The 144,179-nt window shown below is 41.1% G+C and overlaps 1 protein-coding gene across 14 annotated transcripts; it reads right to left on the bottom strand.

Moving 5' to 3' along the window:
* Positions 1-57,253: 57,253 nt before the first annotated feature.
* LOC129726107 (carbonic anhydrase-related protein 10) lies at positions 57,254-136,126 on the bottom strand. Of its 14 annotated transcripts, none has more exons than XM_055682857.1 (9): positions 135,986-136,126; positions 93,738-94,342; positions 78,860-78,907; positions 75,545-75,681; positions 74,944-75,135; positions 59,648-59,810; positions 59,427-59,581; positions 59,223-59,363; positions 57,254-59,153 (listed from the first exon to the last, which is right to left on the bottom strand). In XM_055682857.1, the coding sequence occupies exons 2-9, from the start codon at positions 93,787-93,789 to the stop codon at positions 59,025-59,027; spliced, it is 1,017 nt and encodes a 338-aa protein (XP_055538832.1). In that variant the 5' UTR covers positions 93,790-94,342; positions 135,986-136,126; the 3' UTR covers positions 57,254-59,024. The 14 variants fall into 14 exon arrangements, with proteins under 14 accessions (XP_055538832.1, XP_055538764.1, XP_055538799.1 ...); XM_055682789.1 differs by lacking the exon at positions 135,986-136,126 and adding an exon at positions 104,731-105,112 and having other exon boundaries at positions 93,738-94,499; XM_055682824.1 differs by lacking the exon at positions 135,986-136,126 and adding an exon at positions 104,731-105,112.
* Between the last annotated feature and the right edge of the window lie 8,053 nt (positions 136,127-144,179).

The following is a 144,179-nucleotide window of genomic DNA, read 5'->3' as shown; positions in this document are numbered from 1 at the left end:
CTAACTGAGACGACGGACTGTAGGTGGCTCTTCGCTCGATGGTGGAAACTTATTTACATAGGGTTTCTCACTGCGTTTAATTCAATTAATTAGCTTCGTCTCGTTGTGCTTCCAGGTTCCGGGGGAAGCTGACGGCTTTTTCGGTACTTTCTCGTCCGCGAGAGTGGACAAACTTCTGAGTCTGAATAATTAGGTGCACTTTTCCGATCTTTCGTTGTTGGAACATTCTGTCGAGAGTAAATCTGACTGATTTGTTGACGCGCCACTGCAAGGTCGGTTCGATTTATTCAACCCTATTTTAAAGTTTGACTTTCGCGTTCTCTCTCTCTCTCTCTCTTCTGGAATGGGACACAAATCAACTTTACAACTTCGTTTGCCAAGTTTATTTACATTTTATTCCCGACAGCCTCCGGAAAGATTTGCAACTTCTGAAGTGCTGCCAGCCTCCTCAATCGGCTTCAGGAGCGAGTTTCGTGGTTAGCTTTTCCATTTTGCATTTTAATTATTTAATTTTGCTTTTCAATCTGTCCTTTGCGCCTGGCAGACGACTACTACCTACTCGAAACTCTTAACAATTGCACGGAGCAGCATGGCAGCAGTAACTCGAATGCGATTGGGGGGTAAAACTTTAAATTGAGATTGATCTGTTTTGTTACCGCAAATTCCCATTTGAATTCAATTTTCGTAAGTTGCTTCTGGTGGCGTCTGCTTCTCCTCCAGGAGTCTTTTCCAAAGCCGGGTATGGTGGCATGACATTGCGGATGGTTTTAGTTATGTTCTGTGCAAGGAAAACCTTTTCCAATTGAGAGGGAGATGGACAGTTTTTTTCCGCACTGCTTTGCGGGGTGTTTTCAATTATTTCCTTCGGTAAGCAATCGATGGTTGCAGAGATTGGAACTATATTGACGCTTGGTGGTAAATCGCAGTAACCATTGATTTTTTTTCCTCTCTGAATCATAACCGCTTCTGGCTTGGCAGGGCACGTAGCATTCAAAAGCAGCATCATTGAACCAGCATGGAAGGGTTTTGAGTTCATTCGGTGAATCATCATTACAACCGTCGGAACGTCGACGGGAATGCGGGAAAAAATGCTACCCCATTGTTATGCTAATGGACGAACGAGAGCTATTTGTGGTAAAATCGCCACCGCCATCCTTTTTGGCCCGTGCGCGCACGCTACCAAGCCAATAATGAATATTGCTAGTTGCGTTGCACCGCATACTCCGTTTATTTTGTTGTGAAGTTTGTGCAAAGTCCACGGCATGCTTTGTTCACCCGATGCATCGCTGTCGTTAAATCAATTGATTGATAATGGCCGTCACATTGCGCGGAAAGCGGCAAAAAATGTGGCTAATGGAGGGAAACATAAAGGTCACCTTAATGAGAAAATGTTACCTCCAGTGTTAAACCGTCTTTTAATTGAGTTTTCGGGTTCACAAAATCCATAACTTTACGATTTAATCCAGTTGTCATGATTCGCGATATACAGAGGCAGGCAGCAGAAGCCTTTGGATGTCGCACTATATGAAATTATCGATAATTTTTCCATACTTTGAAGTATTTTGAGCATAATTTGATTCATTTTTTGTTTTCGCTTTTTATAATCCTTGAAAGAGTTTCTAGAGGGAAAACAACCTCTAGTTTTGACAACCAACTGACATCAAAGCAACCATAATCCACAAGGTGAGTTCAATTTCCCCCAGCATTATATCCATTTGTTTCCTCGGTCAGAATTGGACAAAAGCGTCAGCGACAACGCGACGCCTGGTTGCTCTCTGTGGCGTCGAACCGACTGACGCCGGCGTGTCTGATTGTCAGTTTTATTGCTGCCGGATTGTGTTATGATGTTTTTGGCTAGTGATCAAAATCTCCGGCGAGGCTGAATCATCCCTATAATTTAGTGGTTAGTCACCACAACGCATTGCAACTGCTCTTCTTCCTGCTTTGAAATGTATAATATGGTTCATTCAGATAAAAGTGTTAACCCATAAATCACCTTTTCACAACGGTTCGCTTCGTAGTTGAGGTTAAATCAATTGAATCGGCAAGGGTGACGACAGAAGAACGGACAGAGAATTGTGCTTCTCAGGCTAAAACAAGTCGTAAATTAACTGTAAACAACAATACTGGTTTGACAGAGAGAAAGAGGGTTGCCATTTGTGATACTCGGGCTCCTCTGGATCCAGAATGGAATTGGTCACCCTACGCACCGGTAACAGAACGGACCATTTGAGGTCCTTTCAAGAAATCATCAACCAAATGAAGCAACAACTGCTGATGCCTAGTGCTGCAGAAAAGCCATTGTTCAGCTTGAGCGGCTCCGAGGGGCAGGACACTTTATTATTGTCAACCGAACACAGAGAGAGAGAATTGAGAACATCAGCACCGCCTTCTCCGCCGACTGTGCCCCAACCGGTATTAAATGGTCAGTAGTCAAGGCCTACTTGGTTCTATACAAGCTGATGCTTCTTGTGCTTCCCCTTTACAAGGACGAGACCGGGGGGTTTCGAATCGTAAATATTTCAGTAACATTAAACGCATACCGTTCTACACCGTTTAAGGGCGCTACTCGGGTCCTTCCGCTTGCAACAGTGGAGTCATAATTTATGATGATTACTACAACGCAAAGCACTGTCATTGTTTATGTGCGAGCAGAGCGATTGTGTTCGATGATTTAAATTATGATTTCCACCCCCAACGGGGGAACATTTTTCTATGCACGTACAGATGGTTTCATAAGTAGTATTGTTATCAGTCGCTTGTGTAGTGATGCGTAGTTACCAACCATCTCTAATTTGCTGAACAAGGGGATAAATAATAGAAAATATCCAACAAATCCCCCTGGGGATTAAACGTTACTCTCAACCTGAAACCATGTAAGAAAACTCAAAACGAAAAGGTTATTTGAAAATGCTTTGAAAGAAATCCTCCTGACGCGACCGACAATCGGAATAGCAAATAAAAATCCAATCCTTCGCCAGCCAACATCTCTCCGTGACCCCGTGTAGCATCATCATCTGACTAGCGACCAGGATTACCGGGATCATATGAGAAGGTACTTTACCGGTGGTCTTCCAGCTCACTAGACAGGACTTCCCTTCCGCGAGCTTGGTGAACGACACCTAACCCCATGCCACCCCCTCCCTTAACAGTAGCAGCGACAACACCAGAGCATAGAAGAGCACATCTAATCCATTACACTCATTCACTTTATTGGAGCTCTGGGAGCTCGCACTCGAACGAGCCCCGAAAGGAAACGAACGATATTGATATGCCCGGAAGGGTGATTTTCCGATTGAATTGCGATTCTCTCCTTCTGTTCCCCTTTCTTCTTTTTATTTTCCCACTAACAGTTAGAAGACGAGTTCCATTTCAACTTTCCTTCGATTCTTTTGGGTATAAAAGTGTAAACACTTTCATGCTTGATTTGGTTTCTGTGCTTCAAGTCACGAGACTGAAAAGAAGCCGGAATGTTCTTTTCGATAGGTGGTTCTGGAGTTCGACATCAAAGCTGGCAGCACGGCTGGTATTCGACTTTCCGGAATGTGGTTAGCTGCGGAGGTGCCGGTGGTTGCACACACATAAATCCTCCGTTCATCGATTGTGCTTAACCTCTCTCGGTTAGCTTTTTCACTTTTGTTCAACTTCTTTTAACCCTCCAATTTCGGGTCAGAGAGATGCAGCCTCGCTTCTCCAACTAGCCGAAGGGTATTTCCCATAGAAGTAACAACGTCATTACCAACCGATCGAGAGTAACGGAAGTGGTGAAGGAGGGAAATCTCGCAAATCGTTTTGCATAAAAATAAACTTATTCGCATTCATGGGTTTCGGGGAGGGGAAGCGAAGTTGGATAATCTTGTGTCAAGCACTTGGCGAAAGCACGCCTTTCTTCTCGCGACCACGTGGATCCCTCAAGGCACTAAGCAGCAGCAGCAGCAACAGCAGCAAGATTAATGACCATTGGCGAAAGGATCCTACAGAAAGAGGATAACGGAGGTTGAAAAGAAGACGAAAAAAAAACGAGACACTCGTTTTGTTACACTGTATAGTAGAAGTATTTCAACGAAAGTGGAGAAACGTTTGGGGCTGAATGAACGAGAGCAGAAAAAAATCACTTAAGTGCATCATCATCATCATTATTGTCCTTTTTATGCTTTGAATTTGATTAAACTCACTGAACGACCGAGATCGACAGCTTTTCTCCCGAGATGGCCAAAGTCATCTGCCGCCGATGGGTGAAGGCGACAACGACGGCAGGAACGACAAGAACCGTATTTTTAAGAGAAGTGATTAAATTCCATTTGTTTGATGAGGTTTTCATTCGTACGCTTGCCATGTGACGGTAGGTCGAATTTATTGTTTGAAGTGGGGGGAGGGAGAAAATTCGGATGAATTCGCAAAAAAGACTGTTCTCTAGCGATCACAGCAGGCTGTGAAAGTTAGCAAAGCAAAACAAACTATATCCTTTCGACCAAAGTAAACTGATATCGAAGTTTATAACGTGTTCGTAATTTGTATAGCCAGTAAACAAAGCTAAGAGGTAAATATTTGCATAGGATTTGGGCCGTTCGCCGGTTTTAGTTTATCAATTTGCTCACAGTGTGTGTTAGAGTAAAGTTAATAAGTTTATATACGTCTATCATTGATTTGGTTAGTTTATGCAGATTTTTCATGTTTTAGAAAAAAGTGCGGTTCAGATATAACCCTTTTAATGCCAACAAAAATTCAGAGGAAGTTATCCCAAATCGAGGTTATATTGGAGAAAAAAGACTTTCCTAAACCGTCAAGGACGACCCCTTTCGAGATGAGTTGTTCTTAGTACATTTCGCTAAGAGAAGCACGACTGTCGGGTACCGCGCTTTGACAAGTGTGCTGGATAGCATCAGTCTTCGACCTGCCTTCAACCTGATGACACCGAGCCTAAAAGCACGAACTGTGGCCAAAATGATCGTGCCACCAGTCGCAACTACCTGAAGCGTGCGAAATTTATTCGCATTCGAACCAGAACGAACGTCATCGAAAACCTCCCTCGGCTTACACACCATACCAGTTCCCACCGATTCGGACCCCGCCTCGCCGCCGCCGCTGCTCAACCAAGCCAAGGGCCCATTTTGACCCCCAGGTTGTCATACGCTGGTGTTACCTCTGGGATTTTGCTGGTTCTGCTGGAGACGACCTTTCACTATCAACGGAGGAACTTGTCACAATCATCTTCGCTGCATTCGAAATCCAGCGGAACGCTTGTTCTCTCAGGAACAAACACGTTGATTTTCTCGACTTCCTTGGCGAGAGGGAGGTCGATATTGTCGTCATTAAGGAGCCTTATCTGAAACCGGGAGTTAACGTATTTTTTCCGGGTTTTCTAGAGCTACCACTAGACTGGATCAGTGAAGGGGGTGGACGAGTTGCTATCGCTGTGAGGAGCAACGTCAAGCGTCGCTTGCTGCCGAGTCTTCACATCATCATCGCAGCGTAATGTCTCAAGCAAACCAAAACCCGAGACGGTACCGCTGCTCAACTACGAAACAATCTGACCAAGCTGACTCGGGGGCGGGTGAAGTAGAAACATGGCAACCGAAGACAAAACTAGAATGGCATCATCCAGGCGGATGACCTTGTGATCAAGCACTACGACATTTTGGCACCGGAGTGTTCTTCCAGAATCTCCGGGTCTTGGGTTCAATCTGTCCTGGACATCTTTCTGTCCAACATGACCATCTCCGAGGTTCCAGTGATATTCGTGGAGCTATCGTCGGAGCTATCCGGTGGTGCTGATCTCGGATGCAACTGCAGAGATGGTGGGCAATCATCCTAGGCGAGACTACCATCGCATCGGTTCTAGCGCATCGTTGACGAGAACACCAACATCGACCACTCCTTGAATACTCCAGTGGAGATCGACCAGACGTTGGAAACTCTCCAGCGTGCGTTCGCAGTCGCAAGTGACTTGGTGGTCCCTGTACAGAAAACTCAAGTGTGTACCGCCCTCCATATCGACAGCACCACTAAATACATCATAAGGTTGCGAAACATCTATCGGCGCCAGTACCAACGGACTGGTGACCGATCCAAAAAGACCATGAGCAATCGGCTGACTAAGGTTATCCAGGAACGAACCCAAAATCTGCGAAACCGCGAGTTTGGCCAAAAGCTCCGCCAGATTTCTGCAAATTCAACACCACTTTAGCCTCTAGCCAAACTAAAAAAAAAAAGACAAAACCCATCCTTCCGCTTGTCTTGCCCGGGAACGGTCAACTTTTAATTACACCTGTTTCGTATCGTCACACGATTTGGGGCGAAACATCGTCAGCCCTTTCGAGCTGGCTGTTCCTGAGGGAGTTTCTATAGTCGACAATTCGAACTATTTGGTTCCAAAGTAAGCAAGTGTGACGGCGGATGAGCTCCCCGATCTAGCGAGAAGATCTAGGAATATGAAGGCCCTCGCTCATTTGCTTTTGTAGTACGTGTTTTCAATCGGTGCTGGGAGCTTGGCTACTTGTAAATATGTCGCTAATCTATATGAAACAACTGAACTTAAGGAACAATAATCTGAACCGAATACTTGACCCAATATTTATGGATGAAGAGGCTGCACCGATGTGTCACCTGTCTGATTCTCCTGAAGCGCTTATTCCCGTTGACGTTCTGCATCCTCCAATGCGCCGTTGAACTGTGTGCGCCATTGAGAGCCATATTCATCCTATCCTTTTCACAAGCACTATTTCCAGAATGTTGGAAGAAATCGATTATGTTCCCAGTTCTAAAAAAGGTAATAAGAGCGACCTATCTAACTGTCACGGAGCTACCTCACTATGTGCTGGTTCAAAGCTGTTCGAGATACTTATGAACGTACAACTCTTTCGGGCAGCAGAGTCATATATTTCGCATGAGCAACATGGATTCTTCTCTGGCAGATCCATTGTAACTAATCTAACTCAATTCACATCACTGTGCCTCATCTCCATGCCACAAGGGTATCAAATTGATACAGTTTATACCGACTTGAAAGCGGCCTTTGATAGAGTTTACCACCGTATCCTGCTTGCTAAGTTGGACCGGCTTGCTGTGTCCTCGAACGTTGTCCACTGGTTCGAATCGTATTTAAGCAATCGCCGACTATCTGTCAAACTGGGTTCCGTTGAGTCAGGAGAATTCGTTACCCAATCAGGTGTAAAGGCAGCAACTTGGGGCCACTACTATCCACCATTTTTTTCAATGACCTCTGTCTAGTACTGCCAAAAGACTTTTAATTACTGTATGCCGATGATTTAAAAATGTATTAACTAATCAAAACTCCTGCCGACTGTGAACTTCTGCAAAGTGTAATTAACAGATTTTACGACTGGTGTCAACACAACATGGTGATTATCAGTGTATCGAAATGTTCATTGATTACTTTTGCGAGGAAAAAACAACATATTCAGTGGAACTATCGTATAAGCGATGAAACCATTACCAGAGCTAACGTAGTGCGAGATCTTGGGGTTATGCTTGATGCAGAGTTGAACTTCCGGGAACACTACAGTCATATAATCAACAAATCTAGGCGGAATCATGGGTTCATTCTCCGGATGACAACCGAATTTCGTGATCCTCACTGCCTGCGCTCCATGTACTATAGCCTAGTGCGGTCTGTTCTGGAGACAGCCGCCGTCGTGTGGAGCCCTATTCGCAGCATCTGGATAACCAAAATCGAAAAAGTCCAATCAAAGTTCATCAAATTCGCTCTATGACTACTTCCTTGGAGAAATCCAGATGCACTACCTCCGTACGAAGCCCGGTGCAGACTTTAAGGAATCGAAAAGCGACGCAATGTGCAAAAAGCGGTTTTGGTCGGAAGGACCCTGCTAGGAGAGATTAACGCGCCCTGGATTCTCAATAAAATGGATGTGAACGTGCTGCCACGTCCACTGCGCCAACGAAGTTTTTTGAGGCTCCAACAACATAGGACGGACTACTCACAAAATGAGCCTATTCGAACTATGTGCGTTCTATTCAATAGAGATTATCATTTGTTCGACTTCAACGTTTCCTATACTGTTTTTCGTGATCGTGTTACTAACTTTTATGTGAAGATATATTTCTAGTCATTAGTTTTTAAGTGTTCATTTAGACTGTTTGTCCGATGAATGTAAACGAATTAAATAATAATAATAATTAAAAAAGTTTAGTTGATAGCAGTTTCTGTTTATAAATATTTGAGGTACATCCAAAATCAAACAGTTGACTAGTTTTGTTGAAGGTACGGATTATTCTGGAGATTGGTTCAAAGTATCCAAAGAGCGATGGAACGGCGTTATAAACATTTCATCCAGTGATCTGCGTTGAATTCGACCAGGAGCATTCAGAGAAAACTTGCTTACAAGAGCCGGGCAGTCGATTTCACCAAGAATAACTTTAGCAGCAACCATTGCCTGCTGAACTTTTCTTCTACGTTCCAGAGAAGCAATTCCTAAGAAGTTTAAGAAGAGACATTTTACCCGCAAAAATTCGATGTCAAGAAGGCGTTTGACAATGTTTAGCATGACAGGCTGGTATATAATCTCTGCACCCTAGATTTTCAACCATACCTTACAAAAATTGGCAAAGATCGTAGGTTGAATGCTTGTCTTGGGCTTCAAATGGTTTGTGGACAACCTTCCTATCTCACACCTCGACAAGTCGAGTTATTGCATTAAACGCTAGGATGCGAAAACTGAGTATTAAAGGCCGCATCATCAACGTGCTTTGCCCACACGAGGTGAGACCCGACGACGAGAAGGAAGCGTTCTACTTGCAGCTGGGTTAAGTGTATGACGGCTGCCCTAGGATGAACGTGAAAATTGGCAATGGCAATGTATAGACCGGTACACAGCCTCCTCGCCGTATCGAACGACAACAGTCAATGGTGCGTGAATATTGCAGCCTCACGTGGTATGGTAGTCCAAAACACCATCTTCCTCCGCAAAGATATCCACAAAGCCACCTGGAGATCACCCGACCAGCGCACAGAAAACAAAATCGACGCGTCAAGTTGAACGCTACCACTAAAGTCACTGTATATTTTACTAGTCTGGTGGAGTGGATTCTGGAACCAATTTAAACTGTTAAAACGGGAACCAGTCGTATAGAATCTGCATTGACTGATTCCTGTTCTAACAGTTTAAATTAGCTCCGCGATCTGGGAGGAAAACTCCTGATAAGCGAGTGTGAGGTGATCGAAAGGTGAAAACAGTACTACGACAAGCATCTTAACGGCGATGTAACAGCGAACGAAAGTGGTACGGCAATTGATCTAGGAGTACGTGCAACAGATGACAGGTTTCCGGCCCCAAACCTCCAGGAGATTGAGGAGCTGGATTGTAGCAACTATCTATGAATTATATTGCACTACGGCAAGCGCTACAGGAATGCCGCGAGTACAACGCAACCACGCACCAACTATTCATCGACTTCAGAGCGGAGTATGACTCAATCGAATGAGATCAGCTATGGCAAATTATGCACGAGCCCAGGTTTCCAGATAAAAATACGCGATTGATCAGAGCGACGAATGATGGAGTGCGAGTTTCGAGGACGCTCTCGGGTTCTTTCGAATCTCAAAGAGGGTTGCGGCATGGTGATGAGCATTCATGTCTGCTATTCAATATTGCCACGGAGATGCAGGCGTTATTGAAAGAGCGGGGATAGACACGAATGATACGATTTTCAGGAAGCCCGGCCTGTTATTTAGCCTCGTCGATGGCATTGACATCATGGCTGGCGACTTTGAGACGTTGACGGAAACGTACAGCGGAGGTTAGGCAGAGGCCAATCGGACCGGACTAGTCATAAAAACGTCGAAGACAAAATACATGAAAAGTACAGGCTCGAAGGAAAACTCTGTTAGCCTTCCACCATGGATTGGGGTGAACTCTGCAAGAGTGGCGATGAGCAGCCATGGATCGAGTACAATAGCATCGGCGCTTAGATACAGCAAAGCCCACCTAGGCATTCGACTAATTGGTAAGGTCTCCACTAATGCTCTTCACTTATCCGCTTAATTTCGAGGATAAGATTTCCGGTCAAAATTTTTTTCTCGATCTCGACGTTTTATGCATTTTTAAGACATTTGGCATCGAAAAAAATGTCATTCTCGCCATTTCATGTACTCCCCTCTTGGTAAATTCTCGAGGATCGAAAAATCATAAATTTGAGCGCTTTGAGGCACCCCAAAATCATGTACGATTAAGCTGAAATTTCTCTGAGCCAATGCACAAAATTTACATGGTCGATTTTTGCAATTCGATGATGATTTTTTTCCATACAGTCATTGCCACCCTACTGTAGACACTGAATATTATAAACCAGCGAAAAAATCTTCTAAGGTTAGAAAAAGCACAAAAATTGATTCCAAATTGAGTGTAGAATAGTTCCAAAGGTTATAAAAGAGCGAGCGAAAAATAATCGAAAAGTGACACAGAATAGTGAAAAAACGCTTGTGAAAGCCAGAAACGACGAAAAGAAAAAATAATTTCAAACTAAACTCACAGCAACAGATAATTTTGCTGAATTCTAGAAACAGTTGAAAAATTAATCAAAATTGAGTTATAAGTAGCGAAAAATAGGCATCTGCAGAATAAAATAGGGCACATAGAACCATTATCACGAATAAACAGTTTAAAAAAGGACATCTACAAAAGAATAGAAAAAAATGTCTAAAGTTGAGTTCAGAATAGTAAAAAAACGCTTCCAAATACCAGAAAAAGCGAAGAAAAAATCACAAGAAGGTTGTATGCAAAGCCACGACCGCAAGGTTGAAGTAGAATACTTTTACAAGAAAGATAACCTGGCTGCTTGCGTGTCAGTCATTTTTTCTAGTAAATAAACGTTGACCGTTCATTGGCAGTATTGTAATTTCTTTTTGTCTGATATTTTGAATGCAGTTCATTGGATATTTTTAAATTTTGTGCAAATGAGAAGTTGAAGTGCTGCCGAATTGTAATATGCACATTCAATACGACATCATTAAACGGGAACGGAACAAAGGCTACGGTTATGCAGAACGCGAATGCCGGCGCGATGCGATTCGCCTTACCGTGGTGAAATGTACAACTCTTTTTAAGGCGAAGTAGAGCTATACATTTCAACAGATTTCGTCTTGCCGAATCGCATCGCGCCGTTATTTGCGTTCTGCATGACCGTAGCCAAACACTTAGCGACACAAACACGTAATAATGGTCAGAGTATGCATGTAGATGAAGATAATTAACTTTGGATTATAGCGCAAAACGAGAAAATATTAACTTTTCAAATAATCATTTGTGTTCTTCAAATTTCAGTTGTTCAATTTAATATTCGTTGAAATGTTTGTTTATTATCTGATGAAGCTCTTATATAGGCCAAATGATGCATTCCCAATTTACTAGGTCCATAACTCTGCCGACCGTGCTTGGGAAAGCGCGGTATAACGACCAATCAGAGGTCGAATTTTGTGTTTTGACAAGGCTTAAGAGTTTTCAATAGTACAATAGTTCGAATGATAAAATTGCAATTTCATGCATTTGGTAGGAATCTTAGAAGATTTTCTAATCGATTGCTGCAAAAACGAAGGAAATCCATCGAAAACTAACCGATTTATTAGCATTTGAAATTTTTCTCACTTTTTTCAGTTTTAGATTCACATTTTACATCCCTATGTAGCCGAACTTCCTGAGAGAAGTATTCTAATTCAAAATTAAATCTTCATTAATTCATTTGTTGTCCTTATAAGAACAATTGTTCAATTTATCATAGGATGTAGTGTTTATCTTACATCTCTGTGTTACCTTGATAGTGAGGACTAAGGCGCACGGTCAACACAATGAGAAAGGTGTTTTCACATTGAAAACTAGACACGGCTTTACTGGAGGGAGTGTTGGCAAATGCATCTACCGCAAATACCACCGCTATCATACGAAAGCGCGTCGTTTCATGTGGGGAATATCAACAACAAAAAATGACGCGCGTCTAAGCAAAACCCGAACTGTTTCGCCGTGCTGCTCCCATTTACCTTTACATCGGCCTCAGGGAAGTACCGGCTGCATCTGCATCTACCGCTGAGGCTGTCACTATACTGCTATTGGTACCAAAAGCTATTAACTCTTCAAATAAGTGTGTTATTTGTTCTCAAAAGAACAATTGTTCAATTCAAAATCGGATTTACGCAATCGCATCTCTGTAATATTACCGACAATAATATTCTTCTGAACAAACTGATACAACTTTCCCATTAGGCCTCTGCCATAATAGACGCGAAAAGCGACGCGAACAGAATCGCTCAGCTGTAGGTTAATGTACAGCCATCAGTAGAGCTGTACATTAACCTACGGCCGAGCGAATCGGTTCGCGCCGCTTTTCGCGTCTACTATGGCAGAGGCCTTAGAGGAAGTTGCTGGCTGATGTATTCACTTCATGCAAGCCTGCTGCTGATGCTTCCCGCTACCACATTGAAACAGCATTTCAGTGAAGGGAGTGTCGTTGCATTAGCTGACCCTGCTACTATCGATGCTGATATACCCGCTGCAACAGCTACGCTATGCATAGCCATGCCACAGTTGTGGCCGCTATACGCTGGCCCAACTGCTGAGCAACTGCAACGCTATCCGTAGCCATGCCACAGTTGTGGCCGCCATTGGTATCCGCTGTACCTGCATCTGCTGGCCCTGCTGCTATCGATGGTGAGATCCGCTGAAACTGCTACGCTTATCCGCAGCCATGCCACAGTTGTGGCCGCTATCCGCTATCGATGGTACCCACTGCTCGCTCCCGCTGCTGCTAAGGGAGGACTGCTGTCGTCGCTGTTTAGAACTACTATGAGCGGCTTCGACTAAAACAGGCTCTTATATAGGGATGAAAATAGGAATGAATTATTTTACGTACGTGGTGGAATGATATAACTTGAAAAATATGTGTGACTTCATTCTGGTTCAGAGCGATCATTTGATAAGCTCCACCTCTTTTTTCAGTTTCTAAAGTTTTTCCTCAGTTTCGTAGCACGGATGCACAAAAATGATTTCTTGTCGAGCCGGACCGATAGCACTCTCATTGAAGCAACAAAATAACATGTTTTGTGTCGTGTTGTGCAGCTTGGTTGAAGAAAATGTTCCCGTCCCCGTGTCGCATGTAAGCAGATTATTGCGTTCAGTAGACAGTAGATAGTGTATCCAGCGAATAAACATCGATGGTGCTCTCACACACGCAACGGTTTTAACCCGTATCTTATTGCGGTTTGTAACATCAAGCGATTTCGTTTGCTCGCTGTTGCGTGTTGCATCATGTTGCAACTTGGCAGCTGGGAGACGACAAAATTCTGTTAATGCTGATTGATTGAATCGACTTCACATTAGTTCTGCATAGTCGAACTAACTGCTTTTGTGAATGCGTTCTAACAGGGCAATTTATTATTCAATGTCGGTTATGCTGATCGCAGCCTTTGCGCTGCCCCTACAGTGGGGAGTTTACTAAATAAAGTAAAAATTAGACAACTACAACAGAATTTGATTGCATCCCGCACAGAATGTCTGCTTGTGTTGATGCCAGAAAATTATTAACCTTCAATTATTTTTTTATTTGCCTTGAAAAAAGCATGTTGCGGTTCAAAATCGGTTGCTAATTACAACCTTTGAGCTGCCCTAACATTGGGGGAATTAAGATACACGGACAACATGCACTGTGGAAGCTATTTCACATTCAGTAAATTAGACGGGTGCGACAAATTTAAATTGCTAGGATGCAACACAGAATACTTGCTTGCGTTGACAAAAATTATTAACTTTCAATGACTTGTTTATTTGCCTTCAAAAAGGCATTTTGATTTCCAAAATTGGATTTCCTGATGGCAATCTTCATGCTGCCCCAACACGGGGGGAATAATGGCTGTCTGGCGACACACGCTGAGAAAAACCGCGCTGCTCCTGAGACGTGGTGACCAACCACAGAGCTAGTGCTGCTGCTAAGGACGACTGCTGTTGTCGCTGTCTAGAACTATTATGAGCGGCTTCGGCTGAAACAGGCTCTTATATAGGCCAAATAGCATGTTTTCAATTGCAAGGTATATGATCCTGTCGACCGTGCTTGGGAAGCAAGCATATAACGACCAATTAGAGGTCGAATTTTTCGTTTTGACAAGGCTTGACTATTTCCAATAGTACAATAGTGTGAATAATAAAATTACAATTATCTTATTTTGGGAAGAATCTTAGAAGATTTTCCAATCTATTGCTGCAAGAACGAAGGAAATCCATCGAATACTAACCGATTTATTAGCATTTGAAATTGGACATATTTTTCACTTTTTTCGGTTTTAGATTTTCATTTCACATCCCTATGTAGCCGAACTTCCTGAGAGAAGTATTCTACTTCAAAAGATATTATATTGTGCTCACAGTGGCAAAAAAAGCTCCATCAACTCTGAAAAAGGCAAACAAGAAAACTGAGAAAAGAAGAAAATTGGTTTGAATGATGAAGAAACGCTTTGTTTCCAGTTTTCGAGTAGCTTTATTAGCCACGTAGACTCTTCATTTCAGGACGACACCTCAAAGCAGTAATAATATATGATTTGAATGATGAAAAATTAAAGATATCAAAACGATACTAGGGTAATACGGTGAAAAAAAATCAGAATAGCTTATTTTAATGTCAAACATCATATTTTTAAGGATCTTGACATGTAGTTTCTCAGTAAAAGCGTTTAAAAGTAGATAAAATGGTACTATTACTGACAAAATCTAAGAAATATCGTTCAAGACATTGTTGTTCGGAATTCATTATTCTAGGCTAAGAAGATTACGTGCTTCAGAAAATAGTACTCTTTTGTTACATTTTTCACAGCATGCCACCTTACTAAAGTAAGACGTAATTCTGCGTCAAAAACTCCCAGTAGAAGCATGGCGCCAGAAGTCTGCACAGATGCGTTTCAAAATAAAGTTTTCCATAGCCAACTGTGCCGCTCTTTTTCTCTCCGTTACGAGCTGTTCCCTTTTTTTTTCACGTGATAATGGCACAAATTGCGCAACAGTTTTCAGACTCACAAACTATCTGCGTTGCTGCTCCTTTGCCCGAGATTTCCTTTAGCTGGGTTCTGAATGCGTACTTGCCTCTACCGATTTTTTTTTGTTTGATAGTTCTACCGAACGACAGTAGTGGCGCCTTTAGCCGGGCGAGCAAACTTCTCCTGCTGTTGGCTAGAGCCGGTGACAGCCAGGGAAATTGGAGACCGGTCCGGACAGGACAAACAGTGCAATAATCATAATTTATTCTTCGCTTTTTATTCGGTGACTGAAGTTGACCGACTGTGCTTTGCTCTCGTGCTGCCCGTGCCACCACACTGGAAACTGTTATAAAATTAAATTTATTATTTAGACATGAACTGCTCTCACCATTTGCCAAAAATCTAACTTTCCGGTGTCACTTTTTTGTCACTTTTTCACACTCAGCGGAAGCCATCATCGCCCGCGCTTTCTCAAGATCGCAAGAAAAGGGAAAATATTTTTCCCTTGACGGGACAGAGTGGGGATGGGGTGAAAGAAAATATTTGCATGCAAACCAGTTGAATGAGGTTGGAACATGGAAAAGGTCCAACTTCAAGGGGTTAACCGCAAAAATCTTTCGCGCGGTGAAAACGCAAAGCATGGCAACCTTGGTTTCGGAAAGTTCAGTACGAAAGTTTTCCCAGCGGTTTTCGGATTAAAAGCGAGAATGAGAAAACTGTCAGCTCTTCCGGGTGATTTACTTTGTTTGAATTGTGTTTGTACAATCAAGTATCAATTTTATAATGAAGTTGTAAACGGTGTTACAGTTTGAGTAATATACGTTAGAACAATCGATATATTTGAGGAACCTTAAATTTGTCATTTCTTTTCCGAAAATCAATCACTCTTCAGTCTCCATCTAAGCAACCGAGGCACCAGCATCCCCTCGTTGCTCGGTCGACTGAAAAGCCAAATTTATGACAGTCATCACAACATGCGGTTCCGGCGCTCGGAGTCAAGCCTACTGTGGTCGTCACCGAGAGCGAGTCAACAATCTTTCCAATTCCCAGCGAAGTTTAATGGTGATGATTTATCTTCGCATTGTTCTCGAGCTTCCCCCCTCTAGCTGCCAGGAACCACAGCCGACAGAGGTCGCATTTCTCAAGTTACCACCTTCCTCCCCGCAGCATTTGTGTTAACCCGATTGCCTAATTGATTCAGTATCGAGTGCCTGTTTCTCGTGGATTTCCTCGAGGAAAACTCAGCGGTTTTGATGGAAATAAATCCATCAAGAAATTATCATCAATATTGATGGATCGATCCGAAATCGAGACAAGCTCAAATTTCCCGGCTGAGGGTGATAGTACGGAAGAAGGTTTCAGGTTTCCTGACCTACTACTGGTGCTCCCCCCAGTGGGGCAACCCGGCAATAAATAATGACGAAACCGCCGCCCGTTCTTCGCAACTGAAAGTGAAAGCAATTTATCTAATGGCCGGATTGCGATAAGTAAAGCGATATGCCCGAGCCGCAATCTGCCACAGCTTGCTTTGTTTAGATCTGGTTTCACTTTTCTCCCGCTTGATTGGAGAGGGTGGGGAAGAAACAATGGCGCACACGTCATCGCTGAATATCATCGTCATACTTTTCACATCCTCTGCCGGACTGCTGGGACGTGCTTCTTTGAGGTTATGTTTTTTTCTGTGTTGCTATTTTTCTCAATGCTATGCGATAAATTTATGACGGGAACCTTCGGAAAGCAATTTTCTTGCGCCGAGTTTGGATAATCAAATAAACTTTCATGTTGAACAGTATGCAGGATTGAGCAAGAAAAAAAACGAGGAGAAAACAAACATTTCCGCTTTCCTTGAAGTTTTGCGAAAGGATCGCTACTTTGTAACTCTCTTCGGTTGTGCACTATCTACGAAACATGCATCCACTTATGGAGTCGGTAATAAGAAAGAAAGGCGAAAGTTTGCCTATGCACTTGCCACAGTGACGTCCGCTGGAGTTTGTCTGAGGTTCAAACCGAAGCGGTTGTTTAGAAACAATCACACGGCACAGTCTGGTGGAAGGCAGCTAGTCGCCGGCTACCGGACGGAAGCGGAAATATTAAATATGTTTCCGAGTAAGCACGTTCTCGTTCCGCTTTTTATGAGCTGCTCGGCGAAGGTAAATAATTCGGATTTCGTCGGCAGCGGTGGAAGAAGAACCGACGTTTAAAGAGTTTTTCTTGTTCCCGAACCCTACTTGCGAATTCCGGCAAAGCCACAGGCTAGTTATAACATTACCAGTCCAGCGTGGAGCCAATTTAACATTCAAATTTATGATCGAAACTCGCACTCGCCCTCGGTCGGCCGGACCGATTCGGTTCGGTTTTGCGGAAAATTCAATTTGTGCCAACCAACGTTTCCACAGCTTGACCCTTGGACTTTCCGGCAATCAAAGAGTGGTCACACTCAACCTTCCATCAGTCTCTCTCTCTCTCTGGAGGTGTCTCCATCAGAGTCAAGTGATGATAGTCCCGTCGGGAGCTGTAGGGTACGTTTACCATTCGTCTACCGTTCGGTGTGACTCGTTTGCAATCGATTATCGTAACGAACGAAGTGTGCGTTGACGTTCGTTCAGAAGCCAGCAGTAGGCCGTGACTCAACCAGGGGGTGAGAGAAATGTAAATTTCATGAAACTGATCTGATTATCATTCAGCTCGGCTCGGCGTTAGACGATAGGTGGCTCTGCTGAAGTACCCAGGAATGTGAACTGTATAGCGTTGAAGCGAGGAACGCCTTTTGACATGCAAATAAATGTCCCCACATGGGTGTACTGTGTATGTGTGTCTGTTTGTGGTGGCATTACGATGCTGCCATCGGGAGTGTGAAGTAGCTGTCAAGCCGTGAACCTCATCATCATCATCATCATCATCATTGCTTGGAGAATTCCCAAACTCCCCGGCCACCGGCGAAACGACGGAAAATTCAACTCATGAAAGAGTCATGCCCCGCGGGATCGTTTTACACCACGTCCCATTCTCGGTTCGGTACACGGTGCCGGAATAGGCTAACTGATTTGCTCGTCATCGTCGGACTGCAGCCTGGCAGCACCTAGACAGAACCTGTATAAGTGTTTTACATGATGTGTGCTGCCTGTTTCTGATTTGTCTCCACTGTGTTGTTGGGAGAAGAATCGATGAGCTCTGAGACTACCACCTTTGCCACTCTGGGGGGTGCGCCAATGTGAAGTGGCTGCCGGTGGCGTTCAAGCGATTTATGGCGAATGTTGTGAAGTGTCGCGGCCACGTGCAACACTAAGCCTACTTGGGTTCATTAATTACAACAGTCTTGCTCTGGATTGGTTAGCCCCCGGCCACGACTTCCCTTTCGAAGCAATATTTATCCGGTTCACAGTCATATCAGCATCAGTTCGAGTTTCAGTCTGTAAATTACTCCCCTGTCATTTGTTATTCAAATTTTCATTCGAATGATTTCATTATCCGTCTGACTGCCGTCTGCGTTGTCTAACTGTCGTGCTGTGTCTGTTTGTACTTCTAGCGTGTTGTGATTCATGCGTTGGCTATCATGGGAATGCTTCCGCCGTGAGCTGCCGGCTGGAACCTTTTTGCCTTTCTCCTAGAAAGGTATAGCAATCACTGGAAATACCAAAGGTATAAAAGTGGTCCCAATGGCCGAGTATCATATACCACTCGACCCCTTTCGACGAACTGAGCATTTTCTGTATGTATGTATGTGTGTGTGTGTGTGTGTGTGTGTGTGTGTGTGTGTATGTGCAACTTTTTTTTCTCACTCACTTTTCTCAGAGATGGCTGGACCGATTTTCATAAAATTAATTGCAAATGAAAGGTCTAGTTGCGCCATAGGTTGCTATTGAATTTCATTGTAATCGGATTTTTGGTTTAGAGGTTATGTATTAAAATGTAAAAATCACGAAACATCAATATCTCAGAAACCACATAACCGATTTCAATAAAACTGGTTTCAAATGATCGGGCTATCTTCAAAATCCTTAACTTTTAAATTTCGTTATGATTGAACGTATCGTTCAAAAGTTATGTAAAGAAAAGTTATCCTGAGGTTGTTCAAACTCACTCATTTTTCTCAGAGATGGCTGAACCGATTTTCACAAAATTAGTGTCAAATGAAAGGTCAAGTTGCCCCATAGGTTGCTATTGAATTTCATTGTATTCGGATTGTAACTTTGTCCGCTGTTCATAAAAATGTGAAATCCCATAATGAAAGTAAACATATTGACTTTCTCCTAACGATCACTGGCTGATTAAAAGGTAGAAAAGTGATCCAAATGGTCGAATGTCATATACTACTCGACTCAGTTCGACGAAACGAGCATTTTCTGCATGTGTGCATGTATTGGTGTATATGTTTGTGTGTGGGTGTGTACGTGTGTAGATGTTTTCCAGAAACCGAAAGCTGCAAAATCGGGTTTCAAAGTGAAATATGGAGCTTACTCCCGGCTTTCGAGCCCGGGATAATGTTCCTGAAAAACATTGGTAATGTTTGTCCCTTTAAGGTTGTTTTCCAGAAATCGGAAGCTACTAAGTATCTAGAAATTTAAAATGGCGTCCTAAGTTGATTTCTGGCCTTTGGGTGTACCGCTTCCGCAATACTCATAATGGATGAAGTCGGCATCTTCGCCATCGAAGTACCCGGATTAGGCAAAAGTTAGCCATTTTAGGATGTACTCCGGTAACTAGAAGTAGCCATCTGGATTTTTGCGTGATGTATTTGAAACATATTGATTTCATTATATTTGCATATGTATGTTTTAATGTATGCTCAGTATGCATAGTATTTAATAATGGTATAGTTGTGCTGAAACCAGCAGAAATTTTCAAGGAGTATTTTTTCTCTTAAATCGGGTAAATTCATTCTAACATATAACAAGTTTGAATGAGAAAGGCTGAGTCTGACCGCTAGGTGGATTAATTTAGGTTTTTTGAAACAAATGTCTCTTAGATTGTCCACCAGTTGTGTTTTAGTTAATATTTATATTTACAGTAACGTATTAAATATTACTTGGTCTATATTATTATTCAATTATACCTACTACAATTTTGAGCGATCTCACCAATTCAGGTGGTCCCAATTCTTTGTTATCCTCTTAAATTTCTTCTTTTTCCGTCCTGTACCAATCACCCGGCCGAAAGAGGCCAGATAAGGTTGCTGTATAAGTGAAGGCAAGGCTGTGTTAAGTTTTGTCACATCGCAGCGGTCGCGGTTTGCTGCGATTGATCATGAATAGTATAACAGTGACGGCGCTGAAACACGAGTCTAATCTCCATGCATACTGCGATTGAAAGTTGCTTTCACATAGCATCGGTGCCAAGTTTTTTTTTACTGTTGAGGTCACCCAACTCGCCATTCCGAATTAAAAAACAACTGTACGAACCGTACGTCTCCTTCTCCTTTGAATCGGATCCGATGGGGACGCTTTGTTTTTTACAATTGTTGTAGTGATAACGGTGAGCAACTTTCTATGCCAAACTAATCTCAGAACAGTGGAAAACAAAACATTGCTCGGAATGGTGCTCCGACAAAGGCGGTTGCATTGTCGCAGTGCAACTCAAGGACCCGACCACGTTAGGTGAAAAAGCGTTTGAAGGTATTTAGGCACGCGGTGGACGACAGGTTAATGACGACCTCGAGATACACGGCCTTCACCATCATGCAGACGGACGACGCGAGGTACACCTCAACGGACGAACGAGGACTGCACAGTGGGAAATCGCTGGCCATCAGCCAAAAAATTTTTTTTCGTTAGCTGTTTCATAATATTTTTCCTTTATTGCTATAACATTCAAGTGTCTAAATCCCAAATTTGGGCGTAATATCATGAAATCTGAATTTTTTATGACTTTTCAAAGCTTGGCGAACTGACGTTTTTTGTCTTTTTTTGAAAAAAAGTACATTACTTTAAACGCTCTGTAGCTTCAATGATAGCTTGGATTTTTTTGACGTCAAAGAAAAAGTTGTTGTAAATATTGTGCAAAACAAACCCTTTTCATTAGATATTGTAAAATTTGGTCATAATAGGCCTGATACTAGAAAAAATTTGAAAAAACGTGACTTTTTTGTAAAAAAGTAGCTCAAAAGTTTAGTTGCCGCAGTTTGCCACGGTTGTGACTACATTCAAAATTTAGGTAAAAACGTAAGCTTTCAAATGCATGATGTCCGCTACTGCGCAAAACTGCGCAAATTGCCACTTTAGTGAAAAAAGCGATAGTTGTTTTTTTTTTTTTCATTTTTTTGAGGTTAAAATTTCATCCAGGATTAATTTTAATCATAACCATGATACCCCATTAACGGAAATTTATGATGTCGAACTCAATCCGTAAGAATAAAATAAAAATTTGGGCAAAAATCACAAAATTTATCAATGAAAAGTTATAAAACAAGTGTTAAATAAGAAAATAGTAAACAAATCTTTATGAAACTTTTAATTATGTCAAACTTTATCGCTTTCTGCAAATTTAAAACAATATAAAAAACATTCAGCCCTTTTCAATTTATGATCATAAAATTCGCTAAACTGATTGAAGTGTTAAATACTAGCAGCAAATTCATACCATCAAACTCCGGCTATCAATCACCTGTTTGAAGATTGCTTCGGCTTCGCACTCGTTGACATACAAAAGTAAAGCACACATCTTGCTTTATGAGAAAAAAACAAAGAACAGTCGTCGCCCTCCGCATCTTTTCGTATTCATTTAGAACGTTGTGTCATTCCAGTGTCTTGGTTTTCAAGTTCATAAATTCGTTGAATTTTATTATGGAACCTTCAACTTCAGCGGCACCACCTAATTCAATGTCTAGTAAGTTGTCAATTCATGGTGCTATACATGTATTTAAATGTACTTTCTCAACCATAGAAACCGGATTAGGAAGATAACATATATATGAAACAATGAAACATCGAAAATTACTAGAAGAAATGAAAATTGCAGCGAAAGACATTTTTCCTGCTGATAAGTATAATGAACTTCAAATTTTCTGGAAACAATTCAACACGAGATTTAATTTAAGATTTAATATTTCGGCAAAATTTGTTTGGTTCAAGGGGTTGTCCATAAATTATATATTTTTCCAATGGTGAGGACGTCCGGTGGCACTACTTGTGGTCAAAGATCATAAAATTCTATAAAAAAAGAAAAAAGTGCCAAAAAAATATTAAAAATTGGATTTCGTGCTTTATGGACGGCCCCAAAAAAAAATTGATGCCAAATTCGTGTTCAGCGCCCCAAAATTATGTAAATACCAAGTTTTTGTCGCATTTTTCGACACTTTTTTGCTTGGCCAGCCTTTGTATGGAGTCGCCCCACTGTGGACCGGCCCACAGTAACCTTAAAGTTCGAACTGATCGGAGGCGAAACGACGGATAAGGTGCCATAGTCTTATTTTCTGTTGTAGGATTGCACCGGAAGTAGGTGAGCCAAATGACGACCCCGAATTGGCCAAAATCGTTGACGGACGATAGCGAGCATTTACGACGGTCCACCGTGAAGAGTGTGTAGATGAATCGAATGCAATATTCCGTCCATCCGAAGTAATCCGAAGCCGTCCATGAACAGTTTAGGTTTTGAACATATCGATTCCGATGTAACCCTGACTGCGTTCTCGGACTGCTTTTGACTGTGCAGTTGAACTTCTGTTGGGAATTGCTGGCGCTGGACCAGGCAAGCCAATGATTCAGGCAAGATTCAGGTCGGTCGGTCCGTGCATCCACTTTGTATTCTTTGTTAAACTTTGAATCTCAGCGACCTGATTCAACAAGAAGACTTCCCAGGAATTCAATCTGGATTCTGGATCCTGTGAAATGGACTGTCCACGAAGATGTGCGATGCGAAATTCCGACGTGAGGTGGTACGAATGGAGCTGGCCAAGTTCATCCGAAATGATGTATACGCAGAATTCGTATCCCTTCGGCGAGGTATTGCAGAAGCAGTGTACTGAGTACTGCCGATCCGTATTCTTGTTTCACAAGACCCTTCTTGGAACCTGCAGCGGAATAAGTCCCTTAATACTTCTTCCACCATACTGTTGCTTCTTTTGCCAGCTCTACATATGTGCTACTCAAAGTGGACTCCAATCGTGTCGAAGAGTTGGGACATCTCCGACACGACAATCCCTTGGTGACAACCTTTAGCTCCTGTAAAGCAGGAGCTCTGTTTTTGTAGATGTCCTGGTAGTGAGGAAACCACAACAACCCCGAAGTTTTAACAGCTTGCGAACGACCGAGCTCCAATTCTGCCGAGGTCTTCCAGAGTTCTTCTGGGACGTGACTTAGGACTGTCTTGCCCATTTACGAAGTACGAAGCTACCAGGCTTCATCATCTCTATCGGCTGTTTGCAAGTTTCGGCCATTGTGTCATGGTCAACATGTTCGGAGAGAAAAGCGTCATTGTAGGTGCCTTTTCGTATCACTGGCACTGCACGGCTAGCTGGTTCAGAATACGAGCAGCATGGAGTGGTGAACTTCCAAAACCGTGGGTGATGGTTTTAAGCTGATACTTGTGGATTGATTCCTACGAATTGTTGCGCCAGAGAATTTGCTGGAACTTTCGGTCATCTGGGTGGACACACATTTTGCGGAGCTTTCTCTCCGCATCGGCGGATATGGCGAATCGTGGCAGACGAAAGCAACAGGGAAGTAGCTCCACAACATGGTGGATGGCTTGGTGGGGAAATAAAAACTGTGAGCTTCGCGACGCGACGGGACTTAACTCCAACCCAATCGCTCATAGAGTTCTCCATTTATTCCTGTATTGGTGTGATGCATTTGTGCTGGTGAGCTAGTTTTCTTTGTTAGCTGTAAGAATTTTTTGTTATTTCCACTTGGTACCACAACCGTTGCGTAGAAATAATTGACGTGACAAAGTTGGATAAAAGATGGTTTTGCACTTCTGAGCCAAGAAGGACAGGGGTAGTTGTGAGAAAAATCCGTCAAATCCGTTAAACAAAGGCTGAAGGAGAAGGAGGGAGTGCAAGAAAGAGCTGGAGAAGGAAATAGAGGCGAAGGCAATGCTGAAGAGAAAAGAAACAGCGATAAGTGAGCTTTGGAACAGAAGCGACTGCTACTTGAGCAACAATTTCGTGAGGATGAGAAAGAAGAAGAGTATGCTATGCAAGAATATGTTCCACTTGAAAGAAGGTTGTCAGGAAAAGTTCCTGAACGAAATGGCGAGTCTGGATGAAGAAATGGAGACACTGAAAGCTACCAAACTTTTGTCTTCGATCGATCTGATGGAAGGAGGCTTCGGCAAAAAACTAAAGGCACAAGTTTCAGAAAGAGGAAACATGACAACCTGAACGACGACAACAATGTCGAAGAGGACAACTATGACGCATCCAGCGATGAAGAAATCTTTAGCGATCAAAAAAACCTCAGCGATACAGAAAAATCCAGCGACGAAGAAGACGACGAAAACGGCAATTTCGAATATGTATAGAGGCAAAAAATATGACGGTATGAGGAATGACGGTATGACGGGGAGTGCGAGGCAGCGGTGAATGAGAAGAACCGGACCTGGGCGATATACCTGGGCAGGTCAACGAGAGAGAACAAGGCCAATTACAATCGGGCACGGAACGACATGACCACGATTCTCAGACGAAAAAAGCGCCAGCAAGAGGATCGTGAACATGAGGAGCTGGAGCAGCTGTACCGTGCCAGTGAAACGCGGAAATTCTATGAGAAGGTAAACCTGTCCCGCAGAGGCTATGTGCCGCAAGCTGACATGTGCAACGACGCGGATGGGAACCTTCTCACGGATGCTAGCGAGGTGGTCGACAGGTGGAGTACTTCGATGGACACCTGAATGGCGAAACAGTAAACAGAAGCAGAGCAGGAACTGACCTAGGAGCACCAGCAGCGGATGACCGAGTACCAGCCTCCGATATTCATGAAGTTCTTTGTGAGATCGGGAAGCTAAAAAACAATTAATCCGCAGGCAAAGACGGACTGCCGAGCGAGCTCTTGAAACATGGAAGAGAGGCGCTGGCTAGAGCGCTGCACTGGGTCATTTCCAGGATTTGGGAGGAGGAAAAACTGCCAGACGAGTGGATGGAGGGAGTCATCTGTCCCATTTACAAGAAGGGCGACAAGCTGGAGTGCCGCAACTACCGTGGTATTTCGCTAATTAACGCCGCATATAAAATACTCTCACAGTTCCTGTTCCGTCGTCTATCACCTTTAACCAGGAGGTTCGTGGGTCAGTATCAAGCGGGTTTCATGGGAGCCCGTGCCACCACGGACCAGATCTTCTCAATCCGACAGATCTTACAGAAATGTCGCGAGTACAACGTGCCCACACATCACATCTTCATTGACTTTTTTTTTGTTCACACAACATTTATTTGACACGGCACAATACAAATTAATGTTTTAAGGAGCCAATTAAATCTAATGCCTTATGGTCTAGAATATCTTATCATCTAAAGGCAAATTCTTTTCCCCTCGCTGCCGACTACGAGCTGAAACTAAATCTAATACTAAAACTAACATGGTTTTTTTTTTGTTTCGCTGTTAAATTGGCACCTTGATGCTCTTCAAGTAGCTATAAAAATGTAGCATGTATGGCAAGTTTCGCTGAGCGAGAATATCACGAACTGGCAAATAGGGCTGTATTCCTCGGGCCCTGAGGGTATCCAAAAGTAGAGACCGCCGCAGAATTCAGCACACACCCAAACAGCGTGTTCAATGTCTTGATACCCCAATCCACAAACGCAATGATTACTGCTCGCCAGCCCAATACGCAAGAGATGTGCATCTAGCCCGTAGTGGTTGGACATAATCCGAGACATCATGCGAATGAAATCTCGTCCTACATCCAACCCCCGAAACCAAGGTTTGATGGAAACCTTGGGGATGATGCTGTGTAGCCACCTCCCCAGTTCTCCCTTATCCCACGAGGCCTGCCAGTTGACAAGTGTACTCTGACGTGAAAATTTTGAAAATTCATTGTAGGCAATTGGTATAAATATCACCGTTTGTTGCGCCCACCTTAGCCAAAGTGTCCGCTTTCTCATTGCCCGGAATGGAACAATGAGAAGGGACCCACACTAAGGTAATCTGAGAAGATTTTTCGGATAAAGCACTCAGATGTTCCCGTATTTTCCCCAGGAAATACGGAAAGTGCCTTACATCCTTCATCGATCGGAGAGCCTCAATAGAACTGAGACTGTCCGTAAAGATAAAGAAATGGTCCGTGGGTATTGTTTCAATAATCCCTAAGGTATACTGAATTGCAGCCAATTCTGCGACGTAAACAGAAGCAGGCTTATCGAGCTTGTAGGAGGTGGTAAAATTATTGTTGAAGATACCGAAGCCAGTGGACCCGTTGAGAAGTGATCCATCAGTATAAAACGCATTGTCGCAGTTGATGTTTTTATATTTGTTATGAAATATTTTAGGGATCTGCTGCACGCGTAGATGATCCGGGATTCCACGAGTTTCTTTCATCATGGATGTATCGAAAAACACAGTAGAAACAGAAGTATCTAATAAGTTGACACGATTGGAGGTGTATGCGGAAGGATTTATACTTTGAGACATGTGATTGAAATACACAGTCATGAAACGGGTTTGAGAATTAAGTTCAACTAGCCTATCGAAATTTTCAATTACCAAGGGGTTCAAAACCTCACATTTGATGAGAATACGAGTAGTCAGATCCCAAAAGCGGTCTCTTAATGGGAGAACGCCCGCCAAAACTTCCAAACTCATCGTATGGGTCGAATGCATGCAACCTAAGGCAATACGCAAACAACGATCCTGCAATCGTTCCTGCTTGATTAAATGGGTGTTTGCAGCGGAGCGGAAGCAGATACATCCGTACTCAAGCACCGGCAATATCGTTGTTTGGTAAAGCCTTATGAGGTTTCCTGGGTGGGCGCCCCACCATGATCCAGTAATTGGTCGGAGAAAATTCACTCTTTGTTGACATTTTTTCATCAAATACCGAACGTGACATCCCCAGGTGCCTTTCGAATCGAACCAGACACCAAGATATTTAGATACCAAAACCTGAGAAATCGTTTCACCCATTAACTGTAAGTGGAGCTGAGCAGGCTCACGCTTCCTAGAAAAAACTACTGTCTCAGTCTTCTCCGGAGAGAATTCGATACCTAGCTGTAAAGCCCAAGCAGACAAATTGTCCAAGGTATCTTGCAAGGGTCCTTGCAAATCGGCAGGTTTGGCTCCTGTAACAGAGACCACGCTGATTTTTCCGTGTAGACATCGGAGCACTCTTTGTCCCACCACGGAGTGGGAGGCCGTTCTTTGATCGTCACGCCGGGATATTTCTTCGTTTGGGCTTGTATTATTTGTATTATTCAAGTGCTGGGTGATGTTGAATCGACTCGACAGCTTCTGATATCATTTCCTCGTATAATTTCCAATCGATATTCCGTGTGAGGTCATACGGAATATCAACTGATCGCGTGCGAGTTGAACCTTTATCAATTGAAATTTGAATAGGCAAATGATCGCTACCGTGGGGATCGAGGACTACCTTCCATATGCAATCCAACCGTAGCGATGTTGAACATAAAGATAAATTTAAAGCACTGGGGCGCGCTGGAGGTTTCGGAACGCGTGTCATATCCCCGTTGTTTAATATTGTCATGTCGAAGTCGTCGCAGAGGTTATAGATCAAAGAGGAACGGTTATCATTAGAAGGGGAACCCCAAGCCACGCCGTGAGAGTTAAAATCTTAAATCAAACGTGGCGAGGGAAGAAGTTCTATTAAATCAAAGAGCAGCCGTTGCCCAACCTGTGCTCTGGGAGGAATATATATTGAGGCAATACAAAGCTCTTTACCTTGTATTGTCATTTGACATGCGACAGCTTCGACGCCTGGGACCGTGGGGAGATTAATACGATAGAAGGAATAGCACTTCTTAATCCCTAGAAGTACTCCTCCGTAAGGGGTGTCTCGGTCGGAGGCGAATTATATTAAAATCATGGAAGCTAAGATCTACATTTGAAGTGAGCCAAGTTTTACAGAGGGAAAATGCATCGCTTATTAATCAAAAAATAAATGAATAAATTTTGGGGATGATACTTCTACAATTCCACTGTAAAATAAAGATAGAATCCTTCATCTCAGCCGATGAATTAGCCATCGAAGGATACGATCGCTGCAAGGAGGGGCCATTTAGCAGTTAACTGCTTCAAAAGCGTTTTAACTGTTGGTAGAAATGCCAGCAGAAGACTTTTAAGAGGATCAGTTATGTTGAAATTTTCAAAAATCCAGTCCACAATATCTGAAAACTTCAGCAGTCCAGATTCTGGCTGAATCTTGGACGAAAAAGAAGGAACAGTTGGGTTTTTTGATGTTCCTGGAAGTGCCGGAAACTCCTTACTTGAATTCAGTTTTGCCAATCACGGAGGAGTTTGCTTCGGATTTTCTACAGTACTTTTTTGTTTCTTAGTATCAGTCACTTCAGATGGAGACCTTCTCTGTCCTTTCCTAGGAAGCCTAGGAGAAGAAAGGTTTTTCCTTTTCCTAGATTTCCCGGTTTCAACAAAAGAAGATTCCCCAACTGAATCGTCAGAAGCAGACTCATCGGATGGCAAGACCTCGAAGAGATTCGGGGAAACCAGTTTGGTGGCAGCGGCCTCTTTGAGCATTTCTGCGAAAGTGCGCTTAGAGCGCTCTTTCAGAGACCGCTTGATCTTGTCTTGGCGCTGTTTGTACGCGGGACATACAGACAGCTCATGCGGAGTCTGCCCACAATAAAGGCACTTTTCAGCACCCTTATTACAGGCGTCATCCGCATGTTGCTCTCCGCACTTGCCACAACGTGCTTTATTGTCACAGTGGGAGGCCGTATGGCCCAACTGTTTGCACTTGAGGCAATTCATTACCCGCGGTACAAACAAGCGCACCTTGTCCACGAGCACATAGCTCGGCAGAGCAGACCCGGCGAAAGTCACGCGAAAAGAGTCTGAAGGGGTGTAAGTTTTTACACCCTTGTCGAGCGATACTGAATGTAATTGCTTACATTCAAGTATCTTGGCAGGTTCAAGGCTAGAATCCTTGAAAAGGCCTTTTCCAGCCTTCAACAGGTCCTCGACAGTCAGACTCGATTCGCTGACAACACCGTCAATCTCAACTACGCGAGCTGGAATGTACACGTGGTACTCCCGCGTGAAGAGCTCACAAGCAGCAATCTCGTTTGCTTGCTTGAGGTCGGACACCAAAACACGCAGCTTACTCGGGCGTACTTTGGTAATTTCAGTCACGGCTGTAAACCGTGCCAGATCTTTACATATTTGCATTGTGTTCAATGCTTTCACTTTCGGCCGGAAAAATACAGCCCCAATACCAACTTTGCCCTCCGGATACTGCTTAAGCCGATGGGTAGCTTCCTGCGGGGTTCCATTCTTAACCCTTGGAACTTTGTATCCGGGAGGGCTAGGTGGTAGAACGAGCGGGTTTTCATCCCCGCGTTCGTCGTCCATGTTGGACGCGTAAGCCGCACACGCAAAATGCCAAACAACAAATAATATTGTAGAAAAAAACCAAGAGAAAAAAAAAACTACTTATCTTCTGCAGCCGCTCTCCACCGCAATCAGCGCACGGGCGATGCCAATCTCCAGTCCTTCACACAAGAGTCCGCTAGCAAAAGCTGCAGCCGCACCAGCCACACAGCAGCACCAGTACAGCCAAACAGCAGTACGCCGGGTACTGGATCTCTCGCAGTAGCGACACAACGTACAGTCTGTGGCGTACGGTAGCAATAGGCGATGAATCGCTCCTTTGTCTTCAATAGACGACGGCAACGAGCAGCAGTGCACACACAATACAATGCACGGTGACCTTGAAGGCGATTAACTGGTCGAAATGAAATTGCGACCGAACACGACGAGAGCACAACTCGGAATGATCTTCATTGACTTCACGGCGGCCTATGATACAGTCGATCGAGAACAACTATGGCAGATCATGCACGACAACGGATTTCCGGATAAACTGACTCGATTGATCAGAGCCACCATGGCGCAAGTGATGTGCTACGTGCGTGTTTCGGGGATACTCTCGAGTCCCTTTGAATCGCGCAGAGGGTTAAGACAAGGTGATGGACTTTCCTGTTTGCTGTTTAACATTGCCCTTGAGGGTGTGATCTGGAGGGCGGGCATCGACACGAGGGGCACAAAAACAAAATACATGCGAGCGAGAGGCTCCATGGAAAACAACATCAGCCTCCCAACTCAAGTCTCTGTAGACGGTGATGAGCTTGAGGTGGTCGATGAGTTCGTGTATTTGGGGTCACTGGTGACCGCCAACAATAACACCAGCAAAGAGATCTAGAGACGCATCTAGACAAAAAATCTTGCCTACTTTTCACTTCGCGAGACACATCGATCGAATCGAGTGCGACGACGCACGAAGTTGACGCTGTACAAAACCCTGATAAGACCGGTAGTCCTCTACGGGATCGAGACAACAACGCTTATCGCGGAGGACCTTAACGCTCTTGGAGTTTTTGAACGGAAGGTGCTACGGACTATCTACGGTGGAGTACAGACGGATGACGGAGAATGGCGACGGCGCATGAACCACGAACTGCACGCGCTGCTTGGAGAGAATCCCATTGCACACCTGGTGAAAGTTAATAGGTTGCGGTGGGCCGGTCACGTCGTAAGGATGCCGGACGACAACCCTGTGAAATCACTTCTCTTCAGCAACCCTGCCGGCACCAGAAATAGAGGGGCGCAGCGTGCACGATGGCTCGACCAGATCGAAGGAGACTTGCGGGTGATGAGACGCCTGGGGAACTGGCGAAACACAGCCCAAAACCTGATTGGTAAGGTAAGGTAAGGTATAGAGGCAAAAAAATCCAAATCTGAAGAGAAAAATAAGTCACAGGAGCCAGTTCGGGCTGGGGCAGCATCGATCCGGGCCAACGAAGGCTGAACCGGCGGCGAGATGCGGAGTTACTAAAAAGTTGCCCACTTTCTCGAGAAAGCCTTTAACGAAGCGTGCGAATTCAGCGAAGCTGAAAACCTGGGTCGACTTCAGAAGTGCCCGACTTTGGAAATGGTCCGCGGTCAACTACTTTTGCCCAAATCCGTTCCATCCGATCGTCGAGAAGCTACGTACTTTGTACGGTCGTCCGGAACTGCTTCTCCAATGTTAACTGGAGAAAATTGGAAAGTTTGTTAGCTGGCGAGTCTCATTCCGTTCGGTATTGCAGTGAAGCGAGCAGCTTTGCGAGCACCTGGAAGCAGCCGAATTGGAGCTGCATCTCGTGAATCCGCTGCTCATCCAGGACCTAGAGAACAAACTTCTCTACAACAACAAGCGCGAGTGGGTGCATTACAAATGCGGCAAAAAGCGAACCAGGAAAAGGAAATACGAAAGAGAAAGGTGCAGTTTACCACCATGGCCAAGGTGCGAATGGAGCTGATAAGGAAGGAAACGTGCAGGACACATGAATCATCGGCTTTGATACTCCGAAGCGTTCAACAAGCTAGTACAGGCAAACTTCGATATAAGGTACCTTCGTTATAAAGTACCTTCTATATAGCGTCACTCGATATTAGATACATTTCACCTCGATATAAGGTACATATTTTTATTATGTTACAAATAACTCTGAAAATGGTATGGAAACTTCTATAAACAAGATATTGGTTAACTTTTCAACGTATGTAACGATAGGTAACGTTCGACAAGACTCCCCCCCCCTAAAATTATGTAACGCTGATCAGCCTGACCCCCCTCCGGAATTTTCAATTTCGAGCAAACATCACAGTTACGTAACTGTCTCTACTACCCCCCTCCCCCCTACGTAACAATAAGTAATGCTAACTCAACCCCCTTCCCCACCCTTCATGCGTTACGTAATTTGTGTACGACGCCAAAGACAAAATTTTATTAGAACTCGGATTGCTAGAAATGTTTAAAAAATGTGCATTTTTTTATCAAAAACATCATAAAACCTATGAAAAAGTTGGAAATATGCTTAAGGTATGTTCGGCAGAATGATGTATTTCTCAAATATGTAAAAATGTTCAGAATATAGTAGGCCTCTAAAATCACACCCAAAACAGTTGATTGGTATTTCTTAATTTTCAAACATTTAAGGAATACCTGCATGTGATCAACATTCAGGAGATAGAATCAAAGCGTCTTCAGCAAAATTTTTCTGCATAATATTACCTACAACTTTGCTGAAGACTTAACTTTGATTTGATAAGTTATTAAAAAAACTAAATTCATTGCACTTTTAGGTAGATCAATCAAAAATCTATTTGCATAAAAAGTTTACCCTTAAGGTAAAGATTCCGATTCCGAAATCCTGAAGGACGAGGAAATTATTGAAAAAGTTGTCAACCCGTAAGCAGATATTCATGGTTCTTATACAGCGGACCAAAAAATAAATAACAACGAGAAGAAGAAAAAAGAAGAAGCAGTTTCAATGAAAAGCCTGTATGAATGTAAATAAATGATGAAAAAAATTAGTGATAATAACGTAACGGCTTGATTTTTTTCATTTTTTTTTAGATGACATTAAACTATCACACGCGACTAAAAAGCCAAAACACACACGGTCTCCTAAAAAGCCAAAAATACTATGTGTTTCAAATTGTACTTAAAACAAGTTGATTAACACTTATAGTTGGATTCTATTTCCAAAATAAACTATACGTAGACAAATGATAACGAAATGAAGTATTTGAAGCCCTATTGTTGAAAATATTTCATGATTCAATATAAGGTACAATTCGATATAAAGTACAACTTAAAAATTGTAATGTACCTTATATCGAAGTTTGCCTGTATACTGATCGGATCTGATTGTGTCAAGTAAGCCTCAACAAACACAGAACATCCCCATGTAAGCAACAGAGAAGCGATCTGAACGATCGTTTTTACAAGTATTTTATTTACAGTCACGGTGCTCCTAAGAATCTGAGTACATTATACGATTCGTTATGACGTCCAGAAGCTCTGGTCAAAATTTCAAAATCATCGTACGGTACATTTTTGAGTAATGCCCTTTTGAAGGTCGTAAAGTACAGAAAAGTGATATAAAAACGACGAAATACTTATTGTAAAGCACGTTTTAAACCACCATTTCATGAAACAACTTCCAAAATAGTTTCTACACATTCTAAGGGTTATATTTCAAGACATTAACAATTGGTGAAACGATTTATTTGAAAATCCCACAGTGCACAGTGGTCTAAACTCGAAAAATCGTGATCATCTAGATTTGACTGTGAAAAATTGATTTTATGTACTCAATGTCTTCAGCAAAATTGTTTCATAGAACAAGGCCTTACTTTGGGCGTTTTTAGTTTTTCGATCAATCCATTTAGATAAAAAATATATTTTCTAATTTTCAATAAACCAGATAGATTCCTCCAGCAACCGTACGATGATTTTGAAAACTTGACCAGAGATTCTGGACGTCATAACGTATCGAATGGTGTACTCAGATTCTTTGGTGCATTTTATTTTATAATAACGGTCTGTGGGAGCACCGTGCAGTGCAAACGGGAACGTTTTTCCCGAAAAAAAAACATTTTTTGAACGCTGAAATTTGCAATAAAATTGTTTTTTTTTTCGGCCAAGTTAAACTTCATGTATCAAAACCCGATCGTTCAACGACCGGGGAATTTAATAACGAACATTTAAAAAAAAATATGAAGAAAATCGGTTAATAATCGGCTGCAATCGCAGCATGTCATGTTTTGAGAAACACCATTCCCAGATAAACGCATGTAAAGTTTCAAGTTTGAAGAATTTCAAACCCCTGATCAGCATCTATGTGCCAACGTATGATAAACCCGATGTCATGAACGACGAGTTCTATGAGAGCCTGGATAAGGCCTGCGGAGAGAAATCGACGTAACTAGCAACAGTTGATGAGAGTCTATCCATGGAACTGTGGCTACAACAGCTCAAGAGGTGATAGGCACAGCTCAGCGACGCCAACGAAATGGCTGGTTTGATAGGGAGTGCCAGCGAGTGACGGACGAGAAAAATGCTGCCAGAAGCCGAAAGCTAGTGTCTGGTACCCGACTAACCAGAGAACGGTACAGGGTAGCAAGGGCGAAAGATAAACGAATCCACCGCAAGAAGAAAAGGCAGCACGAAAAAAGTGTGATAGCTGAAGAGCACCTGTTAACGGCGCGCGGCACAAGACTGCCCCAATGCCCGCCATGTGCAATGACTGAGAGGGAAATTTGCTGACAGACAAAACAACGACGGATCAGATGTTTACCCTGCGGACGATCCTGGATAAATTTCGGGAGTACAACTTGCAGACCCACCACCTGTTCATTGATTTTAAGGCAGCGTACGATTCGGTGAAAAGAAATGAGTTGTGGCGGATAATGCTCGATCATGGTTTTCCGGCGAAATTGATTAGGCTGATACGTGCAACGCTGGATGGCTCGAAATCAAGTGTTTGGATTGCAGACGAAGTGTCAACTTCGTTTGTGACTTTAGATGGATTGAAGCAGGTCGAATTTACTGTTTAACATTGCACTCGAAGGTGCAATTAGGAGATCAGGCGTGCAGAGGAACGGCAAGTGAAAAGACGGATTGCAGCAGCGAATAGGGCCTTTTCCGGACTGCGTGTAACCAGCTTAGATCCCGCAACTTGCAATCGTCGACGGAATACGCTTTGTATATAACGCTGATCCTTCCGGTGGCCCTCTACGGACATGATGCGTGGACGTTAAAGGAGGTGGCCTGGAAAGCTCTTGGAGTTTTGTCGGTGGAAAACTAGAGAATGGTGTGTGGCGCAGACGCATGAATCACTAGTTGTACCAAGTGTTAAGAGAAGTGAACATTATAGACCGCATTAAACACGGCAGACTTCAGTGGGCTGGTCACTTACTGCGAATGTCGGAAGAAAGAATAACGAAAATAGTGTTCACTAGGGAACCAGGCTGGCTGCATGCAGTGGAAGAGAACCTGGAAGCCTTGAACGTTCGGGGTGAACTGGAATGAATGGCCCAAGACCGACGAAGATTGTTTTCTACGATACGCCCGGTATTGGCGTGAGGACACGCTGTAGCCATCAAGGTAACAAGGTAGGTAAAGTTTCAAGTTTAGCTCATGCGGCCGTGGCGAGACGCACTGTAAATCGCTTTAACTTTCTTCCAATTGCTCAGATCTTCATGAAAATTCGTAAAAATGTGTTCAAGAAGTTGTACTTTTCTGCAAGAAGTTGTACTTTAATGCAATAGATCAACGATAAAACTTATTTTTCGTTGTTTTGTTAGTGTGAGAAGTTACATCATAACTAAAATATTTGAAATTTGGGCTCTATTGTATTAATTTAGCTAATATTTTCCCGAAAGTCATGACTTGGATTGGAACATTCAATGAAGGTGGCTGGTCAGTTGCTCAATAAAGAAGTAGGCGTCTTTTGGACATGGAAGCTCTTCGCCAGGGCAGTACGAGAATTCCCCGGGCTCAGCAGCAGCTGTGGGATGGCATGATACACTCACGACCATCCCAACCGGTGTCGATTCAATTCTAGCCGACAGCCGGAGATTTTCTGAGGCGAAAAATCTCTAAGATCATGCCTTAAATCGCATGAGGAAGTAAAGCAATTGGCACCGGTCCGTTAACCAACGGGCCGTAAGTTAGGGTTCTATGTGGAGTCACCGAAAATCGAGGAGATTGAGTATTCCATCTAGTAATCGAAAATATAGACACCAAGAAGTATAATAATGTTTTAAAAATGGGGTCGATTTATGAATTTCATCTGTTTTCGAGGTAAGGTCAAATTTAGCGGTATCAAAATTGATTGTTGAAGAAAATGCGTCGGAAAAGAATACGTTCAACAAAAAAACGTTTTCGGTAGATTGTGCTTTGTATTCCAGTACCGTTCAATTGTATTAATTTTGAAATGAAATATTCAATGGAGGTGGCTGGTCAGTTGTTCAATAAAGAAGGAGGCGTCTGCAATTGGAAAGCTTGAAATTTGTACGACTGTAGGTTCACGTTCGTATTTTTCACCAGGGCCAAGGATAAGAAACGTGATCAAAATCTCAACCGGCGGCTATCGTCTTGACATCCATATTTTCACAAGCCGACGCAAACACGGAGAAAGCAACCAAAGAAGAAGCAAGTGTATAAATAACTGTCAGAAAGTAGCTCAAAAGTTAAGTTCTCTCCTGCCGCGCCAGAAGAGACGACTAGCTTGGGCCAATGAGGGTCCCGCCAGCGGGACGGAGGAATACGGGTCTCACAAGCTAATAAACGCTGCTGAAGTGAAGTGTACCAGCAAAAGAGGGGGAAACTTTTTCCATTCGTCCCACATATGGCTTAGAAAATCAACTCTTTGCTTCTTCCCGTACAACCCAACGTCCAGCCGGGTGATGAGAAGCGGAGAGGAAGGGAACTCCAAAAAGACAAAAGTTTTCTCATTATTTTTGTCAGCACCCTCAAACCGGGGAATGCCCCGGTCTGTTCGGAGTATAGCAACAGAAGAAACTTCACCTGCCCGTAACGTAGATACCTGTGTAGAATATTTTTACGTCACATTCTCAACTCAGCAAAGCAGGCCGGTCGGTTTTTACTGCCGGGCTGAGAGTGCAATTTGACAGGGCGCGTGTGTGTTTGTTTGGTTCGGGCTCCTGTTGTGCAAAAGTCTCACGTTCTCCACCAGCACATAGTTGAAATACTTTTTCACTTTTCTGGCACCGCAGCGGGCATGTTCTCGCCACGCGAGGATGCTGCCGCAGTTGCTGTTTGTTTATACATACCTACCTCTTCGTTCCCAGTGTCTACCTCGTGAACACAACTGTGGGTGAGTTCAATTTAATTAACTTGGCAAGATATTTCAAGTTACCTCGACGAAAAATGACTTTGCTGAACTGTGCACACTCGCGTGCACACACACGCACACACATGTACGAGCAATTTAATATCCTTTCAGGATCTATGTTAAAGCTAAACTTCTTGCCATTAATGAAATTGAATTTCTCTTTCGGGAGCCAAGCCCAAATCAATTCAATGTTATATTGGCGATAAACACTGTATAGCTGTCAACCGACCACCGACACGCGGATATCGACACAATCGCACAGCCTGCTCTTTCCCTTCCTGGCGTTTTTTTTTTCCAGTGGACAGTAGACCTGTGCGCCGATAGATAACAGTCAAAATTAAACATGAATGTTTAAAGGTCCATTGGCTTTCGTTGAATCAATGCTGTTGATTCTAAACATATTGTTGAAAACCTTTAAAAAAGCACAGGCGGCGCACAGGTCTAGTGGTCAGGGGCTAATTTTATTAAAAGCCTTCGACAATTGATCCAACTAACGCCATCGAAGTTTGTCCGACTACAAGACGCTGAAGAATGGGAAAAAATCAATTAACAACAGCCCAACCTAGGCGATCGATTTCTCGAGTACTCGGGAACTGGCACGTGGAGAAAGGGTTGAAAGTCACACCGCACTAGTAGAGGCGGAAGAACGTACCGTATAAACTCCGCTTACTATAAATAGGTTGGCAGCGATAACGCCCATCCGAGGGGACACGCGGCACCCAAAAGTCAATATTGATAGTCAATTAATTATACAATTTGCACACCGTTTTCGATGTAGCGCCCCCGGCGGACGGAAGCCACAGGAAGTTACGGTGATGCACGCGTTACCGAACGAGAGAGCCATTAAACGATCGTAAATAATTCATTTGACTATTGCAGGACCAACTGGCCGGCCGGCTGGCACCGCGTGTTCTCGGCCTGCTGTTGTTCCAGGTGGGGTTAGTGAAGTGTCAATGGTTGACTCAAACAAGCCTCTTGCGGTTTCAGCTTTAGCAGACGGTGATTGTTTGCATGGGCGTAGCCAGAATTTCATATAGGGGGGGGGGGGGGGGCAAGCTCTTCAAAATTTTAGAAGTGAAAAAATGGTACACTAAGGTCGCTTTTTACGCGGTTGTTTTCACGTGGGTTTTTTACGCGGCTTTTTTTACGTGGATTCCAGAATTAACGCGGTTTTTTTACGCGGATTTCGAAATTTAGCCTTTTTTTTCGCGGATTCCAGAATTTACGCGCTTTTTTACGCGGCACGTATCCCTTGTGTGTTTTAAAAAATAGAAATAAATACTAGTCTTTAGTGATTGTTACATCAAGGCAACCAGTGAAAAGTTGTCCTTGACATCAGAGTGGAAAATTCGATTATTCTTTGTCCAAGCCGCAACCGGGAATTCAAGATATGATTCACAAGATGGCCCAAATTTTACAGCGGATAGCGATCCAGCAGCAGCAGCGTCAGTATCAAACCCCGGAGCAGATTTTGGAGTCCATCTCTTCGAACATCATCGAGTTTGTCTTCGACGAAGAAAACGGAGTTACGTTCGGACGTTGTTGTTTAACCGCTACTAGGACCATTTCGAGAACGATGCAGGCCAGCTGAATGATGCGGCGAAGGTACGTTTACTTCTCCGAAGCTGGACACCCATTCGCACAGCCGCTATCTCAACTACATCCTGTCAAAGCTTCCCAAGGACGTGAAGATTGAAGACACAGTCAATATTCTCAATAAAATCTTCGGGCATCAAACGTCAAACGTTCCGGAAGAGGTTCATGTGTCTTTTCACGATTGTTGTTGACCATCTGCCATGAACACTCAGCAAGCAGACCGCTGTTCAAACATTGTTGACCTCCGCCAGGTTTTCACCCGACGTAATGTGCTGAACGAGCGTTCAATCGTGCATGTTTCCATGGTAGAGCAAGTGCAATTTTAACTGCTTCCTCAATCGCAGGGAAGAAAGAACGGGCTTTAGCTAGCAGGTCTATAAGATCCAACTCTTCCAAGTTCTTACGATCTGCTCTCATACTGCTGCAATGTTAATACAAAACTTCCACCTCTCCAACAAAATTGTCAACATCATAAAAAATTACTTGAGCGGGGGCCTAGTGTGGTTGGTAACGTCTCCGTCAACCACGCTCGACGCCTGGGTTCGAATCCCACCGCCGACATAGGTGTCGATGGTTGTGAGGTGGCGTGATCCACTCACAACCAACCCAACTGGTCTAGATTCAATCCTAGCCGACACCGGGAGATTTTCTGAGGCGAAAAATCTCTGGGATCACGCCTTCCATCGCATGAGGAAGTAAAGCCGTTGGCGCCGGTCCGTTAATAAACGGGTCGTGAGTTAGGGTCCTGGGTGTGGAGTCGCCTCCCTGGGCATCGGTGTTTGGCCACAACAGTGGCGGAACTAGACCGACGGAAAATAAACGAGAATAAAAAAAAAAAAATAAAATAAAAAATTACTCTTCCAACGACATGCGTATTACGTTAGCGGGATAGAGCAAGGACAACGCGTAGGCAGGTGCACTATCTTCATCGAACCGTATTTCCAGTGAGGTTACAAGAGAATCAAGGTAAGGAATTGTCACAGCCCGGTTCCAATACTCCAAGCTAGTTGATGCAGGCGGATTTGCCCGGTACTTTTGCCGCTGCAATATCCTTGGTGGATCAACTGAAAAACCTGTGCAATTCCACGCAACATAGCGCAAGCATTTCAATCATTTATTTTTGATCTGGCTGTTACTTTACATAGATGTTTCTATGGGCTAAAGATGTCGTTTTGTGCTATTAGAATTATTGAAAACAAAATTCTGCACCAGTCTCAACATTTAGGGGGGGGGGGGCAACGCACCCCCCTGCCCCCCCTCTGGCTACGCCTATGAATATTTGTCTTCAACTCAGGATGTAAATGCAGAGCGTGACCACAAGCCAGCTTGTGAAGAAGCTTCAATCACAACTACAAGTTCGAGATGTTCGCTCTTGTTTGTATTCGGCGGGTTGCTAAGCAACCAAATTGAAAGTTTTATTGACGTGCATGATTGTATGAGTTTGATCGAACATAAAAATGCCTCAATTTATATTTCATCTAACTAAAATAACCAAAGGTGAAAGTCACAATAAACATTACCTGAAACAACTTGAAAAGCCTTAGTTTACGTAGAAACTCAGAACGATAGATTTGAAATGGTCATAAATCTGTTACCACCGAACGGATTGTGGTCATTGATATCTTGTTGTATAGAGAACAAATTACTCTATTTCATGATATCATTTTTTGAAACATCTTGTTATATTAAAGTAATTAAAAATCATATCCAATTTGATTTTAATTAAACCAATCACGTGCCCAATCTAATACAAGTACAAACGTAGCATAACGATCTGCAAAAATGACAGTCTCTGAGCGACACGGGTGCCGCGAGCACTAAGAGTCGGTTGATTGAGCTAAGCCCAGGGGCTGGCCCGTCAACCGGGCCAACTCGGCCCACGGAAGAGAAGGGTGAAGCTACGTGTAATGGTCCATGGACTATCGTAGTGAAAAACGCCCCAATAAACCGCGAAGACTAGGGGCGACACGCTCATTCTCAAAACTGATGGGTCTAAAGTACGCTGAAGTCTTGGAAGCCATGGAAGGTACCGATGAGATTATCCTGGAACTCCGCAAAAAGGCAAAAAGTAAGGCGACATACATAAATTACGACATTGAACCGGTCTAAGCTTTGCGCAAGATGTGGAGGTGCAGGCCATGTAGCGAGAGGTTGTGAGAAGCCTCCCAAGTGTTTTGTATGTACCGGCAGACAGGACGATAAACCCATCACGGAAGGCCTTAAGTGTCCGTCAAGCAAGCCTCAGGCGTGAGGGCGATCTGATTAAACCTGAACCACTGCTATGCGGCACAGCAGCTGCTACACCAAGCACGGTACGGCGGTCATAGTGCCAGTATGAATCCGTGAAGTGACGGAGGTGACTAGAGGAGGGTCGGTGCCGGCCGAACAATCACCAGCGATATTAGCGCGGATCATTGAGGGACTATTTTCACACCACAATCTAAGTCCCTGGTCTCTGGTTGTCAAATCAGCGCAAATCATCAGCTGTGCGGAGGTTGAGGGGGGCAAACTCTTTGAAGGTGAGTAAGGCTCCGGGACTAGACGGAATCCCGAACCTGGTAGTCCCCGGTTCGTTCAGGACGGTCACGCAAACTCTTTCTGAATAAGCGATAGAGACTGGTCCTGCTGCCGAAGGCGGGGACAAACCAAGGACGTCCACTTTCCGACTTTCACTGCTCAGAGCCATCCTGTAGAGACTTTTTGATGCGATAAACTGTGGACAAACGACATCCAACGGCATCAACAATCTCTTTCGGCGTCTTTTGGGCGAACAGTAAACTCGTGACTACTTGTTTGGCTACATTTTCACTTATTTGCAATAAACCAAGCTCGATGTTCTGTTGCAGCACTTAAAAGTGAATGTAAACAATGTTGCGTTTCACTGAATCTTACGCCGCCTTGAAATTTGCAAACAGATAGCGCGTGAACATCTGGTCCGTTGTAAATCGTTCAGCTCGAGAACCTCACTGGTATTCACCACTAAAGCCTTCCTACAACGGCCCCAGTCTATGGAACAGGATGCGGGAGAAAATTTTGTATGGGGAATTGAAGAGGGTTATGCCTCTGTAGTTGCTACGATCCTTCTCAAAGATAGGGTATATGAGTTCCATACCATACCGTCAATATAATATACTGCTCACGCTCGACATTGGAAAGTTCGTTCGGTAAGCCGTTCTTCCCAGCGACTTCGTGGATCATTAGCTCCCTGCAAGCTTTTTGCACCTCGTCCTCGTCTGTCTTGTCCGTATATCACAAATTTTCATTGAGAATTTCGAATATCGAATTCTTAGTGCTGGACTTTAAATTTTTGATTACAGCGTTTGTGAACTTGATTCCGGATTATGTTTTTCTAGATTACCAATTTTGCATTCCAGATTGTAGAATCTTAAATTTTTGGTTTGATGTTGATTCCAATTGTTTTGATTGCAGATTTTGGGTACAAACGTTATCATATTTTTATTTGCTATTCCCAATTTTTGAATAAAAATGATGATTTTGTGCCGAAAACTGAAGGTTTGTTAATTTGAAATTAAAAATGTTCTGCTATCTCATTTTGATTCCGCATGCCATTGTTTTAATTCAGAATTTTATATTATGGGTTTCTAAGTTCAAATTGAAGGAATTGTATTACACTAGTAAACACAGGCTTCACCCTAGAGCTCAAACTAGATATGAATGACTAAAATCCTGTAAATTTTGGTGCCACTAGCCATTATCACTAATGCAGAGACTTAAATGAGTTTTTCCATACGCCAACCAAATCACGTAAATTTCAAACCATAATTACACACTAGAGATGTAACGGATATCCGCATTCGCATCCGCAAATGCGGAACATCCGCATGAAAATTGAACTCCGCATCAACATCTGCATCCGTAATCACATATCCGCATCCGCATCCGCACCCGCATCATACCATGCGGATGTTGAAAAAAAATATCGCTTCATGAAATATTGCAAAAAAATCTTCCTTGGTGTATTTACTGCTCGCCCAAATAGTTTTTGCACTGGGGAGAAGCATGGTTATGTGAAAAAAGCAAAATATAACACATAAGATGCTACGGATATTCGCATCCGCATACGCGAATGCGGAACATCCGCATGAAAATTGACATCCGCATCAACATCTCATTCGTAATCACATATCCGCATCCGCATCCGCATCTGCAGATGTCTGGAAAAACACATCCGTAACAACCCTGTTACACATCCCTGTAGAGAAAAGAGTTGGTTGAAAGTTGTGGTGCATGAGCGGCTCGGCTAGATCGAAGCAGGCCATGGTTTGAAACCAGGTGTCAAAACCGTCCGTTCGCGTTAGACATATTTCGGATGAAAATTTGTGTTATAAGGTCATGCAAGTATTGCAAGTATTCTAGTGTAGTTTGTTTGTTAGTGAAGCAGCCAACAGAAGTAGACGAATCAACGACACGTTTTCGGAGTTAAATTTTTGGATAAGAAATTTGACAGCATATGCAGTAGTAAACGCGATTAAAAAGTGACCAAGACTTCGTTTCTTGCTTACCGGCACGATGTCGATTGATTTCGATGTTTGAAGGAACTAAATAGCAGCAAATCGTAAGTGCGTTCCTTCCTTTAAAGTTTAATTTTTATTTATATTTCATATTGCTTTGATATTATCATATTATATAAGATTATGAATGGCCTTTTTATTGCTGAAAATCCAAGAATTTTTTTAAAAATCGGACAGCTTTTAAAATATAACTGTTCACAGACAATTCGACGCAATTGTTTATGTATTTTATCGAATAACTAGCTGAATTGACCCGGCCTTGCTCGTGAAAAAAATCTGATTTTTCTATAATTTTCCATAGTTTTATGTATTTTTACCAACCTATCACTTTAAATATTTATTTCTATTTTAGTTACAAACTTGTTCAAACACCACATTTTTCGTTTCTCCATCAAGAGCTAAAATGAATAAGCAGCTTCGAGCAAGTGACATATAATTAATAGTGGGAAAAACACGGTGATCCTAAATCTACTCCATATAATGGATTGTCCCTGTGATTTAATTTTACTAATAGGAAATGCAATTCTCACAGGGAATTGAAGCCTCTTAAAATTGAACGGTAGATCTGAAGGCATAAGTGGTATCCTAGGCAGCGTGGGACTCTAAACAGAGCTGACACGATGGTCCCCCGGCGAGACAGGGGGTTGGGGAAGGCCCAACAAGCCGCCCCGGAAAACAACATGTTACAAACAACGTAAGAGATAATACGGATCGGAACAATCGGCATAGACCTAGGCAACGAAATAAGGACTACGATTGGAAACTTGGGACATGGAACTGCAAATCGCTCTGCTTTCCAGGATGCGACAGGATAATCTATGACGAGCTACATCCACGCAACTTCGAAGTCGTAGCGCTGCAGGAACTTTGTTGGACAGGACAGAAGGTATGGAGAAGCGGGCACCGGGCGGCTACTTTCTACCAGAGCTGTGGCACAACCAGCGAGCTGGGAACCGGCTTCATAGTACTGGGTAAGATGCGCCAACGCGTGATGGGGTGGCAGCCGATCAACGCAAGGATGTGCAAGTTGAGGATAAAGGGCCGGTTCTTCAACTACAGCATCATCAACGTGCACTGCCCATATGAAGGAAGACCCGATGACGAGAAGGAAGCGTTCTACGCGCAGCTGGAGCAGGTCTACGATAGCTGCCCGCGACGGGACGTGAAAATCGTTATTGGGGACATGAATGCTAAGGTAAGCCGGGAGGCAATGTACAGACCGGACCAGATAGCCTGCATGCCGTGTCTAATGATAACGGCCATCGGTGCGTAAACTTTGCGGCCTCCCGTGGTATGGTAGTCCGAAGTACCTTCTTCCCCCGCAAAGATATCCACAAATCCACCTGGAGATCACCCGACCAACAGACAGAGAACCAAATCGACCACGTTCTAATCGACGGCAGGTTCTTCTCCGACATCATCAACGTTCGCACCTACCGCAGTGCGAATATAGATTCTGACCACTACCTAGTAGCTGTGTGCATGCGCTCAAAACTATCGACGGTGTATAACACCCGACGAAGTCGAACGCCGCGACCAAATATTGAGCAACTGCGGGACGCCGAGGCTGCACAGGAATACGCGCAGCAGCTGGAGGCAGTGCTACCCACAGAAGAGCAGCTTGGCGCAGCTACCCTTGAAGATGGCTGGAGGAGCATCCGATCCGCCATAGGTAGCACTGCTGTATCGCTACTAGGTACAAGGGCCCCGAATCATAGAAATGACTGGTTTGACGGCGAATGCAAACGGTTAGTCGAGGAGAAGAATGCAGCACGGGCGAGAATGCTGCAACACCGCACGAGAGCGAACGTGGAACGATACCGACAAGCACGGAACAGCCAAAACTCAGTCCTCCGAAGGAAGAAGCGCCAGCAAGAGGACCGAGATCGCGTAGCGACGGAAGAGCTGTACCAAGCTAACGACACTCGGAAGTTCTACGAGAAGCTGAACAGCTCCCGTGAAGGCTTCGTGCCGCAAGCCGATATGTGCAGGAGCTTTGACGGCAACCTCCTTACTGACGAGTGTGAGGTGATCGAAAGGTGGAGGCAGCACTTCGACGAGCATCTAAACGGCGATGCAGTAGAGCGCGAGGACGGTATGGCAACTGATCTTGGTGCACGAGCAGAAGACATCAGAATTCCAGCCCCCGATCTTCTGGAGGTGGAGGAGGAGATTGGTCGGCTGAAAAACAACAAAGCTGCTGGAGTGGACCAACTTCCCAGCGAGCTATTGAAATACGGTGGAGAAACACTGGCTAGAGCCGTGCACTGGGTCATTGTCAAGGTTTGGGAGGAAGAACGAGTACCGGAGAAGTGGATGGAGGGTATTGTGTGTCCCATCTACAAAAAGGGTGACAAACTGGAGTGCTGCAATTATCGGGCAATCACTCTGTTGAACGCCGCCTACAAGGTACTCTCCCAAATACTTTGCCGTCGACTATCGCCATTTGCGAAGCAGTTCGTGGGGCATTACCAGGCGGGATTTATGGGTGGCCGTGCCACCACGGATCAGATATTCGCGGTTCGGCAGGTTATGCAGAAATGCCGCGAATATAACGTGCCCACACATCATTCGTTCATCGATTTCAAAACGGCGTACGACACAATCGATCGGGACAAGCTATGGCAAATTATGCACGACTACGGTTTTCCGGACAAACTGACGCGGTTGGTCAAAGCGACGATGGATCGAGTGATGTGTGTAGTTCGTGTTTCGGGGGCACTCTCGAACCCCTTCGAAACCCGAAGAGGGCTGAGGCTAGGTGATGGTCTCTCGTGCTTACTGTTCAACATTGCCCTGGAAGGTGTCATTAAAAGAGCGGGGATTAACACGAGTGGCACGATTTTCCAAAAGTCGGTTCATCTGTTTGGTTTCGCTGACGATATCGACATTGTGGCTCGGACCTTTGTGAAGATGGCGGATACGTACATCGGATTAAAGGCTGAAGCCAAAAAGATTGGACTGGTCATCAATGCATCGAAGACGAAGTACATGAAAAGGAAGGGATTCACGTGAAGACAGTAACAGTATCAGTAATCTCCCACCTCGAGTTCAAATTGGTGGTGATGAAATCGAGGTGGTCGATGAGTTCGTGTACCTGGGCTCACTGGTAACTGCCGACAACGATACCAGCAGAGAAATTCAACGGCGCATTATGGCAGGAAATCGTGGAGGACCAACGCGCTCTTGGGTCATCACGTGAAGACAGTAACAGTATCAGTAATCTCCCACCTCGAGTTCAAATTGGTGGTGATGAAATCGAGGTGGTCGATGAGTTCGTGTACCTGGGCTCACTGGTAACTGCCGACAACGATACCAGCAGAGAAATTCAACGGCGCATTATGGCAGGAAATCGTGGAGGACCAACGCGCTCTTGCGGTGTTCGAGCGGAAGGTGCTGCGTACCATTTTCGGTGGACTGCAGATGGAAAACGGAGTGTGGAGAAGGCGAATGAACCACGAACTGCAGGAGCTGCTTGGGGAGTCAACTATCGTCCACACCGCTAAGATAGGCAGGTTGCGGTGGGCTGGGCATGTTGTAAGGATGTCAGACGACAGCCCGGTAAAGATGGTTCTTGAAACCAATCCGACAGGGACGAGACGGAGAGGTGCACAGCGGGCAAGGTGGATCGATCAGGTGGAAGACGACCTGCGGACCCTACGCAGACTGCAGAGCTGGCGAACTGCAGCGAAAAGGCCACACCACGGCTTGGGACTTTTTGGTAAAGTAAGTAAGGTATCCTAGGCATGAAACTGTGAAAAACTGTTCCACCTTCGCCCTTTCCTGTTAAGATTGTAGCTTCAATTATATTTTTGAGCTTCTTTCTAACCTTGTTCCGTTGCAAAATTTCTTAAGCATTCATTTAGACACATTCAGTCCGATGAATAAATGAATAATAGATGAATAAATAAATAAATAAATTTTCGAGGAGTCGAGATACCTTAGCAATATGATTGGAGATCGTTCTTTGATTGACAATCGAGGCGAAGGCATTCAGCTGGATCGAGTGAGTTAAAAACTTCTATTAGAAAATATATGGCCTCATCAGCAATTTCAACGGTATCGATGGACTTGTATTCAGTCACTAAGCCTGAAATCATACGAAGTATTTGGTCGTTTATTCCATTCACATCATCCTTTTCTGCTGCAAGGATTGCTCTTTCTCGTAACCAGTAAACGTTCAGACAATTTTCAGTAACCACTTGATAAATTTTATCGATTAGTTCCACTACAGATGCTATCAAGTTACAAAAGTCTGGTGGAAATTTGATACAGCCGGAGATATTAACCCTTTTCCGATTTCTAATAATTTTTTAGCGAAGGTTTTTGTATACTTATCTCCCAAATGAACTCTCATGTTCAGTTTCAAAGTGCCTTAAAAATGTTAATACAAATATTTGTATAGGTCATGGTATTTTATATCAGCGTATTAAATATATTTAATTTACCTTGGTCACATGCATCTAAAAGAAAGAATATTTCAAACATGCATAGATCTCATTTGTTGGTGTTGATTTCGGAATAATGGATATACTACCAAAACTCCTCCTATTAAGTTTCTGTTTTCTCTGAGATCCTTCAGTGGAGTATCTAGGGCATCTAGTGCTTTTCTATGTGCATTCATCCCAAATTATTATTATTATTATTTTAGCAAGCTTTCCAGAAAATCCAGAAAGTCCCCATGTGGGATTTAAAAATTAGCACCGGACATGAATATTTGGATTCTTGACGTCATCTCGATACCGAAAATATACATATTACAGGGCATATATATTTATTTGTCGCAATTTATTTTCAAACTGGAAGTCGCCATCTTGAATTTTAAAAATGTCGTTGGACTTTTGTTTTTGCTTTCTAAGGGTCATCCTGGTTCCGGAAATATCAATATTGGGAAGTTTGTAAACGTTTTTCACAGTTTTATACAGCATCCCAGAAACAAAAAGTCGCCATCTTTGTTTCAGAAAAACCTCATCCATTATATTCCGGTTCCTGGACATCAACTTCTGGCCATTACCAACATGAAAGCTATCGTACTCACTCAAAAAGTCTCCATAATGCACTAAAAGACCTGACTTTTTTTAAATTAAGACCCCCGCCCTCTTTGATAGGCATGACCAAAGGCTTGAAAATTATAGTATAATAGAAAAAAAAAAGTTTATTTTATTGTCATTTAGGACCTCTGTGGGTTGTCATTAAGGTCCTCTGCGGTTCAGGCATTCAAGAGTCATGCTGGAACATACATACTTACATGCACACAAAACTTGTCTTTTATAAAAGTAGATTATACTATATTGTCATTGGCGTAGCGTGACCGGATGATACCCGGGGCGAAAAAATTGGGTGTCACCCTAACCAGGTCGCAGTGAAATCATCTTGTGGCCGAGGGGACGGACCACTAAATGTTTGTGCTTCTTTGATAAAAGTCACTGGTCACAATTCTTTTAGCAAGAAAAAGTCTCGTTTTCACTAAACACAATTTTCCAACTTATTTTTATTGAAACGATTTGAACGAATAAACGTCGCGATTGCCATGAACCATTTATTAGTGCTGAAGCTTTAAATGCATGAACTTTGTAATAGTCAAATCGAATGCAAATTCGGGAACAGAAATAATCACCTATGGCCACATAATTAATCGAGCCTGATGGAACAGGTTTAAGCAGTTGCGCTTCTCTTTCCACTGGCATGGGATAGCCTGACCTTACGGTTGTTGGTTATCTGGTTGAGCATTTGTTTATCTGATGGGACGGCGCTGTTGATGTCGGACTCGGGAACCAACGAACGAGACAACGACGACGATGACGATGACTGTCCGACTGGTTTATCGTTGCGGGTTGGGTGTTTGTGTGCACTCGAAAAAGGTGTGAATCGGTTGAAACTGGTACGATAGGGATCATCAAAGCAGACTGTGCGTGTTTTCGGGCCGCCCGGCCTGCTCTGCTTGTAATCCTACATGTAAATGTTTATGGGATTAACCGGTTCCGTTTGTCGCAGCCCGAGCCAGCCGGATGCTTGGTGTGGCGGCTAAGCCTACTTGTTGGCTGATCGCTGGAAAACAACACTTTTCAATTTGTTTTGACAGCTGCAAGCGGGGAAGGATTTTATCGATCTTCGCACGATTGCATACCGGAGCCCAGGTGTCCTGCCGGGTCGGTTCACTTGACTGGGTGTTGTTTTCGATAATCTAATTTGATGTGTTTTGTTAGAATGTCACATGATATTAAAAGGGACAATTAACCGTATCGATAATGGTTGGCTAAAGAATTAAAATGTGTTATAATAGAAAAATATCCTTTCCTCAAGCAAGCAAATTTCCAGTAAGTGGCTATATAAAACAGACAGAAAGAAAAATTAGCTTCTTCTCTCCATTCGCCAAAAGTTGATCGAAAAAGTTTTCTCCGGTCGTTCCGCCTGCTATGAGGTCGGCAAGTTGTGATTGGAAGACCCACATGGCCGGAACTCTGTTTACGACCGTTCCCCCTTCCTGATTGGATTACTTGTTCCTCCCGGCTAATCTCGTCAATCCGAGACGCGGCAAGTTCTGTTGGTAAGCAGATTACATCAGCATGCTGCGTTAGGATGTTGTTTTTTTCTTTCTTCCTTCGACGGTCTACTTTTAATGAGTGTTGTTTGATGAGCGTAGAACTTTTCCGGGTAAATAGCATCACTGGAATCAAAGTTTCGGGAAGAAACGTAAACACACGCAAACACACACTTTTATTGGTATTCTTTAATTTCTTTTCTCCGGCAAGAGCAAAGAGAAAACCTCGCAGCGAAAGGTAAATAAACACGCAATTTGCATTAACCATTTATGGTGTGAGGCAATCAAGGTAGGCGTGATTTGTTTTGATGAATAAAAACTTTCCGCAAACATCTTTTAGTTTAGATTCAATTCACGTCCAATTTTCTACCAATTTGTCAGTTCACAACACAAAAAAAAATAGCGGTGAAGCTTCTTTTCACATTTCGAGCCTCCCCCTTCACATAAATCGCGCACATAACATATTGCAACCATGGTTGCAGCTTCCTCTAAGAAACTTTCACACGAAATTTTCGCCTGGCCACCACTGATAACATCGTTAAAACGAAGTACACCAGCAGCAGCAGCCAGCAACTTGAAAATGAATTAATCCCGCTCATTCAGAACCAACACCTCCGTCCGAGTCCGGGTGCTTGGCACTACACGCTTGGCAAAAACCTTCCGTCCCGAAATCCTTTTGACCACCATCAGAATACTCTCCAACGCTCTGTTTGAATTTCAGTCTAGTTAGTTGCAGAGGATGAAGCGTATGAAAAAAGAAAAAAAAAACAAACATAATACTAAACTGTAGATGCCCGCTCGAAAAGTAGCAAGAAACAAAAGCAAAGCTTAACTTAATCACCTCCACCGCACGAGATGACCGTGGACTCGAGTAAACTACGGGCCCTTCGAAGTTTCCCGAAATGAGAGGAAGAGTTGCACCAGCTCCGCACCTTTTCACTACATAGCTTGACGGAATCTTCACCTTGCTACGTTGGTTGTTTACCTTAGAGCCACGGCTGCATCATCAGCAACTGCTTTTACACTCAACTAGAGTTGGCTGCGAGTACGACAATCGGGGGGAAATATAAAGTATATCCGGACGTGAGTTTGTTTTTATAGAAAGTCCATGCTGATTTGATGTGTTCCTCGGCAGTTCTGAGCCTCTTTGGCGTATTCTAGCCTTTAGAAGGCGTTTTTGGCGATTCTGTGTCTAATTTGGGATCATATTCTCTTTTTGCGTTTTCTGGCCTTTAGAAGGCGTTTTCGGCGATTCTGAGCTCAATTTGGGATCATTTTCTTTTTTGGCGGTTTCTGGCCTTTAGAAGGCGTTTTCGGCGATTCTGAGCTCAATTTGGGATCATTTTTTTTTTTTTTTTTGCGTTTTCTGGCCTTTAGAATGCGTTTTTAGCGATTCAGAGCTCAATTTGGGATCATTTTCTTTTTTGGCGTTTTCTGGCCTTTAGAAGGCGTTTTCGGCGATTCTGAGCTCAATTTGGGTCATTTTTTTTTTTGGCATTTTCTGGCATTTAGAAGGCGTTTTCGGCGATTTTGAGCTCAATTTGGGATCATTTTCTTTTTTTGCGTTTTCTGGCCTTTAGAAGGCGTTTTCGGCGATTCTGAGCTCAATTTGAGATCATTTTCTTTTTTGGCGTTTTCTGTGTCTAATTTGTGATCATTTCCTATTTTGGCGTTTTCTGGCCTTTAGAAGGCGTTTTCGGCGTTTCTGAGCTCAATTTGGGATCATTTTCTCTTTTTGCGTTTTCTGGCCTTTAGAAGGCGTTTACGTCGATTCTGAGCTCAATTTGGGATCACTTTCTTTTTTTTTGCGTTTTCTGGCCTTTAGAAGGCGTTTTCGACGATTCTGAGCCTAATTTGGGATCATTTCCTCTTTTTGGCGTAATCTGGCCTTTAGAAGGCGTTTTTGGCGATTCTGAGCTCAATTTGGGATCATTTATTTTTTCGGCGTTTTCTGGCCTTTAGAAGGCGTTTTCGGCGATTCTGAACTCAATTTGGGATCATTTTCTTTTTTTTGCGTTTTCTGGCCTTTAGAAGGCGTTTTCGGCGATTCTGAGCTCAATTTGGGTCATTTTTTTTTGGCATTTTCTGGCATTTAGAAGGCGTTTTCGGCGATTTTGAGCTCAATTTGGGATCATTTTCTTTTTTTGCGTTTTCTGGCCTTTAGAAGGCGTTTTCGGCGATTCTGAGCTCAATTTGAGATCATTTTCTTTTTTGGCGTTTTCTGTGTCTAATTTGTGATCATTTCCTATTTTGGCGTTTTCTGGCCTTTAGAAGGCGTTTTCGGCGTTTCTGAGCTCAATTTGGGATCATTTTCTCTTTTTGCGTTTTCTGGCCTTTAGAAGGCGTTTACGTCGATTCTGAGCTCAATTTGGGATCACTTTCTTTTTTTTTGCGTTTTCTGGCCTTTAGAAGGCGTTTTCGACGATTCTGAGCCTAATTTGGGATCATTTCCTCTTTTTGGCGTAATCTGGCCTTTAGAACGCGTTTTCGGCGATTCTGAGCTCAATTTGGGATCACTTTCTTTTTTGGCGTTTGCTGGCCTTTAAAAGCCGTTTTCGGCGATTCCGAGCCTAATTTGGGATCATTTCCTTTTTTGGCGTTTTCTGGCCTTTAGAAGGCGTTTTTGGCGATTCTGTGTCTAATTTGGGATCATTTTCTTTTTTGGCGTTTTCGGGCCTTTAGAAGGCGTTTTCGGCGATTCTGAGCTCAATTTGAGATCATTTTCTTTTTTGGCGTTTTCTGGCCTTTAGAAGGCGTTTTCGGCGATTCTGTGTCTAATTTGTGATCATTTCCTATTTTGGCGTTTTCTGGCCTTTAGAAGGCGTTTTCGGCGATTCTGAGCTCAATTTGGGATCATATTCTCTTTTTGCGTTTTCGGGCCTTTAGAAGGCGTTTACGTCGATTCTGAGCTCAATTTGGGATCACTTTCTTTTTTTTTGCGTTTTCTGGCCTTTAGAAGGCGTTTTCGACGATTCTGAGCCTAATTTGGGATCATTTCCTTTTTTTGGCTCAATCTGGCCTTTAGAACGCGTTTTCGGCGATTCTGAGCTCAATTTGGGATCACTTTCTTTTTTGGCTTTTTTGGCCTTTAGAAGGCGTTTTTGGCGATTCTGAGGTCAATTTGGGATCATTTTTTTTCGGCGTTTTCTGGCCTTTAGAAGGCGTTTTCGGCGATTCTGAGCTCAATTTGGGATCATTTTCTCTTATTGCGTTTTCTGGCCTTTAGAAGGCGTTTTTGCGATTCTGAGCTCAATTTGGGATCATATTCTTTTTTGGCGTTTTCTGGCCTTTATAAGGCGTTTTCGGCGATTCTGAGCACAGTTTGGGATCATTTTCTTTTTTGGCGTTTTCTGGCCTTGAGAAGGCGTTTTTGGCGATTCTGAGCTCAATTTGGGATCATTTTCTTTTTTGGCGTTTTCTGGGTTTTAGAAGGCGTTTTGGCGATTCTGAGCTCAATTTGGGATCATTTTCTTTTCGGGCTTTTTTGGCCTTTAGAAGGCGTTTTTGGCGATTCTGAGGTCAATTTGGGATCATTTTCTTTTTTGGCGTTTTCTGGGTTTTAGAAGGCGTTTTGGCGATTCTGAGCTCAATTTGGGATCATTTTCTTTTCGGGCTTTTTTGGCCTTTAGAAGGCGTTTTTGGCGATTCTGAGCTCAATTTAAGATCATTTTTTTTTTGGCGTTTTCTGGCCTTAAGAAGGCGTTTTCGACGATTCTGAGAGAAGGCGTTTTCGGCGATTCTGAGCTCAATTTGGGATCATATTCTTTTTTTGCGTTTTCTGGCCTTTAGAAGGCGTTTTCGGCGATTCTGAGCCTAATTTGGGATCATTTTCTTATTTGGCGTTTTCTGGCCTTTAGAAGGCGTTTCGGCGATTCTGAGCTCAATTTGGGATCATTTTCTTTTTTGGCGTTTTCTGGCCTTTAGAAGGCGTTTTCGACGTTTCTGAGCCTAATTTGGGATCACTTTCTTTTTTGGCGTTTTCTGACCTTTAGAAGGCGTTCTCGACGATTCTGAGCTCAATTTGGGATCATTTTCTTTTTTGGCGTTTTCTGGCCTTTAGAAGGCGTTTTCGACGATTCTGAGCCTAATTTGGATCATTTTTTTTTTTTGCATTTTCTGGCCTTTAGAAGGCGTTTTTGGTAATTTGGGATCACTTTCTTTTTTGGCGTTTTCTGGCCTTTAGAAGGCGTTTTTGGCGATTCTAAGCCTAATTTGGATCATTTTCTTTTTTTGCATTTTCTGGCCTTTAGAAGGCGTTTTTGGCGATTCTGAGCTCAATTTGGGATCATTTTCTTTTTTGGCGTTTTCTGGCCTTTAGAAGGCGTTTCGGCGATTCTGAGCCTAATTTGGGATCACTTTCTTTTTTGGCGTTTTCTGGCCTTTAGAACGCGTTTTTGGCGATTCTGAGCTCAATTTGGGATCATTTTCTTTTTTGGCGTTTTCTGGCCTTTAAAAGGCGTTTTTGGCGATTCTGAGCTCAATTTGGAACATTTTCTTTTTTGGCGTTTTCTGGCCTTTAGAAGGCGTTCTCGACGATTCTGAGCCTAATTTGGGATCACTTTCTTTATTGGCGTTTTCTGGCCTTTAGAAGGCGTTTTTGGTGATTTTGAGCGCAATTTGAGATCATTTTCTTTTTTGGCGTTTTCTGGCCTTTAGAAGGCGTTTTTGGCGATTCTGAGCTAAATTTGGGATCATTTTCTATTCTGGCGTTTTCTGGCCTTTAGAAGGCGTTTTTGGCGATTCTGAGCTCAATTTATGATCATTTCCTTATTTGGCGTTTTCTGACCTTTAGAAGGCGTTTTTGGCGATTCTTAGCCTAATTTGGATCATTTTCTTTTTTTTTGCATTTTCTGGCCTTTAGAAGACGTTTTTGGCGATTCTGAGCTAAATTTGGGATCATTTTCTTTTTTGGCGTTTTCTGGCCTTTAGAAGGCGTTTTTGGCGATTCTGAGCTCAATTTATGATCATTTCCTTTTTTGGCGTTTTCTGACCTTTAGAAGGCGTTTTCGGCGATTCTGAGCCTAATTTGGGATCATTTTCTTTTTTGGCGTTTTCTGGCCTTTAAAAGGCGTTTTTGGCGATTCTGAGCTAAATTTGGGATCATTTTCTTTATTGGCGTTTTCTGGCCTTTAGAAGGCGTTTTCGACGATTCTGAGCTCAATTTGAGATCATTTTCTTGTTTGGCGTTTGCTGGCCTTTGGTATGCGTTCTTGGCGATTCTGAGCTCAATTTGGGATCATTTTCTTTTTTGGCGTTTTCTGGCCTTTAGGAGTTTTTGGCGATTCTGAGCTCAATTTGGGATCATTTTCATTTTTGGCGTTTTCTGGCCTTTAGAAGGCGTTTTCGACGATTCTGAGCCTAATTTGGATCATTTTCTTTTTTTGCATTTTCTGGCCTTTAGAAGGCGTTTTTGGCGATTCTGAGCTCAATTTGGGATCATTTTCTTTTTTGGCGTTTTCTGGCCTTTAGAAGGCGTTTCGGCGATTCTGAGCCTAATTTGGGATCACTTTCTTTTTTGGCGTTTTCTGGCCTTTAGAAGGCGTTTTTGGCGATTCTGAGCTCAATTTGGGATCATTTTCTTTTTTGGCGTTTTCTGGCCTTTAAAAGGCGTTTTTGGCGATTCTGAGCTCAATTTGGAACATTTTCTTTTTTGGCGTTTTCTGGCCTTTAGAAGGCGTTCTCGACGATTCTGAGCCTAATTTGGGATCACTTTCTTTATTGGCGTTTTCTGGCCTTTAGAAGGCGTTTTTGGTGATTTTGAGCGCAATTTGAGATCATTTTCTTTTTTGGCGTTTTCTGGCCTTTAGAAGGCGTTTTTGGCGATTCTGAGCTAAATTTGGGATCATTTTCTATTCTGGCGTTTTCTGGCCTTTAGAAGGCGTTTTTGGCGATTCTGAGCTCAATTTATGATCATTTCCTTATTTGGCGTTTTCTGACCTTTAGAAGGCGTTTTTGGCGATTCTAAGCCTAATTTTGATCATTTTCTTTTTTTTGCATTTTCTGGCCTTTAGAAGACGTTTTTGGCGATTCTGAGCTAAATTTGGGATCATTTTCTTTTTTGGCGTTTTCTGGCCTTTAGAAGGCGTTTTTGGCGATTCTGAGCTCAATTTATGATCATTTCCTTTTTTGGCGTTTTCTGACCTTTAGAAGGCGTTTTCGGCGATTCTGAGCCTAATTTGGGATCATTTTCTTTTTTGGCGTTTTCTGGCCTTTAAAAGGCGTTTTTGGCGATTCTGAGCTAAATTTGGGATCATTTTCTTTATTGGCGTTTTCTGGCCTTTAGAAGGCGTTTTCGACGATTCTGAGCTCAATTTGAGATCATTTTCTTGTTTGGCGTTTGCTGGCCTTTGGTATGCGTTCTTGGCGATTCTGAGCTCAATTTGGGATCATTTTCTTTTTTGGCGTTTTCTGGCCTTTAGGAGTTTTTGGCGATTCTGAGCTCAATTTGGGATCATTTTCATTTTTGGCGTTTTCTGGCCTTTAGAAGGCGTTTTCGACGATTCTGAACTCAATTTGGGATCATTTTTTTTTCTGGCGTTTGCTGCCCTTTGGTATGCGTTTTTGGCGATTCGGAGCTCAATTTAGGATCATTTTCTTTTTTGGCGTTTTCTGGCATTTAGAAGGATTTTTTGGCGATTCTGAGCTTAATTTGGGATCATTTTCTTTTTTGGCGTTTTCTGGTCTTTAGAAGGCGTTTTCGGCGATTCTGAGCTCAATTTGGGATCATTTTCTGCTTTGGCGTTTTCTGGCCTTTAGAAGGCGTTTTTGGCGATTCTGAGCTCAAGTTGGGATCATTTTCGTTTTTGGCGATTCTGAGCTCAATTTGGGATCATTTCCTTTTTTGGCGTTTTCTGGCCTTTAGAAGGCGTTTCCGGCGATTCTGAGCTCAATTTGGGAACATTTCCTTTTTTTGGCCTTTTCTGGCAGTTAGTAGCACTTTTCAGCGAGTTTGAGTTCAATCTTAGATTTTTTCCATTTTGGCCTTCAGATGGGGTTTTCGGCGATTCTTAGTTCAATTCGGGATTATTTTCTATTTTGACCTCTAGGCTGTAGAAAGACTTTTTGGTAAAATCAAAATTCTTCGCAAAATTCTTATTATAAATAGCAATGGAGTAAAGAATGAAAAATATTGAAAGTTGTGGATCTATAAAATTTATCATTTTGTTACTGATTTTCAAACAGATTGAGTGTCGTTTCAATAAAATTGTTATTCAAATTTCAGAACGTAGCCCATATTGGACCTTCTCACACTACATACTGACAGAAGCTAAACTATTTTTCCGACTTAACACCACCAAGTGCGGCACAGTCCATTTAGGGACCACTGAATAACTATTTAACAGACACACGTTCCTTCCAACACCACAGTTTACTCCACCGGCTGCGGTTTTTCCTCAACCTGAATCCGTACCAGAAAGGAGAAAACTGTTGGAACTACCTTCCGAATTCGAAGCTTACTACGATCTCCACAAAGTGTGCACGGAGACGGAAAACAACTAAAAAGAGTTTTCTCTCTCTCTCTCTCTCTCGCTTCATGCTTTTTTCCGTCAGTTAGGGCTGCATGCCCTACTTACCTTAGATTTTCCTATTTGCAATGCAGCTCGACGACGAAGAGCCTCACTTGTCTCTCCAGGTCTCTTGGTGAGGTTTTGCGGTTTGTCCCTTCTTTTGCCGGGTAGAAAAGTTGGAATGTGGTTTCCGAAGTTGCAAATTCTGTACATTACTTACCACTTGAACTGAGAATTCGTCTCAGTAGGCCGTCATCGCGGAACAGAAACTCGAAATTTTATTAGCAAAAAAACAGTTGCAGTTATTATTTTTGCTTTTAATTTCTTACAGAGTCCGTGTGTTTGTTTTGTTCTGTCTCGTTTTTATCCTTCCTTAGGTTATACTGAAGGTTCGATTGACTCTACTTCGACAGACAGACTGAATGATTTGTGGAGGGTTGTGGTGTAGCTTAATTTTTCTGGTTATTTAATTTCGACAAGCGTAACAGTCGTAATAACAGCAATCGGCTTGTTTGCATTCTCCTACGAATTTACCTACACGTTTTGTTTTAATTGATGCTTTTTGTTTTGATTGACGGGCGCTCGCTCGTACTCCTTATTGAAGAGAAAACAACAACAACAGCAACAGCATCAGCAGCAACTCATAGCCAACTGTGGTTCGGAATTCGAGCGAGCGATTTTTTTCAATAATTGTCACATACGCCACTTTGCAGCAGTTTTTTTTTATTTAGTTTTAGTTTATGTAAAAAATGTACAGATAACCTAAGGAAATGAACATGGCTTTAGAACAAACATGTAATTTACAGCTTTGATAGTTCAGTTTGTTTTCTCTGTTAAATATTTATTTAGGCATCCCGTTAGAAAAACTACTTTTAGCTTACGTTTTCTTGTGTTAATTGTTCACATTTGGTTAAGGTTTTTACTTCTTCCTTCGCCTCTTGCTACGGTTTTCTGCCTAGATAAGTACTGTTAATGTAGGTAGAGTTAATATTGTTATGCTTAGTAGTCGTTTGAAGCACTTTTCTTGTATCTAATCTGTTGTTTTTTTTCTTGGTTGGCATTTTCGCTCGTGTGGATTATATGATGCATTGATATTTACAAAATTTAATCTACCATTTTGCTGCGTTCGGAACTAACCCACCAGCCCGCGAAGCGTCACCGTTGTTAGGGTGGACTTAGAGATTTTGTTTTGCTACCAAAAAAATGAGGGTTTATTTTCTTCCTAAAAAACTTCAAGCGCCTCGCGTCCGCTCCCGCTATCTTGCTGTAGATTTAGACAAAAAATTCGATTTCTTTGATTGATAATTTGTAGAGTTCGGTGTTCGTGTCGCAGAGAATTGTAAACGTTTAATTATTGTCCACCCCAGAGAGGGCTCCGTGAATATATATATATGTATGTTGTATATATCGGCCTTTTTTTCTTTGTCTTCCTGCCGGTTTAAAGGTAGAACGTCCTGCTCGTGTCACTGCTGGGGGATTTTACGCAAATTTCTCCCTAGCATGTTTGCAAAAAGATAAGTGAACTTGAGCACTAAAAAAAAAATTGAGTCCAGATATTGAAGTGAATTTTTCCAAAACCATATTTAATTTCAAATTCAAAATCGAAAAAGAAGTAAAGAGGAAACTTCATTCTAATTTTCGTAGAAAACATTAAGTGAAACCCAAATCTAAAACTGGGTAAACTCGTGTAAAATCCCTCTGCTGTCCTCTTTTTGTTTTTATTTTGGCATTTATTACGCACCAGTCGTTCTAAAGTAATCTGTTCTAATAACAATAGATGTTGGTTTTCAGTGAATATACTTTTACCGTTACGTTAGTCTAATTGTCGCTAGCGTTCAATCACTCGACAGTCCACAATATAAAAGTATTGACCCATTCTTTGCCTGGTTTTCTTTTTGTTTCACATCATTCAATCATTGCTAGGATTTATCTAGGTGCTCAGCGGTTAATGCCGTTAAGGTGTGTTTGTGTGTATGTGCGTGTCAGTGTCTCGAGTGTAGTGTAGGGTTCAGTTGGGAGAGTTGGTGCCACCCCCGCGCCAGCTCCACTAGGGCAGCGAGTGGAACACGGTATCGATATCTGGAAGACCTCGCTCACGGCCGCGCGCCGAAATCTCCGACGTCCAGCGGTTCGCCTTGTAGTACATGTCCTTGTACATGGTTGGACAGTTTTGGTTCTGTGTTGAACGATGAAAAACAGTTAGAATTCTACGTCAAAATAAAATCAACTGTTTCGCACAGCCTACCTTGCTTGCTCCCGTGTGAGCAAAATCGATGTTAGTTCGAACCGTTCGATGGTGCAGTGCCTGCAGCGGTCTAGCATTGTTCCCAAGCGGAGCCTTCGGCGTCTGTTCCGAGCCCTGCATCAGCTTCCTCAAGGCATAAAGCTGTCGAATCATAAATCATTTCAGTATTTTCGAGAAATTTCCGCTGGAACCCACAAAACCCACCTCTTGCTTGGTGATGTAGATCGGCTTATTTAGGATGATCCATACCGTGCTCTCCCAGCAGCCAGGATGCGTGGTGGACCCCTCGTACGTCATGTACTGTTCGGTGTTTGGCAACAGCGACCGCAGCGAGATGTGTCGGATCGGAGTGGTAGAACCTAGAGCGACGGATCGGAACTAGATTTTCACAGACAAAAAAAATAATCACTCGGTATCATGCTAACCTTTGTACAGAACCTTGTTGAAGGTGCTGGTAATTATCCGCAGCTCTGGGTTCGGTGTATCGCCGATTTGCACCATCAGCGAGATGCCGACGATTCCCTGAGCCTTGTGCTGCGCCTCCGACATATTGTGGTACAGTTCCTTGTTGAAACCGTATAATTGAATCTGCGAATAGAGAGAGAGAGTGGGCGGAGAAAGAAATAATGAAACCGTCATTGCGATAAAAAGTTCCCGATAAGACCTAGGACTAACCACCCGAGGCATGGCAATTTTTTTTTTTGCTTCAAAATGATAAACCGGAGGAACGCCGGAGATGCAGGGAGAAACGTGTAACAACTGGCATGGAAAGGTTAATAAAAGGTAATAATCGTTAGGTTTTACAATCCACTAAAAAGCCGGCGTCAGGTTCTTGGTCCGGATTACCGGAAGTCGCTCTCGTCAGCCCGAACCAAAACCAGCAAAAACACGTAGTCCTTCGTACACTTACAAAACACTAAATTACACGTTATTAACATTCTTTCGCCGGAGACGTGTTTCTTTTTCTCGCTCGTTCTGCCCCCGCCAAGGAAGCATACGGAAAGGCACCGTTACTCGAGGCCATTATTTCTGATTACCATCACGTTGTCTTAACTAGTTTTCTTCGGCATTTTTTTCCACCGGGAGGGGTGAGGGGGACGGCAAACTAGCTTTCTATGTGCCTTCTCTAGGTTCTAGACTGTAGGTTCCACTACAGTTTTTAATAGTAACATCATGTTGCATTCTGGGTGGCCCGCTTTTCGCTTGCTTTTCACATTTCCCAGCTGCAAGAAAGGATGCGAAGGAATTCGGCGGCAACGTTCGTGCGGAAGGCGTCCGTGCGAACGTGAAACTTATTTACATAACAAGCTTAAAACCTGACTTGTAACACCTTTGCCACTTTGGTGCACGAGAGCGAGAGAGAGAGAGCGAGGAAGAATGACAAAAAACTTGGTTGGTTGTTTTTTTTTCTTCCTTTCTTCAAGTACACTCGAGAGGTGATCGCAGCAGTCGGATAATAGAGTATGAACTTGAAGCTTACAGGAGGAAAGTGAAAACTTATGAACAAAGACGTCAGTCGATTATACCGTCATGTGGAAAACTTTTCCATTTTAAAATAATGACTGTTGATTGGTTCAAATTAACTGGAAAAAATTATTGTACAGTGGAGGTGAACGGAAAAAAAACTGTATCATGTTGTAAATTACGCAGTTTGTGCTAACTCAATTGAAAGCTTTGAGTTGCTTGAGTATTATATTATATCATAAAACTCTAGTGAAACTAAACTATTAAAGTGCAGCAGATCCCCAGAATTTTTTCTAATAAATATCGAAATATCAACTGCGACAATATGTTCTTCACTGACGGATCACTTCTCGATGGGTCCACTGGCTTCGGTATCTTCAATAACAATTTAACCGTCTCACATAAGCTCGATAATCCTGCTTCTGTTTACGTCGCAGAATTAGCTGCAATTCAGTACACCCTAGGGATTATCGAAAAAATGCCCACGGACCATTATTTCATCTTTACGGACAGTCTCAGTTCCATTGAGGCTCTCCGATCGATGAAAGATGTTAAGCACTCTCCGTATTTCCTGGGGAAAATACGGGAACATCTGAGTGCTTTATCCGAAAAATCTTCTCAGATTACCTTACCACTGCTCGATACCGGGTAATGAGAAAGCGGACTCTTTGGCTAAGGTGGGTGCAACAAACGGTGAAATTTATGAAAGACCAATTGCTTTTAATGAGTTTTTCGCACTTGTACGTCAGAATACGATCATCAGTTGACAAAATTCTTGGACTAGAGGGGAACTGGGAAGGTGGTTACATTCCATTATCCCCAAGGTATCGACGAGCCCGTGGTTCAAGGGGTTGGATGTAGGTCGAGATTTCATTTGCGTGATGTCGCGGCTTATGTCCAATCACTATAGATTTGATACGCATCTCCGTCGTATTGGGCTCGGGGAAAGTGGTATCTGTGCCTGTGGTGACGGTTATCACGACATAGAGCACGTTGTTTGGTCATGCCCTGTACACCGTGACGCCAGGTCTAAATTAATAGCTTCCCTCCGGGCCGAGGGTAGAGGACCAGCTGTTCCTGTTCGTGATATCTTGGCGAGTCGTGACCTACCCTACATGTCCCTTATATACATTTTCCTGAAATCCATCCACGCCCCAGTCTAGTCCCATTCCTTTCCATCCAAATTCAACAAAACGGCAAGAACACGTCATAGACCTCGATTTTGGAATCATCAACTGAACCCCACACGAATCCGCCAGGACCTGAGAACCCGAGGCCTTTCGTGATATCTTGGCTTGAACAACAGCGAACAACAACAACGAACCATAACCAGCAACTGAACCCCGCACAATACTTCCAGGACCCGAGGATTACAAGCCCCTGTCCCAGCTCATAACATCGTGGCTTAGCAGAACAAATCCACACATGCTGCATATTCATGGCCATTTGACGATCATCAGACGACTATTCAACTACAAAACATTAATTGAATAATATATGCTAGTTTTAAGATAGACTTAGTTTCAGCTCGTAGTCGGCAGCGAGGATAAAAAATTTGCTTAAAGATTTTAAGTCATCAGATATAATTGGCGCCGTTAAACATTAAATTGTATTTGTGCCGTGTCAAATAAACGATAGGTGAAGAAAAAAAAATAAACTAATGAAATGAAAGGCATTACAAAAAAGTAACTGGTAATTTCCCCAAAATATATAGCCTCTCATATCGATACAACCGATTGAACCACAAATCGGTCATGTTTTAATTGAAGTAAGGCACTTCTCGGTTATTATCAATATCTGAACCTATCGTGACGCAAACGGTTCAAATAAGTTGAAGTCTTCCGGTTGTCAACATCATCCGCGGGTATGATGAAGCGACTCAAACTTTTCGAAGTCGTTACTGGGTACGCGTAATCCATGAGGCAGCGTTGCCGAATGAAGGAAAGCTCATCAGAGCCGCTCTAGAGGACTCTTGTGGTATAATCAAAGCAGCCATTAACAGCGCAGCGGAAGGTGCTATGCTATCGAGTTCGTCGAGAGAAATCGACGTGACGAACTTGGATTTGGACAAACAAAGTCGAGCTTTGATAAACGTTAACGAACATGAAACAGTTCATTAAACAACAATCAACATCGACAATCAACAACAATCAACGTTGAATGAATGTCTTTATTGTGAATAACTGAAATCTTCTCACTAGACGTGGACGTCAAAAGTATACCTCTCTCAACATTTGATTTGGACGTAATGTCGATTCAAATGGGTTCATAGAATTGCAGAAGAATTCAAGAAATTTGAAGGATTATAAATTCTTAAAAATAGAGAAAGGGAAAAATTATGATCATTGCATGTCTGCTACCTTTTTCGGTATATTAAGTGTGCGTGTTATAAATTCTGTGTTCTACATACAAAACAACGCTATAATACCCAATCATACCCATTGCATACTTTTTAGCCATCAGGTCAGAGATACCAGATGGAATCAGATTGGTAATGTCCAGATTGGCGCCTCAACTTCTGAGTTGGCTTCAGTTAATCAGTCATATCTAACAAACTGCAACCAAATACAGTTGAATCCCCCTAAAACGACATTTTTTTATAACGACAAATCTCGCTTTAGCGACATTTTGAAAGGCCCCACAGTTTTATAATAAAACTAGTTGAACGTTCCCGGCGATGCTCGGGATCAAAAGTTTCAAAATTAGGAATCATTTTTTATAACTCATTGCAATATTAGCACAACTAACTTCAAAAATATTTCACATCTTATACGTCCATCATCACTTTAAGTACTTTAACATTCTGAGATCGCACAGAACGGAAATACCCATATTGGATTGCATTTTGTGATTTGGGGATGTTTTACAGAAACTGGAAGTCGCCATTTCGGATTTCAAATTGACGTATGGAGTTCGGAAGTTTCGGAAGTATTAAAATGGTTGGCCAAATACCACTTAAGATAATTTGCCTGAAACCAGAAGTGTGGAAAATGTTATGTGGGGTCATCCCAGTTCCGAATATATCACACTCGGGTGATAACCGGATATTCGTCAATCGTTCACAGTAAAACCTCTTTTTATGTAACTTTTAGAAGAAAGAAATTAAAGTAAGAAGAATTTAGCGTGACCATTCATGCTTAGTTCACCTCTATAATCATATCTAAAGAGATAACATGTGAATTTTTATAACGAAAATGTTTGTTGGTGTCCAAGGAACACGTCTGAGAAGAAGTTAACGTTTTAATCTACATAACTACCTAGAAATTAAAAAAATAGATTAAACCAATGAAATGCGGCCTTTCTACTAGCCAAATGTCCCAAGATCTAGTTTTGGTAAAAGTAAAAAAGTATTTCGAATCCCGTAATGTGTTACTATTCACAAAACTACGAAAACATCAGAAATGTAATTTTTATCTGCTCGACTCGCACCAAATTAAAACATAAATTCTTCTGCAAGAAAATATTTGCAGATGTTGAAGGAACAACGAACATTTTATTGAAAAAAAAAATTAATTTACAGGCGAATTGAGCTCATGCTCAAAAATTCAAAAATTTTGCATGTATTATATGTATAATATATATAAATTTCAAAAAGAGTATTTTAATGTGTTTTCCTGTATGCTGAAAATCATCTTCAAACTTACGTAGTTTTTAAAGTAATATCTCAACTTTTAGCAATAAGATACCTATTATTTTTCCTTAAATGTCTTTCCTGAACATTAACAAACATTTCAATGAAGAACAATTACATATCATAGCTTTGAATTTCGATTTAGAGGCAAATTTCGTTCAAATATTCATGATTTTGCTTGTTTAACGTAGTGTTGTGATTATTATCTCAATTTTCAGTAATCAAAAATCTGTTATTTTTACTCAAAAGTCTTTCCTGGACATAAACAAACATTTTAATGGGAAAAATATATATCATAGCTTTGAATTTGGATTTAGGGTCAAATTGAGCCAAAATATTCATGATATTTCATGTTTTACTTAGTTTTGTGAATTATATCCCTATTTTCAGTTATCAAATAACTATTATTTCTTCTCGAATATCATTCCTGAATATCAACGAACATTTTATTGAAAAAAATCACGTGTCATCGCTTTGAATTCTGATTTAGAGACAAATTGAGCCTTAAAAATTATTTTTCCATGGTTTTGCATTTTTCATGTGGTTTTGCAGAAAATATTTAAATTTCAAATAATCAGAACCTATTATTTTTCCCTCAAATATCTTTTCTAAACACAACGAACATTTTATCATAGTAAAAATCACAGATCACTGCTTCGAGTTTTGATTTAGAGGTAAATTCAGCATAAAAGTCATGATGTTGCATGTTTCACGTAGTTTTGTGAATAATATCTTGAGTTTTAGTAATCAGATACCTGTTATTTTTTCTTAAATGTCTTTTTTAAACATCAACGAACATTTTAATGGAAAAAGAATCACATGTCATCACTTTGCATTTTGATTTCGAGACGAATTAAATATAAAAAGTCATGATTTTGCATGTTAAACGTAGTTTTATAAATCATATCTCAAGTTTTAGTGATCAGATATTAATTATTTTTCCTCAAATGTCTCTCCTGAACATTAACAAACATTTTATTCAAAAAAAGAACCATATGTCATCGCTTTGAATTTCGATTTAGAGGCAAATTTAGCATAGAAAGTCAAAATTTTGCATGTTTTACGTAGTTTTGTGAATAATATCTCAAGTTTTAGTGATTAGATACCCATTATTTTTCTCAAATGTCTTTCCTGAACATCAGCGAACATTTTCATGTTGAAAACCCTACATGTCACTGCTTATTATTTTTGGTTTAGAACGATTCAAAATTATGATGATTACTGTACACCTCAGAGACTGAGGGAATAATATCAATAAGACCAAGCGTTACGGAATTCCATTTTTATATAGTAGATTCTTCGTTTTATTGCGAAATTTCGCTATTACGACCTTCCTCTATAACGGCATACCAAAACTCATACTCGTCATTCTTTGTTGCGACAATAGTACAGACGAATCTCTCTATAGCGACGTTGCTAAATCTATAACGTCATTCTCAACGGTACCTTTTGTTCTACATACACAAATTCTTCGTATTATTGCGACATTTCACTATAACGACAACCCTTGCTGGCTGGTAAACGGCTGGATAATGCGTACCAGCGCCTACTGGAATAAAATATACCCCACATGTGGACGTTAGCCTCTTATCCAGCCACTCCTATCCCGATCTCCACTGGGTGCCGGCTGAGACACGAGCAACCAAGGAAAGATCGGGTAACCAACCCCGGTAGGAACTTGGTCGTATGCTGACAGGGAAGGAGGGCTCTTTTGAGTTTCCGAGCGTCTGACCTCCATGTTAGGAGCGGCTCAAAACGGCGTCTGTACTTCTGCACGATGGTCCTCCGGCGAAACAGGGGGTTGGTGCGTGGGCCTTACAAGCCGCCGCCGTAAAATACTTACAAGTAATGAACGAGGAACAAAAAAATTCGGAAATCGGATTGGAACAATCGGCACAGACCAATGCGACGAAAACGGACTAACGATTGGAAACTCGGGACGTGGAACAGCCGGTCTCTTAATTTCCAAGAGAGCACACGAGTGCTTTCCGAAGTATTGAAATCCCGCAGATTCGACGTCGTAGCGCTGCAGGAGGTGTGCTGGAAGGGCTCAATGGTATGTAAGTTCCGGGATGGTCATGCCATCTACCAGAGCTGCGGCAACACGTATGAGCTGGGAACAGCTTTTATAGTGATGGGCGAGATGCGGAAACGGGTGATTGGATAGTGACCAATCAGCCCTCGAATGTGCAGATTAAGAATCAAGGGCCGTTTCTTCAACATCAGCATCATAAACGTGCACAGCCCTCACCTCGGAAATACCGAAGACGACAAGGATGAATTCTACGCGCAGTTGGAGCGTGAGTACGACCGCTGCCCAAAACATGATATCAAGATCGTCATCGGCGATTTCAACGCTCAGGTCGGCCAGGAGGAGGAATACAAACCGGTGATCTGAAGGTTCAGCGCGCACCAGCTGACCAACGAAATGGGCCTAAGACTCATCGACTTTGCCGCCTCCAAGAACATGGTCGTGCGTAGTACCTGCTTCCAGCACAACCTCCTACACAAGTACATCTGGAGGTCACCAAATCAGACAGAAACACAGATCGACCACGTTCTGATTGACTGTCGGCACTTCTCAGACATCATTGACGTGAGATCCTATAGGAGCGCTAACGTCGACTCGGACCACTACCTGGTGATGGTTAAGATGCGCCCAAAACTCTCCGTTGTTAACAACATTCGGTACCGAAGCTCGCCTCGGTTAGATCTCGCGCGACTGAAGCATCCTAACATCGTCGAAAACTACGCGCATTCGCTCGAAGCTGCGCTGCCGGAAAAGGACTAGCTGGAGGAAGCTCCTCTCGAGGACTGTTGGAACACCATCAGAACAGCCATCAACAGCGTAGCGGAGAACGTCATCGTCATGTGGGACAAACCCAACGAATAGAGTGGTTCGACGACGAATGCCACTCGTCAGAACGTGGAATAACATAGACAGAAGAAGATGCAGCGAACCCAAATCTTCCGAGAGAAAAAGCTGGCGATTTGTTTGCACAGGCTGATTGCGAGAATTTGGGATACAGAACAGCTACCGGAGGAGTGGAAGGATGGGTTATCTGTCCCATCTATAAGAAAGGCGACAAACTGGACTGTGGGAACTATCGTGCGATCACCGTCCTGAATGCCGCCTACAAAGTGCTTTCCCAAATCATCATCCGCCGCCTCTCACCCCTAGCCAACAGATTTGTAGGAAGTTATCAGGCCGGCTTAGTGGAAGGACGGTCTACGACGGACCAAATCTTCACCATACGGCAAATCCTTCAGAAAAGCCGTGAATACAGAACCCCCACGCACCACCTATTCATTGACTTTAAAGCCGCGTATGACACTATCGACCGAAAAGAGCTACGGAAGGTCATGGACGAAAACGGCTTTCCGGGGAAGCTGATTAGACTAATAAAGGCTACGGTGGATAGGATACAGTGCTGTGTGCGGATTTCGGGTGGATTGTCGGGACCATTTGAATCCCGCAGGGGGTTTCGACAGGGTGATGGTCTCTCTTGCCTGCTATTCAATGTTGCGCTAGAGGGTGTAATAAATCGAGAGGACATCAACGCGCGGGGTACGATTTTAAACAAATCCAGTCAATTCGTTTGCTTTGCTGATGACATGGACATTGTCGGCAGAACAACCGCGGCGGTGGCAAAACAGTACACTAGAACGAAACGCAAAGCAGCGAGGATTGGGTTGCAGATAAATGCGTCTAAAACGAAGTTAATGCTAGCCGGCGGAACCGAAGCCGACCGACATCGTTTAGGCAGTAGCATTACGATCGACGGTGATGAGTTCGAGGTAGTCGACGAGTTTGTCTATCTTGGCTCACTGGTAACCGAGAACAATGATACTAGCCGTGAGATCTGGAGGCGCATTATCAGCGGAAGTCGTGCCTACTATGGGCTCCACAAGCAATTGTGGTCGAACAGACTAAGCCCCCGTACGAAGTGTAACCTGTACAAAACGCTCATAAGACCGGTTGTTCTCTACGGGCATGAAACGTGGACAATGCTCGAGGAGGACCTGCGAGTGCTCGGAGTTTTCGAACGACGGGTACTAAGGACAATATTTGGCGGCGTGCAGGAGAACGGAATATGGAGGCGAAGGATGAACCATGAGCTCGCGCAACTCTACGGCGAACCCAGTATTCGAAGAAGATGGTGTTTGCCTCGAATCCGGCAGGAAGAAGACGACCAGGGGCGCAGCGAGCAAGATGGGTAGACCAGATGGAGCGAGATCTGGCGGAGAGTACAAGGTGTCCCAGGGATTGGAGAGCAGCAGCCAATAACCGAGTGAATTGGAGAAACTTTGTTTATTAGGCTATGTCATGACGGAATGCCGAATAAATAAATAATAAATCCCTTGCTATGTCGCTATAAAGGGATTCGACTGTAGTGCGCTTCCAAAACAAACTTTCAAACCCCATTTCTGTCACCTCTGGGGTGCCCCAAGGTTCCCCCCAAATCAGCAGCTCTAGCGACGCAGAAGAATTCCAGAAAGATGTCTACACTCGGTGCAATAAAAACCTACTCCAACTCAATGTCAAGAAATGTAACGCAATAACATTTAATTGAAAAATTGAAATACCACCTATTGTAACATCTCTAGGAAATCAATCTGTACAAAAATGCAAGATTGTTAGGGACTTAGGAGTAATCCTAGACGCCAAGCTAACCTTTACAGAACACTATAACTCCACATTACCGTCAGTACCTATATTCTTCCACGTACACTAAAATCATCATCCGCCGCACTTGGTTATTCTCCATGGATTGCAGTTTCTTGTCGTCCCTTCTCTCAATTTCGAAAATTAATAAATAAAATAAAATAAAATCGCTATTGTAAAGAACATCATATCCAATAAAGATTGTTTCGTTTACACTGAGGCAGATACAGTAGTTCAGCAAATTAGTGAGTGGATTCTTGTTCGAAGTTTACGGCCACAGTATCGTGGTCAAGCAAGAATGTGGCTGGAATGTCTTGCCTAGCTGGTTTCCTGCATGATGTTGGTGTTTAAGATTACGCACTAGTGACAATCTATAAGGACAACCGTAATTGCATGAGGATGGCCTAAAACCTGATATCAAACATCATTTTATAAGCGACCACATCGCAGCTATTTGGACCGACAAGCAGTTGGCGGACATCTCCACGAAGGCGCTGGTCGTTGAATGATTCGAAGACTTGCGACAAACATTTGGGCTACATAATCAAAAGGAGTTGGCGAAGTAGGCACTGCCAAGCAAGCTGTAGCAATCATGTTGGTGAATTTCAATTTGCGTAATAATGCTCCATATATTTTCGAATTTCTAGCTGATCTACTATTAGCATCATGAATAGTTGGCCAACCAGGCGTACAAGTACGAGTTAGCCGTTTGAATATTCCTTCCTTTAGCCTCTCCAAATCCAAAATCTCAAGCACGAATCAGCGACTCACTTGCTTGTTCTTCTTAGTAAAAACCCTAGCCAGTGCAGGTCAATGGGTAGATGCACGAATCTAATGGGTAAAAGAGATAATGTCTCGGCTTTGAATTTGTCGTCGAAGTTCGTTGTAAAATTTCCGGTTTCAAACCAAATTCTCGTTATCTGAGGGGCAATCCCACTTCGATCATTAATAATCGAACGGCGAAAGAAGCCAGAGTGTGTGATTTCATGTTGTTCTCGAATTTATTCGAGGATTAGCGCATGTTAGGAGTAGTTAAAATTTTAGTAGAGACTTTGCCAGCAAGTGTGGTGAAAACAAAAGTCGTTCGACGGCGAAGTTATAAATCACACCACCAGAAGGGATCATCCACCCTCCAACCGCACACTCCTGGGACGCACCATCAGCTAAGACAAGGACCCGTCCCGCTATCCGCCGTTTAATTTTACCGGACGAATCCGCTGATCGGAATGATCGGCGCCTGCTATTTGCAAGAATCGACGCCGTTGCTTAGACAGCCAACCGTACCTGGATGGTGCGGTGACTGCAGATTGATGCTGGTTGTAGTAGATCGCCGCTAGGTGCAAACAGGAGAGGTAGTAGCCGTTGGAGCGTGAATACACAAACCTGCGCAAAGTTAAAATTCAGCCGAGACTGCAACCCAAATACTAGCTTTATGGCATAGCCATTAGTTCTCCACCCTCGCACACTATAAAATTTAGCTAGTAGTGAAACAAAGCATGCTTGTTATATTGTTAAATTGATATAGTGCGTTTCCCTGTTATTGAACTGATGTTTGATATGAATTAGGTAGTCCAAGATATCTCACGTCCCGCGTTCGTCTTGTAGTGTGTTGTTTGTTACTCCAAGCGCATGGCTTGGAAATACTGTCCCCGCACTCTGGTTTCTATACGCTGGACAGCAATCAGATCGTTAATCGTTTAGAATTATTCCAGGAAGGAGAATTCACGAGCTCAGTGTTTTGAGGCTAAGGAATATTTTCGCGAATTTCTGCGTTAATTTTAAGTTGATTTTCGGATTGAAAGTTGGGACGCAGTACCTCAGGTTAATGCATCTGCCTTCTCGTTTCTCCCAGTTGTTGACCCTGACCCGCCCTGAGGCGGAGTTTCTGACCAGGCAAGCCAAGACAGGCAAGTGGTCCTCTTCGAGGTAGCGTTTAAGCCACTTGCTCAAAGATACGGGGAACGGAACCGCAGATTTGGGAGTGTGGCATTTCAGGCCCGCTACAAGGCCGCGACATTCCCAATCAATCATTCAAATTATTATTATGATTAGAGTTTTATTTTTTCAAATGTTTCGATGATCGACTCGCAGGCGACCGCCTACTTTGGCTTCGCGTTACTTGACATTCCACGACACCTGGGCCAGGTACTCCTATGGTGATTGAGACACACTTCTGACCTCCTACGTGTTGTAAACTAGTACTCGACTCTGGAAGTTTTCAGAATCTTGTACAGTGACACCGGTACAAACATGCTTCTGAGCGCAAGCGCTATGAGCAGTGGAGTGTCCAGCAGACATAGGCCTATACGCCGATGGGTCCTCTGGTAGATTTCCAGCCTTCGGCTAGCTTCCAGTCCGGGGGACGCTTTTATCGCCATCCTGATTGCCATGTTAGGTAGTTCATCCGGTGCCGGTCCCTTGTTTTTCTTTATGGCGTTGGCAATCACGATGAGTTCCTCATTCGTAAGCATTATCTCCTCCATAACCTCGACACTGGTGTCATTGCTCTTGGGAAGTTGGCCGACCATCCCTGACCTATGTTTGCGATACTGGAACGTCAGACGTTAGACTTGACCGTCGTAGGCCAAGGACTTGGCTCGTGGCGTGAAAAGAGTTTCTCGATGATACACTCCAGCATCGCTGATGACCGCTTTGCAGGCGCCAACACGCCTTTGGTCTTGGCCTTAACGATCATGTAGGCATCACCCCACGGGTTCGTATTGGCACTTACGCATTACATATCGGAGCAGACCCTTTTGCTTGCCATTCGCGCCCTATTTAGCTCCTCTGTTCGTCTGTTCACGCGTGTTGCATCCCCCAAGGCACGCACTGCGAAGGTACGCCATCGCGTCAGTCCACCAGTGAAACGGTGACTTCCCATCCCTATGTTTGCAAGTCCTATGGCAACTAGTTGGTCAGGAGTCGGGTGGAGCTGACCCTCGCTCTCTCTTCTCATTGACTCTTCAAATACCTCGGCATTGAAAAGCGATGTCTACTCTCCGATTGTTGACTCTGGCCGTCACTTGCCGCTTTACGTTTTTGTCTACAGCGACTGTTGTCGCTATTTGTGTAGCCATCGTCTTCCCTCCAGTTTGTCCCTGGAGAACGTCACGTCGATGATTGACTTCGCACCATTTCTTCTCTTGAGGAACTTTCTGAACCGGGAACATGCTTGTCGTCCATGTGGCTGCCATGCTGAACTTATCAGCAATTCAGTGATCGTTGATGGGAGCGATGCGATAGGGGTTCGGAAACGACTCAGAGGCTGTTTGGTATAGTATCTGTGCCTGCATGATTGGCTCCTACCCGGGCCCTCGCATCCCAAGGACTTATGTCCTTTCTCGAAGCACCTGAAGCAAACGTCCGGTTGTTAGAGTATATTCACAGGTTGTTGTAGAAAACGCTCTAATTCTTTGCAGCCTTTCGGAACTCAAGAATCATCTCGCCAGTGCGAAATCGACGGCACATCCGCCCCTAAATTCTTGAGCTGGGCTTCGCCCCTCATTTTCTTCAAGACTTCAAAGCACTTAGACTTGTCCGTCTTGAATATGAAGGCGTCATCTCTGCCCCTCACCTTCTTGACCCATGGTGGTCGTTCCGTCGTCTTGGCGTTTTGTGTCTTCCTGGCGCTTTTTCCCTACCACGGTAACCCATGGGTTTCCCGTAGTCGCCGCTCAAGAAGACTATTCGGCGTGCTATCTTGAGGGACTAGCACAACCAACCGCTTCTACACATGCTCGGGGGCAGTGCTGAGAATATTCACTGTCATGATATTCAAAAGCAGTGGTTTTCAGTCGTCTTTGTATTGATAATCATACTACTCATGCGACCGTTGATATTCATGAAAGCAAACAACCGATAAACACCGACAATATAAACTCTAACCTACTTACTTTACTTTTATGGCGACAGATCATTAAGATCCTATGCCGAATCCACAAAACTCGGTCTTGGGCTGCTACTCTCCGGTCTCCCCTTACACCCACTGCTCTGGCATCCTCGTCGACAGCACACATCCAGCGTGTGCGCGGTCTGCCTCGAAGTCATCGGCCTCTATTCTCTACTAAATATTATCTTTGCCGGTCGCTCATCCGCCATCTGTGCTACATGGCCAGCCCACTGTAACCTGCCGTGTTTCATCAGCTTGACAATATCAGCGTGTTTGTATACTTCGTACAGCTCGTGATTCATGCGCCTGCGCCACACCCTGTTCTCTAGTTTGCCTCCGAGTATTGATCGCAGGATTCTACGCTCGAAGACCTCAAGCGCTCGTCAACCGGCCTCCTTCCACGTCCACGATTCATGTCCGTAGAGCGCCACCAGGGGGATCAGAGTCCTATAGAGCGCACATTTCGTACGGAGCTGTAGGCTACGGGACCTAAGCTGGCTATGCAATCCGTAATAGGCCCTTTTCGCCGCCGCAATCCGTCTCTTCACCCCGCGGCTCACCTCGTTGTCACATGTCACGAGAGTACCAAGATAAACAAATTCGTCGACCACTTCGAAAGTATCCCCATCCATTTCCACCGCAGTACCAACACCCGTAGAACTACCACGCTCTCTGCCAGCCACCATGTACTTCGGCAGCTGTGTAGTGCAATTCACCAGATTCTCCTAAGGATATGGTCTGAGGAACAACTACCTACGGACTGGTTGGAAGGACTCATATGCCCTATTTACAAGTAGGGACATGGGCTCGACTGTTGTAATTATAGAGGCATAACCCTCCTCAATTCCGCTTACAAAATTCTCTCCCGTATCCTGTTCCAGTGACTGAGGCCGTAGCAGGAAGCCTTTGTTGGAGAATACCAATGCGGTTTTCGAGTGGGGCGATCTACAACGGACCAGATGTTCACCTTGAGACAGGTTCTCGACAAGTTTCGAGAACACAACTTGCAGACGCATCATCTGTTCATAGACTTTAAGGCGGCGTACGACACAGTGAAACGCAACGAGCTTTGGCGAATAATGCTAGAACATAGTTTCCCAACAAATCTAATCAAACTGTTACGTGCGACGCTTGATGGTTTCACATCATGCGTCAGGACAGCGGGCGAATTTTCGGACGCGTTTGTGACGTTGGATGGTCTGAAGCAAGGTGACGGGCTCTCGAACTTGCTGTTCAACATAGCTTTGGAAGGTGCAATACGAAGGGCAGGTGTGCAGAGGAGCGGCACCATCATCACTAAGTTTCACAAGCTTAAGGGCTTCGCGGACGACATTGATATAATTAGTGTTAACCGTGGAGCAGTTTAGGAGGCCTTTACGGCTCTCAAAAGGGAAGCTGCGAGAATTGGACTCACCATAAACTCTAACACTCGTGTTGATATTTTGATCGTCGAAAATGAAAATCATATCAAAATAGTGAAAATTAAAAATTATTTTTATTCGACAATTTATACTATACTGTGCAATGTACAGCGTCTGGACAGACTTTCACTACTTGGATTGATTATCACCGATGCTTCTCTGAATATCATTATGAGGCTTTTGATATTCATTGCACTATTCTGTCATTGAATATATATATAATAAAAGATATTCATGCATCGTTGCAATGAGCATAGGCTACTGAGTTGCCTCAGAGAATAAATGTGCTTACACTGAGATTAATTCAATCCATCTACTCGTGAATGAACATTAATATTTTAAGGCACTGCTAGGGGGACGCTTTATTCGCTTAGCGGCCTGCCCCGTAAACCAGACCGCTTTGAACGAGGCGGCATTGGTCTGAAACAATATCACTAGATTAACACCATTAAAGAATTTAAAATAATTCTAGAATCATTGAAAAATCATCAAAATAACTACAAAATAATTCTAAAATTGCTGAAAAACAATTTTGAAATACCTCAAAGATAATTCTAAAACGATTGCAAAATGATTTCAAAATGGCTCAAAAACGATTCTGTAATGTTTCTTCAATGATACAAGATCTAACACATAAGAGAAACACTCACCTCCCCCGGAAAGCTGTACCCGTGGATGTGATGCTCGGAGCCTTGGCTGTTTTCGGTCCCATAGTGGAAGTAGATTTCCTCGAACTGATACCGATAGGCGAGCGGTCCACTGGAGATGTTCACATGCTGCTTGGTGTCCTTATCCACCCGGAAGACCAACGATTGACCGGTGTTGTGCAGTGTGCCGGAAATCTTTACCGGAAGGAAGAAATATAATGCGAGAAACGAGAAACAAGCTGTGAATGAATTTTTCCACATTCCGAGGCTCATCGGATAATATTATCCTTATCAGGAAAAAAAGAGAGAGAAGGGAAGCAAAAAATGGTTTAATTTCCGAACTTTTTTTTATTCCGGCATGCTTTGTTGCTTTTAGAGCGCATTTTATTGCGCTGATTATATTACCCGACACTGACAAGATTGTTGAAGCTTTTCTAAGCCAACGTGATTACACTTGGAAAAGAAGGAAGCGTGAAAATGTCATCAAACGCCGTTAACCAAATTCATGGCGGTGACAAAGTGTTTGAAAGAAGACGACGTCTTCTTGACCCCAGCGGATCATCGAACGGAAAAGTTTTTCCTGTTTGTCATTTTCGCTTCTTACCTTGTGTTTGTCGATGTGCAGCGACCGCAGGTAGGGATCAAACAATAGCTTCTCCGGTTCCACGTTGATCGGCGACTGGCGGCGGCCTTTGTTGCACATGTTCCACTGTGGATTGATGAGACCCCAGAAGGCGGGACCTGCGGACAGAAAATAGAAGGAATAAAAATTGTAATCAGAGTTAGGATTTGCCCTCCAATGCACTTAACTGATCCATCAGTTAATCGAAAGCAATAAAACAAACGTTCCACTCCTCTTTCGCATATGCTAACGCAAAACTCTAAGCTATGGGGAGGGGAGGAAAGAGGGAAAATCAACACAACACTCTCTGTAAATTGAAAGAACAGCACTTTCGCATGTCTAGGCCAAATATGTCTTTACGAGTCAAGCATGGTTTGCTTTGGTTTCCCGCCAGAACATCGAAAGGCACCGCCTTATCAAGCTAACTGCGGTGCAAAAGTCGTTCGTTTTTCTGCCTTCCCTCTCTGCCGATTAGGTTATAAGTGCGACCCCACTAATGCGAACTCTTCGTATTGTTTGTGATTTTTTTCTCTCGAGTTGATTCATTCACGGAAGGTGTTTTAAAATATGCTTATTTTTTTTTTTTTTTGTAAAATTTCAGCATTTAATCCAAACAATCGTGATCATCTGTAGCCTGACGGGGGAAACACTTGTTTCCCAGGAGTGTTTCCCGCACTTTTAACTTTTACGTGGGCCCAAAGGTCGTCGTCGTCGTTCATTGCCGTAGAATCGCCGGCGGACCGTTCCTTCGTATCCAAGTTTTCCGGCGCATTGTGGGGTGATTGCGTGCCGAAACTGGTAAGTTTCATTGTAGTTTTCTAATGTATAACATCTTTGCATTTTCTGTGGCTTCTTTCCATCCCAATGTGCGGTGGATTGTTCCACCAAACAAAACATAAACAAAAAAAGAGAGTTAAATAAAAGAGGGCAAAACCTCGCTGAAAGGCGTAGCAGACTGCTGCGACCTTATCTCGGCCAGTTTATCTCCTCGCCCGGTTGGAATCGAATGATTCTACGCCGGGTTTGAGTTTTCCACAAGGGGTTTATTTGTTTTTACCATTGTTTTGCTTCTTGATTCTTGCACTCCCCCACTGTTTTGAAAGTCCCGAGACCGGATCAGTTGTCGAAACTCGTTTATAGATTGAACTTTTCCCCCCACGAGTTGGTGGTTGTTGTTTGGCGGATCTGTTTTACATACTAAGCAGGCTCTGTTTCGGTTGTTTGACGATGTGTGTAATTGATTAACCTCTTTAGTTTTCCCAACAGTAATCGCTGAATTCGATTTTGGCTTCCGCAGAACTTTTGTCTGCTGCCCGGGGGACAATTTAGATCGGATGGCTGTCACGACGACGTGGGTGTGTATCTCCACAAAAATGACCGCTGAAGTGGCCTCTAGAAGTCATCCGCAATGCCGTTTTTTTTCTCGTTTTTAGCCACCACACGGGTGTGACACGAACGAGTGGATGAAAAACAAAATACTATTATTTGCAGACGGTTGTCACCTATCCCGACTGGGAGCACTTCAATTATGCTGCTGCGTTCCCCGCCTTCTTTGGTGCCTGTATGAATTCAGCTCACAGGACAAACATATCAAATGTTAATGGTTCACCAAATAAATACTGATGACAACATCAAGGCAGGCTGCGTTTGAATCCAACGAGTTGCGAGTGCACGTGTTAAAAAAACAGTTCTTTTTATATTACTCGTTTCTGTTTTGTTTTATATTTATTTATTTTTTTTTTTGTGTGTGTCAAGACTGTCTGGTTCTCTTGTCCGTTTATGTCATGGCTGAGTAATTTCCGGTCCGACACGGCCGTTGGAATGCAATTTCATTCGTGAATGTTTCAAGCCTTCAACAGCAATCACACATTGTTTCTGTTCATTTAAAAGTAGACTTTGGCTCTACATTTCCCACAAATAATTTTTACACGAATTCTCCAGCGATTTACAAGCTCCATCTGCTGGTTTTTTGCTTGAATTTTCCACCACTTACGATTGAGACATGTCGACGGAAAGGGAAACACCCGGAATTAAGTGGTACGTGATTAGCGTTCAATTGTCTGCCACTTACTTTATCGTTGAGCAATTACACACAATCTCCCACACGCTGAAGCATGGCTGCCTGTCTGCCAGTCTGTAATCTGCTGAGGGGCAAAATCGTGCTTTTCCGCTAGTTAAAATTGAGCCATCTTTCCGAGCCCGTAACCCCTCGTTCCGGGGCGCTGGGTGAAAACAAGTTGTCGAAAAAAAACGCAGCAGATTCGCGCAAATACCTACCAGAATTCCAACATTTCTGCACCCCGTGAATACCAATGAACTCGGCAGATTCTCCGGCTTCAGCCGAGGGGTGGGAGGGCATGCAGAACGTCAGCTTGGAAAGGAACTTTAAAATGTGAGATTCCATAGCCTCCTGGGTAGCTGTCTGATGAACAGAAATGATGCCGCGTGATACAACGGGAAGATAGAATTTGCTTTCCGCCGCCGCCTTCTTCGATCTCAAAACTGCTGAACTCCGTTCTCGCTTCTTTACCTTCAAGACGACTAGACGACAGCCGGCAGCAGTGTGCGGAAGACAGACTGGGCCAGAATTGAACGTAAATGGGAATAATTGATAAGGCTAAAAGAAAATTGTTTGCATTCCTCAGTAGCGCAACTTTCACTCGATATTTTTCTTCCTAGCTGACTGCCGATAGCGCACTGGGAAGAAGGGGGTCTGAGATTTACCAAGAGCTTGATAGCCGCTGGGGGAATCTTTTGTCAGCAACAGATAACCCACAGCAGATTTCGATCAGCAGGTATCAACAATCTACGCCTGGGGATTGGAAAACTGTAGCGTGGAATTTGCAAATGCAAATGTTGTTCTTTGTTTTTGTTCAATTCACGTTTCAATAGAATTTACAAATATTTCATTAACATCACAGTGGCCGGAAAAAAACGTTCTCACTCGCGGGTGATTTTTCCCCATTTTTAAAATGCCAAAGTTTACTCAGTTTCAGTTTCGATTTCAGCCATTTAAACTCGTGTTCGGTTAAAACTTTGCCGTGTCACTTTACAGTTCCATTTCAGCAGTGATAATTTTTTCTACCCTTTAACATTATCGTTTGCCATTAGAGACTGGCACCTTCCTAATAATGGGCTTCGTTTCGAAATTAGTACAGACCGATTACGATTACGTGCGCCATATTGCATTCTGCCGTGACAAAGTGTAGTTAGAAAGGAACTTTGTTGACCTTTGCACGTGCGCACACACACATAAAAATATAGTTTGAGGCATCTTTCTAGTTTGACTGGACTCACCTGAGATTCCATCGTATGTCCACCATTCTTCCCAGCTTGCTTTGATTTCTGAAAAAGAGGACGAGAATGAGAACGGAATAAAATTAGAAGGTTAAATTTAATAAGAAATAATAATCTATCTAAGAGTTAAAATTCAATAAAAAAACGCGAATGAAGCTATGACCTTTTCTCAGCGGAAAACGACGAAGCAAAGTAGAAACAAAGAAACTTGAGGTTCTAGCAAACAAACAAAAAAACGGCAGCTGAATTACATGAATAAAATATTCTAATTTATTCCAAACCAAGTGGTAGTGGAAGACAGTCTGAGAGTGAGAGTGCCCGCTATTCTACTCTCCCAGATAGTGTCCTGAGGTGGAGATAAAAGTGTCCGGGTGGTGTTCAAAATAATAATGTTCAGCCTCGATTTTAGGACGATTTCAATAACACGAAAGCGAAGTGTTTTATTATGTATGGATTTCATAATTATGACGCAACACAAACAGGTGACAAAGAGTCCCCCAAGGGCCAGCTCGAGATTCAAAGTAGGCCGGCCCCAGGAGCAGAATTACGTAGTTTTTATGAAAAATGTAGGAATATCCAGAACATTTTTGGGTTAGCATAGTAGCCTTTGATTAATCGCAATCTGGAAGATACGTTTGGAGATTCAAAACAAAACACTGAAAACTCGCGAAAAACAATTCTGAGGCTTCTAGGTATAAGTTTCAAATTAAGCCGCTGCTTGTAAGGGAGTCTCTCTGGCGCTACGTTGATCCTGGATCTTCGAAGGGACCGGAAGCTGTTTTAAAGACCAATGAGAAGTTAATGCGGAGCATCGTATGTCATCATTATCGTGAATGGGATCATAAGAAAAAGTTATGTAAACTACTCCAAAAACAAGATGCAGATGTGAATGGAAGATCTGGAAGTTTGCAGCAGATTTTGATAAAAATTTCGTTCAAGCAGTTCAAGCAGTTGCAAAGAATCATCAAAGTTCACTCTGTATATACGAATGGGATGCTGGAGTAATCCACGAACTCGAACGGAAAAACTTTGCACTTGGTATCGAGATTCATACTGTGGAACACGAAAATTGAAAGTAAAATGGTTCGAGTATCTTTTCCCAAGAAAGCTTGAGGACAATCGGAGGACGTCTTGGATCTCATCCATACAGATCCATGTGGAATTATGAAGACTGTGACTCCCGAAGTATCTAGATACCATACATTGTCATCATTCATGCGCTCCTCGTATTGCGTGCCTCTTTCCGGTCTATCTTGACAGAAAACCGATACTGTCCACTCCAAAATTGGCTGATGCGATCTCTTCACATATTTTGTCATTCTTTATTCCATGTGTAATTAAACTATAACTAACACGTTGCTTACGGTAAATTGTGTTTTTATTTATATTAAAATGTCCAATTTGCCCAACAGGTTATGGGCCCAGCATCGCGAAGGCGCATAGATCGCGGATTATGAAGAAATACGTTCGGAAATTGGATTGGGTGCTATTTGCTGACCAAAACATTTCGATATGTGAAGTGGACATTGTTCTTATTGCTTTGTCTGAACAACAGCTAGCACTATGGCATCAAACGCGAGCTTGAGCGTCAAAAAATTAATTTTCTGATTGGCGGTTTTTCTGCCTTATACCAGTACTGAGCTGGTAAAAAAGTAATTTATTTCACACACATATATAAAAATGAACATCAAAACAATCGTAATATTTTGTGATTTTATTTCAATTTTTTCCTAAATCCGAGAGCTAGTTTCGCAAAAACAAACATCTGGAAACATATTATCAAGCCAATATGCACCAGAATCACAAGAAATATTTATAAACTCCGATTTAAGGTAAGTCCGATATTTAACAAGAGAAAATTGAGTAATTTTGAAGGGTGGTGCACTGAAGGAAGTGGTCCATCCAAGGCAGTTCTAGCCTAAGTCAAAAGTAAAACTTGCTTCATTGAGAATCTGGCTTTTATTTCTTTGAAAACTATTCGCCCCGATATGAGAAGATTGAAGAGAGTGGAATAGAAGATAAACGAAAAAACGGAAATTCATCATATCAACTGCATATGATGATCTAGAAGTTATTGACGATATTCAAGGTAAACCCAGGGCTCCCGGTTCTGGAAATCTCCAAAAATTGTGATGATGAAAATAGTACTGTCCGGAGAATCCATCTCATCCAGTCTCAGACGGATTTTCCGAACGTGGGGTCGACCGAGGACTAAACCACTCGATAATGCTAAGCAGTTTGTCTCAACGGAGTTCAAAGAATATTGCGAAAGCAACTATTACCGGGAAAGTCCCCAGTGAATTACTACAAAAAAGACAACTATGCTATAAGTTGCCTCAAATTGAAGATTTGGAATCCGAACCACCATGTTCCGATTTCAGGGACCAGGATTTGGCCAAGAAAATTTCTCAAAAAGAAAAAGAGAATGCTAAGCGCCGTGGGTGATATTGCTTTGATGAAAAATCTGCTCCCTTCGAACAAGCTATCTTCAAATTTTCTCAAGGAGAAGTTCACAGCGTCCGACTCCGATTGATAGGAATCAAATGACTCCGAAAGGCAATACGAGAGAAAGGTTGCCCATCTAAAAAATGGCGTTAGGCATCGGATACTCAGAATGACGAACCGGTAGCGGAACCAACAATCGATATTCTGAGCGGCCGCCAATCTCTAGAAGTATCTGATCGTCCAAGTTGTGCAGTAGACCCGAATTACCCAAAGTCTGTTGCCGCTAGACGCTCGCGATGCATCCACAATACATGAATTAATCTTAAATTGGTAAAAAACGAAATATTTTTTTTGTCCTTATCGTACATTACTTTGGCCAATCTTTCGAATTATTGTTGAGGCTCGCAGGATATCATACATAGTTAAAACTGGAAGATTTTCGCTTTTAAAATGGTTTGCCGTAAACTCCCTGCCGAGAGCTGTACAATGTGATTGAGTAAAGCTTCTTGTTCGAAGCCAATTCATCCAGAACTTATCATGCATAAAAAAATCGTGCCAAGGTGTTCACTATCACACTACACTACAGTCAGCCACCGGTCCACGTCGAGAGTGGTAACCTCTTGCAGGCATACTACGATCGCTCAGACATATTTTCTTTTCCATAGTTAAGTCCAATAACCAATTTTCGACGATTATTGCAATCCTCAATAAGTTTACGATTGCGTTGGTGATAAGATTGAAATGCACATTTTTAATAGTGTAGAAAAATATTTAAGGTACAAACCAAGCCCTATATTATATGAGTAATTTATCCCAAAACTGCATTGGGATATGTTCATTTTAAATAAATCATTGGCTTAAACCATGATGTTATCGAAACAAACGTGTTGTGAAACCAAGCTGCACACTCACAATAAAAAAAATCGTAATAATTTTATACCGGGTTCAATCGGCAGAGTGCGTATTATTTCGTGTTCACCCTTTGAGCAGCATAATGGCATGAAGTACGTGTGGCAGTTATTGCTGCGACACTAATCAAATTATCCAAATTGTATCAGCTAATCAACAGCTGAAACAACATTCAAGTTGACAATTTTTTCCTCCCATCAATTTAGCACTGATATACATCACTTGTCACCGGCCTGCTTTAGGATCGGGTTGCTCAGTCATAATTAGTGTGTAATTTTCCGCCAGCTGCGAGTGTTTGGGTTGTGTAAATTGTAACCACATTAAACTGCCTGCCTGCGGTGTGGAAATTGGCTGGGAACCAACCAAGTAGGCATGGATTTTGCTGCGTATGCGGGGCGATTCCCCAGCGGTAAATACAATTGAATTTGTGGTTCCAAAAAATCGGAAGCACACAAATTAATTAGAAACTTGTTGAGTTGAGTTGTCGCCCAGTCGTCCATTGATTAAAATTCGCTTGAATGATGTTATCAAATAATTGGAATTGCACTGGAATCTAATCTTTATCTATATTTCACCACAATGTGCTTTGATGTGTGTACCTCACAGTATGCCACTCATCACCTCAAGCGAATCACAGTCAACCTTGCACACGTAGTAGGCTAATGTTTTCCCCTCGTCCCACGGTATTACGTCACGGTAATGGAGCAACATCTCGAGCCATTAGCACCGAAGCAGAAGCGCACACACAGGCACACATGACAGCCAGGTTTGTTTCCCCCTTTCTTGCTTCGCGACAGATTGTGCCACGCTAGCTAGCACGTGTAGAATCACTTAGTAGGCCGGTGAATGGTTGGAAAATTCACGCCGTAGCTCTTCTCGGAGGCTGGAAAGCTGTATACGACCGGTCGAGTGAACAAGCAAACAACCAACCGACAGATAATCAAATGGCCCGTTTGATCGTAAAATTTTTGCTCTTTTACTCAACCCCACTCCACATCCTGGTACCTGCTTCCCTGCCCGGTTAACTGCATGGATAAGTATTCATTTCTTTCTTGCTGGTGCGAAAAACGATGCCGGAAGTGCCCCGATCTGTTGGCAGACGCGCGAAAGGAATGAAACGACGGAACGACGGGACAATAAATTTGCTCCTGCACGGTTTTTCCGCAAACGATATTCCCGGCCGCCGGCAAAAGTCAGTCTTCGGTGCCGTGCGGACTTCCACTGCTGCTGCTACAAGGAACAATAGGGAAGAAATTCCTTTTGACTGTTATGCTCCGTGCTCTTGTGTGTTGCGATGACGATAAAAGCTACATCGAAAAAGCATGGCATGCTTCGCCAATGCAGAGCATCATCCTATAAAACTCAGTGGTAGGATTCGGAAGTCGAGGGATGTAGCGAGGAAAAAATAAAACTATTAATCTATCAAGATAGAAGATGAAGTATGTAGCAGTGAATAATAAATTGATATCATTCCAAAATTTCTTGCTATTCATATTTCACAAGCGAATGGCGACGACGACGACGGTGTATGGTTCTAGAGAAAAAGGTTGCTGTATGAAGCTTACACCCCCTATTTTGACAACATCATCGTAACAGATTCAATAAATGTACTCCACTGTAGTCGTATTTTATTGAAAATGGATTTATGGCTTTGAATCGAGCCACGGCTACTGGGGAAATTTCCCTAACCGAATTAATTTTCCTGGAGTGTTTGAACGCCGCATTCACACCAAACCAAAAACCAATCCCCGACTGAATCCGATTCCACGCGCAATCGATCTTCAAAACAACCGCGATTGTACTAAGCCTCCGCATTATTCAGGTATGTGAACCCCATTTTTCAATTTACCGGTAACGTGAGTTTGCGTGGAACCGGACTGAAGTGATTGAAACATTTTCCCTAGATCTATGTTCAATTTATAGTTTACCCCACATTACTCGATTCGATTAGCTTTGTACAGCATGGCCGAAAAAGGGCACCCTAATTGTTGCATTGTCATTAGCTGAGGGCGGCTACCACTAGAATTTATATGCACTCTCACTAGTGTCACAATGTAATTTTGGTTGCTAACGTTTAAAGCCAGTGCCTGAATTCCAATCATCGACAAGTGGTCATCGATGTTTGCGCCAAATATCAACAGACCGACTGGGAACGGCGCCAGACAGATAGGATTTAGGATATTACCAAACTGTTGAAAAATGAATCAAATATAACAGGCGAAATTTTCTTCTCTGAACAAAACACTTTTATAAATATTGATATATTGCAAAAACTCTTTCAGCCCATCCCCAATCGGAGATCGAATTCTTCTAAACAAACTGTAACTCTAGGCTGAGGGCTGAACTGAAATCAATCGCCACTTTTTTGTGGTAGACAACAGCCACAAAATCCTTCCGGCCATACAAGGCCACGATGATCAGGGCGGAGAACATGTCATCGTTCTCAGGCTTCCAAATGTGGGCGAATCGCCCACATTTTGTTGACTTTGCTATCATAGTAGGCGCAGTCAACTTTATTGTCTGAACAATTGATTGAGTTTCATTCTTGGAAGCTTCAACCTGCCAAAATGTCAATACTGACGAGTTTTGGACTCTCGAAGTAAGGAGAGTGACGAATTTAACTTCATTTCCCAAGTTGTGACAGTGAATATCCGAAACGTGCAATGATCGAAAATCTGGTGCTCGTTGCGGAACAAAAACGCATCGGATTCCGAACCCGCAGGCTAGCGTCGGTGGTTTGGATGCTGTGCTACGTGCTCGTGATGATTTAATATTTTATTTATTTTTATGCCATAACGTGTCCCCTCTCGTTCGCTGGTGCTAAAGTTGATTAGGATTTATTAGCATCGTTGATTGACAGCTCTCCCGAGGCCGTGCTTCTCGTGGGGATTGCTAGGATTAGCATTGTCTCGTTTGGCCAGCAGCTCGCAGCAGGCTAGGCGTACAATTTGTTTTGACGATGATGAGATCCTCTTCCTGTTGCGCACGGCGAGGTGAGAGATGAATTCCAATGAAGTCTGGAAGCTCATACTGGACAGCATCGAAATCACTTGATTAAACTTAGCCTCTCAACATGGACTCAACTGGACAATTTATTTACTACACCGAGTCGCAGCAGGCCATCAATCTTTTGCTGCTGGAGAGACCCTCTGACATAATGTCAGGCGAAGCTTGCTTCGCTTTCTTCGCTAGTAGGGTCAGTCCCACTAAATCATCGGTAAAAAATTGCACTCACAACCATTCATAGGAGAGGGGAAAAATAAAACGATGCTAAGACCGAGCCAAGTCGCGAGGAAACAAAGAATAGTTGGGTTCCGCAAGTACAAAAACAAACAGATATAGTTTCCAAGCTTCTGCTGGAGCGACCCAGTTTTTTTCCCTCCGGGAAGCCAAAGATTCTAGACAGGTTTTCGCTGGCGCCAAGTGGCTGTCCTGCCCCCTTCATTTCCCACATCCGAACGTCTTGGAAACGAACGTACGGAAAGTCAAGCACCGAGAGGGGATGCCCCGTCAGCAAATTTTTATATTGCCGTTCTACTGCTGCTGTTGCTGCTGCCAGAATGCCAGTCTATCGTGTGCCAAACAATAACACATCACCCCACTGCTGGCCGTGCCGAAGACGCGAAGTGGTTGCTATAATGTAGCTTCTTGTCCTTCCACGTCGCGCGCGTTGCCTTGCCAGCCAGAACTTCCGAGACGACTGAAGTGAAGCTAAAAATTTATGTGGAAAAATATTTCGGCGTCAAAATGTCTGGCGCCATGATTATTTTATTACGAAGCGCTCGTGCTGTGCTGGTTGGTCCCTTACATGAAAGATAGAGCAGAAAAGCAGAACCGTGGATGGCCAGTTATGTAGCCCCGTTCTCGGGCTGTCTGGATCTTATCTGGCGATTCGATGGTGAAGGTTTTTTTTCCTTCTGCTGTAGCTTGGATATTTTCTGCGATTCTGAATCGATTAACGGAGCAAAATATCCATCATAAACAGGGTCGCGCGCGGGTGCTCTTTGAATCATGGCTAGCTATGGAGCGTCCGATCAAAGCAGGCTGGGTTAAAAGAGTTTGATTCGTTTGTGCGCTAGTAATGCTTTACTATTAGTGAAAAATCGGAAAATAGGATTATTCATTTTAACCATCTTATTAGTTAGCCTTATACTAATCACATCAAAACATGTTGAGTTATTCGAGTTTAAATCAAATTTTTTCCACGAAATTTTTCAACCTAACTTGAAATTTGCCGCAAATATACTAGCACTTTGAAACTATACTCAATTAAGAATTAAATAGAAGTTATTTCATTAAAATCAGCTGATATTTGGTTGAGTTATATATTTTTCTGAAGAAATGTTAACTTGGTCATTTTCAAGCAATTCTACAAATTTGGGCTGTTTTAGAAAGGAGAAAGACAGGGCTCTTAAAATATACAAATATATTCATAACACTCACCTATATGTAATGGGTTGTTTTCAAATAAATAAGATGATTTATGTTTTTTGTTATTTTTTTTTTTAACTTTATTTGCAACCTTTTACACATTTTAGTTACAAATATGCTGCACAAAAATCTGTCCGATAATTATAATTATTTTTTTCTTAATTATACACAATGAAATCAACAGATGCAAATAAAGAAAACAATAATAAAAACATTGGCAGTAGTGAGCTAATTTCATCATGGCTTACTATCAAATCAAGAATATCTAAAAAATCACTAATTTAGAAATGATCACTCGATCCGCAGCGTTAGAATGCGAATCAGAATCGCAGCAATCATTTGTGATAAAGAAACTATAGCTATATAGGTGAAATCTTAAGATATATCTATATATTTGGGAAGCCCTATTTGTCATCTTTCCAGAAAGCCAAGGCCCATAAAAATCGTGTCGAAGGTACTATCATTTCACTCTGCTACCAAGCCACCCAAGTGAACGCATGCAGCCACTGTCTTATCCATATTGTACACAATCAGGGATGTACACAATCAAGATGCTGTCGGAGTGCTGATCGATATCGTTCTATCGATCTCTAGCAGCGAGAAGGAAGAATAATCGTCAGCTCATCGTAGTATTCACCAACGACGGGCCGCATACAGGGGGAACCCAACAATCAACCTAAATCTACTCATCGAATAATTGAACAGTAGAATAAAGCGAATATAAGAGTACGTGTAGTGCCAGTGTCATCAATAAGAAGCCGTTATTCAAGTGACATAAAGGTCTAATTGTTCTGGCACCTCCATTGCCCGGCCCGGAATGAACTAGGACCTCCAACTCACCAGTCGAATAATAACCTACCCCAAGCGGCATGGGAAGGTCAGTCGTCATTTCACCTACAAGACTATTTATTGTCAGACGGATTACTCAAATACAAATACAAATACAAATAAGCTGGTCCTTAGAATCGGATCCAAATTGGTTGGGTCTGGACCATCCATGTGACGGAAATGTAAAGGTCGGCATCATACACTGGTTCGCTTCCGAAAAGATGGAGGAGGCGAAAAAAAAATGACAACCGAAGAACCAGGACCATCTAGAAACAATGCAGTTCCGTTAGCGGACACTTGTATGAGAACTGCATTTTTCCAATCGAAATGACTGAGGGACAAAGAGCCCGAAGAGAAGGTGTCGAAGGAATGTGCATAGAACGGTATGCAATGGCACTTCAACACACCTACTGCCCCTCACTTCTGAGGCCTTTGGAAGGCTGCTGTCCGCTCAGCGAAACATGTATTGCTTCATGTAGTTAATAGGAAGAAATTAAATTGCCCACTCACTCTAATGTCAGATGACCCGAGTGATATGAAGGCGCTAAAACCTGGTCATTTCTTAAAAGTTAACCGTTAATCCTTGCAAACTATTCCAGAACCTGACTATACTGACGTGAAACTTAACCGCATGAGTCGTTGGCATCTGGTACAATGGCAGCTATAATACTTCTGGAAGCATTGGTGGACAGAATACTTATCTCAACTGCAAGGTAGAACGAAAAATTGGGAACCTCCGACGAAGGTAGACATCGGAAAGCTGGTGTTCATCGTTGACAGCAATAAACCGTCGATGCGAGCCGAAGCAGACAACCATGAACCGCTTCAAATCACTGGAGCGAAAATTAGAAAGAGACGTTGGTTTAAAGCAGCAATACCACGATTTCATGGACGAATATGCCGCGCTAAAGTATATGAGCATTGTTTCCGCTGATAAATTGGACGGTCCTAATGTTACCTCCCAGTTATTAGGGTTTCCAGCACTACAATTATGGTACGCGTTGTATTCGATGGCTTGGTTGGACCAGAACCGGGCACTCGCTAAATGAATCGCTTTTTGCAGATTATAGTGCCTGCATTAATGTTCTCTCTAAAGCAATCGATGGCCATGTTAGGGTCAACTTGCTAGAAGTCAAAGGTATCCCTGCTTAAAACAGGTCTCCATTCCCTGATTGAAACTGCCAACATCGACGAAGAAGCATTTCCTTCCGCTTCTCCGTCCGATTCGTGCGGGTACAGGGTCCTGCGAGTCGGAAAAGGAGCCACACAAGATTTGATCCATCGAGCAAAGTTGTATCTGGAATAATATCCGGGCCTGTGGAAAGTATTTTTCAAGCAAACAAATGAGATTGCTGTTTGTGGGCTATTCACACTGGAATACCGCCGAGGACCTACTGAAGGCTGGAACCGGCCTTTTCAAGGATCTAGTCTTAAGCCAGTAAAGATACTGGATTGCAGGCAATAACGTCTGCGATAAAGGTACTGAAAAGATCTTCTATTGTGGCCAGATTCCGCATGCCCTACTTACAAATAACGCCGAAATAAAATCAAGTGGCCTCTGAAAGAGCGCTCTATGCGCACTTTCGCAGAAATGTTTGAGGAGGCCACTGTCATCAAACTGGTTTTCCCGAATCCTTACGAGGTTGTTGTTAGTTTCTCCAAGACTGACCGAACCAGACTCTCGCCAAGAGTTGCTAGCACTTCATTCCTTCTAATTCTTCCAAGATTTAGTCAGAATCTGGACTGATGAAGTTTTCAGATCTTGTGGACTGGATTTTTGAAAATTTCAATGTAACTGATCCCATTAAAAGTCTTCTGCTGGCATTTTTTTGTTTGAAAAAAATTAAGGTCAACTTGCTGGCATCCAAGTCAAAGGTATCCCTGCTTAAAACAAGTCTCCATTCCCCGATTAAAACTGCCAACATCGACGAAGAAGCATTTCCTTCCGCTTCTCCGTCCGATCCGGGCGGGTACAGAGTTCTGCGAGTCGGAAAAGGAGCCACACAAGACCTGATCCATCGGGCGAAGTTGTATCCGGGCCTGTGGGAAGTATTTTTGCCTTTCTCCTAGAAAGGTATAGCAATCACTGGAAAAACCAAAGGAATAAAAGTGGTCCCAATGGCCGAATGTCATACACCACTCGACCTCTTTCGACGAACTGAGCATTTTCTGTATGTATGTATGTATGTGTGTATGTGTGTATGTGTATGTGCAACTTTTTTTTCTCACTCACTTTTCTCAGAGATGGCTGGACCGATTTTCATAAAATTAAATGCAAATGAAAGGTCTAGTTGCGCCATAGGTTGCTATTGAATTTCATTGTAATCGGATTGTAACTTTGTCCGTTGTTCATAAAAATATGAAATCCCATAATGAAAGTAAACATATTGACTTTCGCCTAACGATCACTGGCTAATTAAAAGGTAGAAAAGTGATCCAAATGGCAGAATCTCATATACTACTTGACTCAGTTCGACGAATCGAGCATTTTCTGCATGTATGCATGTATAGGTGTATATGTTTGTGTGTGGGTGTGTACGAGTATATGTGCACCTTTGATTTGCACTCACTTTTCTCAGAAATTGTCTGACCGATTCTTTCTACCTTGGGGTCAAATGAAGGGTCCATTTAGGTTGCTATTGAATTTCATTGTAATCAAACTTTTAGTTTTGGCGCTGCGTCAGAATGTAAAAATCGCTCTTATATCTCAGAAGCTATGAACATAGTTGAATTCAAATTAATGGGCTTTCAAACCCTTAAACAATGAATTACATAATGTTCAAACATGTGGTTTGAAAGTTATAGAAAGAAACTTAACCCGCAGACTGTTAAAAACTATAGCTACGATCAAAATATGAGGCCTCAACATCATTCAAATTTAATATTGTACTATTTCAATGTTTGCGGCCTTGCTCGGGATTGAAGTTGATATTAAAAGTCATTTCTATCATTTCACTTTTTGCCTTTCTCCTAGAAAGGTATAGCAATCGCTGCAAAAAATAAAGGTATAAAAGTGCTCAAAAGGGCCGAATGTCGTATATCGTATCGTATCGACTCAGTTCGACGAGCTGAGCATTTTCTGCATGTGTGTGTGTGTGTGTAACGCTCTCCCAATCTCACTCGATTTTCTCAGAGATGGCTGGACCGATTTCAATGAAATTAATTGCAAATGAATGGTCTAGTTGCCCTATAAGACCCTATTGAATTTTATTGTAATCTGATTTCTAGTTTAAAGGTTATGTATCAAAAGGTAATAATCACGATACAATACCTCAGAAACTATACCACCGATTTGAATAAAATTGGTTTCAAATGAAGGGGCTACCTAAAAAACCCTTAACTTTTGAATTTTATGAGGATTGAACATGTGGTTCAGAAGTTATGGAGAGAAACGTGTTCTGGAGACTATTTAATCTTACTCATGTTTCTCAGAGATGGCTGGATCGATTTTCATAAAATCAGTGTCATATAGAAGGTCTTGTTGCCCCATAAGACTCCAATGATTTTTTTTGCAAACGGATTATTACTTTGCCTGTTATGTTTAAAAATGTGAAATTCAGCTATGAGAAGAAACATATACCGAAGACTACTTGGACTCACTCACTTTTCTCAGAGATGGTTGAATCGATTTCCATAGAATTAGTATCAAATGAAAGGTCTAGCTGCCTCATAACACCCTATTGAATTTTGCTGTAATCGGACTGTAACTCCGTCTGTAATGTATCGAAATGTGAAAACCACGAAACTTCATTATCTTAGAAACTACACAATCGATTTGAACAATATTGATATCAGCCTTTTTAGGGATTCCAATTTTAAGCCGGTAAAGATACTGGATTGCAGGCAATAACGTCTGCGATAAAGGTACTGAAAAGTGTCTCTACTGTGGCCAAATTCCGCATGCCCCGCGTACAAATAACGCCGAAATAAAATCAAGTGGCCTCTGAAAGAGCGCTCTATGCGCACTTTCGCAGAAATGTTTGAGGAGGCCACTGTCACCAAACTAGTTTTTCCGAATCCTTACGAGGTCTCCAAGACTGACCGAGCTAGACTCTCACACAAAGTTTCTAGCACTTCATTCCTTCATATTCTTCCATAATTTTATTCAGAATCTGGACTGTTAAAGTTTTTAGATCTTGTGGACTGGATTTTGTGAAAATTTCAATGTAACTGATCCCATTAAAAGTCTTCTGCTGGCCTTTTTTTCGAGAAAAAAATGGAAGATTGTAACTTTTTTACCATTTTTGTGAGTTTTGCCCCTTGTGTATGCAGAAGGAGGTTAAAATGTCGCCCAGTAAGTGCTCGTCGGGTTTGTCGCTTCTACCTTGGCTTTGGGGAAAACTCACTTATTTAGTTTTCAAGTTGCCCCGATATTATGTTTTTTTTTTTTTTGAAAATTTACAAAGTTATGCAGTTTTTCAACCGCACAAGCTAGTGAAGTGCGTACATCCTTCTTGGATAATTTCAAAAAAAAAATCCACGTCTCCTAAGGAATAACACAGATTTACAGACAATTAAAGAATTACGAAATAAACCTGTCTTCTATTTAATAGCTTATAAGGGGAACTAAAATGACTACGATCAACACATGTTGGAGAAAATTACACAGAGATTCAACCCTCTTGCCGACATGGTGAAAAATATGGAAAAAAACTATTACATAATGCCAACCTATTTTTGGTGGTGCTTTAAAGAGTCTTCGTGTTTTAAACCCCTCTCTCACTACAATAAAGGGCCTTCCAAAAATACTGAAACCTGGTAATGAATGAGAGAGATCTTTTCTGCTGTGGGGGCCCCAACGGAAAAATTGGCAAAATGGTTAGTCAGGGAATTTTAATCAATGCCGAACGAATTTCCTGGTCGATCTGTTAGGAGCACAGGAGATTTTGTTGAAATTTTAAAATCGTCGTAGGGTATCAATATTGATGAGATAATGATTTCTTTTGGAGTCACAGCACTCTTCCCAAGTGTTCCAGTGAAAGAAGCTATAAATCTTTAGGAAGATTGGCTTCTCCCCCAACGATGTGATAACCATTGGAAAACTAAAGTACGCAGTTACTTGAAGTTAACTCGACTTTGCATGGAAGACAGTTATTTTTCATTTCATGGGAAATTCTACAAACATACAAAAGGAGCACATATGGGGAATCCTCTTTCACCTTTCCTATGTGAACTTTTTATGGCCCATTTGGAAAATAAATTAAAAGAAAAAGACTCCTTACCATCGTTGGTCGAGTTACGTGGGTGATATATTTTGCATTTAAAAACAGGGTGATTCAATTTTTTCCAGAAGTATTGAATGGTATTCATAAAAACATCCGGTTTACTTTGTAAATTGAACAAAACAACAGGCTTCCATTTTTGGATGTAGTTGTTGTTAAAAACTCCAACCACTTCGAATTCGTAATCTTGAGGAAGACCACGCATACAAAACGGGTAATACCTAGCACTTCGAACCGCTCCTTCCAGCATTAAATGGCTGCTTTTTACCATTTGAGCCACCGTATGGAATCTTTACCTCTCAGTAAAGAAGGAAAAACAAATGGAATGGAATATATTTTTGAAATTGGTGAGCAGAATGAATATAATAGAAGAACCATCCAAGCTTTTTGTGATAAAAAGATACGAAACCAACACAGGAAATCTTACACAACACTCACACCACTAACAGATGATCGGAAGAGGGTAGTTGTTGAATATGATGTTAGTTGTTGAATATGATGTATCCCCTTGGAAATTAGATGTCGCAGAAAGTTTAGAAATTTTCAAACAAAACCCAGCTACTCTTCTTAATAGTAATCAAGGTAATCACTTCTCATGGCTTTTCAAATGTCTACCTAAAATTCCCCGACAAGTCATGGATCACCAGGCCGCACGATCCTCTACCCAACTCAAGTTGTTTACGTTCTCTGACTTAATTCTTTTACCTGCTTAGCTACGAAAATTCAAAGGGTTCACTATTTTCTTAGCAGTCCATCTAAGCACTGATGAAGGTGCTAAGTTAGCGCTGAAATGCGCATTTGCAAGTGATAAGTGAAAAGTGATAGAATTAAAAAGTGAAGTGAAATAAAAGTGTAAAAGTATGCAGTAGTACTAGATCCATCCTATTCTCAAATGGAAATCAGTTCAGTGTCGCCACTCTGATCGTCACTCAACCAATCTGAACAAGATTCTACAGTCTGTTAAGTCCATTCAATGATTCTGGGTGGATGCTTGGATGGAACTTTAAAATAGCTTTAAATAAGAAGTTAAAATTTTCACTTACCTTTCCCTAGTACTAGTAGAATAACTATATTTACACCTAGTTTAGCTAGCATTGTTTGGCCTTCCGTCGAACGCTATCCCAGCCAAGAACTGCCTCCCTAGCCTTCAGAAGGACAAACAGCGTAAAAAAGTGCACTCAAATTATGCAGCAATCGACCCTGCTGCTCCGACCGCATTCACTACTGTAACGGCCGCTGTCACACCGTTTAACAAGCAATTATTTTTAATTAACCCGCACATCAAAACTAACTTTTTCTTCCGCAAATGCTTCCGCCTGAACACTTTTAACTCCAAAACTCACCCCCTCGCTGTTGATGTTTGAACAGCTGCAGCACCAGCCATCGAAACAAAATTTCTCTAATGCAACCGCCACGCCGCAGCAAGTGCCACCGTCTACCGACAAACAAAACTAAGCTGTCAAAGCAAGCTGGCGGTTGCCATTTTTTGCTGGTTTTCTTCCGATTCGCACTTCACTTTTTTCGCACTCTCTTTTTCTCTGCGCCACTCACACTGGCGATTATATTTCGAAGGATTTTTATTCAAACTCAACCAACTGCTAACTGTCTGCAACTTTTCCGAGCTCTGGAACCACAATCGCACTCAATTCTGTGTGAAAAGGACGAGGAATAAACAGAACGTGTCCACTTTATTAAAAATTTCTTTTTTTTTTCCTAAGAAACTGTTAAGGTTAAGGTTGCTGCTTGGCTGCCGCCTTAATCGTTCCCTAATGGCGCGTTCACACGCGGAGCAGAGAGTGTAGCGCCTGGTGAAGAGCAGACCACTTAATTTAATTTTCCACTAAAAAGGAGAGAGAGGAGGTAAAGTAGGCTTAGACGCGTTGCTGTTGCTGCTGCTGCTGCTGATTCGATTCTAAAATCAGAAGCTTCGCGTTCGTTTAAACAAAAGCTCATTTAACCAAATTGCTTTCTTTTGTTCGTGAGCTTTGGTTATAAAGCAGGCTGTGAAGTTTTTTTTTTCGTCAACAAAAATAGTTGCTGCTGTCAGTGTCTGTATTTGTACAGAGTGGTGCGTTTAGTTTATATGCACTCGACTATCGATTTTATCAAAATCAAATCAACGGAAACGGATTGAAACGAGAGTTGCAGCAAACCCGGGAACCCGGTATTACAACAATGTAGCAACTGCGAAATTCCAGTGGCTTCACTGCGCCAGCCTGTTCCGTAGTTTCGTTCCGGCAAGAATCCACACAAATTTACTGGCGCATTGAAATGCATTCTCATCTGCTGGCTGACTGGCTGGTTGGTACGGTACGCAAAGACGAATCCGTTTAATTAAACCAGCTCGCGAAAGTTATCGCTGCGGATGCTGTTGGACTGTCTGAGAAAAGTGCCGGAAATTTGTGTGAGGCTCCATCGCTTCGCGGGCCTCAATGGAGGCGCACGGTTTGTTTAATTTTTTTTTTTTCATCAAAATACACTTCCTAATGAACTAGCCCTAATTGCACATTTCAGGTGTCAACTAGTAGAGTACACACCGGCAGGAAAGACTCAGCTGCAGTGGCCACACACCTGGTGACTGATGCTGCTGGTGGCCCGCCGGTCCCTCCAGAGTCCAGCAAGCACGTTGTCATCATCATCGCTTTTAAAACCGGTGGCTCTTGTAGCGAGGAAGATAATAAATTAATTTGGTCCTGTCTAGCTGCCGACCTTAGCTCAGGTCGGGAGCGAATTAGCGAACAGCTGAACAAAAACGGGAATAAAGCATTCACGGTGGGGAAAAAAACGTTCCCCAAACTGTTCGTTGTCGTTTCAATGGAAACTCGAGTGACGGAAGTGGTTTACAGGAGGGATGAAAAAACGCAGACAAGAAATAAACGACTGGATCAAACAAAAGAGTGGGAGAAAATCCTGCGCTGCAAACCCCCCCTCCCGTTAGCCGGTTTGTTGCGGGCTGTCTGCGGAAGTGTTTGCTCTTTGCGGTGAATTAAGGATAGCACAGAGCCAAAAAAAAGAGAAAATGGAATACCTGCAAACAAATAAGAGGGATTTTTCACGCCGGTAAGGTGCCTTCTAGGTGTGAAACGGCCAACAAAAAAATAAAGGAGAGGTTGTCAACGATTTACTCCTCCCGCTGCATTAGCATCGTCTTCCGGCAATTGAAATGTTTCGTTTCAATTGACTGAAACCTTCTCCCCTTCGCTACTTTGTTTTTTTTATGGTACTTGTTTTATCGTTGTGCCTAGCGTGACGTTTCCGACTCAATTTTATTTGAACATCATGACATAATTGTTCAGTTTTGAAATTGTTTGTGTGTTTTGTAGCTAAAAAGTATGAAGAGTGTGTTTTGTAGCTGAAAAAGTATGACACTTCGCGAGAGAGATAACTAAGTTAAAATCTATGTTTCCTCAATCAGATCCACCGTCTTCTCAAAAACGCAAATCCGGGCCAAACAGTTTATACTGGCGCTCTGCAGTCGAAGGTGGCGTATGTCAGGTACTACTTTCCACAGATAAAGCGCGTAGAAATGTCTAAGGGGACTTAGTCGAAACATAATCTTAATTTTCTTAAATTGTAGAATACATTCCTCTTGTGTTAATTACGAAACGTTTGCTTCACACAGAACGCCTTTATCACCTATATAATGTTTATAATAACATTACATGTATTGTAATACTCTGTAACATAAAAATTTTACCATAAAATTTCAAACCTCAACGTGTAGAACCACAATAATTTCCAGTACAAATCGGATCGTTTACAGATACGTATATGCGAATCCGAGAGATTTTTCTAACGAAGCCTAAAGATTCCTAAATTTGGATTCTTGAGCAAAACGATTTCTTTCACGATTCCGTCACCGAGTAATGGGTGTCATGAGAATTGTCACTCAGGATTCTCTGTGTGTTAGTTAGGGTGCTCACATACTATCCAATTTGCAAATTTCAACTAAACAAGCTTGCAGTACGTCGAAAGCAATCACTAAGTTAAGGAACTTTAATATAAACAGGATTCTAAAATAATGGTTTGAATGTTCGAAAAGCTTTCTACACTCGATCATGAAATTTAACTAAAAAAAACTTTACATGAATGGCATACGAAGTGAGCAAAGGCCCAAAGATTCCACTCTAAACCTAATACAGAGTTAGCTTGACAACACGCAACATTTTGTATATAGTGATGGACTCAGAAGTTGAATGAAATCTGTATTCACTGGAGTGCCGCAGGGCAGTAACATTGACTCATTGCTTTTCTATATATAAACAATTCAGGTAGCTTGTCCCTTAACAGTGCAATTGTTTAACTATATAACTTGTAGAACATTGGTCGACAAAAGCAAAAGAATTACCCTAAAAAGATTATAGCTTTCTAACCTTTCCTGGGAATTTTAGATGATGATGTTTGACGAAAGGTCGCAGAGTAATTGTTCAGCGATTTCGTCGTTTCCACTTTTGCTTTGGGAAAAACTCATTTAACAGGATACGGTTACCCTCAAAATAATTTTCGATTAGCCGCTTCTTTCCCGGTTTTCCTGATGATATTCTTCAAATTATCATGCGTAACAAATTTCCTCATAAATTCATTCCCTAGAACGCTGTTAAATGGTTAACTTAGCGTCTCCACCGATTCAACAGGAAAAGGAGGCGCACGGTTATCGTTCATGTTTGAGTGGTTGAGAGCTCCTGACGTGTTTTTGAAATAGCTAGAGATACCAAAATTCACAGAAATGGTTCAATGACTATAATCTTTAATTTTATTTCCAATTTGAGTTTTAGAACCGCACCTATAGTTTTCTTCTCGAGATTCTGTGGAATAGCTCTAAATCGGTTATTTTGAAAGTCAGATTTTTTTGTACACAGCTGCGCGAAATTGACGAGGCAAAACATCGATTATGTCTATCCGCAAAGATAACAAAGTTACATACTGGATTATTTATTATTACAGGAAAATGTGCGCTCCATCATATTGCAGAATTTTGGAGACGAAAGTTTTTCGCTAGAGTATTACTATCGAGCTCTAGATCCAGAGTTACTCGTTTCCTAGAACGATGTCGAATGATCAACCTAGCGTCTCCACCGATTCAACAGTGAAAGCAGGTGCATGGTTATCGTTCGCGTTGGACTGGGTGGGAGCCTATGGTGCGTTTTTGAAATGGCTAGGGACACAACAATTTCGATATTTCCTCAGAAATGGTCGAACAAATTAGGCAGAAGACATACAAGATGATTTTCAAATGGTTAACTAAACGTCTCCACCAATTCAACAGTGAAAGGAGGAGCACGGTTATCGTTTGCGTTTGAGTGGGTGAGAGCTCCTGACGCGTTTTTGAAACAGCTAGAGATACAAAAATTCACAGGAATGGTTAGCTGTTTAATCTTTAATAAGGTTTCATTTATTTTTCAGTTTGAGCTTTTGAGCCGCATCTGTAGTTTTCTTCTTATGATTCAGTAAAATAGCTTTAAATCGGTTATTGCGAAAGATAGAAAACAACTTTGATCTACAAAGCTCCGCAAAATTGACGGAGTTACAACATTGGAGAACATCATTTAACTCTATCTGCAAAGACAAGAAAGTTACATGCTGGATTCCATCGAATTTTTGGGTCACCCTTATTTGTGATTACAAGAAAATGTGCGCTCCATCATATTGGAGAATTTTGTAGAAGAAAGTGTTTCGCTAAAATATTACTATCGAGCTCTACAAAGTAAAAAATTCTGATTATTACACGTCACGTAAAATATTTCCTCATTTTAATTTCAGTTGCTTGTGACGTGAACCCCGATTTGTTAGAAAATTATGTTCAATTTCATTTGAATTCGCGTGGGATATTATGGAATTTTCCATTATAAGCGATGGAGGCAATTTTTTATATGCTACTCGACATAAAGTTTTCTTACTGTGAAGAGCTAAATTTCTTCTGAAATTATTCCCTAGAACGCTGTCGAATTTTCAACCTAGCGTCTCCACTGATTCAATAGTGAAAGCAAGCGCATGGCTATCGTTCACGTTGGAATGGGTGGGGTGCGCGTTTTCTAAATGGCTAGGGGCACTACAATTCACAGGAAAGAAATTTTTTCTAATATTTACTTCTGAAATCAATAAGAAACCTTCCGCTACAATTAAATGACAGTTTAATCTGTTGTTGTATCGAAACATTTTTTTTAACTTAGAAAAATTGCGAGCTGAGGCCAATGAATTATATGAGAAATTTTCTCTAGATCCCTAAAATAAATTCAACAGACACTTTGAATAAACAGCGTGAGAGAAAAAATTTATTCAAGATAATCAGAGGGAAATTCGATTTTTCCTGAGAATCTGTGAGATGACCAACGAAAATTCCGAAAGCCGCATTGAAAAGATGCGCAAAAACTACGTAAAAAGCAATTTAACCATATTTATTAACGAATAAATGACAGTGTTTTTGTCTTCTAGTTAAAAGCAAATGCAAAGTTTCATTCAAATCAAAAATTGATTTGTCATTCATTTCGCGTTGAAATGCAGACTATGATATGTTTCATTTATATATAAAAATGAAAACCGTTACGTTTTCAATTTTTCAATGCAGAATGCACCATAAACTGTGTCTGTTTTTTCCATGTCTTGAATTGATATTTTACCTTCAAGGTTCTACTTATTAATAGCTGGGTGGCCCTTAATCCTTAATAAAACGCAGTAGTCAAAAAAACGATACAAAAAAGATGTTTTTACACGAAAATTTCAGTAATTTCAAGCGGAAAAAATGTTGTTTTCAGATTGATTTTTAATATCTTCTTCCTATGTTTTAACAAAAAATCAGAATGTGTAATTTTGTTAAATATAAAATCAAAAATCGAGGATGAAACAAATTTTCACCGAAGAAATATTTTCAGGTATTCATATTTTTAACCTAGACGGCTACAATTACGATCGTACGTAGAAACATATTAGGTACACTATTTATAAAAATCGTCTTTACCATAACCGGTGGAAACAATCAAAGCCAATTAGGTCATCATGCAAAAATTACAGGTTTCTACGTCTATATTACCTTAGAAATGGTTGAACAAATTAAGCAGACGACAAACAAGATGATTTTCCCGCTAATTTGAAATTGCCGTCTTTTTCTCGCTTTTCCCTTTTTTCCGGTAGAGTGGCTCTCCCTCTGAAAAAGTTATCTCGGTTAAACCAAAAATCCGAACTAAAAATCCTAAATTTAATAACCTTGATTTAAGATTATTCAATTCAGCACAAAATAAACTAGAGACGAAATCTCTAAAAAGAACCAAATCAAAAATGATACTCTTATACGGATAACTTATAAGAAATTTATTCCTAATTATAATGTCCGAAAAACATAATCCTTAACCCTGAAAAGATAATCTTATTTTGGCGTTAAATTGATGCATTAATTTTAAATCTTTCAAAATGCAAGTTTTTGTTTAAAATTTAATAACGAGTGATCATTGCGATGTTAACACTTCGATACATAACAAGAACGGATTCGCACTAGTGTATCGGCTCTATTATCTTCAGGTTTTACCTATTATCGTCGGGGGGGGTAAATGATGTTCAAGATCGTAATTTTCTTGGTTCTTAATAATGCAGAGTATCTCCCTGCATATTAGTTCTCTATGACTTCATTACCCCCCGGACGATAATAGATATAACCTGACGATAATAAAACCGATACCCTATTTGAAAAAGAAGAGGGAAATGTCACTAAAGGCGAGGAGTTAAATTGACACAGACTTTCTTTCTCTAGGGTTAAATCAAAGTTGCAAACCCAAAGTTCCACATTCGTGTCTCGTTTTTTTTTTGTTTCCTAGCCCAGCAATTCATGATGTATAAACATTGTCTAAAAATGTTTATTTTCTCGGACGATTTTAAAAAATGTTTGAAAAATTTTCAAGATTTTATTCCTTTATTTGCCCTAAAAATTGCTATTAATTTTCTTGATATTTTTTCCACACAGCACGCAGAATGCGCAATGTACATAAACGCAACTCTGAAATTCCAGTGGAAGTTTTATAAAGTATTAGATATAAAAGCAAACAATAGAGGTCCCGTATTAGTCTTTTACACTGAAATAAATCCATTTAACTTTAAAGAGTCATTCGAGAACGAGCCGTATCGTTTCAAAATTTCCGTTTTCCTTGTTATTCTCTGATTCCTCTGAACGAGAAATTATTCGCACGGCATTCCCTGATTTTTTAGATCTTTGAAGATTTTTCTCCACCCTGTCTGGTCAGTTTACTCTAAATTTAATCTAGTAAACCAAGGGTGTTACCAAGCGATTGCGAATCCAAAAACTGTGAAAAATATACAAGCAACGCCACATAAAAGAGAAAAACGAACGCATAGAGAAGATAAGAAGAGCATAACGCAAAAAAAAAAAAAAACGAACGACTCCAGGAGAATAGGAACGCATAAATAGACTGCATGTCAAAGGGAAAATAAATAAGCAGAATCAAGCATCAAATGAACATGAGAAGTGGCAAAAACGAATGAACAGCGAGTAAAAGGTAGAACAGACATAAAATGTTGTTAGGAAAGCACAAATGACAAACAAAAAAGAATTTTAAACCTAAAAATTGATATTTTGGACCTAGGTAGGTACCATCGTTTACTACGCATGATTTTTCTTCTTTATTGACATTATAGATTCATTGTTAGCCATTTTACCATTCCACTAGTTTGAACCTTTTCGGCCCTTTTTTACCTTTTCGTAAAAGCTTTGATCATTTTAACTTTGACTATTTTCTACTGCGTTGTGATTATTCATGATATTTTCCCCTTTCTTGGCATTTTTGAATATTTAAACTGTTGTTAGCCTTTTCAGAAAATTTGAACTCAATTAACATCTGAACTCAATTTCAACATCTGCGAAATTTTATTTTTTTTTGTTTTTTTTTTCTGTGTGTGTCTTTTTACTTTTTTTTCTGTCGTATTGTTTCTTCAAGTGATATGTTTTATATATTTTAACATTTATGATTTTTGATATCTCAACTGGTTTTTCTACCTTTTTTGACATTTTAATAGTGTTAAAATGTTTAACCCAATCAAGACTTTTGCTTTGCTTCTCTCTCTAACATTTTTTGCATTTTTGTTTTTTCACTGCATAACTTATTTTCATGTTTAATTGTTTATACATTACCTATTCAATACCTTTTGCTATAACTCCCCTTTTTGATATTTTTTTGATTTCTTGTCTATTTCACAGTTAAGCTTTTTTACCTTTTTTAATGTTTGTGAACTTTTCCGGTAACTCGAAGCTTTGTGAACTTTTTACTTTTTTGACAGTTTTGAAATCCTGTTTTTAAATTGATGATTTCTTCAGACAGTTTTGATACATTTTTGCATGAAGGGCCTTTTGGTATTTTTCTTGACAATTTCGACTAATTTTAAACTGTTTTGAATATTTTGACCTTCTTTTTCAACCACTCTTTTTGGACTCTTTTAGCTGTTTGTTTTTATCAGATTTTTTTTGACTTATGATAGGTTATATCTTCTAAGACTTTTTGACCTCTCTTGCCATTTTGACAATTTTTTAGAGCTCGACTATTATATTTGCTAGTTACATCTTTTGTTGATACTTTTTTAATTTTCAGCTTTTTTGATATTTGGGACTCTTTTCCATTTTTATATCTCACTTATTATTCTTTTGGCATCCTTCATCTTTCACTTTTTTAATTTTCTTGGCGTCTTTCACTTTCACTGATATTTTTAACCTTTTTTACATGTTTAATACATTTATCACTTCCTGTTACATTTTTCAACTTCTTTTGGCATTTGGTTACTTTTTTGCCCTTTTTACTCTCTTTGATATTTTGGACCACCTTTGATGTGTCTTATTACTCTTGACATTTCAAATATTTTTACGTTATCAGCTGTTTTCACTTTTTCAACATTTTGACATTTTCTTTGTTTGTTTGATCTTCTCAGATATTTTCTGCTTTTTTCAAGTCACTTTTTACCTTTTGTTTTTTTTTAATCGAGCTATTTGAGATTCTTGAGATTTTCGTTTTTAAAGGATTTTTATGATTGATTTTTCAGCGTTTTTGAAGATTTTCTACATAACAAATTTTTTTTTTATATCCTGTAACTTTGAAGTGATAATCTGTCACAAGGAAGCAGCTGCTAGAAAAATCAATAACGATACAAAGTAAGCAAACAAGATATCAGAAAAAAAAGAATCACAGATTTAACAAGAAGGAAAAGTGAAAAAAACAGAAAGAATCTTAGTGTTATGAAGATTTGAAGATACACAGAAAAGAATTGAGAGGATAGAAATAACTATGAAAGAGTTCCTGGAAAGAAGTAAACAAAAGAAAATTTTTCACACATTTGAGATTGGAGAAAACTAGCAGCGAATGGGATCCTGTTTCTAAACTATATTTTTTCAATACCACAAATCAGTAAAGATTCTTTCTTAGTTCTTAGATAAGATAACCCTTCAATTTTCGGCATCATTGGGGCTATTAGTGTTGATCAAATCCATATTCAAAATATTTTGATAGTTCTAGAGCATTTACATGCTTTCTAAGGTTATGGGTCGAATGAAACGAAATTCTTCGAAACATGCACAAATAAATTCGCAGTCCCTTTTCGAATTCATTCTATCGAAAACCCCTATATTGGAAACTATCTGATATTGTTGTAACCTCGTGTATTCAATTTATCCAATTCAATCATCGGTGAAGGTATTTTCGTTTATATAAAACACTAATTATTGGAGATTGATTCAATAAACATTTCATTCAATGAAACTACAGATTTTTTACAAAGCCGTTTTTAAATTTGATGCTTTTTGCTGAATCAAAAACCGAATAAGACCTTTTCATTAATCGTGTTTAGCTTAAAAGAAAAAAAAAGTTTTAATTCTCTGATTCTTATGTTGAAGCTGAAGTATTCAATTTTTTTTGAAAAATTTAGTCCAAACAGTTTTTTTAAAAAAAAAAGCCAAGTTTTGTGTGAACTTTTCTGTGAAGTCTTCACAAGACTTTAGACCTTGTGCCACAGAGATTTTAACGCGCTTGCTGCGATAGTCGTTTGTCGTTGTTGATGTAACAGCGAGCGCTTATTTGTTGCCACTTTTTTTCTAAAAGTTCGTTTTTCACTTATGAGTCATAGTTTAAACAAGTCTACACCCTTCAAAAAAACCTCCAGTATTTGATTAATTGTCATGAACCAAAAACGCCAACCCCTAGAAGCACAATCCGGTGTCCGGTTCCGCTCAACAACGGCATTAATTTACACTGGCCAGAAAAAAAACCTCACCAACAGTTCGCGACTGATTCACTGTTTTCCGTCCGGCCAGGTGACCTACCAGTGGTGCCGGAAGTCCTCTCCGGCGTACGGAGAGCTATGCTGCAACCTCATCCGGTTGAGCAGAATGGCATTGCAATTTTGCTTTTTTTTTTCCTATTATTTTTTATGTTTTTGTTCCGCTATTGCTTTGCCTTTTATTTTTTCGTTGGTGGTTCATCATTGCACACACAGAACCGCGGCGACGACGGAAGCGGAAAATGAATTGTGACAACCGGTCGGTTGGCAGGTTGACCGGCCATCCGTGCGCTCGACGCACGGATGAGTGTTATTAATTAAGGCTCGCGGAGGGGCACCTCCGGAACTGTCTCTGTTTTGTTGCGGTATATTTGTTTCTTAGTGGTCAGAGGCTGTTGTGCGAGATTAGCTTGCCGTTTTTTGTGGGACTAATTTTGGCACGAGGATTAGAACAGCGATAATTGGTTTTCACGAGATGGTAGACCCGATAAAAACAATCACTTTCACTAATAGATAGATTATTATTTATTAAATTGATGTGACCACTTTCATTAGTATTTGTCACACATATACACGATATACGAAGCCTTCAGTAGTCACTATGCTTTTGACAGGTAGTCAAAATATAAAAAAATAACTGTTATCAAGTAGTCACTCAATCCAGCGTTCACATTTAGAGTAACATCAGCAGCAGCAGCAGCAACAGTAGGCCACTAGATTTCAATCATCAGCCTGGCGTCACTTTGACACCAACAAGTCAAACATAGAATTAACCTCATTATTCACCCCGCACACGAATCGTAGCAAGCCTTACTTTCCCTCATTCCACAGAATACCGAAACTTGCGTGATAAGGCAGGAAACTAACCTCACTTTCGATTTCGCCAATCCCGGAACCGTTGAACCGGCAAAAGTCACACGCTGTTACGTTTTGTTAAGAGTCAGCTGATTTCAATTTTCCCCCCACTGCTTTCCCTCACGCGAAAACAATCACAGTGTGCACACCTGCAGCAGTCCCGTACAGTAAGGTAAAGTATCCGTTTCCGTTCGGCCTAGTACGATTCACGTCCGCTCGAGTTGACCGTTCGCGAGTGCAGCCTATTTTGCGCCCGGTTTGTTCAGCTGTCATCGGAAAACTAACCGGAGAGAAAAGTTATACGGTCCAACAGCTGCAGGCGGCCGCCCGTCCTGAAAATCCGAAGACGATTGTTATCGTGTTATGTTTACATCTTGCAGGGGGCAAGCGAGATGGATCGCCAATGGCCCGCAGCAGGGTGGAAAAGCGAGACCACAGGATTCACACCGTGAACGACGGAAAGCGAATCCTGGCGGAGAGGCCCTGGAGAGGGGCGCACTGCGCAGGCGCATCAACAAATGCGACTGCCAGCGGACAGAGCGAATCAAAACAAAACGAAGAATAGAAATTGTTTATAACGGATTTCAGGTAGAATTGTTCGAACAAGTGATCTGAGATGGGAATTGCTGATTTACTATAACATGAAACTGTTATTTCATAAGGTTTCTGTTAATCATTTCTTGTTTCTCATATCTCGCATTCTTCGTTATTTATTTTTTTGATACTGCTTTTCCTAAATTCATAACCCTGATTCCCTATTTTTTATACATTGTTCTTTAATTTTGTTTCCTTATTCTTCATTTTTTATTCATCATTCAGAAATTTTAATTTTTAATTTTTTAAACCGCCAGAAAAGCCTTCCTCCCGATGAGGGGAAGATCCGCCGAGTTTTGGTATGCGCAGACTCCCATTCCGCTACCTGTATTCCTTCAATTCTGGCTCCACGCAATCAGTTCGCGAAATTGCTAAAAGGAGCACTCGGCCAGGTTCTTCTCCGGGGCGTACAGAACAATAAAACATAAAAAAAAACCTCTCTCATTCTCGCGCGCGCCATAAAATTGTTATTAAACAATATGTAAGTAAGGTTACAACTTTCTACCAAGAGACTCCTTCTCCCCGGTCGTGATTCGCTCCGCAGAGTGCAGCCACCCAATTTCCTCTTCACGAAATCATCGAACGCAGCAGGCGAAATAAATTTTCGTACCCTGTCAAAACTAATGTCTTTCCACGGCTGCTGCTGCTGCATGCTGACGGGACCGTGTGACGTGCTAAGGTTAGGAAAAATCGATTTCCGTTCCAAGTTACTTCTTGTCTTCTTAAAGCCATCCATGATATTGGCTAATCTCATGCAACCACGCGGTCTGAAAGTTTAATGCAGCGTGACTGGGATGATTCTATTTTTGGTTTGCCCAGACGGACAAACCGGCGGCGGTCGAACGGACGGAGGTCGGATGGTTGACGGTGACACAGCTAAGATTAGTTTACTTTTTTTTGGCCTGAATATTGACCAGAGCAATGTTGCTACGAATCCTCATCATCGCCTGAAGTCATCTGGCTATCGAGAGCGAAGACAAATGAGGGTTGCTTTGTTTTTTTCTGGCGTCATTTGTTTTGATTTCTTTGGCAGTGAGAACGGCAGAGGATAAGTGGTGGAAGTTATGCGAGGTATTAAGCCAAAATGTTGATATCATTTACTTACGTGATGATGGTTGATTGTTATTGATCTTTAGGGGAAAATCAATAGTTTTGGGCTAGGACAGGACTGTGGTGATGCGAAGAAAATTCATACAAAGTTTACCGTCCACATCCGAAAAATTGGCATCAAAATATAAGTGACCTGATTCATTTTTAAAATACTGTAACCCGGGTTGCAACTAGATTTCTAAAAGTGTGTGAAAAGCTTGAAGCAGTTTCACGTGACAGAGAGACCTTTGTTCGGATAGTATAAGATTTCACGACATTTGCAACATGAGGCCTGGCATTGTCGTGGAACAAAATCATTTTGCCGTGTGAATCGTTGAACTGTGGAGCTTTAGTTTGCTTCTAAGACTAAGATGCTTCATAAGAATATTTTAAATTTGAGACATGCAATCAGTCTTCCAAAAACAAGTGTTCTCCTCCGTTTTCTATGTCCAATCCGTTTTAGAAGTTGTCACTTGCAGCGGTCCTCATTTCTTGAGCAATTACTTTGAACCTGAGAGAGAGGCGCCAGCTCAATGACAGTTCAATTTTGTTTTCGTCTACTTCGTTTTCGTTTTTGTGTTAGAAACATATCTCACAATAGTTTCAATCAAGTTAGCGTGCGCATTTGTCTCTCGTTTTGATGATGCTATTATTCAAAAATATGTTCAAACTTGAGATGATTGTCATATCGGTTGATTATTATAATATATTTTTGATGTAGCGAAAGTAGATTTATGGATTCAGTTTCCGTCCTTGCAATTAAGATTTAGTAGTTCTGATAATCTTCTGTGAATTAAGGTTGAATGCAATGGGATTTGTCTACATTTTTTTCATCGACATTCGATTGATAAATATTTTTTAACGCGGTGGATAGAATTCAGCGACGTGAGAGGCGGTTGGAAACGGACAAATGCAGTGAAGGTATGCAACGCATGTTAACCAGCTCAAAATAATAATAACCTATCCAGTCGATGTGTCGCTCCAGCGCAATACTCTTCAGGCAAATAAATGTTACGAATTCAAAAGAATTTCAATTTCACAGTGACAGGCACCAGCAATGTGTTATTGTTTTTGGGTGGTTGATGCAAGTGCTTTTAAGCATAGCCTTCAAGGTAAAAATAAAAGTTTAGGCAGATTGTTTCCGATATCAACTGTGCCATCATTGCCTAGTAAGATCACGCCTATATGAGTTTTACATCTATACTGTGGGTGTCATTATTATTATTGTTCTTACTTTGGGCTTATTCCAATTTCTACATCATGTTAGGAGATGGTTATATATTATTTTACTAAAGAAAACTCCAACATATTTTACAATATAAGTGAAGAGATATTAACTTCACCATCAATTTAAAATAATAAATAGAAATACAGTAAATATTGATTACATAGTGAAAGTTCATATTTACTTGTAAATTAAAAATAAACTATACAGTATTTTTATTCTAAATTTATGGTTTAGCGACGTTTTTTAAAATATTGATATGCAGGGTTTTGATAAAGTGAGAGCGTTCGTAAATACTCTTAAATCACCATAGCAAAAAAATGAGCACATTTACAAGTAAATTAGACTCCAAATAAACCAACGCGAAAAATAGAACAGAAATTATTTATCTTTCAGAAATATTCATTTCAAAAATTATCTTGAAAAAATAAATGCTGGATTAATTTACAACGACTACGATACTCTCCATATTTCATTTCATCAGGCCTGCCGGTTCCCAATGACATTTCTTGCCTGGTTCACGATGACATTCCTGAGCATAAAAACAAAGCCAGCTGGCGCCTCTCTCTCAGCTAGTTCAACTAGCGGTTGCATGTAATCAATTTAAAAAAAAATGCAATAACTGTCTCCGGTGTAATCGTAGTGATCGTAGTGAACCGAGACTGCAATCCGTTGCTGTAAGTGTAGCAAAAAACACCATACTCTTCTTCATCCTAGGCCATCAGCATCCGGAAACTCCTCGGTAATCGCTTCGAAGTTCGATGGCTTAGGATTCTATGATCCAAATGATCGCACCCTAGCAGTAACAGATGTCTCAGGGGTTGGTTTGGGAGCCGTTTCGATACAGTTTAAGAACTCTTAACCTGGAGTCATTAGTTATGCCTTTAAATGCCTGTCAGAGATAGAAAAAAACGTATGCACCAAACGAAAAAAAGGCAGTGGATATTGTTTGGGCTGTTGAAAGATTTAAGAACTATCTTCTGTGGATTACATTTGGGCCTGAAACGTATCATCAATCTCTTGAAATACTGTTATCGGCAACATCTCGACCAACTGCGCGAATTAAAAGATGGTTGTTTGAAACTCAATCGTTTCGATTCTGAGTCGGATGCCAACAAGTGAATCCTTCAAACCGTCCTGAACACATGATGCGTCGATCACTCCCGGAAAAACCTTGGAATGATATCGCAATAGATTTCCTAGGTCCACTGCCATCAGGAGAGCATCTACTGGTGATGATCGAATATTACAGCCGAAACATCGAGATCAAAACTATGATTCGAATGAGCTCTGGAAACAATTCAGCGCATCAAATGGGGTCGACCGAGGACAATAACACTCGATAATGCTAAGCAGCTTGTCTCAACGGAGTTCGAAGAATATTGTAAAAGCAACGGCATTCATCTTAACCACACTTCGCCGTATTGGCCACAAACAAATGGAGAAGTAGTAAGGCAAAACCGTACCTCTCCTAAACGTGTATTGTCCACGGTCCATAGAAAATTTTGAGAATTCATATGAGCAAGAAGGGGTCAAAATCGTTTAAAATCTGTCCACGTGGCAGGCCCGTAGGGGCGGCTAGGGGGGGCTTAGCCCCTCCACGCGTTTGCATTGCCCCACCACGCAATTTTCTCATGTATGTGATTGATATTAGGTGAAAAAATCCAAAAGAAAAATCTGGAATATAAACAATAAGCATTGTTGAATAGTCTCCAGTATTTTGAAGTAGAATACTTCTCTCAGGAAGTTCGGCTACATAGGGATGTGGAATGAAAATCTAAAACCGAAAAAGTGAAGAATATGTCCAATTTCAAATGCTAATAAATCGGTTAGTATTCGATGGATTTCCTTCGTTCTTGCAGCAATAGATTGGAAAATCTTCTAAGATTCTTCCCAAATAAAGATAATTGTAATTTTATTGTTAAAACTATTGTACTATTGAAAATAGTCAAGCCTTGTCAAAACTAAAAATTCGACCTCTGATTGGTCGTTATATGATTGCTTCCCAAGCACGGTCGACAGAATCATATACCTTGCAATTTAAAATATGCTATATAAGAGCCTGTTTCAGCCGAAGCCGCTCATTATAGTTCTAAACAGCGACAACAGCAGTTATCCCTTAGCAGCAGCAGCATTTGCAGTGCAGTGGATACCAGCGATAGCGGATAGCGGCCTCAGCTGTGGCATAGCAATGGATAGCGCACTAGTTGCAGCGGATCTCAGCATCTATAGCTGCTGGGCCAGCTGATGCAGGGGCAGCGGATACCTTTGGTAGCATATAGCGGCCACAACTGTGGCATGGATACGGATAGCGTAGCAGTTGCAGCGGGTATATCTGATCATGAAGCATTTATGCAATAATTGAATGAAAATTGCAATTACAGCAATCGGCCTTTTTCAAGGCTACTAAATGTTTTTGGAAGAGCATAATGAATGGTTATTAATAATTTGCAACTGAGGTTTGATGTTGCTGCAAATGCACAGCAATGTGATGTTTATTACGATTTGTTGATACTGTGCTCAACAAGCGGTATATACGAAACAAAGCCGATTTCAAAATGACTGAGCAAGCAGCCGGGTTATCTTTCTTGTAAAAGTATTCTACTTCAAGCTTGCGGTCGTGGCTTTGCACACAACCCTCCTGTGATTTTTTAAATGTTAACGATATCAGTCAATTTTTTGGTCGAACTCATATGCCAAAGAGAATAAATTATTCAATCTTTTGGTGAGCCAGCCTCATTCGCGTCAAAGTTGAAACTGACGATCCGCATACTTCCCTTTCGGATATCCAGTCCAGCGTCTGGGAGTGAAAATGTCAGTTTTTTAAAGTGGCATTTTTAAGAAAGAACCAATCACAGTTTTATATGTTTGATTATATTAAAACAATGAAAAACAAGTTTGGCTGTAAAATTGGACCAATTTTTCCAGAAGTTTCTATTTCTTACTTCTTGATTTTTTAGATTGAGTTTGTTGATTGAGTAGTTTTTTCAAATCTTAATTGCTACTTGTGATTCATGTTCATGTTCAGTTCACTATATTTTGGCCGGAATTTTTCACATCTCCGAAGCATAACCCAGTCCGTTACCTGGCCCGGACAACTCTGTTCCGTTTCGGTCCGAAATAAAATCGGACTATAAAATCTCTAGTCTGACCGGACTACGCGACTCTCGAAGCTGGATTTCTAACGCTGTAATTTCTTCAATGTTGCTTCAGAGTAGAATTTTTAAAAACTCTCTTCTGTCCTTAGTTTTTCGATCGCACATGGTCGCACCCTCAAGACATTTGAACATTTGTAGAAATTAAGTGGAAGATACACAGTTTCGCTAATCAATAGCGGTCTTCACGTCGAGTTTGAATACAAATACCCAGCCGTAACCTATGCATTAGGGTGCCAATGAAAATAGATTTTTCGAATTTTGTTTAGTGATAGGGCTCAAAAGTTTCGTCTTCTCAAAAAAAAACCCAAATTAATCCACCTAGTGGTCAGACTCAGCCTTTCTCATTCAAATTTATTATTTGTAAAAATAGATTCACGTGAATGCTTAAATCCAAAAAGGTATATTCACTCTTTGGGTTCTAAAATATTGATGTTGTAATGAGAGTATAAAATATGAAATTCGACGTAATGTTAGTGCTTCAGAAATAGCGAAATATAAGAAATGACTCTTAATTTTGAACAATTTAATCACGAGCGATATCGGGAACGCTCAAATAGCACAATACCACATTTAAATCATGTTGAGGCCATATATATTGATCAAAGCAGCTATAGTGTTGAATAGTCTTTGAATTTCTTTTCTTTACAAAACTTTTGAACAGTATATCAAATTTTTATGAAGTTTGTTATTTGTAAGTTTGAGAGATGACGCATTTGTATGACACTAGTTATGTTCAAATAAGTCGTGTCATACTTGAGATAATAGACTTTCGTTGTTTTACAAATTAAAACATAACGGTTGCTTAAGTTTGATTACAATCAAATGAAAAGGGAACGTATGGGGGAGCCAAACTTTAAAACCACGTGTTCAATCATAATTCATCAGTATATCCCTCACTAGCCCGTTCATCTGATTCAATATTGTTCAGATCGGTTGTGTAGTTTCTAAGATAATGAAGTTTCGTGATTTTCACATTTCAATACATTACAGACGAAGTTACAGTCCGATTACAGCAAAATTCAATAGGGTGTTATGAGGCAGCTAGACCTTTCACTTGACACTAATTTTGTAGAAATCGGTTCAACCATCTCTGAGAAAAGTGAGTGAGTTTATGTAGTCTTCGGAATATGTTCCATATCATAGCTGGATTTCACATTTTTAAACATAACAGGAAAAGTAATAATCCGTTCGCAAAAAAAATCATTAGGGTCTTATGGGGCAACAAGACATTCCATATGACACTGATGAGATTAAACAGTCTCCAGAACACGTTTCTTTCCATAACTTCTGAACCATATGTTCAATCTTCATAAAATTCAAAAGTTGAGGGTTTTTAGGTAGCCCGTTCATTTGAAACCAATTTTGTTCAAATCGGTTGTGTAGTTTCTGAGATATTGATGTTTCGTGATTTTTACATTTTGATACATAACCTCTAAACTGGAAATCAGATTACAATAAAATTCAATAGGGTCTTAAAGGGCAACTAGACCTTTCATTTGCAATTGATTTCATTGAAATCGATTCAGCCATCTCTAAGAAAATCGAGTGAGATTGGAAGAGCGTTACACACACACATGCAGAAAATGCTCAGCTCGTCGAACTGAGTCGAGTGGTATACGCAAGCTTAGAAGAATGACTGGAGAGCGACTGACGACTTTTCCCTCTCTTCACTCTAACAGCCTCATGCATGCGCTATTCATGAGAGCTCACATACAGCTACAGCTTAAACAAGGCGAAGAAACGGTGTTGTGTTGCGTACGACAGCTCATTCTTGCGCATGTATTTTGTTCGTTCGGACAAAACAGCCTAGTTTGCTCAATTTGAGGATGTCCTGTTCCTGTTGACAGCCTGCTGATCGGCTGCGGCTGTCGTCGACTTGCATTTTTTCGTTTCTCCTTTTTCACAGGCAGGTGGCATATTGAATACAAAGCAAACCGTTTCCATTGTTGATATTATTCCCCACGTAAGAAAAAAAGTGCTTCGCACCATCTCTCTTTCATTCTTTCATCGGCCTTACTGTCGTGATCATACACTGAAACAAGTCGACATATATTCTTTATTAAATTTGTCCAATGAATTTACCGTACCAAAAGATCTCTTAATTATAATTGATTCTATTAGAGATCCTTTTGAGCATGAGCATGAGCATGTTTGACCGCCCGCGGTTGCTACTCCGTTATTGCCAGATCAGCAGTAATTACACAGAGAACCAATAGATGATGCTTGGGACTAACATGCATCCTCAATGTGTAAAAACTGGTGATCTTAATCTGTTTATTAGGCAATATCGGCGCCGGCCGCATCCGAATGCAGGTCAAAGAAGGAGTTTGTATAGGAAAATGTTGACGTGATACTCGCTTTATGGAAGCCGAGAACACCTCTGCTCTTCCACGAGAAACCACTGGGATGTTGGAGAAAGGGCAAGGTATACAGCAGGGTTCGTTTTGGTAAACGATGCACTGATTTCGAGCGTCGGGTTCTTTAGAACAAGTGTCGCGCCACGTTTTTCATAATGCAATTCGAACTTATTCAGTTTGACAATGTAACACCGCAACAATAAATCGTACGCAAGGATACTGGATCTTCGACCGAATTGAGACAACTTCAAATGATTGGATATCTCCTCGTAGGGTGATCCTCTTTATACCGAAAGCTATTGCGCGTTGATGATCTATTTGAAGATAATACGGCCTCATTAAAGGTATAAACGCGGAGTCTCTAGGGGTTCGGTCAACCGGATATTTTCTATCTAACAGAACGACTAACGACGTCTCTCGTATTCACTTCGTCTGCTTTAAAAAAAAAACGATCCCGCGAAAATCACACCTGAAAAAAGTAATATAAAAATGTTGCGCGCTTATTACGGAAACGAACTATGAGTATCTTTCTTGCCAAACACCACGATCCTCTGCGTACGACGCGCGCAAAGCAGCCTTTGCCACTCGTAGCAACCAGCTATTTGTCAATCCCGAGTATACGTCGGCTGACGTGATTCTTTGGAAAGTATACATCGCGTTTTCATTAGTCACGATATTTATCTACCGAACGAAATTTTCGGCTAAATGGTCACCGTGAGACATAAACAAGTATCTGGGTAGGCCGCGAAATCACTTCATTTCGAAAACGTTCATATGAGCAAAACTCTTCCAAGCCGGAAACGCGGTTTTCACCGAAACATTGCACACGACCGCTAATTTCCCTTCTACCGACGCAGACGCTCGGGGACACGACATTTCGATGCGAATGTTACCTATTGAATAGAAAAATTGGCAAAGTTTCATGCATACAAAGCCTTAATTATTTAAAAACGCAGATATCCAAATTGTCCGGTATATAGTATTGAGTTTATTAACAAAATGCCGAACTAGTCATAACTGGAACATAGTATATAAACCATCTGCCCAAATGCTAGAGAAATCGAAAAAGTGAAACATACACACTTAGTTATACAGTCGTGCTTTCATGTAATCCCGATTGACAAAACTTCGAAATAGTCACTCAAAAATCAATAATTGTTCAAAAGCTAGAAAAATCTCAAAAATGAAGCTTAACGAAATACACACAAAACTATGTGAAAGTTTAAATTATTCAAATGTTGAAAATATTAGAAAAGATTCTATAAAACTAGCTTATTTTAATATTTCACGGAAGATATGAAAAATCTACTCGAGTTTCGAAAAAGAATCACTCAACCACTGAGCGAAATTATAGTATAAATGTTTTTGTAAATATAAACACAATGCACTTATCTTATATATCGAGTCAGCATTCAGCGCACAAAGCATTCCGTTACTTTTTTTCACCACTCGTACATAGACAATCACATCGTTTCCTTGGTGATTGTGACCACTTTCGAGGAAGCGCTCCGCCACCGGATGAAATGGCTGCTTTCAGGAATCATCATATATTTTTTTTTTTATAATTTTACTGGATCATGTCTGGCACAGTGTACACTAATCTTCACACATTTATGATTGCAGTTTCCAGGTCACGTCTTTCCTCACTTGCCTTTAGTTTGCAGCTTTTATTCCAAACTGCATAACAATATTCATAACTACACTTTTTCTCTGCAGATGGACGGTCCGAAAACAGTGATAAACGAAAATAATCCACGCACAACAACGAATAAAATGGGGATTGTAATTCTCTTTAAGTTCTCTGGCACTTAAGCACGAGAAACTACAAAAAATTGCGAATTGACACAAAAAATCACAAGCGAAATCTTTTTACATTCACTCGCGGTCGCAGTTTGCTGCGATCTCTCTGATTCTATTAGAGATCCTTTTGTAAAAAAAGTGTGATACAATAATTTTAACGAATCGCACAATGAAATAATAATTATCGGATTTTCACATCCATTTTATTTGATATTCATTTACGTCTAACACGTGTGGTAAAAAGTTAAATTTACAGGCAATATTGCGGAATACATTTCATAAAGTAGATATATAAAACCGTCATGTATCGAAACCAACATATAAATCTTATTGATAAATCCAATAAAAAACACACGTTGCCGTGACTTTGGACTCAGTTTACCTGTGAAGTTTTGTTTGGATTTGGTATCGAATCATCCAGATTCAAAATGGCTTCATTTGAGTTTAAACTTACCTATAGATATTCACAACTATAGATCACACCGAAGAAATTGGCACTTATCAAATCGTATCATCGGGCAAACAACGAACAGACCATTGGAACTCGGATCAAGTGGCCAACGTTGAACCGGTAATTTCCTTTTTAATCATCATTTGTCATGAAGTCGGTAGTGAAATCTCTCGAAAGTTGTGACCGCCACCGACCGACGTAGTTAATTTTTGCTTTAATTTATAGGATTGCTTTATTCCAATAAGAGATATACGGGCAACAAATTTTTTAAAATAAACATTATTTTTATAATAAAGTCTTGTATTTTTCATAAAGAAACACTTCGATTTGTTTTCATGTACATATCATATTAAAGAAACAGTCCCTTTAGTGAAGTTATTTCTATAGGACAGCGGTTTTCAACCGGGGGGGAACTCCCCCCTAGGGGGGAATTCGACCGTTGCAGGGGGGGAATTGCGAGTGGAAAAGTTTCACATGTAATGCGCTTTTGTGATTGACGGTGGTGCGACATTTTTTTTAAGTGTCCAATGAATTAGCTCGCAAAATACCCATGCAGCAGTTTTATGCGCATTATTTTGCTCTATAGGTATTCATACGTCAAATGTGCTTGTTGACGATAAATCGTCACACACACATTCACAAGAGATGCTGAATTGTATGCCCGTGTATTGGTGTTCTCCTGCTTCTGCTTGAAACCTGTTAAAAATTGAAGTTTAAAAAGCCTTATATTTTTTAATTACTACAGCTTTTTTTCATGGTTCCGATAGGGGGGAAAAGCTTGTGTAAATTATCAAAAGGGGGTGCATGAAATGAAAAAAGGCTGCTATAGGATGATAACAAGGAATGCATGAGATTTTCCTATGAAATTGTTATTGTATGTCAAGATATAAATTATGGCATTTCCAATGAGTCTAATCGATTATATGTTCTTTAGTTTTTAAACGATTTGCATATATATTTTAAAAGCTTGGTAATAAAGTGAGTCTATCAGACGATCCTATAAAGAATGCATGACACATTTTCGATCACATCGTTTTGATTGGAAATTCTAATAGTGCAAATTTATAACACTAATAGATGAAAAAAAAAATTTATAACACTCCCATATAATCTGAACATGTGAGATTATTTCAGTGTAATCACCTGACATCCCGCTCGGATTCGTATTGAAGGATGTCGGAAGATTATAGGCTGTCATTTACGACAGCTTGGAAATACCAACACACATAAAAGATGAAAAATAACAGTCCGTATGGAGTTGCATGTGTACTGTCGTCAGTTGCTGTCGAACTGTTCACCGAACGTGTGGGGAGCAGTGAGAGCTGTGCAATACAATGAGAGCCGGATCAGTTGAAAATTTGCTGTCATTGTCTTGCAGTCATTTTCATAACACTGGGTATACGACATTCGGCCCTTTTGAGCACTTTTATACCTTTAGTTTTTGCAGTGATTGCTATACCTTTCTAGGAGAAAGGAATAAAGTGAAATGATAGAAATGACTTTTAATTTCAACTTCAATCCCGAGCAAGGCCGCAAACATTGAAATAGTACAATATTAAATTTAAATGATGTTGAGGCCACATATTTTGATCGTAGCTATAGTTTTAAACAGTCTGCGGGTTTCGTTTCATTCTATAACTTTCAAACCACATGTTTAAACATTATTAAATTCATTGTTTAGGGGTTTGAAAGCCCATTTATTTGAATTCAACTATGTTCATAGCTTCTGAGATATGAGAGCGTTTTTCACATTCTGACGCAGCGCCAAAACTAAAAGTTTGATTACAATGAAATTTAATAGCAACCTAAGCGGCAAATAGACCCTTAATTTGACACCAAGATAGAAAGAATCGGTCAGACCATCTCCGAGAAAAGTGAATGCGAAAGAAAGGTGCACATACACACGTACACACTCACACACAAACACAAACACCTATACATGCATATATGCAGAAAATGCTCAATTCGTCGAACTGAGTTGAGTAGTATATGACATTCGGCCATTCCAATCATTTTTCTACCTTTTAATTAGCCAGTGATCGTTAGGAGAAAGTCAATATATTTACTTTCATTATGTGATTTCACATTTTTATGAACAACGGACAAAGTTACAATCCGATTGCAGTGAAATTCAATAGCAACCTATGGGGCAACTAGACCTTTCATTTGACACTAATTTTGTGAAAATCGGTCCAGCCATCTCTGAGAAAAGTGAGTGAGAAAAAAAAGTTGCAAATACACACACACACACACATACACACATACATACATACATACAGAAAATGCTCAGTTCGTCGAAAGTAGTCAAGTGGTATATGACATTCGGCCATTGGGACCACTTTTATACCTTCGGTTTTTCCAGTGATTGCTATACCTTTCTAGGAGAAAGGCAAAAATTATCAGCTCTACCGCTAAACGATTTATTCCATTGGCTCCAGCTCAAAAATTTTTAAGCACGAAAGTTGATTTTTTACAAAAAAAAATTCCGATTAATTACCGTAGATTCGACGTTTCATAAATTTTCAAGGCATTTGGTATAAAAAAAATCGATGTGCATTTTTTCATTAGTCAAAAAATTGAAACATTGATCACACGTGCTCCCAAAGTCCGATTTAGCCGAAATTTAGCATGGGGACTTTCTTCGAGATAACAAAACTTTTAAACCCTACCGTTAAACGATATTCGAATGTCATTTTTTTCATACATCTCATTGGCGTACGAAGTAAATGTACGAAGCTTTTACTCAGTCATAGTAAAAATGGCTGAGCCTGCGTAAAAAGTTGATCCCTTGGAACTCAATAACACTATGTAAACCTGCTCATTTAAGTCAGCAAACTCATTAAAATATGCAGATTTTTTCCCTTCATACATACTCCGAATGGGCACCGCCGATCGTCGTCGTACGAATTTGCGGGGGTTATTCGACTGGATTTAATGACACTCTGCTGCCACACTAGTACCCGCTACCTCTTCCTCAGTACATTTTTGCAAAACTGGCCAAATGTAAAGTGTTTAGCCAAATCGACGCTATGGTGTTCGTTCATTTTTGGGAGCTATAAATTAGGAAGCAAGTTTGATCCAGGAATACTAATTCTTAAAATCCGCTAAAATCCTGAAAGAAGTTCTTCCGGTCATCCACTTGCCAAAAATCTTTTAAAGCTTTCAAGAACATTCTAGCTACTGATCTGTTGTTGACGCATTATAACCTGGACTTAGAAATTATCGTTTCGGCGGATGCATCATCCGTCGGGGCCACAAGTTTCCAGATGGATCAGTCAAAGTCGTACAGCATGCATCCAGAGCATTGACATCCACTGAACAGGCCTACAGTCAACTCGATCGTGACGTTCCATAAAATGTTGTTCGGCCGCCGTTTTAGATTTCAAACCGACCATGCACCCCTATTACGCATACTCGGTACCAAAAGGGCATCCCAGTTTACACAGCTGATCGCCTACGCCGAAATTCTTAGAAAATTCTTACAAATTCGATAGGTCATTGGTTTTAGTCTACCTATAGGCAATTTTCCAATGTTCAGAAGTTTATTCCAACTTATGTTGTGATTGCTGAAGCAAACTCTTAAACTGTAGTAGGCGTTGCAACTTGATAGGGATGTCAAAAGTTTACGTTGGAAAATTTGAATCATAGTAGGCATCGTTGTTTGTCTGTTTATTTGTCTGCCTGTTATCGATGGACTCAGATACTACAGAACCGATAACTGTGAAATTTTGCACTTAGGGGTTTTCGAGTATAAAATGTGCAGCAAATATATTAGTCTTGCTCTATCTCATTAGCGTGGGCAAGAGGAAAGGGGGAATTTTATATTCAAAGGTTTTTGGATATGAGCCGGGGTTTTGCGACATTGTCGTGTCATCTTAGGCTTTGCTCTATCTCAGTGGCGCACTTGAGGAGGGAAGTATGAGTTATGTGATCATTGATTAATTGATAATTTGATTACTAAATTTGGTACATAGAGTTCCTACAACAACAGATTTCATCTATCTCATTAGAGTGGGCAAGAGGGGGGTATAGCAACGGTGAATTTGTTCTTTGTAAACTCAAAAATACCAAACTCCATCACCATGCCAATTTTTATACGTTGGTTCTTAAATACGGGGTATATTCCTGTGCAATTAATTTGTCTGTATCATAGTATCGTAGGTAAGGGTTATGTTTTTGGGTAATAGTTTCATTTCAACTTTACCTTCAGCACAAGTGGTCGAATCCTGCAACCCTGAAACTGAATTGAAAAGGATTTATCTATGTATCGTTTGTTGTTAATGCGTTCATTGAGTTCAATTCGGTTGAGCTACGACCTTTTTAAAGTTTAGGCTTTTTTGCTTATAAAAATTGCTTATAGGTAGGCAGATATCTGTACCTACAAAGTACCATTAAAATCTGAGAGACTCAACCGAATTACTGGTAGAATTTGTATGAATTTCCTATGAATACCGGTCATTCTAACAAAAAATTTACCCAGAGCTGAAGATCATCATAACGAACAAAGTGGCGTTCACCGTTTTGAAGAGAAACAATGCTGAAATCTTTGGATACTTTTTCGGCTATTTATCGCACAATACCAAATCCGCCAGTTCCTGAAAGCAAATCTCAGTCAGAAATCAGGTTCGGTCATCGTATATAGACAAGTTTGGACCTGCATCGCCCACAAATATAAAAAAACAGCCAATTAAACATTCTTTCAGAGAAAAGGAAGGCCCCCTCCCGTACAACGCGGAACGCAAAAGATCCACCGCTCCGTTTATCGCTTGGGCTAAGATCCGAATGCAACTACTGTGGGTGGCTGCTTAGGGTTGGGAGGATCCGTTACCACCGGATTTAGAGAAGCAGTGGACAGATTCCTACCAATTACTTCCGTGACTTGCCAACGTTAAGATGGATCGACACGCATTTATCGATCATCTAGTATTGAGTTTCATGTATTCTCTGATACGTCCGAGGCAGCCTACGGGGCATGCATCTATGTCCGTTCGATCAGCATGTTTGGGCAGATAGCGAAATCTCGTCCTTTAAGCCTGAAGAAAGCTACACTCGCGAGGTTAGAGCTATGCGGTGCCCATTTTGCTGCCCAACTATATTGCGCGACCATGCACGCGCTCAAGATGCCATTACTGATTTTTATCTCAAGACTATCGTACAATCGTGGCTGAAGATGAAGATTACGGAGGAATACCAGTGGAATCACGTAAAAGAGTCAAAGAACTCAGCCGATTTCGTGTTGCGTGAAGATATGCCGAAGGACCTAGCGAACCTACCACACTGGTTTCATGGTCACCAATTTTGCCGGAGGATCGTACGCTATTCGCCATGATTATCCCTGGGATTTACCCTTTTTCGCGGCAAGTGGCAGTCACATACCACAAAATCTCGCTCCATTCTGGCCCTCGTATGGCAAGGCATAAATGTCTGAACTTCTAACACTTCTAAACTTCTGGCATTTCTTTTTAGTTTGCACTAAAACACGACTTGTTGTCACCATGTCCCAAACGGGATTAATTTATTCAAACTCTACTTAATTCTAAGTCACTTCTTAATCTCTAACTTTTACCTACTACTACTTTACGTGTAACATGGTTTATGTATGTCTGTAATATGTATATGAAAATAGGCGGGACCAGAGCATCGAATTGTCATTGGTTGATACAGTGTGGCTCGCTATAAAACTCACACTGTTATCGGGCTATTCCTTACGCCTGAGTGTAGGCAATAGCACATGTTCATGACGTCCGCAAGTTGCGCTAGTGTCTTAGCTGCTTGCGGCTCTCGTTCTATTTCGAAAGAGTAAAGTGGGACGAGAAAGAATCGTGGGAATCTAAACATTGCTGGCTGTGCTGGCAATGTTTTGGTTAGTTTTATGAGGTGTTGCAAATATGGGATCGAAAAGGTTCTTTGGTTAATTGGTTAATAACTTGGTTAATTTTCCAGTGGTTGCATGTACATGCATGAGAACCCAATGCGTGGTAAATTTTAGTTATTGAGGAAACATGGGTTTTAGGAATTTGGCTGGCTCGGTGTGAATTCTCAAGTGGATTGCGTATGGCTAGTTGTCATATGCGACACTTGTCGCGGGAAATCGTATGTTAGAATAAGGATTTGCTAAATAACATAGGTTTTAGAAATTGGGTTAGTTTGGTGGGAAAGAAGTGGTTTGCGTATGGCTAATGTCATATGCAACACTTGTCGTGGGAATAATTTGGAAGATGTTTGACTATCCGGCCCGTGGAAATATGTTGGCAACCAATACGTTCCGATATTGCATTTGTTGTTTTAGAACCAGCCCTACTTCTGTTTCTCAACCTCCTGGCCAATTCTCAAAGTCCCATTTAACTCCCTCTCGAGCTTTCACAGTCTTCAGTGTGTACTATTGCGGCTCGGTCTTTTCGAATCCCGTTCACCAAAATGCTGCAGCTCAGAAAGAATACGTCGCCGTTTTCATATGCTTCAGCACAAAGGTGGTCCATCTTTGCGACGCTTCGTATCCCATAGAGATCTACCCGCCGAGATTCATTCGGTCAATAGTCTCTCCTTCCAAGAGGCCAGAAATCATCTTCGAGAGATGTACGATCTATTGCGTGACCCAGCAGCAACGGCAAAAAACCCTACTTAAACTTCCCAGCCATCGTCTAGAAGATTATCCCGCCGCGAGCACCCAATTTCGGTGGCCTTTAGAAGGCGGCTGAAAAAATCCACAAAGACGTCACTCATCCGAACCCTGGGACAACGACAGCTTTCTTTTGAGGACATGACGACGATCCTCACCCAGGTCGAAGTCTCGATGGCACAGTGAGGGTAATGAAGTTACGAACGCCGGCATGTTAGGCATATCGATCAGCTCCATCCAAGCGCAGCATAAATTCTCAAGGTTTTTTAAGTATTCTTTCGTGGCTCATTGCACGGGAAAATTGTAAAAAATTGTTAAATTATTAAATTGAAACTAGTTATCATAAGGCATATCAAAGTGTAGATTTCTTGAAAATCAGGAAGAGATCAAACAAAAAAAACAGCGGAGACCCGAAGATTGTAAAAAGAAACTATTCTAACTTAATAATTTTTTCTACCGGGACCCCAATTTGAAAATCAGTCTTTTTCAGTTCAAAACCAACAGAAGACTTTAAAAAAACATTTATTACTGATCTCATATCCAGTAACCTACTGAACTACAAACAATTTCTGAATGACACAAACTAATGACGACCAAAATAAATTCAACCTAACTATACAAGTTTTACGAATGAAAATCGCTCGAATTTTCCGCCCCCTGTAATTTGCTGTTCGTCACTTCCCGAGGAAAAACGTGCTTAAATCATGGCCTACCTGTACCTTGAGCGTGCAGCTGTCACGTAGCTGTTTTCTCATTACGCTCAACCAAATCAAGCTAATAATAACACCATCATCGCAGCACAGTGACATTCCTTATCAACCAAGAAAGAAGAAGAAGAAAAAGGAAAATTCACTCGGAAATAGTGTTCTACTGTCATAAAACCGAGATGCTGTTGGAAAACTTTCGCCATCTGGGACGTACGTACGCGTATGTGCAACACTGCTTGATACAATACAAAAACCCATCGCGTAACATCGCAGCCACTAACGGAAGAGAAGTTATTCAAATCATAAACTCATCAAGAAGTCTACTTAAAATCATGACTGAAATAACAAATTGTGATGTGATGAGATTAGTTTGCTCATGGGATGACTTCACGGGATCGGGTTTGTTTTTGCTTCCCCAGAGTACAGGGTTGCGGGAGTGAGAGGCGAGATCGTGCTCTCTCACTAGCTGGTGATAAATTTTCATTTATTAAAGGATCTTTACGGAAGATGTGAAGCAAAGCTTTTTTTCCTCTTCTCCTCCCACGCTGTCTGTCTGAAATACTCAAAGTGTTGTGCAAATCCGGCGGCAAGCTTCTGCCAACACGTCCGAGGGATATAACAAAGAACGAATGCGCTTTTCATTATAACCCCTTATCCTGATGCTCCGCCAGAAGGATTCTCCGGCTTCATTAGCTATAGTTGCTACACTTCTACTGCTAGTAACTGTTAGGAGGTTATGGGGAGTAATCAGGCACGGAGGCGAGTGCCGGATTTATTACGATTTAAATCTTTCACGTGCGGTATTTAAGACTTCATAACGCTTCTCTCCTCTGGCACACGTCTTTATGCACATCATCATCATCATCGTTATTATCATCATCGAAATAGTCAACATCGCCAAACACAATGTTTGTATTTTTTTTCGGAGGGTGTTCTGATTAAGAGGGAAAGGAAAACTGCACTGTTCTCATGTTTGCCAAGCGACCACACTACGGGGGAAACTTTTCCAATCTTCACTCTCCTGGCAAAGTTTATGGCACCGGTTTCGGAGTTTAGCGCCCGGCTGGCAGTGCGATGATAATGTTGACGACGCGGACGTTGATGACGACGACGACGACGACGACGAGCAGGAAGGAGGCCTTATGATGGTGATGCTTCTTTGGAGCGATTCCGGGGACCGCTAGTGGGATGCCAGCCAGGGTTTTTTCCCTGTGTATGTGTGTGTAAGCTAATATTGGCGTCAGTGGAACGATTTTATGGTTTTATGGTTGTCTGCCGCAACCGCAGCAGCTATAAGGGGAAAAGTTTAAATTAGTTAATGGAAGCAATCTTTGAGCAGATTACCGAAACTGGATGAGTGGAAACTATGGCTAATATTTGCAGAAAACTTACGGATTGAAATTTTCCACGGCACCCGTTGACTAACCAATTGTTTTTAGAACGGACTAACAAACGTGCCGTTTCGGAAGGGTGGAGAATAAACTAAATTTCCGGTTTTTATATCATTTCACCCGGGTTCCCCAAGCCTGGCCTCCTCAAGAGAGCCATCCTCGGTGCCGGTGACGGGTTGATAGATTATGATGACGTGGTCGGTTCTCTTCTAAAGCCAGCCCCGCTGGTCGGTTCATGCTGCAGCAGCTCTTTGTGCTGGTTGTCAATGAATGCCGCTATAGCATAGCCGTGCGCATGGGGGTGGTTTTTGAGGATTTAAATTTTAACCAAAATGCAGTTAATTGAATTATATAGACAAGCCAATGTCTTGTGATACAGTGCTTATTGGTGAAATCAATTTATTATATAAAACAAAAATAACGAGAGCAGTAAATGGCATTTTTTAACGTATCATTTACTATTTTGGCTTCAGAATAAAACTGTATATCTGTTTAAGCGGTTTAAACTCTCAGGTTTAAGGGGGGACCCTACTCTGGAAAGTTGAAAAATAATGAATTTTCGTGATATTTTTTTCGGATGTTTAGAGAAAGGTGAGGTGTTCGGGCATTTCGGCTATGGATTAAGGTATATTTGAAGATGTATTTTGTGTACCGTGGGTGCAAATATAGTGAGTATTACGCTATTGGCAGTTTTTTTCTCGAAACCATGTTTTTTCAACTGGTGGTAAGTTTTTCTCAGCATCTACTGAACCGATTTTGCTGAATTTTTTTTTTAACATGTAAAAATGGATTATCTAACTTTCCCAAAAACGTTTGTATAATAAGTGTTAGGACAAATTTCAACAATCTGATCTGTACATAATGCAACAATATTTTCACAAAACATTGCCGAACGTATGTTTTAAGGAAAAAGGTTTATTAACTGAAGTTATGTTACCAACGTCATTTTGTTGTAGAAACAGCGATTTTTATTTCACTGTTTCTACAACCGATTGACGTACATTCATCGTAGTATGCGACAAGTCGCTCAACTTTTTTTTTTATAATCAGGCAATTGATCGCGATTTGAGAATACTTTTTTGGAAATGAAATTGGTTTAGAATATAATCTTCCATCTGTACTTCTTCCGTACAAAGAGCAAGTGCGCTTTAGTTGTCCACGAGCATAGACCAAGCTTCATGGCCTCAGATGGCCATGGTCAACTTCGTTCCGCGGCGAGTTTTATTCGAGCAGTGCGTCCTCCGGGGTCCAAAAAAAGGCACGATTTTCCGCCATGGGACCTCGACGAATTTCTTTGCTAATGTTGTTTTCGGTAATCACCAGTTAGCCTAGGTGCACGCACTTGTCAACTACCTCGATTTCATCCCCGCTAAGCTGAATCCGTGGTCGAAGATTAACACGGTCTTCTCTGGAGTCAATTGTAGGCTTCTGTTCATCATCCCATTTAAGGATATATCCATATTTAGTGGTATCCGATAATTTTGGGTTGTTTTCCAGAGAGCAGAAGTCGTCATCTTGGATTTCGAAAAGGCTTAGTTTCTGGCCTCTGGGTATCATTTTGATTCCGGAAATTCTCATATTGGGTATATGGCCATTTTGGTCTGTTATTAAGAAACCAGAAGTTGTCATCTTGAAATTCAAAATAGTCTCTGGGGGCAATTCTTGGCTCCTGGGCATCATTTCGATCATTTTAAGCTATTTTCCGGAAAAATTGTTTCAAATCTGTGTTTTACTTGGACAGAACCCTTTTCTTGCAGAGAAGACAGAGGTGTCGTACCACCATAGGAATATTTCCTGCTCCCAAAAGCATCTACATGCCAAATTTGGTTTAATTTGCCAGTCGTTGAATGCAATAAGAGCATCACAAACATAGCTGGGTTGGATTTACGTCACGATGAATAGAAATGGCGGTTACGTCATTACGTTTTCGTGAATTAATGACGCTATTTTTTGCACTTTTGATAAAATTTAGGTGCCTATAGATCCGGTTTGGTGTGTTCTATCGTTTAATCGCAAAAACACAAATCGGCCACTTTGGCGCTTACGTCAGTCTGCGAGATTACGGCAGTGCTGCAGTTGATTTTTAATATTTTAAATATTAGTAGGAGTTGCACTGTATTGACATTTCAGCAGTTCACGACCGTTGTCAATGAAAATTCGGTAACCGAAACAAAATAGACATAACATTGAGTCACACGTGTACGGTTTTCATGCTTACTACGATAATAACTTGCTGTTAATATGAACAAAATTGAATGCGATAACATATTCTTCTGCTTCACATTCTCCAGGCTGCTTAGATGAATCGGATTAAAAAATTTAATAGAAAAACAAAGTGTAATATGAGGAATCGATAATAACAAATCGTCAGAAATTTTAAAAAACTATATTTGACAAAAAAGGAAAGGGAGAAAAGAAAACACGATCGAAAAAATGACATCAAAATTTTCAAAAGAAGTAAAAAAAACAAAAATGTTTGAAGAAAGGTTACTAATTCCCAGAGGAAGTCATTACTAAATAGAAGGTAACATAGAAGGGAAAAATGCCATTATTAGTCGAAAAAAATAAATAAAAGGTCAAAAACTTCAAAGATGTCTAAAAACCTAAAAAGTGACAAAAGAATCAAATGAGACACAATATGTATGAGAACTTCATGGCGATTCTGAGCAGTGCTGCAATTTTTCGACACTGCAAACGAAAGTGACAAAAACCGCATTTTCACTGTCTCAAGTTGAAACGACCTTCAGCGTCAGCGGCGTTAATTTTTAATAAAAGTCCGGTCATTGAATGAAATGAGATGTCTGAATTCAATATCGAAATTATTTGATTTCAGCCAATTCATTGCATAAAGTCGATGAACTATATAAGCATCTACGTTTTCGAACGCATGAACAGCGCTAAATCGACACAGTGTGTGCGAGATCACAGAAATGCTGCTATCATTGTTAACTGATTGGAGCTACAAGTCTCTTTCATTCTCTGCTCGTTCGTTGAAAGTTGAAATTCAAAGATTTCAATTTCAACTGGAAATACTTTCATGACAGTGAAGATTTTCTGCACTGATGAGAAAATAAAATATAAAAATATCAGATGGAGTCAAAAAAATCCTAAAGGTAAAATATGACCAAGAAGTAATTGAAAATATCAAAGTAAGTAGCAAGAACTGCTTGTCTAACAAATGACATCAAGTTTCCACAAATAGTCAAAAATTTAAAAAAAATCCTGCGTATGAAGCAACACAAATGTCGTAGAAAGTAAAAAAATGCCAATAGAAAAAAAAAGTCGCTTAACGTTAAACATGTCTAAAATAACAAAAATAACAGAAAAAGTCACGAATATCAAAATAAATTTTAAAAGCTGTAAAAATGACAACAAAAAAGTTAGAAAAGACCTAAAAATCAGAACTCATGAAAAAAAACAACATAAAGAGTAGTAATAAAAAGTAAAAATATATCAAAAAGCAAAGCCTTGGTGCTACATTCCGATTCGGAACTTGACCTTCTGTTTGTTTATACACAGACTTCGCTGCCGACTGTTTAGTGCACAGGACAATTGCGGGGCTAGCGCTACGATCCTACTGACGCTAATAGTCTCTCCCGAGCCGAGACTCGAACCCACGACGACTGGCTTGTTGGGCCAGCATCGTACCTCGAGACCATCTGGGAGATCTATAAATATATCATGAGCAGGGCCGGCGGTTCATGTGGGTAGTATGGGTAGTAGAAGTAGTAGTATTTTTGAAAGTAAATCTATTTGCTTCTCGATTTTCTCAAGTGGCTGAAAGTTTAACGTTGAAAATATGGTTAAATTTGACGATAAATTGATCAAAAAGGCGTGATGAGATGAATATAGGAACTGAGATGAATATAGGAGCAGTTACCCTATGTGATAACATCAGATCTCGACATTTCATGCATTTCTGAGAGATTTGCTATCGGAAAAATTTTGATTTTGAAAACTTTAATAACTACTTTTGTACATTTTTCCGTTGGACAAAAAAGTGAGACTGTAAGTGAAATTTCATCAGAAGTCCGATTAAGCTTAAATTTTGGATGGACACTTTTTTTCGAGGAGACAAAACTGTTAAGCCCTAACGTTTGCATTAAAAAATGCTCAAAAACTGTCCATTTTTCATGGGTTTACCTATGCATACACTGAAGAAACTACCCACGCAGCATCAATCAAAGTAACCCATGAGTTAGCAGAAGAAATTTGATTCGAATTCTAACCGTGATGGCGAAAACAATGAAGCTACGGTGCGCTCAATGAACGCTATCCCGCCGCGTCAAAAACGGATATCTTACGGAAAAAAGGCGCCGGATACGCTTGTTCCGGTATCTACAATATTTTGGCACTAATGGACTACAATCAGCGCATTTAAAGAAAGCCCGGCTCCGGACGGCTGATGACCCTGTGCTTGACAATCAACGCAATGCGCTCAATGAACGCTATCCCGCCGCGTCAAAAACGGATATCTTACGGAAAAAAGGCGCCGGATACGCTTGTTCCGGTATCTACAATATTTTGGCACTAATGGACTACAATCAGCGCATTTAAAGAAAGCCCGGTTCCGGACGGCTGATGACCCTGTGCTTGACAATCAGCGAGAATGGGATGTCAAAACCGTTCATCTTTCGCTCCGTACTGGCCGTGAACGGGAACTACTCGAAGTAATCGTTGGCGGAGATGGAGCGGCTGAAAATCGATGTGGATTTCAGGTCGGTTAACCCGCCCAACGTCCCCCAGCTGCGTTTTTCCTGAGTTTCAGGGCAAACCAGAAGCGTAAGACCTACTCCAACAATTTTGCCGCGAAAATTTAGAAGAAATTAATCAATAAAACATAGAAAAAAATCAAAAACATGCCTACACGCGTGTTTTTGTCCACCATGGCGAATGTTTCAGTAAATTCCGGAAGGCCACTCGCAAAGACGTGAAGTTGGAAAATTTATCTAAATTAATTATCAGTCTTAGTTTTTTATCACCATCCGGAAAAAGTCCCTTTTTCAATGCAAAAATTACTACTGAACTAAAATCTAAGGTTTCTTAAACATTCTATTGGCACCCTATTGTTGATGCACTATCGATTTTTCAAAGAATTATGTTTAGTAATAAGTAGGTAACACTACCCCCCCCCCTTGCCCCAAAACCGCCTTTGTTACCCATGAACCTTCCATATTCCTTACTACCCACTCGGGAAAATAATGTAACGCCGGCCCTGATCAAAGCAAACCTTGGTGCTACATTCTGTTTCGGAACTCGACCTTCTGTTTTACTATACACAGACTTCGCAGCCGACTGTTAAGTGTATAGGACAATTGCGGGGCTAGCGCTACGATCCTACTGACACTAACAGTCTCTCCCGAGCCGGGACTAGAACATACAACGACTGGCTTGTTAGGCCATCATCGTACCTCGAGACCAGCTGGGAGATCATGAGAGGTAAAAAAGAGTCGAAGAAAACAAAAACGTTAAAGAAGTCTCAAAACACACTGAAAGGAGAAGAGGTACAAAAATGTAAAATATCCAGGCTTCGAAATGGCCACGGTAGAACCACTTTTCATTGCGATAATCGTCTTCTTCTTCCTCTGACGCTACCTAGGCTCGCTGTCAGAATACATTCTTAAACAAACATGTCAAATGAGTATCGTCATCACGACATTATTTTCCTCAAACGTATTTTGACATTTTTTCTAGAAATGAGAATTATGCACGTTGAGAGCGTGTATTCTGGAAACTATTCATATCATTGATCTTGTAATAATATTTCTTAATATAAATGAACGGAGTAGACAGAAATTGGCCGAAATAACATCGCTTAACGATTGACAGTGTGCATCTATTTGATACGCGAGTGTCGTTTGACTATCCTTTTTTTCTGTGAGCGGCGATGGTTTGGTTATTTTACATTTACGAGCGAAAGCCGACTGTGACGCACGCTAAGGAAGCGAGATCAAATGAAAATGGTGATCGTTTACAAGCCTGAAAATATCTGTAAATCAGAAAAAGTGTCAAATTACATCGAAAATATTTGAAAATTTCTGAGATCGTGAAGGCAAATTTTTCAAAAAGATATGACGATGTAAGAGTAAAAATTCAAAAATGGAAAAAGAAGGAAAATAGTCAGGAGGAGTTTAAAATTAACAAAAAATTTCAAAATTCCAGAAAAATAACAGAGCATTATGAGAGGTCGAAGAGGGTAAACAGGCAAAAGAATGTCAACAATGGCAAAAAAGATCAAAGATGATAGTAAAGGTTAAAAAAAATACCTAATACAGGTTCAAAATCTTCAAACTGTAAAAAATTCTAAAAATGAAAAAAAACGAGGTAAAAATGTAGTACAACAAGAAAGAAAAATAGAAGGTTAGAGATGTCTAAAATAGTATTAAATCCATGTTATTTTTAAATATACAAAAACTTAATAATATAAATAGATATATTATTAGTGATGTTTCCAAAAGGAGAGAAGGCCGAATAGTGCTCACATGCATTGCATTGGCCTATGCTCGACCTTTTTTAATTCCCAGAAAGTCCAGAAGTGTGGTAGAGCTGCAATTTTGCATGGAGAGTTTGTTTCCATTGGGGCCTTGCCGTTTCTGCTATACGATAAACAACAATTTATATTGTGTTCGAATTGAGTCAACTACGCAACGGTTTATTTAAACAGTTCGTTCGTTGCACGGTAAGTGGTATCGCTAATGATACCAAGAAAACACTTTATTTTCTGCCTTGTTTTCTCCTAATCTCTCTCTCTCTCTCTCTCCAATGTTCTCCCGCACTCATATCCAAAGTGAGCTAAACCATTGTTTTTTGAATCCCGTTTTGCTACATGACCGCTATTGATTTAGTCTTTCAACGTTTTTTTTTTCAATTTTCTCAAAATTCACATTCTTTTATCGAACTCTTTCGAACAGAAATGAAACTGATTTAAATACATTGAATACATTCTTTCCAAACTATTAAAACTTTTTTGTGTAGTTTTAAACTAAGTTTACGATCATTTTCTTTTTTACTTGTGCTGCTCTTTAAAACCCGTTTTATATACAATTTAATTTGGGAATATTTTCTTCTAGGAATTAGAAACAGTTTTACGCTATTCCAGGTTTGATTTGGAATCATATTTTTAGTATTCTGAGCTCAATTGACCTCCAGCCATTCGAGCCATTCGATTATGAGCCTAATTTGGAAACATTTAAATATTTTACATTCAACATTCACAGTGGTTCAGTTTATTCTGATAATTTAAATATTTTTTAGAAAACCCCCCTGGAAGAAAAATCCCATCCACGGCTTCTCTATAGACAATACAACATTCGCACGATACATTGCAGTAGCAGAAGCATTGCGGCCTACTGTGATTGTGTTTCACTCAGGTATATGCTGCTCACAAAGGGATGTGATAGGTAAAGTTTCGATTAAAAAGCCCCCCAAAAGACAGTGCTGGAAGATAGAAGATTTATTACCGCATAATATGTACAACATTTTACGAACAGTGTGTTAGTGGGTGTCATCACAAATACTGATTGTTGAGGGTTCGAAAGAGCAGCCAGCAGCGGTGTGGTGGATTGATGATTGATGATACTTTATCAAAATCAATTAAAATTGTTTCTGTCAGTTTCGGTCGTATCGAGGGGCGGATTGGATCGAAGTCCTAATGATAGAGATTGAGAGGCTCCCGGGGGTAGAAATTAACAGTTTACCTTTCCGATAGCATGGGATATGGCGAAAATGAACGGACTGACAGCTGAAAATGATGAAGTGCGACGTCTGCTTCGGTCCAGTCAAACAGAAACGTGCTCCATTGTGTGTGAATCCTCTTGATTTCATTGTACGGCATGTGAGACCCCTACTCGTGAGATAATGCTAGCTCTCAATTAAACATTTAAATGACGTGATTCGAGTCTGATGCGTGTGATGGGAGTTCAAGAATTCAATTAGAACTTGTCATAGTTCAATGAGTATTTCAAAACCGACTGACCCGTTGCCGTAGCTCTGATCGTCGATAAAAAGCTGGTTTTTCCCGATTTTCACAAACGCAAAGTAGCCTCCAGGCTGTTTAGTTACGGTTTCCTTTGAAGTCGGTTAACTGGCCACGATGAAAAAAAAACCCGAATTATAGCTTGTGTGGAACGCTTCACCTGAAATCAACCGAGGCGTGCGTCGGATATGCGGCAAGATTCGATTGTTCGTTACTAGTGGTTCCATGCTTGAGTTTTTTTTACCTCTCTTACCACAAATTTTCGGTGTCTCAACTGGATTTACCGAAACATTCTTTTATCTGGAAGAAGGGGTTGATTCAAATTTCAAATATAAATTTTCCTGCCAAGGTTGTTAGAATCGTGTTAGAAAATTCGTGTAAAATACAGCAAATTTTTAGATAAGTATTTAAAGAGGGAACTTTCAGAGAAAAATATCTGCAATTGAAAACCTCCGATAAGACGGCAAACTCTAGTATATTTTTCATCGACCCATCGGAATCATTCCCAGCGGTGTTTGGGAATCGCGCTTTGTGGCCATTTCCTCTCAAGAAATAACATAGAACCTCCTTGTGTTGTGTGGTAAAATCTCATTGTACGAAGTGAAAACGGATTCCAGCCTCGGGGCTGTCTGTATCCACACTCCAACCCACACACATATATCGACTCTTCGATGGCGATACAAAAAATATTAAACACACCAAAGAAGCGCCTTCCACTGTAAAAAACTGTTCGATCACTTTTTTGTGCAAGAAAGGCTGCGGAATCACTATTCACAACACAGTTCTATAAATTTCTTTAAACTCGATCAATTTTACAACCACCAAAACGGTGTTAATCGATTCATCCATAACCGATAAGCAGGCGTTCATATACGAGAAACGTTCACTGACGCTGCTGCTAGATCTATCGAAGCAGCCTGCGATTTTATCTGTTCTTCGCCACATGAAAAGACCGCAAAGGAATCGCCCCGTTTGCGGGTTTCGGTCATTCTGCCAATAACGGAACAAGTATCAGCAGTAGCGAAGGGTCTAGCTGCTGCGGGGCTAGAAAGCTCTTTTTCTCCGAAGGATTAGCTGATAGTGACACTCATTCGTTGTTCGCCTTTTTTGCTTCGTTGTCCCCTCGTGTACATCCAGCGGCGGTATCATTTCATGTCTTCGCAGTTCATTGTAAAATTTCTCGGCGAAAAATTTAGTGATTTTTTTCCGAAAAATTAGTTTACTCTGATTTAACTATGAGCTAAATAAACAAACAGAATTCGCTATGTTATTTTGCACAGCGAAATTATGAGTTAAATTTTAAAATCACATCCAAGCAAGTCAAGCACCGTTTGCACTGTGGAGCAGGGGGGATGACACCTTCCGCACAATGAAGTGTGTCTATCATCCTCAACTATGCCGGTGCCAGTCTACTGTGTGATGAAGTGAGACTCCGGTTAACCGTGAAAAAGGCACCGCAACGATTTTCACTTTAGAGGTTTCGAGACTTCAGCTCCTACACCGGATGGACGGACGAACCAACGACGGCTGATCGAGTGCGATGGGAAATCTATCAATAACGAACCATCTCCAACCAGCCGAGGCACGGGCATTAGCAGCAGTCCCTTTTTCGTCGGCGCCTGCTGAGATTTTTCTTCGAATGTTGAGTGGGACAATGGAATGCCCTCCTTTCGTCGCTACCACAAAGCAACCGAGCAAGTTGAATTGGTGAAGGAAAAAAGCCTAACGGTTAGTGGAAATGCTTTTGCACTTGGACCTTTTTTTCATCTTTCGTTAGTTCGTTGTGTGTAGCTTCCGGGAGTCTCTAAAATCAGACGAATCGATGTTATTGTATGTGTATTGTTGTTCTCCCCCTGGCACAGACGGAACGGAGCGAGTCCGGGTTTTAGGGTTCATAGGTTAGGTCGGATCATTATACGCTTGTTAGGTATTTATCTTTAATAGTGTTATCGGTTTTTTTGTCGGTCTTTCTCTGTTCCACACAGCTGGCCTCCGGGTTAGCTGGAATTTCAGCTTGTTTTGTTCGGGTTGAGGTTTTGACACTGAGATTTATTCAGTTAGATTGAAGAATGGAGTATGAGGTATGGCCGCTAGGGTTACTAGACTGGCAGAGTAGAAACTTTAGAACTAGCACCATTTCACTAAACTTGTTATACAGTGACTATACAATGAATAACTGTGCTGGTGAAACACAAAAAATAGTTAAAGCGATAAAACTAAGCTTGCGCTGAATCAGTATTAAACTAGATACTGATATCTATTCGATTAAAAAAACTGATTTTAAACTCTCAGATTGTTTCAAATTTGTTCGTTGATTCTAGACAGAGAGAGAGACAAAAAGTACACATAGCAATAATTCATATTTGAGAACTCAACCCCGAAACACAGCGTCAAAAGCACATCCTTTCCAACTGTGAATCTCCCGCTGTTATACACAAATAGACCCCCAACACACACACACAGCACGAATGACAAATGGCATTCATTTCCAGTTGTATGCTGGCAGAGTGTAGGACGGAGAAAAAAAACAGCAAACCCGCCCGCCATTCTCACCCAATTCATGCAAAAGGACACTGCACAGAAAAATGAAACATTTCGAAATAATAAACCATTTTTATGAAATATGAACCCGAAACCGACCCAACAACAACAACAACAGACATAACAACAGCTACGGCCACGATGGAGCAACAAAGTGGCCTCCTCCGTTGGTGCCATTAGCGTGTGCAGAGTTCCACACTCGCAATCACAGGAGGCCGCGTTCGTCGCTTCGGAATGCGGGTGAAAAAAATGATTGGAAGGAGCAAAAAAAAACGAGAACCAAGCAGCCCGGAACAAAAGGTGTGAAAGTGGCAAAATAAACAAGATCTCTTGAATGGGGAAAGCATAACCCCACTTTTGTTGCTTCTTTCCCCATCAATCTGTTCTTACAATTACGATTCAGCCTACTGGGATCGCACCTTGTTCGTTCAGTCACGTGGAATCACTCCAACCGTGGCGGCCAGTTGGCAAAACAACACACTGTTCTCTGCGGACAAATGGAACAGACCGGCAAACGGAGAGAGGTAAAAGTTCGAAGACGAGAAAATCACTTTATTCATGATTTTTTTACGACATTTCGACACTTTTTCCAGCGGAAGGGTGGGTGGCTGGTGGCTGGGCTAAGCGAGAGAAGAGCGAAAAAAAGTTTCCCCACGGCGGGACCCTCTTTTACAAAGCTTACAAAACGATGACAGTCGTACGTTCGTACGACGTCGCTGCTGCCGAGGACATAACGGAAGCTTTACATATGTCATTCATGGATTCGTTTTTTTTTCTCTCTTTTGTCACGTAACTCGTAGATTCATTTTGTGTCTCAATAAGCAAACTTGAACCAGAGGAGTTTGGAATGTTAACGAGGGATTTCACGGGGGGAGAACAGGAAGCGTGCTGTCAGGAATGTCGATTTTGGTATATTAAATTTTGTGATTATTAGCTTAGAAATCGGTGGAGAGGAATGGCCGTAACGGCAAGCTTAGAAAGACGGGGAAATGGTCATTAGGCTTGTAGCAGAAATATTTCTGAGCATATGCTTTCTATGGAGAATTTGTAGAATATTTGTAAACAACCCGGAAACTGGATGGACGTGAGACTAAAGGCTAAACTTCTAACCGTAAAACTAGCCAGAGGAACGTTTCATTGAAACCTCTCCAGGGAATTATAATTGGCGATAATATTGGCAGAAGAAACGAAGTTCGGAGCATAAAGCGTAAAAAAGGTGTAAAGCATACACCCAAACATGGAGAGAAAAAATAAATATGTTACTTACTTTCAAAAGTGATATTGAAAGAAGTACGGAACACAACAGACACCGGGTTGATATCACAAAAGCGTACACTATCGTTTTAAAATAAGTCGAAGGTTTAACTTTGAATACACAACAGTTGAAATAAGACTTTCACGTTTCGGTTTAAACTATGCACTACAAAATTGTGAGCTACGATGGAGCGAGGGAAAGCGAATTGCGAATCTTCTCAGAGAGTATTTACGGTTGCAATACTGATAAGTGGGAAGGAAGCATTGTATTGTCCAATACAAATTATTTTTTTACGGTCAACTATAGCATCAGTTTGCTAAGTGTCTGCAGTAGTAAATCCACGCCAACATAATTGACGAAATTCAATCCGACTGATAGTGGGATTTATTATTCAATAACGCATTTCTGTTGTCGATTCGTGACCCGTTTTCGCTTATCAATTGACCATGAACCTATGTTATGTAGTCGATGTTTTCAAAATTATCGTTGGGTGATAATTTCGGACGACTTTCGATGCTTGGCTTCTTTGTTGTGTTTTTTAAAACCGAAATTAAACCTGGTTCCGGATGATGGCGAAAATTGTTTCTTTCCAGCATTATAGAAAACTGTTCTCAAGTGCAATGAAATGATTTCTTCTGTTTCTACGATCATTTGAATTTGAATCAGATTTTAGATAAAAACTAAATGTTTGAAAGTAAAATTTTATCATTATTATTATTAATCATTTGGCTTGTCATTTCACGACACTTCCACTGTCACACGAATTGTATGTTACTGAATTGAGCACAATTGTTCCACGCCTTTTAATTTTATTTATGAAACAACTAGCTGAACCGGCAAACTTCGTCTCGCCCATTTTTGTGTTCCAAATTCATTGATTTCTTGCGATTTGTTCATAGTCTGCAAATGCACGACGAATTGGCCATAGGATATGATTAAAGTCGAAAAGCAAATCGTTTGAAAAGATTGGTTTTTATCGAAATGACAACATCCTCGACCTTTGGCTTCTGTATATCTATCTGATTCCAGAAATACCGGGATATTGGGTGGTATTCAGTACTGCCGCTCATGGCAAGTCCGTCCCAATTGCATTTTTGTCAATTTTGAGTTTATTTATGGAATCAATTCCTTTTTATGTCTACTTTCGATAGAACAAATATTTTTGAATACTTCGTTCTGAGGAACTATGAAAAAAATAGCAAGTCGGTTTGTCCCATAGCAAAAGTGATCGCAAGTCAGTCCCAATGCAAAAATCTTCGCAATTTAAACCCACAGCCAATAATGATTATGAAAAATGTGCTATTTACCACAACTTATGGTCTTCAGGTTTAGAATTGGATGTACCAAGTGATATTCGATAGGAGGTTTGATTGAATTTTACACGTTCTAGATCGTGTGGCTCTAGCTGATAGTACAATGTTTTCTTCAAGACAAAGTTTTCACCTGTAGCTTCTTTTAGCTGACAATGAACGCTTCAGGTGTGTCACTGAATTGTTAGTTAAAGCATTCTTGAGTAAATACTACTTTTCGTATTTTATCCGTATTTTATGTAAAGACGTGGGCCAGAATTGTAACATTATTGTCGTGAATTTCGTTTTGAAGAATTTGTTAGTTATATCAAATACTTCGGTACGCTACTTAACTGTTATTTAACGGAGCAAACATTTTCCTAAGCTATATTTGTTCTTTCATATTTGCTTCCACTGCTACGTCGAAGCTGTCCGCCGTCACGAACGTGTGACCGCTCTCAGGAAAATTTAGAATAAGTTACCTACACTGATTTCGAATTTATCAGTAGTATCAAATGTAAAAACAAAATCTAATTTTATTCTGAGCGGCGCTGTTGGTACATTATGTTATGCTTCTCACAAAAAACTTGTTTAATAAGGCACGAGAGAAGGTCATTTATGAATTGACCAGCGATGGATTTATTCCAAACGCAAGCTATAGCACCGCCATTGATTTGCAGTAGTTTGTTTTTCATCACCGGTCGTAGCCTTCTAGGGGACTGACTTGCTATCATTCTGGCTACGTACCGTAAAAGTAATCGCATGTGAGTCCCAGCTTGTGATTTTCAACAAATTTTAGTCAAATTTCGGTGTTTATACAAGTTTTATGATGTAGAAGTGTTAGATTGTCATTGCAGTACTAAATTCTGTTGATGGTCTTGATTGAAAAAGCATTTGAGTGCCAAATTTCACCCAAAGCGTAACGATTTTCAATTGCTGTTTTCTCGTCAGCACCAAAACGCAAATGGGACGGACTTGCTATGAGCGGCAGAGTAGTTTTGTTGTTTTCCAGAAACTTAAAGTGGTCATTTTTTATTTCGAAATAGTGGCCAGGGTCAATGCTTGGCTTCTATGCATCATCTCGATTTCGGAAATATCCATATTAAGTAATATTCGGTCTTTTTTGGTGGTTTTTCCGAAACTGGAAGTCGCCATCTTGCATTTAAAAATGGCATTTGATAAAAAAATCTGGCCTCTAAGCGTCATTCTGGTTAAAGAAACACCCATATTGAGTTTTTTTTGGTAATTATCAGCTGTTTTCCAGACACTGGAAGTCGCCATCTTAGAATTCAAAATAATGTCTGGGATCTAGTTCTAGCTTCTGTGCAATATTCTGCCATCTTATAATTCAAAACGTTGAATGAGGTCGACTTGTGGCTTCAGTGCCCCATTACGATTCCGGAAATACCCATATTAGAAACCGGAAGTTTCCTTCTTAAATTTAAAAATGGCGTCTGGAGTCGAGTTTTGGCTTTTGTGCATCGACCCGATCATTGTAGGCTGTTTTCCAGAAAACCAGGTTGAAATATCTGTTTAATTTGTATGGGAGACCTACCTCCCCTTCCAGAGTACGGAGGAGTGTCAAACCACCTTAGAAATTTATGTTTGATTTGTGTAAGAGCCCTCCCATCTAGAAGTGGGAAGGTGTTGATACATCCATTAAAGTATTGTTTGTCTCCAAAAACCTCCATATGCTAAATTTGGTTCAATTTACTCGATTAGTTCTGGAGTGGTTTAATTTGTGGGAAACCCCTCCCTTCCAGAAGAAGTAGGGTGTCAAACTATTATGAACATATTTGTTACCCCTGAAAATATTCACTTGCCAAATTTGGTCGGTCGCACATATGTAACTTTATTTTATATATAAGATTTTTTAATTTAGTTTGTAGTATTTACTTATTCAAGTGGAAAATGAAATAAAGCTTTAAATAAAAAAATATTTTCTTATCTCAGGAACATTCTTCCAATACTCCTCTTCAGCACTAGAAACAGGGGTGGCATTGCGCAGCTCGATTCGAACGATTTTCGCTATTTTCGAGTGCGTCACATACTACCAATTTTGATTTAAGCTCAAAAGGAGCTGTCATTGTCATTTGTCCTTCGGCTCAACTAACCCGCAAAGTCGAGAAATCGGAGAAAAACGCAGCATAACGCTCACTAGCGATCAAAAGCTTCAGCAGAGTAGTTTTCCTTTCAGACTCTACTCCTCGGACCGTGACTTGACGATACGATGTTGCTTCTTTGGAAGTAAGGAACAGCTCTTACCCTCATTATTATCTCCAACTTTATCGCTATATTGAAATAGAAGCGATCCCTTTCTAATCATAGCTGCCCAAATATTGTCGATATATGGGCGAGGTTTCTAGCCATTGTTCATAATATTGTGTAATTCAGACAAAGCTTTCCGGACTTTCCATTGATATGGCGGCCTTTAATTGCTACACGAGGTACTCTTTCAATACAAATACAAATGCTACTTGCCCAATGGTGTCGTTACAAAACTTGAGGTTCTCCTGCATCCGTTCATCGTATGTAAACTCATCCGAGCAGCCTATGCGGCATCCACATCTCCCAAACTTAACACCAATAATTAATCGACGCACAGAGGAGTAACTCGAGTGAAAACCTGGCCAAAATTATTTTCGCTGCTATTAAGCAATATTTTGGGAAATATTTAAGTGAGAAGTGGAAGTGGCTGGTTCGAGTATTATATCAAAAATTAACTCTAAATATCACACACACTACTTAATGTTTACATTTACATAGCCTATGTGTCTTCATTAATGTTAGTGAGCAGATGAAGTAATACGCTCGAATGATTTGTTTTCGCAAGACGGGCATCGAAACAAATTGAAGAATTTAGCAGAAAAATGAAGTAGTAAAATGTCTTCATTTAGACCTATCAATTTGATGCTTACAAATTATATGATGCCTCGTGGAACCTTTATTTACCTGGATTTTTGATTCTGTGCATCAAGTTATTTTTAAGTTAACTTAAATTAGTTAGAATTCATTCACTAAACAAGTCTCATTTCATCTTTGTTGAGTTGAAACACTGTTTTAAGCGTGAGGCAGGCACCCATCAGGTTTTTTTTTAATTTCCCGTGTACGCGTGAACACTTAGCGTCAAAATTCGTCATAAAAAAAAACGTTTTTCAAACGGGTCGCAAATACCAATCCGGACGTTACCGGATGAGATATTTGCGAGGATGTGTTCGTGATGTTATGAACTTTCATTCCTCCGATGATTATATGATCGGATTCCGCGAGATTTGATAACTTTTTGCCTTTCTCCTAGAAAGGTATAGCAATCACTTGCAAAACCGAAAGTATAAAAGTGCTCCAAAGGGCCGAACGGCATATATCACTCGACTCAGCTCGACGAGCTGAGCATTTTCTGTATGTGTGTGTGTGTGTATATGCAGATTTTTATTCTCACTCACTTTTCTCAGAGATGGCTGGACCGATTTTCATGAAATTAATTGCAAATGAAAGGTCTCATTGTTCCATAAGACCCTATAAAATTTCATTGTAATCGAATTTTTAGTTTAGAGGTTATGTATCAAAATGTAAAAATCATGAAACATCATTATCTCAAAAACCACACAACCGATTTGAACAAAATTGATTTCAAATGAACGGGCTACCTAAAATACCCTTAACTTTTGAATTTCATGAAGATTGAACTCGTGGTTCAAAAGTTATGACAAGAAACGTGTTTTAAAGACTACTTTATCTCACTCATGTTTCTCAGAGATGGCTGTACCGATTTTCATAAAATCAGTGTCAAATGGAAGGTCTAGTTGCCCCATAAGACCCTATTGATTTGTTTTGCAATCAGACTATTACTTTGTCTGTTATGTTTAAAAATGTGAAATCCAGCTTCGGAAAGGAACATATTTCGAAGACTACTTGAACTCACTCACTTTTCTCAGAGATGGCTGACCCGATTTCCACAAAATAAGTGTTAACTAATAAGTCTAGCTGCCTCGTAACACCCTAATGAATTTTACTGTAATCGGACTGTAACTTCGTCTGTAAAGTACCAAAATGAAAAAATCATGAAACTTCATTATCTCAGAAACTACACAACCGATTTGATCAATATTATTATCAGATGAGCGAGCTAGTTAAGGGTTAACTGATGAATTATGATTGAACACGTGGTTTCAAAGTTTGGCTGCCCTATACGTTCCCATTTCATTTGATTATAATTGAGCTTAAGCCACCGTTATGTATTAAATTGTTAATAAAACAACGAAAGTCTATTATTTCAAAGATTACATGACTTATTTGAACATAACTAGTGTCATACGAACGAGTCATCTCTCAAACTTACAAATAACAAACTTCATAACAATTTGATATGTGGCTCAAAAGTTATGGAAAGAAAAGAAATTCAAAGGCTATTTAAACTATACCTGCTTTGATTGATATATGTGGTCTCCACATAATTTAAATGTGGTTTTGTACTATTTGAACGTTACAAATTCGTTGATTCCTTGCGATATGTTTAAAGTCTGCAAATTCACGGAGAATCGGCCATAGGATATGATCAAAGTCAAATAACAAATCGTTTGAAATGACTGGTTTTATCGAAATGACAACATCCTCGACTTTTGGCTTCTGTACATCGCCTTAATTCTGAATATGTTCATATTGGGTGGTATTCGGTCATTTTCAGCAGATTTTCTGGCATCAATCTGACACAGTTATTAAGTTATTTTGGTTGTTTTCCAGAAACTAAAAGTGGTCGTCTTTAAATTCAAAGTAGTGTCCAGGGTCAATGTTTGGTTTCTATGCATCACCTCGATATCCATATTGAGTACTATTCGGTTATTTTCGACTGTTTCCTAGAAGTTGCCTTTAAACAATTCAAAATGGTGCCTGATTGGTTATTTTAGACTGTTTTTCACAAACCGGAAGACGCCGTCTTGGATTTCAAAATGGTATTTAAGATAATTTCAGGCCTCTGAGCGTCATTCTGATTGGAGAAACGCTTATATTGGGTGTTATTCGATCATTTTTGGCTGTTTCCCAGGAGCCGGAAGTCGCCAACCTAGAATCCAAAATGGGTGTGGTCGATTTCAGCTGCTGTGTATCATTCTAGTTCCGGAGATACTCATGTTAGGCGGAAATCGGCCATTTTTGGCTGTTTTCCAGAAACAAGAAGTTGCCATCCTACAATTCATAGTGGTGTCTGAAGTCAATTTTTAGCTTCTTGCAACATTCTGGCTCCGGAGATACTCATATTGGGTGGTATTTGGTCATTTTCAGCTGTTTTTCAGAAACCGGAAGTCGCCATCTTAGAATTCAAAATGGTATCTGTGGTCGATTTGAGCTCCTGTGTATCATTCTAGATCCGGATATTATTACATTGGGTGGAAATCGGCCATTTTTGGCTGTTTTCCAGAAACCGTATGTTGCCATCTTACAATCCAAAATGTTGCCTGAGGTCAATTATGGAACATATTGGTTACCACTGCAAACTTTCAATCACCAAATATGGTTCCATTTAGTTGATTAGTTCGCGAGATGTGCAGAAATTTGTGCAGAAACATGTGCTTCCAGAAGAGGGAGGGGCGTCGAACCATTATGGACATATTTGTTACCTCTCAAAACATTCTCATACCAAATTTGGTTGTATTTTCTTGATTAGTTCTAGAGCTGTGCGAAAATTGTGTTTCATTTGTATAGGACCTTTCTCTCATAGAAGAGGGACGGGTGTCAAACCATCATGCACATATTTGTTACCTCTAAAAATATTCACCTGCCAAATTTTGTTCCATTCAGTTGGTTAGTTCTCAGGATGTGCAGAAATCTGTGTTTCATTTGTATGGCAGTCCTCCCTTCCTAAAGAAGGAGGGGTGTCAAAACATTATGAACATATTTTTTACCACTAAAAACATTTACCAGCCAAATTTGGTTCCATTTAGTTGATTAGTTTTCGAGATGGGCAGAAATTTGTGTTTCATTTGTATGGGACCTCTCCCTTCCAGAAGAAGGAGGGGTCTCAAACTATCATAGGAACCTTTATCGGCACCAAAAACCCATACATACAAATTTTCACGCCGATCGGTTCGGTAGTTTTAGAGCCTATATGGATCAGACAGACAGACAGACCGGACTGCATTTTTATATGTATTGATTACAACATCAATTTTTTAGAACCTAAAGAGTGAATATCCATTTATTGGATTGAAGCGTTCTTGTAAATCTATTTTCATAAATAATAAGTTTGAATGAGAAAGGCTGGGTCTGACCGCTAGGTGGACCAATTTAGGTTTTAATATTGAAAATGCTCGAAAATACGTAAAAATCACTAATTTCTAAAACTTCTTAAGAGTAATTATAATTTTGATATTTCGGAATCTCTATCAACCGGTTTATTAGTATTGAACATGAAGAACTCTTTTGCTGCAAAATATTGATCAATTGTCATTTTTTTGATGCCTGGTACAACTTGTTACTATAAATGGTTCGATTCCCAAAAAAAAAAATGCTTGAAAATTTGTCAATGTTTACAGCGCTCCCAGTATATGATAATACCGTTTAACGTTCAGCGAGTGATGGCATTTTGTGGATCATTTATTTAAGCTGCAGGAATAAATATAGCGGCACCAAAAAGCGACAAAAAACTTTTTTCTTATTTTGGCCAGCTTTTTGTTCTAGGTACTCCTCTGTGCGACGATTCTTAGCTTTTAGGTAACGTTGTTGCTTTTTGTTGTTGCTTGCGTTTACAAATAACCGAATAAGCGGAATTTTTATTATTGTGATATGCCGGTTTTTGACAAGCTAAAATAAAAAAAGCTATTTGACTTTAAAACCGATTTGTTGCTGTTGTTTTTGTTTTACTAGCTCTATTACACAAAAACACGCCTACCAGAAGTTTAACTCTCAGTAGTCACGTATAAAAG

The sequence above is a fragment of the Wyeomyia smithii genome, chromosome 1, assembly GCF_029784165.1.
Source record: "Wyeomyia smithii strain HCP4-BCI-WySm-NY-G18 chromosome 1, ASM2978416v1, whole genome shotgun sequence".
Classification (NCBI taxonomy): Eukaryota; Metazoa; Arthropoda; class Insecta; order Diptera; family Culicidae; genus Wyeomyia; species Wyeomyia smithii.
This window is presented reverse-complemented; position numbering and strand designations above follow the sequence as displayed.

Coding starts and splice junctions, on each gene's coding strand:
- LOC129726107 (XM_055682857.1), bottom strand. CDS start 93,789: ATGCTAGCTAAACTAGGTGTAAATATAGTTATTCTACTAGTACTAGGG. Junction 75,136..75,544: donor TGCACATCGACAAACACAAG/GTAAGAAGCGAA, acceptor CTTCCGGTAAAG/ATTTCCGGCACACTGCACAA. Junction 59,582..59,647: donor CAACAAGGTTCTGTACAAAG/GTTAGCATGATA, acceptor CCGTCGCTCTAG/GTTCTACCACTCCGATCCGA.